This window comes from Acanthochromis polyacanthus, chromosome 2 (genome assembly GCF_021347895.1).
Source record: "Acanthochromis polyacanthus isolate Apoly-LR-REF ecotype Palm Island chromosome 2, KAUST_Apoly_ChrSc, whole genome shotgun sequence".
NCBI lineage: Eukaryota > Metazoa > Chordata > Actinopteri > Pomacentridae > Acanthochromis > Acanthochromis polyacanthus.
In genome coordinates this window covers 3,989,912-4,121,788 of record NC_067114.1, presented here as the reverse complement: position 1 = coordinate 4,121,788, position 131,877 = coordinate 3,989,912, and the positions used below count along the sequence as shown (strand labels likewise).

At 40.8% G+C, this 131,877-nt stretch overlaps 4 protein-coding genes and 1 long non-coding RNA gene across 5 annotated transcripts; 1 reads left to right on the top strand and 4 right to left on the bottom strand.

The window, feature by feature from the left end:
* Nucleotides 1–3,679: 3,679 nt before the first annotated feature.
* tnfaip8l3 (tumor necrosis factor, alpha-induced protein 8-like 3) lies at nt 3,680–29,184 on the bottom strand. Its single transcript, XM_022201459.2, has 2 exons — nt 28,742–29,184; nt 3,680–4,828 (listed from the first exon to the last, which is right to left on the bottom strand). The coding sequence occupies exons 1-2, from the start codon at nt 28,785–28,787 to the stop codon at nt 4,266–4,268; spliced, it is 609 nt and encodes a 202-aa protein (XP_022057151.1). The 5' UTR covers nt 28,788–29,184; the 3' UTR covers nt 3,680–4,265.
* A 20,789-nt stretch (nt 29,185–49,973) lies between these two features.
* LOC110956149 (aromatase) lies at nt 49,974–55,976 on the bottom strand. The gene is made up of 9 exons (XM_051938501.1): nt 53,553–55,976; nt 53,320–53,470; nt 53,077–53,231; nt 52,833–52,997; nt 51,699–51,813; nt 51,497–51,608; nt 51,203–51,365; nt 50,826–51,067; nt 49,974–50,633 (listed from the first exon to the last, which is right to left on the bottom strand). Exons 1-9 carry the CDS (start codon nt 53,746–53,748, stop codon nt 50,370–50,372), a joined length of 1,563 nt encoding a protein of 520 aa, XP_051794461.1. The 5' UTR covers nt 53,749–55,976; the 3' UTR covers nt 49,974–50,369.
* A 5,218-nt stretch (nt 55,977–61,194) lies between these two features.
* gldn (gliomedin) lies at nt 61,195–66,728 on the top strand. The gene is made up of 10 exons (XM_022201460.2): nt 61,195–61,922; nt 62,773–62,824; nt 62,931–62,948; nt 63,080–63,178; nt 63,686–63,787; nt 63,921–64,037; nt 64,281–64,364; nt 64,443–64,568; nt 64,656–64,806; nt 64,895–66,728. The coding sequence occupies exons 1-10, from the start codon at nt 61,386–61,388 to the stop codon at nt 65,358–65,360; spliced, it is 1,752 nt and encodes a 583-aa protein (XP_022057152.1). The 5' UTR covers nt 61,195–61,385; the 3' UTR covers nt 65,361–66,728.
* Nucleotides 61,642–63,254, bottom strand: LOC127530839 (uncharacterized). Its single transcript, XR_007937539.1, has 3 exons — nt 63,022–63,254; nt 61,911–62,087; nt 61,642–61,763 (listed from the first exon to the last, which is right to left on the bottom strand). It is a non-coding gene; the product is annotated as an uncharacterized LOC127530839 (long non-coding RNA).
* A 77-nt stretch (nt 66,729–66,805) lies between the features above and the next one.
* Nucleotides 66,806–115,019, bottom strand: dmxl2 (Dmx-like 2). Its single transcript, XM_051938415.1, is given in 57 exon segments — nt 66,806–68,731; nt 69,872–70,089; nt 70,194–70,246; nt 70,336–70,427; nt 70,527–70,604; nt 70,688–70,815; nt 70,960–71,020; nt 72,215–72,353; nt 72,458–72,579; nt 73,456–73,542; nt 74,359–74,424; nt 76,350–76,467; nt 77,895–78,096; nt 79,910–79,995; nt 80,085–80,218; nt 80,363–80,553; nt 84,339–84,584; nt 85,127–85,257; nt 85,531–85,607; nt 85,728–85,919; nt 86,018–86,314; nt 86,416–86,598; nt 87,080–87,466; nt 87,622–87,824; nt 87,960–88,224; nt 88,718–88,883; nt 89,000–89,097; nt 90,732–90,901; nt 91,058–91,168; nt 92,211–92,346; nt 92,958–93,077; nt 93,167–93,496; nt 93,690–93,748; nt 93,751–94,302; nt 94,305–94,339; nt 94,439–94,611; nt 95,116–95,402; nt 96,037–96,264; nt 97,156–97,242; nt 97,245–97,277; nt 97,379–97,484; nt 97,611–97,700; nt 98,255–98,376; nt 98,839–99,041; nt 99,644–99,873; nt 100,015–100,284; nt 101,372–101,643; nt 101,742–101,960; nt 102,064–102,244; nt 102,374–102,554; nt 103,775–103,947; nt 104,183–104,249; nt 105,068–105,212; nt 105,411–105,489; nt 105,612–105,683; nt 105,951–106,076; nt 114,593–115,019. Coding segments are annotated over 57 exon segments (9,174 nt in total). The 5' UTR covers nt 114,680–115,019; the 3' UTR covers nt 66,806–68,521.
* Between the last annotated feature and the right edge of the window lie 16,858 nt (nt 115,020–131,877).

Here is a 131,877-nt window from a genome sequence, read left to right as displayed (position 1 = left end):
GCTCTCACTGTATATAAAGACTGTATTTATGTTTCATATAACTTTCATCACTTAAGGCATTTTATCAGGGCCATAAAAAGCTTTTTTCTTGTACGTTTTTGTTCACATGTGCTGACACACACTCTGTGACCTCTGACTGTACTTTGATGTTTACAGTCTGAGTTTTCTTTTTAGTAGCGTCAACATAAACCTCTGTTTATCATCTGTGGGAAGTTGACAGTTGACATGTTTGTGATGTGTGCCAGAGCTGGCATAGAAAGTTGGTTGAAATCTGGGAAAAGCAAATGCAAAAAATGTGAGGATCATCGTCGCTTGTTGTGTTTGTACACTGAGGTGATAGGTCGAACTGTTGACGTGGGGTTTATTTGTCTTTTAGTGCTTTCTGTAAATACCCTCTGACTCCTTTCTCAGAAGGACAAACGAGGTTTAGGTTTTCTCAGAAAAACCAGACAGAAACGGAGGGACATGAATTTTCTCTTTTATATCAGACCCAGGGGGAAACTGTCAGGACTTCAAAGTCTGTGCATATCAGCAAAAATTCCACGAGGAGGATGCCTTAGATAAATCTATTTACGGTCTTTTAAAAACAGAGTACAGGGACAGCCTCTCATTTAGTTCAGTTTACTCCTCATGAAAAGCCTGTGGTTATTTGGGACAAACAACTGATTGTGTTGACATTATGATTTCTTCTTTAACTCAGATTGCTATCTGTGGTCAGCAGGCTTGCATAAAACAAGCCTTCTGAGGTGCTTTCTTTGTCCCATTTGAAAAACATATTTGATAGAAAACTGCTGTAAAATAATAAAAAATCCGACTGATAAACACTGAAATCAGCCACATATTTCTGACAAATTGTGCTGAACTGATTGAGGATCAGTGTGTGAGGAATCTTTTCACCACTAGAGGTCTCCACCTATTCACATAAATCCACACTGGAGGGACAAAGAACGAACAAAGAAGGTGCGAGGAATCCGTTAATGAGACATAATTGTGAGTAAAATGCCACCACAAATACGGGAAGTGATGCTGCCAAGTCCTGCCTTATAATTAGCTTTTGAATTTTTTCAAGCTGTGCTGTTTTAATAAAAAACACCACCTTTGTTGCAGTAAATAGTGTTCCTCAAGAACCTTTTGAAAGGTCACATGTGTTATCAACAGATGGGACTCTCTCTCACCAGCTGACATTAAGTTGTCCTCCTCTGATCTTTCTTTGGGGGCTTCGTTAAGCCACGAGGCATTTTATTCCACCAACCCTCCCTTTTGTGGAAAAATATTTAGTTTTTTTGTGTTTTGTTTGTGGGTTGTGTGCGAGTGGAACTACTTTACAGCTTTTATATAGTAAGAAAATATGGACTTCTGCTTGGGTGTTTTTTGAGTTTCATGGAAAATTCTGCTCATTATTAACATAATAGATCATTTTATGTGAGTATTATTCTGAAACACTTGTAAAAAGTCTTCTTTGGATGATTGTCTTTGCTTGGGGTTACAGATTGTGTTACAGATTTAAGGCACAGAGTTTATAGTAGATAGTTAAAGAAAAGACACATTAGTGATGGCATTCTGGACATGATAGCGACCATTCAGCGGGTACATCTTGGGACATGATGCTGCTGTACTTCTTGTTGAAACCGTCTCATTTGGTAAACTACCCCATGAAGATTGTGTTTAGCCACTGAGTGTATATAAAGATGGATATCACTCATAGACTTCCTAAAGACAAGTCTTGAAGCTCTGTGTGGAGGCTCCAGCTGTCACCCTCTTGGCAGCCTTGTAGCTTCTGGCTAATCCAAAAATTAGCAAAGAGACGGAGGGTTAGTGGAGCTGCAAACAACTCTGGGCCATCTACTGTTCCGTGATGGCACCACCTGTCAACTAAAGCGGCCACGGTCTTAATTATAAATAACTTTACGCCTTAATGCATTGTGAATGGGCGAGTTGTTCTGTGCAGTTGTCATGAACAGGGAAATTAGTAATAGAGACCAAAATGTTTCTGTGAGCAGGTTTATTCCTGCTGCGTAGTTCAACATTTAACATGGGGTTGTTTAGAGACTAGTCTTGGGTAGCAATTCTATTTTATGACACAAAATAGTTGTTATCAGTATGCTATAGGGAAAAACACTCGAGCCTGTCCCTGTTTTCTGAAATCAGTCACAATTGTCTAGTGTAGAGTGAAGCAAAGGATGCAGCTTCGAAGTTCAATCAAAATAGTGAATGAAGAGAGACAAGCACCATCCTCATAACTGATAATCCACTGAAAGGAACGGCAGAGCTGTGCTACTGTGCATTCCAAATCTACAGCAAAGCTTGAAATTTTCAGTGTGCTAGGAGATTGTTGTTGCTGTTTCTCACCCCAAAGTGGAATTTTAAAAGAGAAACCTGCAGATAACAGAAGGGAAGGAGAAATCTGGCTGAAATGAGCGGCCAGTGGCAGACTTATACCCACAATCTGCATCCGGTGAGATAATTTGGAGACTGATTCATTTTTAGAGCTTTGTTCGAGGAGCTGCAGTATTTGGTACTTCTGCATTGGCTTCATTTTCCAACCCTTGAGGCTGCTGCTTGTGTTTAAAGTCAGGTTAAAGGAAGTTTGACATTTTGACAAGTCAAAAGAATTGCAAAATCCTTCCAAGATTTTAATTTCAAAGCATAAAATATGAAGCTACAGGCAAGAGACCACAAAAATTGAGATCTATCAAGTTAATTAGTGAGCTTTAGACATGCTGGTAGGAGGATTTTTTTAAACTATAGACGGAGTCAGGAAGCAGTTTCTAAGGTTAATCTGCCTAAGAGTGAAAATTTGGTTTATTTTGAGTTGACACGGTATAATTATAGCAATTACTCTCTGGCCAAAACTACATTTGTGAATGACTCATTACTACTCCTAAATGCGCTTGTGTTTTTACACGACAAACTGAAGAAAATATACAATCCTGTGCAATGAAATCCACAATAAAAACAGAAGATACACATGCGTGTGCGCCTGTGTGGTCTTCTTTGTCACAGTTCTTTAATTAGAACTTATCAGCATTATAGATGATGTGTTTGACACACTTTATCTCTCTCGTGTCCAGACTGTTTGATGCAGGAACCAGCTGGAGTTTTCGTCCAATAACAGGACCAGACTAAAACTGCATAACTGACCCGATGTTGTGCGTCCGCCTGACAGTGAATATGTGAGCACAAATGGGTGCTCAGTGGGTGGGTGGTCTGTCTGTTCTGTGTTTCTGCAGGGAGACAGAGACATAAAACTGGACTTCTTCTCCACTGACTGCCAAAATGATTCAGCTGGAGTCGCACCAAGCCACCAGTAATGTGTTTTCCTGGACAGGAGGAGCAGAACAGAGCAGAGGGCATCTCATGAACCAGGGAAGACAAATCACTGATTGCCTCGTATGTATGTGGATCAAATAGACAGGAAAGCTTAAAGCCCCATCTGTGACTCATTTCTCAGTTTAAATCCATATATTCCCTCTTTGCCGTGGTAAGTGTTTGGCCTTGAAAACAGGCAGCAAAATATTTCTTTAAATTTTAGTAAATTTGTCTCTGAGCGTAAGTAGTTCATGTCGACTAAGAAATGAGTCACAAGAGAAAATTATCGCTACGACTGCCAACAAGGAGACTCATCTTTCCTAAAACCAGTTCACACGGAGTTAATGTTATCAGAAAAATACAAAAGTACTGATTTAAAGAAATCTTTAATAAAAGACAAGTGTTACACCCTTGTGGAGAAGATTGACACAGATACATAATACACACACCATGTCATAGTTGGTCTTATGTACAAACACAAAACAGCATTATTCAGGCGAAGTCCACACAAACACATGTGCACACACACACACACACTCCCACACACACAAAGAGAGAGACTGATTACTACTACTGATTATCTTCCATATCCAAATATGTATGTTTTTTGGCCATTGGTACAGTACACTTTTGCACACAGAGGGTATGACTTGGAATGCTATAATGCATACAAGGTGAAACAGGCTGTCCTAGTGCGCAGCGATGATCCACTGAGTGGAAAGACAGTCTAAAGAAAAAAACATTCCCTCATTGAACCACAGCAGCAGGATGTTACAACAACCTCCATAAAAATGGATGCGGAAGAAACAGGAAGACGAGAGCAGTAAGGAGGCGTAGGATGCAGCGGTCAGGGGGTGAGCGAGTGAAAAGGAAATAGAAGGAGGCAGGAGAGAGCAGCGAGAAAAGGTGCGAGAGGAGAGAGAGAGCTGGAGGTGAAAGAGGTCAAGTGCAAGAGGTTAAAGCGTTCCTTCATCCAGCAGTTTGTTGATGCCATTGCAGATCTTCCTCAGAGAGAGTCTGTACTCCTCTCCGTCCCCGTACAGCTCGGCCAGGAACTCGCCGTGGGCAAAATGGTTGAAAACGTGATTGATGCGAGCGTGTGAGCGAGCGGTGAGGTGCTGCTCGACCAGGGTGTGAAGCAGGTCCCTGCACTCCAGCAGCAGCTCGGACAGAATATTCCTGTCGAAGGTGTACTCCACCTCGTAGAACGACACCGCCGTCATGGCCGCCTGGTTCATCTTCTTCTTGAAGCGCTCCACCGTGTCCAGCTCGTCCGGGCTGAACTGGTGGTTGCGATACAAGATGCCGATCTTCAGGGCGATCTTGATGACGTCCTTGATGATCTTGTGGGCCTCCTTCTTGCTCTTTGTGAACTCCCGGCTCGCCTTGTAGAGCTCGTCCAGGATCTCGCTGCTGGTGTCGTCCGTCAGCATGTTGGCCACCACCATGGTTGCCATCTTACTCAGGATCTTCTTCTGGGCCTGCAGGGCCAGGGAGCGAGAGTTGAAGCTCTCCTGCCCTGAAGAAAGAGAAACAAAGACAGAGAAAGATACGATCTTTAGAGCAAGCGGTGCAATCACGAGTAAAAGGCTAAAAAATATAAACTGAATCCAGTTTAACAAAGGATACAGTGTTCTGTATCTCAAAGAGAAATCGAATAGATCGACACAAATGTTTTGTCAGAAATACAACAAATTGAATATTGCAAAAACAAGCTGGCATGATATCAGTGTGTATCTCTAACCACGTATTATTGAACTGGAAACAGATTGTGTAGAAAAATACTGAAACAGAAAGTTCACCCCTCAACTTGGTTCCTTTATTTTGTTTATCAAAATGAAACCCCCAAACTGTGACTTTGTGTTTTTACGGCTGTCATCTGTGGTAGAAATGCTTATTTTGCTTACGATGTGTCCGGCACAAAAAGTACAATAATGATCCTATTGAAGTATGAGCTTCAATTTGTGAATCCTGGTGTCAACAGAGATTGCATTGAGTGGAAAAAAATATTTAAAAAAATATAAAATTAATCCTGTTTAACAAAGGATACAGCGTTCTGTACCTTTAAGAGACATGGAATGGATCAGCTCTAGTGTTTTCTTCATAAATACAACGCTCTGAATATCGGAGAAAACACGGCACACTGTCATCTCTGTACATGTTATTATTATGGTCTTTAACCACCGCCCTCAGAGTTTGCTGTGTTTGCATGTAACAGCTGAATTCCATCTGGACAAACAGACTTTTGCAACTCACAATAATAATAATAATAATAGAGGCCTTTTCTTTCATTGGTTTTCACAGACGTTACTTTGTTCTTGCATAAAGAACTCTGCGTGCAAAAAGTTTCATCTTAACTGTAGATTTGTTTTTTTATCATTCAGGAGAGGACAGTGGCTTTTTTTCTTTGTTACACAACACTAAGTTGTGTAACAAAAAAAAAACTGGTAGCAGTTTAATGTGATCTCAGTAAATATGAAGGCACAGCACTGATGCAAACTCCTCTTGGATGATTCAGTTTTCTTGGCATGAAGAAAGGCCAGAGCCAGTCGGTTTCAAACGTGGACTCTGCTAAAACAATGGTGTGCTTTTAGGCCGATTCTAGTGAAAATTCAACACGGAGCAGAGCAGTGATGTGTCGAGGAGGAGATGAAACCAAGTGCAGCCACATTCTACGGGAGGGCGGCGGCCTTCCTGGAGGAGGCGGTGGTTTTAGCGGCCGGGAAGAATGACTATCTGCTGTGGATAACATCAAACAGCTGTGCACTGATACGCGCCTCCTCGCACGGCATCCCTCCACTACTCGACATTGATCACGGCTTTGTGTTTGTGTCACAATTTATCACAGAAGAGAACATCAAAGGTGTCCTCAGCAGCCCGACATGCTGCTGAATGTGAGGAGTGGGAGGACGGAAAAAGGGGGGTTTATTTAGGTGCCACCCAGCTTCAAATTACACACCAGATAACTCCTATTATGATTAAAGCCAAGGAAAGAGGCATCACTTTTTTCCTCCCCTGTTCCCTGGGCACGTTGTCAACCTCCTCCTCCTCCTCATCCAGAGAGAGAAGACAGAGGGAGTTTGAGCTGATGGGGGTGTCAGTGCCCGGTGGGCTTTACACAGAGCAGCAGATGAGGCCAAATTGAAAGAACACCTGCTTTGTTGTCATTATAATTTCATTAAAACAGACAGCTATGTGACTGTTTAGGATTCACGCCACCGTTGCGTCATCTGGGTGTGTGTTATTTGATTGCGCTCACACAAAAGAGGGATGTACGACAATCGGAAAAAACCTGATCCGTGGCATTTCATGTGAACGCAGAGAAGTGACATTTCATGTGTTGCTCTGAAGCTAAATGGCATTTCATGAACATATAATTACTCCAGCATGACATTTAACAGCTAATATAGGCTAACGTCTTTTCTCCCCAATACTTAAAAATGTACTGTTCCTTCTCACTGCTCCTTGGTGCAGCTTCATCAGAGCTGGACTGAGACCTATCGTGTGTTACACAAAAGTGAGGATGTCGAACACGCAGACGTCGGAACGATTTGACTCCTGATTTGAGCTCCCTCGATACCTACTGGATGAGTCTTTTTTATTCTGGGCTTTGGCATTTTCAGCGCTTTGTTTTAGTATTCGTGCTAAATTCCCTTTTGATTTGTGATTTCTAAATTGATTTGGGGATTTCATAGCCTAGCCATACTACACCCATGTTTCTGAAGGCACAAGGGTATAGGGAAGCTCGACAGGGAGGGAGGCGGGCTAAAAGGTTGTCTTTCAAATCCCTCTGCAGCAATTGGGTAGGTATACAACCAATCAACGCAACGAATAGGCTGACGTAGTTCCGAGAGCACCGGCGGATTGTGGCTAAGTCCCATTAGCTTCCCAACCAGCGGAGCCACGGAGCCGCGGAGCCGCGGAGCCAACTGGTATATTAAGGATTTGCCATATCCCGTCGGCATAAGTCCAAATACGTCTTTCTTCTCAATGAAACACTTAAGTGCCGTCCTTTGTTTATCTTTCAAGTTGAATTTTAGCTTCAAATCTTTAAGGGCTGTGGCCAAAGACGAGTCGAAAGATAACTGTTTATTGTGCGCCGGTTGTTTCTGTCAGAATCGTCGCGCCTCTGTCATCACGCCCGCCTTCTGACTCTACACTTCATGGTGATTGGTCCGGCCAGTTTTAGGAGAATCCAGCCTGGAGCCTTATGGAGGGTAACTAGACCCACCCTGGCAGAGAATTAAATTCGTTGCCGTGGGTTGTCTAGCGCGGCTAGACTAGGGATTTCATAGATTGGAGTTAAATTTGAGCCATTTTAAGGCACGATAACGTTATTTTCATGGGAAAAAAATCAAAATATACTACTGTGATAGACAGAGATGAGTTTTAATGGGTCTTACTAATGACTTGAGAGAGGCTTATGAATGCTGATTTATTAGATAATTTCATTTAAAACGAGTAATGTGACACATGGTTGTAGAATTGTGTAGAAGTGAATCCCAGCTCCATGGTTTTTTTAACAGCGCTTAATGGTAATTTTTTCAACAATTTACTGCTCTTTTACAGATTTTGCATGACAGCAAGTAGTAAAATCATGTTGACTGTAAAAATGAAGCCTGAGCTGCCATTTTTTCCCTTCAGTTTGGCCTGACTGGCTTTCTGCTGTAATATTGCAGAGTTTATTCCAGAGAATTACCTTTTTTGGTTTGTCTGTCAAAGCACCGTGTAAGCTCATTTTTTAAAGGTGCTGTTTAAATATTTATTAATAGAAAGACAGAAAAGCAGATTTTCATCTGCACACTGCAAAGTCTGTGGGAATGGGGACGAGTGTTTCATCCTAATAATATCACTTTATAAGATTTACAGAAGGAAGGTTTTAAGTAAACAGTTGTAGAGGGACACTTGAGTAACATAAATATTTGTTTAGAGTCGTATTTTTGGTAATCTCGCTAATATAAACGCAATATCAGCTCTGATGTTTGCACTGGTTTGGTCACTACCAATTCCCATGAACAACATGTATCTGTGTATGTGTTATTGACAGTGAAGTGCAGATTTAATGTTAAGTTTTTCTCCTGAAATCTGCTACCTCCTGTGGTGGATGACACGGTACGTCTCCATGCATTGACTGAATTCCTTAAATCTCAAAAATTTCCCTGTGCAAGAGGTTCACTGTGAAAATATATATATATATTTTTCCCACATTTTCAAACTTTGAAACAGATCAATTTGGCCCGCAGGTCGACACAAGGGTCACCAGCAGAAGAAGAGTCAACCTCCAACAACTTTAAACAAATCACACACTTTAGACATTCACCCTCAGTCAGCAGGAACAAGCCGGTGTCTCATCCCTCATGTCCAGATTCTGCTCTTAAAATACCAAAGGGTAACTTTATTGCTTGCGGGGATGAATAGACAACACAGAACAGTAGCTTCCATGATATTTGAATGGCACCACCAGGATATATAACTGGTTTTCATTAGGCAGATCTGTGCCTCTCATCAACAGGCTCTCTTTGTCACTGTCATTTCCTGTTTCTCTGAAGCAGCTCTTTGTTCCAGCGAGCCTCTGATATTCAGAAACCCAACTGGATAGATTTCTGAAACCCTGGCACACTGATAAAGGTGACAGCTTGCTCCATAAAGCCGGCCTTGTCAGACCGATGCTCGTGCAGGCGATGTGAAAATGGGATATGTGCGAACCACAACCCTGTTCAAAAAACAAGATCTGTGGCAAAGAAAGATTCCACTAAAAAGAGTTGCTGTTTACTTTCACTTTTCTTTCTTTTTTTTTTTTAAAGTTGCAGAGCTATAAGCGGACTAATTATTCTCCTGCCACCCCTCCAACACACAGCCTGGAGCCTGTTTCTGAGGACCAGCAGGTGGCTATCGACTCACTCGCCTTGACCCCTGTCTCAAGTCTGTTTGCACGTCCCCGAGTGATGAAGAATGTAAGCAGAAATGAGGGAGTGTAGGGAAGAAAACACTGTGAAGAACGGACATGAGGCCGGGTGAGACGTGAGTCAGAGTTGGTAAATGGAGGTGGGCGACTCGCAGTCGGACTGGAGGTTTAAAGATTTAGAGATTTTACATCTTTTTGGTTCTTGTGTTGTTTTGTGTCTCGTATTTGTTGTTTTGTGTAATTTTGTGTCTTGTTTGTGTTCTTTTGTGTCTGTATTTGTTGTTTTGTGTGATTTTGTGTCTTGTTTTTGTGGTTTTGTGTCTTGTATTTATTGTTTTGTGTGATTTTGTATCTCATTTGTGTTGCTTTGCGTCTTGTTTGTGTTGTTTTGTATCTCCTATTTGTTGGTTTGTGTAATTTTGTGTCTTATTTTTGTGGTTTTATGTCTTGTATTTGTGTTTTATGTGATTTAGTGTTTTGTTTGTGTTGTTTTGTGTCTTGTATTTGTTGTTTTGTGTAATTTTGTGTCTTGTTTTTGTGGTTTTGTGTCTGTATTTGCTGCTTTGTGTAATTTTGTGTCTCACTTGTGTTGTTTTGTGTCTCATATTTGTTGTTTTGTGTAATTTTGAGTCTCTTTTGTGTTGTTTTGTGTCTTGTTTGTGTTGTGTTGTATCTTGTATTTGTTGGTTTGTGTAATTTTGTGTCTTGCTTTTCTGGTTTTGTGTCTTGTGTTTGTTGTTTTATGTGATTTAGTGTTTGTGTTGTTTTGTGTCTTGTTTGTGTTGTTTTGTTTCTTGTATTTGCTTATTTGTGTAATTTTGTGTCTCATTTGTGTTGTTTTGTGTCTTGTATTTGTTGTTTTGTGTAATTTTGTGTTTCTTTTGTGTTGTTTTGTGTCTTGTATTTGTTGTTTTGTGTAATTTTGTGTTTCTTTTGTGTTGTTTTGTGTCTTGTTTGTGTTGTTTTGTATCTCGTATTTGTTGGTTTGTGTAATTTTGTGTCTCTTTTGTGCTGTTTTCTGTCTTGCTTTTGTAGTTTTATATCTTGTATTTGTTGTTTTGTGTAATTTTGTGTTGTTATTTGTTGTTTGATGTCTTATTTGCATCATTTACTTACTTGTTTTTGTCATTATGTATCATATTTGTGTTGTTTGTGCCTCGTTTAGGTCATTCTTGTCTTCTTTTTGTCATTTTGTGTTTCATTTGTGTTGTTTTGTGTTATTTGGTGTCTCATTTGTGCTGTTTTGTGGCTGCTTTTGTGTTTTGTGTGTCGTCTTGTGTGTTGTTTTGTGTCTGGTTGTGTTGTTTTGTTTCTTGTATTGACTGTTACGTGTAATTTTGTGTCTGTTTTTGTCATTTGATGAGTCAGAGAGCTGGTAGAAAGAAGTGGGCGACTCAAAGTCTGGAGATTTTAGCACGTTTAGAGATTTCATATCGATTTGGTTCCTGTTTGTCTGATTTTGCATCTCGTTTGTGTGGTTTTGTGTTTTATATTTGTTGTTTTGTTTCTCATATCGACTGTTTTGTGTAATTTTGTGTCTGTTTTTGTCATTTGGTGAGTCGCAGTGCTGGTAGAAGGAGGTGGGTGACTCGGAGTCTGGAGATTTTAACACATACAGAGGGTAGATGATTACATGAAGACAGTGGGAACTCTCTCACATACAGCCTGTCACCCAGAGGCTGTGAGGACTGACATGCATGAACCAAAGTGTCACACTGAGTTAGAGAAGAGTCCAAGCTGTCAGGACTGAAAAACTGTCTATCTTGTTATTTATTTTCCTCCACTACCTGCTCGTTATTTTCCCTAGGTCTCAAGTGTACAGTTCAGTAAAGTGGATATTCTGCAGAGCGCTGCTGCAAACAAACCCGGAGCCGGTGTAGAGTCGCTGAAACCACTGGCCCATCAAAGCGGTTGCGTAAGAGTGTTTTGGGAGGTGGTGAAGTTTACTTTTAACATCAGGATTAGTAAGGTGCTTGCTGCTCTCCGGCCGCGGCTGTTGACTAGACAGTCCCTCTTTGTTCCGCCTGATGTTTTCAGAGGGCTGAGTCAACAGTTTCTGCTGTGCTGCATCAGAACATACATCCAGTGTGGAACATGGAGACCAGCCAGAACCTGCTCTGATGAAGGTGGCTCGCTGCAAAAAGTGCACGGATTTATGTTCATTTCAGCCGGAGACGCTTCTTACATTCAGGAAGGGACCTTTCAGATGTAATGAGAATGAAATGAAACATAAATTACATTAAATGCCTGCAGATGGAGTGTTTTACTGTATTTGTACACATTTACAACTGTATGTATTTAAACAGATAGTTTCCAACTCTACAGGAAAATATGAGGTTCACTGTGTAATTCTGTAACTACTTTCATTCTGTGTTGTTTTGTGTCTTGTTTGTGTCATTTACTGTCTTGTTTTTGTCGTGTTGTGGTCGTTTTGAGGTGGGCGACTCGCAGTCTTACTGGAGATTTAGAGATTATGTTTGTTTTGGATTTTGTTTGTCTCATTTTGCATTTTGTTTGCATCGTTTTGTGTCTCGCATGTGTGGTTTTGTGTAATTTTGTGTCTCTTTTGTGTCGTTTTGTGTCTTGTATTTGTTGTTTTGCATGATTTTGTGTCGTTTTGTGTCTCGTATTTGTGGTTTTGTGTTGGTTTGTGTCTCTTTTGTGTCATATTGTGTCTCTTTTGTGTTCTTTTGTGTCTCGTAGTTGTTTTGTGCAATTTTGTGTCTCTTTTATGCCGTCTTGTGTCTGTTGTATGTTGTTTTGTGTCATTTACTGTCTTGTTTTTGTGCCAGTTTTGTCATTATGTTTTTTGTTTGTGTTGTTTTGTGTCACATACCTGCATGATGCTCATTGTTTTGTGTCATTTGTTGTTTGGCATCTCATTTGTATTGTTTCGTGTCTCCTTCTGTGCATTTTTGCATCTCATTTTTGTGTCATACTTGTTTTGTTGTGCCATTTTGTGTCTTCTTTTTGTTGTTTTGTGGCTCATAGTGGTTGTTTTGTGTAATTTTGTGCTTTGTCTGTGTTGTTTTCTGTCTCATTCATGTCATTTTGTGTCTTATTTTGGCCTTTTTTCCCCTGTTTGTGTTGTTTTTTTGTCAAACTTTTGTTCAGTTCACTCCGTCAATTTTTACAACAGCCTTCTTCTTTTTTGTGTCAAAAAAGCATCAGAATTTACAGTTACAGCCACATTTTAGAAAACAATACACTCCTGTTAGAATTTGGCTGTATTTTATTTTGGCGGTCATTTTTGTTTTGACAGTGAAAATTAATTTGTGAGTTTAGAGCAAAGCTGAATGTTCAGGAGAAGCATCTTGTTATGTAACTGAAAAATCATGTTTTTCAGAGTGTTTAATGTTTACTTTAATCAACACTTAGTGCACATTAACTGCTGATGTGGCCGTGAGCTGGAACTACTCCTGCTCTCCAGACTGATCCTGAGGCTTTATACCTCAGAGCGAAGGTGTCTGGTAATAATAACCCAGCTTTAGCCTACAGCTGTGTGGATATTATTGGATGTTACTGGCTGGTTGATGCAAGCATGAATAAAATGGCCAAACACCTTCCTGAACTGCAACTTCAGTGTCCCAGCTGAGCTAATCTTACGCTTCATGTTGCATTGTCTTAGAATTAGCTATCGTAAAAGCCTCTGTGTACTCAGAGCTCAGTCTATCATCTGGTGAATGAATCAACAAAAATAAATGGGTTTTCTTTGGATGTTAGGTGAGTCTGTTCGGGCCTCTTGGCAGATCTGCTATTTGTGTAAACTGATAACACTCGACAGCAGATGAAACCACTTTCTAATCTGGATATTTTGTGTAGCGTACCAGGCGGCTCGGCTGTGACAAGGTTTCCTGAGGCTTGTGTTGGTCTCGTTCCAGAGCAAGCAGAGGAATGAGCCATTAGCAGAGCCAGCAGCTAACGCTGACAAGGACCGACTGGCCTTTACTGAGTCAACGCTGGAGGCACTTATCAGCCGGAATAGAGCAGAACACACACGTCTGACTGAGGCGACTGTGTGAGTGTGTGAGTACGAGTGTTCTGAGGTTCATGTCTCGACAACTTAAGAAAACAACGTCGTCGTTAGCAGACAGAGTGTCTTTTACAGCGATGATCAAAGATGCTGCTGGAGTTGATAGAAAGTGGAAGACGTGGGGTGTTGAACTAAAATAACCCTGAAATAAAAAGTAGCCATGTGGAACTGTCCTTACTCCAGGTTTCTAAATCATTAGGATAATTTCTGGAGAACTATGAGTCCTCTACTTCTGCAGCTGTCGCTATGTTCTCGCTCTGAATCATTCTGAGCATCTTCAGGGTTTAAGATCCCCACATAGACGAGTCATGTTTCCATGTTGCCATGAGAGGAAATTACATTAACTCACATTTATCAGCAGAAGACAAAGTTTTAAAACTGTAATTTTTCTGAACAATTCACTGTTTTACAGATTTGACAAGTAAACTAATACAATCACAGGAAAAAGAAGTGTTAATTTACATGTCGACAGTGAAAAAAAATATTGTCCACATCAGAACTGGGATTTTGTTCTTTTACATTGTTTGAGTATAAAGCTGAACTATTTACACCCCCTGTCAAAGGTTTTAGGACACTTTCTCATTCAAGTAAAGTAGAGCCTGTCCTACAGCTTTTGACAGGGGGTGTATCTACCAAATTTGGTACACATGTGCAGCACATCAGGCTGAACAAAAAAGTCAGTGACAGACACATTCCAAACCCAACAGGAAGTGAGCTATTTTGCGTTGAATGTCAGATTTTGCCCATTTTTCATTCTTTTTCTAGAGTGAACTCCTCCTAGGGGGAAACTCCAATTCACCTCAAATTGTCCCAGTACATACAGGAGGCCTTAATGATCCAAAGTTATTAAAATCTTTTTCCAAAGTCAAAGGGCGTGTCCGTGGCGGCCTCTGGAATTTTGATCCTTCGCCATGAAATTTCAAATGCTGTGTAAATGTCCTGAACATGCTCCAATCTGCCTGAAACTTTACATGTATGATCAGAGTCCTGCCCTGATCACATCCATGTGATGAAATACACCCCCTGTCAAAAGTTGTAGGACAGGTTCTACTTTATTTGAATGAGACAGTGTCCTAAAACTTTTGACAGGAGGTGTATACTGTTTTTAAGTTAGCCAGAAATGTCATCATTACAGATATTTTCTGTTATTTGAAATAAAAATGATATGTATTAAGGATTAAGAAATAGTAAACAATTTTTTTTAACAGAAATTTCCCTGTTTTGGTAAATACACATAATATCAGGTAAGATCATTTAAAAAGTATTAATTTTCTAGGCATTTACATTTGAGCCTGTTATTCTTTTTTCATTTTTATTGTGTACTGTATTTAATTCAGCAAAAATATAAATACTTTACAGATATTTGTGATTATTTGAAGGAAACATTATGTGTAATAATAGACTGAAAAATGACCAATAATTTTTCAACTTTTTAAATTTTTTTCAGATTTTCTCTGTTTTGTTAAATTACAGATAACAAAAAGTATTGTTTTACATGTAGACAAAGAGAAACCAAGGCATTGGTTGGTAAATTCCATAGTTTTACTGTGTTTAATTCACCGAAAAATATTATCTTACTGCTATTTCCTTTTATATGAACTGTTTTTCCATGTGTTTTAACACTACATCCCTAACACTACCCTAACCTGAACAGAATTTCCACAATAAACCCAACAGTAAATGGGTCCTTAAATGTGACTGTGTAAACACTTCATGTTCCCACATTGGGAGCAATACAGTCACACACACACACACACCCACACACACACGGAAAGATAATACTCGATAAGTGAGTCCCTGTTTATGGTTGCTAATGACAACACACTGATGTTTAGTATTTTAGTGCGCACCAAACCAGGTCACTGTGATCACAGGTGCAGCGGATGGTTGTTTTAGCCTCATAAACACTGATACATAACGCCACACATGATTCTGTGCTTACACAACAGACACAGGTGTTCATCCACATTCATCCCGCTGAGGCTGACATTAGCATACGATGGACATGCGATAAGAGACAGGAAGAGGAATGAACAGGAAATGTGTTTACTGTCCTCTCAGCCAAACAGTGAAGGTTGCTGACAGACAACAGAGTGATTCAGAGATGCAGAAAGGTGTTTGGGTAACAAACAAACAGAAAAAACCTGTTGAGCTCTGCAAAGCTTCCTTGTAGCACATTTATAGCCATAACCAAAACTCGCTGATGCACATTTGCTTTCCATCTGCAACCGATTTTCCATTCGCAGGCAGCAGCGTATTCCATATGGATACCTCTGTTAAAGCAGTGTTTTCCAGCACCCTGTAAATGCTACCACAGCTATAGTTTTCCAGACACTTTTCAGATATTTTATTTTACAAGGGGAACAGCAGCGCAATGCTAATCCTGTTGTGCCTCGTGTGTGCTGTAAAGCTGCACTTTCTGGGGAGTTGCATTCATTCATATTTCACATAAGAGAAGAAAGACTGAAAGGCCAGAAATCCAGGAAATGCCGTCAGTAATAAAGTCCGTCATCCATCGGCGGTGCCATTTCAGAGAGCGCAATCACAGCGTCCACAATGTATCAATACCAATGAAATGTCAGGGAAGAAGCTCCTCCCCCAGGAGAAGTAAACACGGCTGACAGCTTGACTTCCTCTTCTTTAGCCTCAGCCTTTTTCGTTTGCTTTTGGTTCTGCAGCAAGACTCTCTGGCTGCATTTACGAGGCTTGAGGAAAATAATGGAGTGGGTCATTCTGCAGTAGTAAAGGGGGTTTTAATAGCCTGCAGGGTTAGCGTTAAGCAAGTCTGGGAGGCCAGCAGAGGTGCAGAGGAGGTTCACTGTGCCAGCTGGTACCTCAACTAATGGCGCTAGAGGAGAGGCACATATACTTCCCTGTGACCTGTTGAGCTTCTGTGTTCTGTCAGTCTTTCACTGCCACAGAAGCACACAGAAATACAGTAAACAGAGCGTAAAGATGCCTCACGATGCAGGCCAGAAATACTCAAGCAACGGAGAGAATTTTTTTTTTTGTCATTTCATGTCTCTCCTCCACTCGCTCTGGACCTGCACAAGGCTCCATACAGGCGTATTTTTGACTCCCACAGCTCGGCTGATGACTCAAACCTGCCGCCCCTGCACACTTTTCTGTCTGTTGTAATGCATGTGTGCGTTTGTATGTAGTTAAGAGTAACCGGCGATGATAAGGCTCCAGTAAGATATGATTTCTACTGGGAGAAACGGAGTGAGACGCGGCACAGTGCAGCGCAGTGATGTGCATTATTCATGACATGGAAAACTGTGACTCTGAGCCTGTTTCCAAAGGGCAGAGTGGTGCTGAAAGAGGTCATTCACCGTGCCATTAACAGCTGCTCAGGATGTGGAGGGACATTCAGACCTTTAAGGTTAATAAATGACTCCGTTTTAATACCTTAATGACTTTCATTTGTGCGAAGTCGGGCTACGGAGTTACAAAGTTCACTCCCATTTGTAGATGTGGATCGTTTAGTGTCTCTGGCTGAGACTTGAGATGTACAGGTTACAGCTGGCTCATGTTTTACTGCCAGGAAATATAGATTTATCCTCCCTCCAAGTTCCCAGGCCTTGTTAAAAGGCACACTGCTAACTTAGTGCTAAAAATCTGACAAGACAAATGGATGTTGGGATTTGTTTTTTGTGTGCTGCTAATGTTTTGTGCAGGTGCTACTGTACTGTTCCTGCTCAGACCTAGTTTTTATTTGTCTCGATTGGCGAGAAAAAAATGAGGCAGAAAAGCCTCCACAGCTTCACGGAAATAACATATGAGTAACATAAAGATGAATGCACAAGAAGGAAACATCATGAAGTGCTAAAACAACTAAGAAAGCGAACACATTGATGTTTCCCTGAATCTAATTTTGTTTTTAATGAAATGTGTGTCCACATTTGTTATTTTATTTGTACAATCTCCTTTAACAGTGTTTTGCTATGAAAGTGCACACATATTCCCCTTTAAACAAGGTTAAAAAATAACCCTTATTTATGGCCAGATTGCAGCCTGATAGTATGGGTCACTTTTTATGATCTTTTCGTTGCATGGCAGATTTATACTCGGCTTAAAGCTGCTGTCCGGAGTTTCCGTTTGTTTTCAATTTATGTATCATTTTTTAACAAAGCTTAAATGTGTTAGTCTAGTTCGATACTATAATATAAAGTTAGTATAACGCGATATGAAAATTTATTCCTGAGCTCCGCCTTCCTCTCATAGACCCCCATGTTATTCCAAAAAGCGCCGGTCGCTGCCGACCAATCAAGTTCGAGCTTCAGCTTTGTCATGCTGTCAATCAACGGTTACGCGCACAGCAAGCAAGCCCATGCAGAGGTGGGCGAGCTACGCACTACGCAACCGCGCGCACATTTGTTTTGCTTGTGGAGGAGAGAGCATCAGGGATCAGCAACTTCCAGAAAAGTTACCAATCCCACGGCTTGTCAGACCAAGAGACTGCAGGACGTTTTTTGGCTCGGGGTGCTCGCGTCGCTCCCCGACCACGGCCTCCATAGCCCGCCTGACGGCTTCGTTTAGATGCCCGACCTCTGGAGGAAGATGTTGGGGCGTCTGGGACATACTCTTCGTCAGAGGAGTCATGCAATTCTGAACTCTAGATAGAAATAAATAAACAATCTAACACGTATACACGCGTAAATGCACTAAGTTTGATAAACAACGTCATCGAGAGGGATACACGAGTGTAATCACATATTGAAACTTTACTAGTTCGTCCTAGCAGATTCATGTTATTTTGGTATTAGGACAAGTTAGACTCAATACAGCATTCTAACGTAATTCCTTTATTATTTACTAAATGTACTAAATGTAGAAGAGGGGAAAACAGCAAAACAGGCGAGATGCTGCAGCACTCCGGGCACTTCTCTCATGTACTGCGCGCGTGCACAAATAAAGGGGCGAAATCAGAGGGAGGGAGGGACCACCAGTGTTTTGGGAGAGACTGCGATTCAAACTCCGGACAGCAGCTTTAATACATCCATGATCTAAATGTTCAGTGCAGATATCACTGAGTGCAGCACAGAGATGCCAACAACACGTGGGAGGTAAAACAATGATCACTTTGTGTGGCATATAGACACAAAAAAGTTTGCATTTCCTCTACAAAACATTTGAATCATTAACATTTGGGTTCTTACCAAAACAGTTTTGAATTGTGTTCATGTTACAAAAGAAAAAATGGCTGATTTATGATTATGAAACCTTCTTACAGCTCTCAAATGTTGTTATTGACCAAGTTTGACTTTCATAAGAACCTCGTTAGCAGTTTTTATACTGAATACTGTCATATACTGTGTGTGCTCTGGTGACACTATTTCTGGTGACACAATAGTTGTATATATTTGAGTTAGTTATGCTAAAATGATGATGATTTTTTTTGCTCGTGTGCTAAAAAACAGCGTACTGAAAGCCTTGGATTTTCTTTGATGGGGGAAAACAACATCAGGTTGGGTTACATTTAGTCCAAATATGATACAACAGCTCTGATTTTGATCTACAAAACCTCAAATAAACCCTTCGCCAACATTTCCCAGATGGATTATATTGTTTTAAGTGAAAAGAAAGATTGCTTCACTGGAATGTAACGTCTGAAACCAAAGCAAAGCAAGCAGTCTAAGTGAAGGTGAAACATTATACACTTCAGGATGATGTCAGGTCAGAAATGATTTGACTCAGCAACAAACCTGCTGTAAGAAGTTTCTCAATAAAAACCCAGAGATTGATGTTAATGTAGCGGTAACGAGGAGGTATGATAAACACACAGGGACAGTGTTTGAAACTAGAAGTGTGTTTACCCTGGGACTCCTCTGAGTGTCTCCTCCGCCGTGACGAACAGTCCAGGGAGAAGCACTTAGGAGCCTCTCTGAACCAGGAGGGACACAAGAACAGATTGCCTTTGGCTGCAGCACAGCCTTATTTAATGCTCCATCCCTCATCTTTCTCTTTGTCTCTCGGTCTCTTAGTTTTAATGGCCATGTCCCCGTAGAGCTGAGCTGAAGAGACGAGGCGAAATGAAGCAGTGGCTGGAGACGTCTGATTGATTAATGTGCCGCTGGCTTGATCGTCTGTCACAAGAAATGGACGGTGGCAGAGAGGGGACAGATAGCGGCGATGCGACCTCCACCTTTCGCCGCTCTGCCCTTGACTCCCATCACAGTCACTCCTTGTTATGAAGACCAGAGGAGGACGTCAAGCGGTATCCAGGACATCCTGTTAGGAGCTGAAGGGTCTTGTGAGATTCCTGCCCTCTGCCCTCTCATCTGCTGTAAAGCTAAAGTCTTCACCAGCTGTGGTTTCCTTGTGTGTGCCATTGTTTGGCTGCGATAAAGAGCCGGGCCACAGTTAGCTGGTTAGCTGGGCATGGGAACTGGCTGGAGGCTGTCTCCCCTCGCTGCTTCCCTCCTCTGGGAGCTTCTCTGGAAAACTACCCTCTGCCACCAAATCCTGTTATGTGACCAATGGTCGAGGGCCAAAAATCCTGAACGTTTTGATACGAACAAATGACAGATCTGCTTCTGTGCAGAGATAATTTCTATAATAAAGATTCAAACTATGCTTTTTACACTTTTTGTGAGCAGTTTGTTTGGAATGCAGTGAAGAGGAACCGACAAACAGTGCAGGAAAAGGCTGTTTGACTGATGCACGATGACACTGTGCAAAAAAACTCAATGGTGAGCATCCAAACTTGAGTCACAAAACAGTGGGACGCTATTTATAGAAAGCTGGGTACAAATGTGTGGGTGTGTGTGAACTCTAATGACAGACTGTGAGACTGTGGCCCTAATAAAATATAGAGGAGGATCATATATTTGAGCTACTTTATCTGGCCCCGGACACAATGTTCCCTTAACATTTTCCATCCAAAATAAATAAACTGCGCTATTTTCAGAGAGCGAGGAAAGACCTGGCAATATGTACTTTTTCATTTCACACTTTTCAGTCAAGATTAATAGAAGTGAGCTGAAGAAAGTTTTTAAAAAAGGGGAGAAAAAAAGGATAATTTAGCTTGAAAAATGCTCAGATGTGAAAAAAATAAACAAATATACAATTTTAACGTTTGCAGATGTGTCACTTCGTTGGAAAGGAGCGTGAAGGAAAGAAGGAAGGAGGAGGTGGGGGTGTTCAAGAAGAAGAAGACGTGAAATCACATGTCTATATTTTGATTGTCGAGCTTCTGTCAGAACTCCTTTACATCAGGCTCACGCAACACCGAGAAGAACATCTTCTCATCCTCTTTTACATCATCTGCAGCTGTATTAAGAAGCGGCTGTAGTGTCTTTGTCTTTTCTCTCGTGAAGCTCTCATCTCTTTTCGTCTGCCTCCTCCTCCTCCTCCTCCTCCTCTCTTCTCCATTTCTCACCAGATCTACAACAACCGAGCCGAGCGTGAGTGGCAAGGAAGTAAGTGTTTTCCGGCCCTGGGTGAGTCGCTCCTCTCATAGACCTCGGCCAAGTCTCAGCATGCCGTGGCATCGCTCACAAAGAGACGCGCACGTGCACGCTAAGAGGCGCGCACACACAAACACTCGCGTGCACCATCGCCCTCTTTTTGCCAGCTTTCCCCAGAACTTTGGCCTCCTGGTTTGTTTACTAGTTCACCCACTCTGAGTTTACGTAAAAGTGAGGCCTCAAATCACTTACAGAGGAGCTCGGCCTGCCATGGACCGTATATAGAGCTGAAACACTCCCCTAGCTGCCCTTTCTACCCCCAACAACCTGATAAAAAAACGATTCTGTGTCCATAATCTATGTTATTTCAGCTTCCAGTGTACTTGACAGATAATCACTACGTATGTCACAGCCTTTGATTAGTTTGTGTAGATCAGGGGAGTCAAACTCCTGTTAGTTCAGGTTCTGCATTCAGCCCAGTTTGATCTCAAGTGGGCCACACCAGTAAAATCACAGCATAATAATCTGTAATTATTGATAACTCAGTACATTCTGAAAATGCTCACATTTAAGGAATTATCTTTTTACAAAACATCACGATTAACCTGACATTTCTTAAGAAAAATAAGTTCAATTTCAGCAATATTCATCCTCAGTTTATCATTTCCACATTACAACTTCCAGATCACAGAGTGTCTGTAAAGAACACAACATTTAGTCACAGGTATCTGGAACTGAACAATGTAATGTTTTACTTTTTCATCAAAACGACAAAAGTCAGACGAAAAGCAACAAAAACAAGACAAAATATTACAAAAACGAGACACAAATCAACAAAAAAATGGACAAATGACACAAGTGAGACAAAGCAAAGACACAAAGCGACAAAAACCAGACAAAAAGCAACAAATAAAGTGAAACAAAATTACAAAAACAAGACAAAAACCCAGACGTAAACTGGCCGTGACGTCACCCGTTGGTTTCAATGCTGAGAAAATGAAGCCCGGATTTTGCTACTTCCTGGTCGCCGTTTTGGATTTTTTGGAGCCAGTGACGTAAAAAGCGTCATCAAACAGACTGGACCGGAGAGCAACTAGGGGCAGGATTGGCTGAGGACTCTCTTATCCCGCCCACGTTTTACTGCAGAAGCTTCTGTTGCTGTCTATCAAGTATAGCCACGCCCCCTGGCTCCGCCAACTTTAACGATTTATTTAAAATTCAGTATTGATTTATTTTAAGATCGGCCACCTGATCTCTCATTTTGACCATGAAAACTAACAGGAAAAAAATCCTGAGCTGTAGAACATCAGTCTATCAAATTTTATTTTCTCCAAAAATGAATTGGGGTCTATGGAGAAAAAGCTGTTTGGAGCCAACCCTAGCGTGATATTGAAAGTTTTTGACACTTTAATTTTGGAGCCAGATGCTACGTCCACTATTTATACAGTCTATGCAAAAACCACAAGCAAGACAAAAAGGAAACACAAAATAACAAAAAAAACACAACAACAAAAATGAGGCACCAAATGAAAAATGAACAATCTAGTATTTTACTCTATGGTCCAAACAACTTGTCATGGTCTAGAAATTTTTAAAATTAAAATTTTACAGTTTTACGAATTTACAATTTGCAGTTAACGTCTTCTCTGTAATTTTTACACTTTGAGGACCGGATTGGACCCTCTGGAGGGCCGGTTTTGGTCCGCGGGCCTGATGTTTGACAGCTCTGGTGTAAGTACACAGCAACATTTAATTTAAAACAAACTGTGCAACCCCGTCCATTCATTTTCCTTTAGCAAATACCAACATTTACGTGGTTGCAGCGGGTTCCGACATGGATGTAATAATGTTCCAGCTGAGTGGGCTGGATGGTGTTTTTATAGACGGCAGAGATTCAGTTACAGCTTTAATGACGGCGAAATGACATTAGAAGAGAGCATTAGCAAACGTCCTGAAGGGTAAACTGAGCAGCGACATACTGTAGCGATGCTGAATAGCTTTGATTTTTTTGTTTTCAGATTAATTATAGCGAAATGTATTAGCATATTGCTTTTTTGGGTTTAAGAAAAAGTGTTGTCACAAGTTTCACACTTTCAAAAAAGCCGAAAGAAAGAAATGCTGCAGGAGAAATTGAAAGTTAGTGGAACAGTCGCTAATTTGGTTGTAACTTATGAATTTTGGCAACAGAATAAGCAGCATTTAGCATCTAACAACCACAGCATCCAAGTAGCAAGTGTCATACGTTGATCTTTAATTTTCACATGATGAGATGTTCAAATCGCAGTAGCCAGGACAGTGGTTGATGTTTAAGCTTTTCCGGAAAACAGCTGCAAAATAAACCCTCGATGAGAAACTAACAGGCAGTTATAGGAGTAAAGGTTAACCAGGAAGCAGGGCAGGGTTTCAGCTGTGTGTGCTCCTCAATTAAAAGCTTGCTCCTGCTTTGATTGAGGGTGATAAAACTGGATATGACGCTGAGCTTTGGCCTCGGAGGCTCTCGCTGTGAGCTTTGGTGTAAAGCCAACATGCTCTGACTCTCTCCCGCCACTAACTAATGACCAGGAAATAACTGTGGTTCACACACACTCGTATAAACGCACACTCACATTTGCAGATTTGACTTTTAGTGACTGCATTCTTTCTCTGAACCTCTTCGCTAGCAGCCTAATAATTCCATGTGGTAATTCTGATCCTAGTTTCCTCGTGAAATGTCTGAACCTCCAGTATAACTGTCTCCTGAAAGTAAATAGTTTTCCCGGCGTGCTGAAAGCGGCATAATTCGACTCACTGCGAAACGAACTGTTGTGAAACGTTACGCTGACCGAGGCTATTTCGCTTTTTTCCTACCACAGCCTCATAACGCTATAATCAGCACTGTGAGTTCAGTTGCACCAGAGCGAAGTGTGAAAAGCTCTTCACACTCCACCTTGTTTTCTGATGAGCATAGTGGGAGAAGGAAAAGTCTCTGTTTTAACTCCATATCATCTGCGCGGAAAGATGATATTCGGGGGAGGTAAGTAACACAAACCCGGACTGCAGCGGCTCCCCACAAACAAGTCAGACTTTTCATTGGCACTAATGGAGAAAACCCCTGTGTGAACCGTAAAGTTGAAGCTGGACCTCAAGAAAACTTTCATGAATTTAGGTCAGGGAAGAAGTGAAACAACACTGATGTGCGTGTTTGTATCCGCACGGACTCAGTGCTCCACTGACACCATCAAGCCTCCTTTTAATGCCCTCTGCCCTCCCTCAAAGAAGCATTCGGCGCTGGTGACTGTTTACTTAGCGCCGACTGGCCCTCCAGTAAAACCGCAGCCTTCTCGTCCTTCTGAATCTATGAGGCCTTTGACCAGAATGCCTGTCAAAGAGCCTCTGCGGTCTAATTTCGTGTTTTAGTAATGGATCAGCCGAGGGGAGACGATCCTCTCTCCAAATGTCCCACAAACACTATGAAATGCCACAGTATCATTGTGCCAGTGCACGCATGCATACAAGGGGAAATGCACTAACAGTCAGACTGGGACTCAGTAGTTTTTTTGTCTTTTCCCTTCAACTATAGGGAAAAAAAACCACTTTCCCCTGAGTAGTCTTTTCCACTTACAGCTTTGCTCCTGTTTTCTCTTTTTTTTTCTCAGTTACAATTTTCCAGAAACAGCTCCTGGTGTCTCTAGTGTGAGTTAGAGGGTTGGGTGTAGCACAGTGAGCACTCTCCATCTGTGGGCCAGATTAAAGGCAGAGGAAGAAGAAAAAGGAAGAAAAAAGTCAGGGATGCATGTGTTGGGAAAGCACGAAACCAAAGGGAATGAGTGAGAAGGCATTCCTTCAGTACGTCTGCGTATTTGTCAGAGATGGGAGTGCTGCAGCTCTGAGTCCGTCTCTCATGTGTAAAGCATGTGGCCGGGCTGCCAACATGGCAATCATGAGGCAGAAGCGCTCCTCTGATTGCCGAGTGCTTCTGGCCTGCCGTAATAGAGCTGCGATTTCTTCTTTTTCATCCCTCCTCTTTGGGATCTTTCAAGTGTTTGTGGAAGCGCGGATTAGCGGCAATTAACACGAGCTGAAGAGTCGGTTTGGTTTTTAAGTGTGTGAATGGACACTGAGGAGGATCACCTGGCTGCAAGATTTAAATTGTGTCATCTAACAGCATCTGCAGTTTACTTGTTTGCAATAGAAGCACGGCCCCCATGCCCTCATGAATCTCACAGCTGTTATTACAACAGCTCCTCTCTTCAACAAGTCCGCCTGCCCGACAAAATTTGAAAGCAAACACAAACGACTGGAAATAGTTCAGTGCAGATGGCCGACTGGGCCACGGTGATGAATCAGCTGAAAGTAGACCGTGGGCTGATTATTCGCTGTTCTCCAGACAAATACAACAGCTAAATGATAATTCTAACTGGAGAACAGGGGTTGCTGTGCAGCCATTGTGCAGAGTGAACAGGTGTGCTGACGGTCGGCCTCGCTCTGACTCATAATCAGGTGTGGTCGGCTCCACTCCACCACAGGATGCACTGCAGCATGAATCAGCCACTACTGGTTTGGTTTCAGGCATTCACTTCATGACCGGGTGATTATGGGAGAAAAAATGTGAGTCTTTGTGCGTTTCCTTTTAAATGGCATTTCTTTCAGTGGAGCTTTGTGCATTGCGGCTGATTTTTGTGCTTTATCACAACAAAAGGTAACGAAAGCAGTTATGGGAGAGATGGAAAAACACAATGAAGAAAGATGTGGCTTTCTCTAATGATGCTTCTCACATGTCATAAAAAATGCAATAGCTTTTCCACCAACAGAACTTATTTAACATCCCGCCTTTTATTGCAGACAGACTCGGCGTTATTGCGTTGTTTTTTTTTCTAACCGCATCCTGAAGGATTGATGTTGTATTCATGACTACTTAAGCACAAGCCAGCCTGCTCACATGGAATAGATCATTAGCAAACATAGAATAAATGTGTGGCATCTTGTTGCTCCCCACAAAGAAAACATGGAGCTCAACCCAGCAGGGAGCAGCAGCACCAGCTTCCCCCTCAGGGAGGCCAGAGCTTACAGGTGGCTGCTGGGCTGGAGGTGGAGCTTTGGAAATGCAGCAGCTGTGGATACACTGAGTGGCAGCAGCGTGGTTTTACGGTGGGCTGTGAATGCAGGCATGCAGCAGAAGAATGAGCATGTGTTGCAGTAAGAGGGGAGTGTTGAGAGAGTGAAACAGCAGACTCCAGTAGGGCTTCAAGTCATTTATTACTTTAGTTATCTACGCTGTAAAAAAAAAAGCTTAATTTTACAGCAATTTTCCTTTCTTCCTTCCTTCAAATAACAGATTTTTTCATCAGTTTTGGAAATACATAATTTCAAAAAAGACTTTGAATGAACAGACTTAATGAAAAATAACATTAAAAACCTGTAATGTCAAATTATCATAAATTTCTGTTTTTAAAAATTATTTTTTAATGCATTTTTTGTTTTTTTGGATATATATATCAGATTAAAACATTAGTAAATTTATCAATAGTTTTATAAATATTTCTTTCTTTACTTAGATAAAATGCAATAAGTTATTAATTTTTAAATTCACGTTTATTATTCAGAATAAATTTTAAAAAAATGCACAGTTTGTGACAGTTGACAAAAAAAATAAATATTGGTTCTGTAATTTTACGTATATTTATGTTTTTGTTGTTTTTCAGAGATATCGTGTTTACACCAACTAATTCCATTGTTTTTATACCTGCAATTTATTTATTGGATTATTTTCTTTAATACACATTAAAGAGCCACACAAATGCACATGATGTATTCTGATTTTAGAAAATTACTGTGTTTTAATATTTATTTTTTTGCAGCTTATCCATTTTGTATTTTTGGCCTCGCAGCATAATTTTAAATGCAGAAAATTACCCTCCACTATCTCAGCTTTGCTTTATTAGTTTTAAAAGTAACATCTGACCAAGCGAGTTTCGTCTCAGGGTTATTAATAAAGTTATTTCCCTGTCTGCCTGCTGTCAGTCACCTAGCAACAATGTTCTTGTGCCTTAAAACCACTGAAAAGCAACCCATAATGTAATCTATTTTTGACTTCTCTAGTTGAAAAGAAACTCATGAGTTCCACTTAAAGGCAGCATAATCTGCAGCTGAATTCACCAAGGCCAGCCTTGTTCCACAGCATTGTGGGAAATACAAAAGTGAAAGGAAATACACTATAATTGCTCATAAAAATGCTATTTGAGGTTAAAATGAAGGCAGTGCCGCAACAACATCACCCACTCGCTCTAACAGCAACCAGCAACAACTCAAGGACAGAGCTGACGGGTCAAAAACACCTGAAACCAAATACCTCAATATTTACACTGCTGAAATTTTGTGCCAGAATCCGTCTGCATAAAACGCAGATCAATCACACATCCCTCATCCTCACCAGCAGGATTAAGGGTCATGTTTGTGTATGGCAGAGCTTTCACAAAAAGGTCCTGTTTTCAAAATACCTTTTCTCGGGACATTTGACCTTATAAAATGAGCCTTATGAGTTTTTTTCTTCACTGACTGAAGAGTAGAAACTGCAGCACAGCGATGCCTTCTGAGCATGAGTCAGGCTTTCTCTGAGATAAACGTCCATTTATCGCTCCTATTCAACATGTGCAACATTGATTTTAAAAGATAGCAGTTTATTCCTCTTACATGACAAAGACTTGATGGAAACTTCGGCAGATCACAGCATCTGTAGACAAATGTTTGCATGATTTACCTCTGGCCGTTTCTCTGGAAAACAGTTTGCATCTCTTCACATGAAAGAGAGATGAATAAAGCCTCTGTCTCTATGGATCGGCTTGGCTTTGGTGCCAAACGTGTGGGTTTGCATGAAAGTCCTCGTTGATATTTTAACCTTGGACTGTGCGCCCAGAGTCAGCAGATGATACAGATATGTTATCGCCTGCTGACGATGTCTACCATGTAGAACATTCTGGCTCATACATCAAGATTTCTCTACCAAAAGTCAGACAGACAGACAGACAATGGTCCAGATGGACAGACAGATGGCCAGAGTTCAACTGAGCATCATTAACAGCTCTACGCAGACAAACAAAACAGCCACACCAATGTCAACATTATGAAGCCATAAATTAAAACCATTTGACACCTATAGTAGATTAGCTCCCACATACAGGAGTGATTTTAGGGCATCCCAGAGTTCTCTAATAGCAGATAAAGTTGAAATCTAATACAACAAACTGCTATTTGACACTTCCAGTATGATAAACCTCCATGTGTGATTGATAATCTCTGAAGCCAAAACAAATCTACACGAGGCTGTTTCATCTCCTGGCGTGATTTATATATATTTTTGCACAGAATCACAGTTCAATGCATCGCCCACATTGCGTGGAATCCTGGGAAACATCCAGTAAGAGAGGAGAGGCGAGTCGACACGAAGGGAGCGTTTATGTTTGTGTGCATGTTTAATGTATAACTCTCATCATTGCAATAAACCCCTGCCCTGTGCTCTGACACCATAAAACCTCATGAAAACAACCACATGTAACTTCCAGCAAACTAAACCTTGTCATGCCCCGTCAGTGTGGGATGCAGGAGCGTTCAGGGAGTCCGTCTCTCTCTCTCTCTCTTTTTCTGTCAAGCTGGATGTGTTGATGAACAAACTGGCTGCACGTGTCAGAGCTTGCCTGTTCTTGGTGGCGACTGAGCCGGCTTTCATCCTCTACGCTCGCCGAGGCTCTGCCAGTCACCGGCATCAGCACACATCAGAGCTCACAGCAGCTTGGATTTCACACATCTCAGGAGGCAGATACCGGATAAAGTGACTTAAAACGCTGTGATTCCTAAATCTGGACGCATTAAAGCAGCGTTTAGATTGGTGGGCAAGCTTGTGACGGTTGCACAGAGGCTGCATTTGTCAGAAAAATGGCACAAAGTTGGTAAAAAATGCTCAAAAATGCGCTGGAAAACAGGAGGAAAGAACCAACCAAGAATCTGAATGAACTAATACACTATAATATAAAGTGTATTTGCTTTAGTTAGCAGAGCATGTCAGAAAGTGATGAGTTGCTGTGATGCTTTTGAGGATTAAAAGGTTCGTACCTGGAGAGAGGTCTCCGTCACTCTGCTCTCCGGAGTCTGAATCCATCTTCCCCTGCAGGACGCTCAGATTCTGCAGAAGCTCTCTGGTTCTTCTTTTTCCTGATCTCTTCACCCAGAAAGAAAAACAAAAAAGAAAACAAAAAAAAATGCAATTTCTTGTGTATTTTTTTTGTCTCTCCCGGTGAGCTAAACTTCCCCTCCCAGCCTGGATCACTGCAGCTGTGAGAGGAATGCTACTGGGCTTATTTGCTGAGCTGTCCTCCTCTTTTTTTACTTTACTTTTTCCTTTTCGATCGCCTCTCCTGACTCCCTTCAGTTTCCCTCTTTACTTCTGCCTCTCATCTACTTTCTCAGATTCTCCCTCCCCCTCGCTCACCCTCGGTCCGTCCTCCCCTCTCGGTTTCTCCCTCCCATTTTTCCCTGCCGCTCAGTCCCTCCTCCTCCTCTTCCTCCTCCTCCTCCCATTCGGTGCTGTCACACTCAGCCTCTTCACGCTCTCTCCACTCCAACTCTTTCTCTACCTCTTTCTGTATGCTGTAAGTGCCGTCTCTTCCTCGTTCTCTCTTCCTCCCTCCCTCTCTCTGTCTCCGGGTAAGAGTGCTGCCTGTGTTTTAGCAGAGCAATGGGAGAGACTCATTCATGGCGACTTGAAATTCATCTCCAGCAGTAAAAATCCCATGACCCCTCTTGTTACTGGGCGTTTTAACAATCAAGCGTTTACAATCAGTCACAAGGAGTCAGGTCAGGTAATCATTAACGGAATGAACAGATATCAGACTTTGGAATTAGCTCATTTAAGACACTCAGCAGAGAAGTTTAGAGAAAGACGGCTTCATCTCATCTCCCAAAAAGTGATTTAAGATGACCGTAGCACCCAGAAACAATTTCACGTTTTTTACACCAGCAGGCTGTCATGTTCAGGGTTTCTCAGGTAGTGTCTACCTTCATGCTGCATTTTCCAGAATAAATTTGTTTCTTGCATTCAGGCTTAGCACTCTCACTTTTACTCTCTTTTCCAACATCAGACAGCAATGAAACACACATTTATTTTGGAAAACGCTGCACGAATCCGGACACCAGATGAGTAACCCTGAATGTGACACATTGAGGGTTTCTCAGGTGGTGTCTGCCTTCATGCAGCGTTTTCCACACTCAAGGGTCAAATTTACTCCGGAAAATGCTGCATGAAGGCAGATACCACCTGAGAAACCCTCAATGTGTCTCCACGACATTCACAAAGGCAGACACCACCTGAGAATTTCTCGGGTGGTGTCTGCCTTCACGCAGCATTGTCCAGAATAAATTCATGTGTTTCGTTGCTTTCAGCTGTTGGAAAAGAGAGTAAAAGTGAATTGAGAGTGGTAAAGCTGAATACACTGAGGGTTTCTCAGGTAGTGTCTGCCTCCATTCTCAGGTAGTGTCTGCCTTTGTGCAGCGTTTTCCAATAAAGTAAGAGTGTCTGCCTTCGTGAATGTCTTGAAGACATATTGAGGGTTTCTCAGGTAGCGTCTACCTTCATACAGCATTTTCCAGAAAAAATGTGCTGCTTGCCTTCAGCTTTGTCACTCTCACTTCACTTATACTCTCTTTTCCAACAGATGAAAGTAAAGAAACATAAAATTATTCTGGAAAATGCTGTACGAAGAAGACACCTCAACGTGTCTTGGAGACATATTTGAGGGTTTCTCAGGTGGTGTCTGCCTTCATACAGCATTCTCCAGAATAAATTTGTTACTTGCATTCAGCTTGACCACTCTCACTTCACTTTTACTCTCTTTTCCAACATCTGAAAGCAATGAAACATGTATTTATTATTGAAAATGCTGCACGAAGGCATACAACACCTGAGAAACCCTCAGCGTGTCTCTCGGCCATTGAGCACGAGAACTACTGATGTAAAAAAAAAAAAAAAGTGTAAAATCATCTCAGTGTGGGTCTGAATTACGGTGAACTGCTTTTTGTGAGATGAGATGAAGCGGTGTGGTGCGTGAGGGCAGGTGGGTGCGCAGTCGGTGGTCCGACAACAGTTGCAGGCGTCGCCTTCATCCCAGGTGTGGAGCTCGGTGCTGCCCAGCATGGACACCGGGCACCAGATGGCTTCAGCCTGCCCTCCCACCGCCCGAGGCTCGCTTAAACCTACAACACTGTTTGCATGTGTGTGTGTTTGTGTGCATACAAATGTCAATCCTCTGCTGCAATATTGCTGTAACACAAAAGATATGCCAGTAATAACAACAAGCTGGACTGCTTTGATCCTGCCAATAAAGCTGCGTACTTCTTTGACCTGATGTGAAGTGGAGTTTGTGTGTGTGTGTGTGTGTGTGTGTGTGTGTGTGTGTGTGTGTGCGTGTGTGTGTGTGTGTGTGTGTGTGCACGCGCGTGTGTGTGTGTGTAGGCTGTGTGAGCAAAGATAGAAACAAACAGTGCTATTGCCCTGAGACAGAAACGCATAAAAGCGAGCCCACAGTACCTTTGTTTGTTTGCAGCGCTTTGACTTTTTATCCAAAATATGCGAGTCAAACGGAATATTATCCCCGAGCACAGTTTAGTCTCTCTGGCCGTTGCATGTGAGCTCTTGGTTTTGCTTCACCAATTCAGTTTTGATAAAATCCCCAGCGTCAGCATGTCTACAAATGTTCTCTTTGAAATGTGGAGGCATCCAGTTGGTAAATTCTCGTGCTATATAACTTCAAAGCTACTGTCAGCGGTACAGGACAAACAAACTGCAATACATTAATAGGATGGGTCAATATATAATTGTGGGACTTTTTGTAACATAGTTGACAGGTATCAAGGTTGACATTTTTGCTGTTTTCAGGCCTGAAATCAACATGGCCGCCTATAACCAAACACCACATGGCATTTTTACAGAAAGATTCTTCTAAAATATTGTATATACAATTGAGTCAAATTTAAATTGAAAATTATTTATAAAGATATTGTAGTAAACCTGTTGACTACTTTATATTAAATAAGTCAGAAAGCCTTGGAGTCTTCCGGTCTTTTCTTCAGGAGGAAATGACATCATGTGGAGCAGGTCATGTGATCTAGAATTAACACACTTCCTTGAGGTGCTTTTGTAATGGGGAACTTAGTTGAAAGTGATTTCTCAGACACAGATACAACTTGTTATTTTCTATATAAAATTTGATATTTTGTCAAAAAAGAAATATCTGTCATGATTATCTCAACTTAATAAAAAGAACACAATCAAAAAAACTGAATTAACTCATTTTATTATTGTTTAGCAAATTAGATAGTGGTTGTTATTAAAATGGGACAGTTATCTAGTTGACATTTTAGTGATATTCAGTAGCTTTTTTTTATTAAGAAGTGATTGTTTCCATAATAAATAATTATAGAATTTGTAAAGACATGATCATAATGAACATAAAAAACATGAGTTTTTTTTACTTTTAATAAAAATGTTTGCAAGATAAATCCCATGGACTTCAAAAGTCTTTTAATTATAGATTGACCTAGATATATTTAACACTGTAGAGAGAGTTTGTTCACTACTACTACACTGTAAAAATACTGCTTTTGTTGTTAAAGTCCAGCATTTGAATTTATTAATTAAAGTTGGAATTTGTGATTCTAGGAAAATATTTTTCTGTGCAGGAGCTTGAATGTACATAACTGGAACAGTGTTGTGTGGATCGTTTTGACTCATAACACTGTGAATGCAGCTCAGACAACTGGTTTATTGAATTTTAAAGTGTATAGAGAAAGTGCATTGTATAGGATTACATACTCCAACTTTAGTTAACATGTTGCAACATAAGGACAACCTGCAAAATATACACAAATGTTAAAAGTTGTCAATATGTAATACATAAAAAAAATATAAAATATATATAAAAAAACAATCTATATAATTATATTAACCTACATAGGCGCTGGAAAGGGACACTCTGCTTGTAGGTCAGAAGGTCAGCAGAAAGTCGACACATACATACATGAAAACATACAATATAACACACCTACTTTCAGTTTAACAGCAGTTTATCTAAACTACACAGCTTTGGATTACAGAAAGAAACCCAGAGCTTCATCTACAACATATTTAATATACAGATTATATATGTGATTGTAAGATATTAGAGTCAGGTTCTAGTAGCTGTGATTGCGAAACAGAGTAGAGTAACAGTGTAATATCTGAAATGTAAAGAAGTGGTAGCACGAAGTATAATAACAAGCAGACTGCGCTGAAAGTGTTGTAAAAACTGAAAGCATTTCTATGTGGTGGAAGAGTGGGGGTGGAAGAGGAGAGAGAGTTTTTATTTGCAATGCAAAGCTATATGGCATAATAAACAAATCTTCTATTGCTATGGAGAAATAATAGTCGAGTAGAGTAGAAATAGCTTAGAGTTGTGTACTCACGTGCTGTGCTTGAAGCTACAGTAGACAGAAATCCAAGGAAGGTAAACAAACAAACAAATCAATAAACAAATTGTGTCAAAAGCTGCAAATACAGCTCCCTTCCACTCTGTCCTAATCTCCTATAAGTAGCTCAGACATATGAATGATTTATACACATTGTTCATAGAAAAACAGCTAAACTAAAAGTCAGTGTTCATTTCTTGGCTTCCCACATAATTCAAACACCAATTCCCTGATTTAAAGACTTGACTCAGAGAATTATTCAACCCATTGCAAAATTGTTCTTTTTGTTCTTTATGCGATCTCACCTGACCAGTGTGAAAAGAACTGAGACTGGTTGCAATCTTCCGTGACGAGCTACATTTTCAAAAGTTTGAAAATGGAGCTAAGAGGTTTCCATTCAGGCCACTTTAACTGCAAATATGCGGCAAGGTAAGTGCTTAATCCCTGTTCAATTATTGCATGAAAATACTGCTTACTCGAGTTTTGCAGACTCCTTGCATTAAAGATGGAGTTTATTTTCCCTTATTAAGATGTGCATAGGATGTTTAAATTCACAGAAACACAGATTCAGCTTGCAGGGCGGGGCGTTTTAGTGACATTTTAGACGACAAACCAAACTATGATGTGTTCGTGACATTTTGGACGACATACCAAACTATGACATTTTTGTGACGTTTTGGACGACATAATAAACTATGATGTTTTTGTCAAATTTTGGACGGCATACTAAAGACATTTTTGTCCATATTTGGACGACATATTCAACTATGACATTTTTTTGACATTTTGGACGACATACTAAACTATGACGTTTTTGTCCATTTTCGGACGACAAATCAAACTGTGATGTTTTTGGTCCATTTTTGGATGGCATACTAAACGATGACGTTTTTCGTTCATTTTCAGACAACATTCTAATCTATGACGTTTGTTGTCCATTTTCGGACAAAAAATGACGTTTTTTGTCTATTTTCAGACGACATACTATACTATGGCGTTTTTTTGGGACAAAATTCATGATGATTTTTTTCAAAGAAAACTGCTCAATAGTGTTTTTCAGGGCCGACTTGACATTATTTCATCATATGGCATGTTTTTACGACATGTTGGAAAAATGACATTTTTTTCCGAAATACTATACTATGGCGTTTTTTTGGGCAAAATACGTGATGATTTCTTTTTCAAAGAAACCTGCTCTATAGTGTTTTTCAGGGCCTACTTTAGATTATTTCATCATATGGCATGTTTTTACGACATGTTGGAAAAATGACATTTTTTTCGACATACTATACTATGGCGTTTTTTTTGTACAAATTTCATGATGATTTTTTTTCAAAGAAACCTGCTGGACAGTTTTTTCAGGGTCGATTTTTTTAACAAGAGTCTTTTTGATAGTAGCAGTAAAGAACGACATGCAGCACAGGACCATGAGCATGAATTGAACCCATGCCACTGTGTCAGATACCAGCCACAGTACATGGGTTGACCACTTAACCCGATGAGCTATACGAGCATTATTGGAACAACTCTATACTTTACATTATTTCATCATGTGGCATACGAAACTATGACTTTTTTTCCATTTTTGGATGACATACTAAACTATGACGTTTTTTTTCCCGTTTTCGGACGACATACTAAACAATGACGCTTTTTGTCCATTTTCGGACAAAAAATGACATTTTCTGTCCATTTTCAGACGACATATGGCGTTTTTTTGGGACAAAATTCATGATGATTGTTTTTTAAAAGAAAACTGCTCTATAGTGTTTTTCACGGCTGACTTGACATTATTTCATCATATGGCATGTTTTTACGACATGTTGGAAAAATGACATTTTTTTTCGAAATACTATACAATGGCGTTTTTTTGGGCAAAATACGTGATGATTTCTTTTTCAAAGAAACCTGCTCTATAGTGTTTTTCAGGGCCGACTTTAGATTATTTCATCATATGGCATGTTTCTACGACATGTTGGAAAAATGACATTTTTTTCGACATACTATACTATGGCGTTTTTTTGGACAATATTCATGATGATTTTTTTTCAAAGAAACCTGCTCTACAGTTTTTTTCACGGCCAACTTTTTAAAAAAATACCTTCTTTTTGCTAGTAGCAGTAAAGAGCGACAGGAAACAGGGACATGCAGCACAGGACTGTGAACAGGAATTGAACCCAGGCCACTGTGTCAGAGACCAGCCCCAGTACATGGGTTGACTGCTTAACCCTATGAGCTATACGAGGATATTAAAATGGCTCTATACTTTACATTATTTCATCATGTGGCTTACGAAACTATGACATTATTCCATTTTTGGACGACATCCTAAACTATGACGTTTTTTTCCCCTTTTCGGACGATATCCTAAACTATGACGTTTTTTCCCCTTTTCGGACGACATACTAAACGATGATGTTTTTTGTCCATTTTTAGACAACATACTAAACTATGACGTTCTTTGTCCGTTTTCGGACAAAAAAATGACATTTTTTTGTCCATTTTCGGACGACATACTATATTATTGCGTTTTTTTTGACAAAATTCATGATGATTTCTTTTTCAAAGAAACCTGCTCTATAGTGTTTTTCACAGTCTACTTTACATTATTTCATCATATGGCATGTTTTTTCGATATGTTGAAAAAATGGTATTATTTTTCGACATACTATATACTATGGCGTTTATTTGGACAAAATTCATGATGATTGTTTTTTCAAAGAAACCTGCTATATAGTGCTTTTCAGGGCCTACTTTAGATTATTTCATCATATGGCATGTTTCTACGACATGTTGGAAAAATTACATTTTTTTTCAACATACTATACTATGGCGTTGTTTGTCCATTTTCAGACAATAAATTACACTTTTTGCCCATTTTTGGACGACAAGTCAAACTATGACGTTGTTGGTCCATTTTCGGACAAAAAATGACATTTTTTGTCCATTTTCAGACGACATACTATACTATGGCGTTTTTTGGGACAAAATTCATGATGATTGTTTTTTCAAAGAAAACTGCTCAATAGTGTTTTTCACGGCCGACTTGACATTATTTCATCATATGGCATGTTTTTACGACATGTTGGAAAAATGACATTTTTTCGAAATACTACACTATGGCGTTTTTTTTGGGCAAAATACGTGATGATTTCTTCTTCAAAGAAACCTGCTCTATAGTGATTTTCAGGGCCTACTTTAGATTATTTCATCATATGGCATGTTTCTACGACATGTTGGAAAAATGACATTTTTTCGACATACTATACTATGGCGTTTTTTTTGGACAAATTTCATGATGATTTTTTTTCAAAGAAACCTGCTCTGTAGTGTTTTTCAGGGCCTATTTGACATTATTACATCATATGGCATGTTTCTATGACATGTTGGAAAAATTACATTTTTTTCGACATACTATACTATGGCGTTTTTTTGGACAATATTCATGATGATTTTTTTTCAAAGAAACCTGCTCGACAGTTTTTTCAGGGTCGATTTTTTTAACAAGAGTCTTTTTGATAGTAGCAGTAAAGAACAACATGCAGCACAGGACCATGAGCATGAATTGAACCCATGCCACTGTGTCAAATACCAGCCACAGTACATGGGTTGACCGCTTAACCCGATGAGCTATACAAGCATTATTGGAATGACTCTATACTTTACATTATTTCATCATGTGGCATACGAAACTATGACTTTTTTCCATTTTTGGATGACATACTAAACTATGACGTTTTTTTTCCCGTTTTCGGACGACATACTAAACAATGACGCTTTTTGTCCATTTTCGGACAAAAAATGACATTTTTTGTCCATTTTCAGGCGACATATGGCGTTTTTTTGGGACAAAATTCATGATGATTGTTTTTTAAAAGAAAACTGCTCTATAGTGTTTTTCACGGCTGACTTGACATTATTTCATCATATGGCATGTTTTTACGACATGTTGGAAAAATGACATTTTTTTTCGAAATACTATACAATGGCGTTTTTTTTGGGCAAAATACGTGATGATTTCTTTTTCAAAGAAACCTGCTCTATAGTGTTTTTCAGGGCCGACTTTAGATTATTTCATCATATGGCATGTTTCTACGACATGTTGGAAAAATGACATTTTTTTCGACATACTATACTATGGCGTTTTTTTTGGGCAAAATACGTGATGATTTCTTTTTCAAAGAAACCTGCTCTATAGTGTTTTTCAGGGCCGACTTTAGATTATTTCATCATATGGCATGTTTCTACGACATGTTGGAAAAATGACATTTTTTTCGACATACTATACTATGGCGTTTTTTTGGACAAATTTCATGATGATTTTTTTTCAAAGAAACCTGCTCTGTAGTGTTTTTCAGGGCCTATTTGACATTATTTCATCATATGACATGTTTTTACGACATGTTGGAAAAATGACATTTTTTTCGACATACTATACTATGGCGTTTTTTTGGACAATATTCATGATGATTTTTTTTTCCAAGAAACCTGCTCTACAGTTTTTTTCACGGCCTACTTTTTAAAAAAAATACCTTCTTTTTGCTAGTAGCAGTAAAGAGCAACAGGAAACAGGGACATGCAGCACAGGACTGTGAACAGGAATTGAACCCAGGCCACTGTGTCAGAGACCAGCCCCAGTACATGGGTTGACTGCTTAACCCTATGAGCTATACGAGGATATTAAAATGGCTCTATACTTTACATTATTTCATCATGTGGCTTACGAAACTATGACATTATTCCATTTTTGGACGACATCCTAAACTATGACGTTTTTTTCCCCTTTTCGGACGATATCCTAAACTATGACGTTTTTTCCCCTTTTCGGACGACATACTAAACGATGATGTTTTTTGTCCATTTTTAGACAACATACTAAACTATGACGTTCTTTGTCCGTTTTCGGACAAAAAAATGACATTTTTTTGTCCATTTTCGGACGACATACTATATTATTGCGTTTTTTTTTGACAAAATTCACGATGATTTCTTTTTCAAAGAAACCTGCTCTATAGTGTTTTTCACAGTCTACTTTACATTATTTCATCATATGGCATGTTTTTTCGATATGTTGAAAAAATGGTATTATTTTTCGACATACTATATACTATGGCGTTTATTTGGACAAAATTCATGATGATTGTTTTTTCAAAGAAACCTGCTATATAGTGCTTTTCAGGGCCTACTTTAGATTATTTCATCATATGGCATGTTTCTACGACATGTTGGAAAAATTACATTTTTTTCAACATACTATACTATGGCGTTGTTTGTCCATTTTCAGACAATAAATTACACTTTTTGCCCATTTTTGGACGACAAGTCAAACTATGACGTTGTTGGTCCATTTTCGGACAAAAAATGACATTTTTTGTCCATTTTCGGACGACATACTATACTATGGCGTTTTTTTGGGACAAAATTCATGGTGATTGTTTTTTCAAAGAAAACTGCTCAATAGTGTTTTTCACGGCCGACTTGACATTATTTCATCATATGGCATGTTTTCACGACATGTTGGAAAAATGACATTTTTTTTCGAAATACTATACTATGGCGTTTTTTTTTGGGCAAAATACGTGATGATTTCTTTTTCAAAGAAACCTGCTCTATAGTGTTTTTCAGGGCCTACTTTAGATTATTTCATCATATGGCATGTTTCTACGACATGTAGGAAAAATGACATTTTTTTCGACATACTATACTATGGCGTTGTTTGTCCATTTTCAGACAATAAATTACACTTTTTGTCCTTTTTTGGACGACAAGTCAAACTATGACGTTGTTGGTCCATTTTTGGACAAAAAATGACATTTTTGTCCATTTTCGGACGACATACTATACTATGGCGGTTTTTTTTGGACAAAATACGTGATGATTTTTTTTCAAAGAAACCTGCTCTACAGTGTTTTTCAGGGCCTACTTGACATTATTTCATCATATGGCATGTTTTTACGACATGTTGGAAAAATGACATTTTTTTTCGAAATACTATACTATGGCGTTTTTTTGGACAATATTCATGATGATTTTTTTTCAAAGAAACCTGCTCGACAGTTTTTTCAGGGTCGATTTTTTTTAACAAGAGTCTTTTTGATAGTAGCAGTAAGAAATGACAGGAAACGGCAAGACATGCAGCAAAGGACCATGAGCAGGAATTGAACCCAGACCACTGTGTTGGATATCATTCCCAGTACATGGGTTGACCACTTAACCCGATGAGCTATACGAGCATTATTGAAACGACTCTATACTTTACATTATTTCATCATGTGGCGTACGAAACTATGACTTTTTTCCATTTTTGGAAGACATACTAAACTATGGCGTTTTTTTGTCCAATTTTGGATGACACACTAAACTATGACATTTATTGTCCAATTTTGGATGACATTCTAAACTATGACATCTATTGTCCATTTTCAGATGACATTCTAATCTATGACATTTTTGTCCGTTTTCGGATGACATACTAAACTGTGACGTTTTTTTGTCCATTTTCGGACGACATACTAAACAATGACGCTTTTTGTCCATTTTCGGACAAAAAATGACATTTTTTGTCCATTTTCAGACGACATACTATACTATGGCGTTTTTTTGGGACAAAATTCATGATGATTGTTTTTTCAAAGAAAACTGCTCTATAGTGTTTTTCACGGCCGAGTTGACATTATTTCATCATATGGCATGTTTTTACGACATGTTGGAAAAATGACATTTTTTTTCGAAATACTATACAATGGCGTTTTTTTGGGCAAAATACGTGATGATTTCTTTTTCAAAGAAACCTGCTCTATAGTGTTTTTCAGGGCCTACTTTAGATTATTTCATCATATGGCATGTTTTTACGACATGTTGGAAAAATGACATTTTTTTTCGAAATACTATACTATGGCATTTTTTTGGACAATATTCATGATGATTTTTTTCATATAAACCTGCTCGACAGTTTTTTCAGGGTCGATTTTTTTAACAAAGGTCTTTTTGATAGTAGCAGTAAGAAATGACAGGAAACGGCAAGACATGCAGCAAAGGACCATGAGCAGGAATTGAACCCAGACCACTGTGTCGGATACCATTCCCAGTACATGGGTTGACCACTTAACCCGATGAGCTATACGAGCATTATTGAAACGACTCTATACTTTACATTATTTCATCATGTGGCATACGAAACTATGACTTCTTTCCATTTTTGGAAGACATACTAAACTATGGCGTTTTTTTGTCCAATTTTGGATGACATTCTAATCTATGACATTTTTTGTCCGTTTTCAGATGACATACTAAACTACGACATTTTTTGTCCATTTTCAGACGACATACTATACTATGGCATTTTTTTGGGACAAAATTCATGATGATTGTTTTTTCAAAGAAAACTGCTCTATAGTGTTTTTCACGGCCGAGTTGACATTATTTCATCATATGGCATGTTTTTACGACATGTTGGAAAAATGACATTTTTTTTCGAAATACTATACAATGGCGTTTTTTTTGGGCAAAATACGTGATGATTTCTTTTTCAAAGAAACCTGCTCTATAGTGTTTTTCAGGGCCTACTTTAGATTATTTCATCATATGGCATGTTTCTACGACATGTTGGAAAAATGACATTTTTTTCGACATACTATACTATGGCGTTTTTTGGACAAATTTCATGATGATTTTTTTTCAAAGAAAAAAAATACCTTCTTTTTGCTAGTAGCAGTCAAGAGCAACGGGAAACGGGGACACGCAGCACAGGACTGTGAACAGGAATTGAACCCAGGCCACTGTGTCAGAGACCAGCCCCAGTACATGGGTTGACTGCTTAACCCTATGAGCTATACGAGCATTGTTGAAATGACTCTATACTTTACATTATTTCATCATGTGGCTTACGAAACTATGACTTTTTTCCATTTTCGGACGACATCCTAAACTATGACGGGTTGTTTTCCATCATCAGACCACATACTACACTATGACCTTTTTTTTTGTCCATTTTCGGACGACATACTAAACTATGGCATTTTTTGTCCATTTTCGGAAGATATTCTAAACTATGAGGCTTTTCGTCCTTTTTCAGACGACATACTAAACTATCATGTTTTCCGTCCATTTTCGGACGACATGATGCTTTTTGTCCTATTCGGATGACATACTAAACTATGATGTTTTTTTGTCCATTTTCGGACAAAAAATTGTGTTTTTTTTGTCCATTTTCGGACCCCAGCACTCGGTTGTACGGCCACCAAATCAATGTCATTATGTAAATGAGAATCGCTCCCCTAAACTCCCAACTCTGGTGCGGATTCTTTTTTTTTGTTTTCCCCCAAACAAACATATTTTATACAAGGCCTACTTTTAAAAAAAAAAAAGGTGTCTTCTTTTTGCCTTTTTTTGATAGTAGCAGTGAGGAGTGACAGGAAACGGGAAGAAGATGAGCAGGAACACATGCAGCAAATGACTGCGAGCAGGAATCGAACCCAGGCCACTGCATCAGAGACCAGCCCCAGTACGTGGACTGACCGTTTAACCCAATAAGCTATACGAGCATTGTTGAAACAGCGCTATACTTTACATTATTTCATCATGTGGCATACGAAACTATGACGTTTTTCCCCCCGTTTTCGGACGACATAGTAAACTATGACATTTTTTATCCATTTTCAGACAACGTACTGAAGTATGAGATTTTTTGTCCATTTTCGGAAGACATTCTAAACTGTGACGTTTTTTATCCATTCTTGGATGACATACTAAACTATGACGTTTTTTTTTTCCCATTTTTGACGACATACTAAACTATGACGTTTTTTGTCTATTTTCGGATGACATCTGCACTATGACGGTTTTGTCCATTTTCGGACGACATACTACACTATGACATTTTTTGTCCATGTTCTGAAAAAATGACTTTTTTAGTCTTTTTTTGGGCAACATACTAAACTATGACGTTTTTTGTCTATTTTGGATGACATACTAAACTATGACATTTTTTGTCCATTTTCGGACGACATTCTAATCTATGACGTTTTTTTGTCCATTTTCAGACGACATACTGAAGTATGAGATTTTTTGTCCATTTTCGGAAGACATACTAAACTATGACATTTTTTATCCATTCTTGGATGACATACTAAACTATGACATTTTTTCCCATTTTTGATGGCATACTAAACTATGACGTTTTTTGTCCATTTTCGGACGACATACTAAACTATGACGTTTTCTGTCAATTTTCGGATGACATTCTGAACTATGATGTTTTTTGTCTATTTTCAGACGACATAATAAACTATGATGCTTTTTTGTCCATGTTCTGAAAAATTGACTTTTTTAGTCTTTTTTTGAGCAACATACTAAACTATGACGGTTTTTGTCCATTTTCGGACGACATACTAAACTATGACGTTTTTCGTCCATTTTCGGAAGACATACTAAACTATGACGATTTTGTCCATTTTCCATCGACATACTAAACTATAACGTTTTTTTGTCCATTTTCAGACAATAAGTGACACTTTTTGTCCATTTTCCGACGACAAATCAAACTGTGACGTTGTTGGTCCAGTTTTGGAAGACATACTAAACTATGACGTTTTTCGTCCATTTTCGGATGACATTCTGAACTATGACGTCTTTTGTCCATTTTCAGACGACATACTAAACTATGATGCTTTTTTGTCCATGTTCTGAAAAATTGACTTTTTTAGTCTTTTTTGGGCAACATACTAAACTATGACGTTTTTCGTCCATTTTTGGACGACATACTAAACTATAATGTTTTTTGTCAATTTTCAGACAATAAGTGACACTTTTTGTCCATTTTCAGACGACATACTGAAGTATGAGATTTTTTGTCCATTTTCGGAAGACATACTAAACTATGATATTTTTTATCCATTCTTGGATGACATACTAAACTATGACATTTTTTTCCCATTTTTGATGGCATACTAAACTATGACTTTTTTTGTCCATTTTCGGACGACATACTAAATTATGACGTTTTCTGTCAATTTTCGGATGACATTCTGAACTATGATGTTTTTTGTCCATTTTCAGACGACATAATAAACTATGATGCTTTTTGTCCATGTTCTGAAAAATTGACTTTTTTAGTCTTTTTTTGAGCAACATACTAAACTATGACGGTTTTTGTCCATTTTCGGACGACATACTAAACTATGACGTTTTTCGTCCATTTTCGGAAGACATACTAAACTATGACGATTTTGTCCATTTTCCATCGACATACTAAACTATAACGTTTTTTTGTCCATTTTCAGACAATAAGTGACACTTTTTGTCCATTTTCAGACGACATACTGAAGTATGAGATTTTTTGTCCATTTTCGGAAGACATACTAAACTATGACATTTTTATCCATTCTTGGATGACATACTAAACTATGACATTTTTTCCCATTTTTGATGGCATACTAAACTATGACTTTTTTGTCCATTTTCGGACGACATACTAAATTATGACGTTTTCTGTCAATTTTCGGATGACATTCTGAACTATGATGTTTTTTGTCCATTTTCAGACGACATAATAAACTATGATGCTTTTTTGTCCATGTTCTGAAAAATTGACTTTTTAGTCTTTTTTTGAGCAACATACTAAACTATGACGGTTTTTGTCCATTTTCGGACGACATACTAAACTATGACGTTTTTCGTCCATTTTCGGAAGACATACTAAACTATGACGATTTTGTCCATTTTCCATCGACATACTAAATGTTTTTGTCAATTTTCAGACAATAAGTGACACTTTTTGTCCATTTTCCGACGACAAATCAAACTGTGACGTTGTTGGTCCAGTTTTGGAAGACATACTAAACTATGACGTTTTTCGTCCATTTTCGGATGACATTCTGAACTATGACGTCTTTTGTCCATTTTCAGACGACATACTAAACTATGATGCTTTTTTGTCCATGTTCTGAAAAATTGACTTTTTTAGTCTTTTTTGGGCAACATACTAAACTATGACGTTTTTCGTCCATTTTTGGACGACATACTAAACTATAACGTTTTTTGTCAATTTTCAGACAATAAGTGACACTTTTTGTCCATTTTCGGACGACAAATCAAACTGTGACATTGTTGGTCCATTTTTGGAAGACATACTTAACTATGATGTTTTTCGTCCATTTTTAGACGACATTCTAATCTATGACATTTTTGTCCGTTTTCGGACGACATACTAAACTATGACATTTTTTGTCCATTTTTGGACAAAAAATGACGTTTTTTTTGTCCATTTTCGGACGACATACTATACTATGGCGTTTTTTTTGGACAAATTTCATAATGATTTTTTTTTCAAAGAAACCTGCTCTATAGTGTTTTTCAGGGCCTACTTTAGATTATTTCATGATATGGCATGTTTCTACGACATGTTGGAAAAATGACAAAATGACGACAAACTAAACTAGGACGTTCTTGTCAAATTTGTGATGACATATGAAACTAAGACATTTTTGTCATGTATCGGACGGCATACTAAACTGTGACATTTTTGTCATATTTTGGACGGCATACAAAATTACGTTTTTGTTTCATTTTGGACGATATACTACACTGTGATGTTTTTGTCAAATTGTGGACAACATACTAAACTTTGATGTTCTTGTGACATTTTGGACGACCTACTAAACTATGATGTTCTTGTGACATTTTGGATGACATACTAAACTATGACTTTTTTTCCTCATTTTGTAATGAGTAATAAAAAGAATCAAAAGAGTTTCCTGTAATGATCAGTGGCAACACTCACCTCTGATGCTCAATGGGACGCAAATGGGCTGACTTTGCAAAGTGGTCTACATGAAACGGCCATGAAGTGAGAGCTCGCCTTTGATCCGATGCCTTCACTGGCATAGACCCGTTCAGTCTGGTCTTCCTCAGACAGACTGATGACTGAGATTTACCCGGGCGATGTATTTTCTATCATTGCTTTGTGGGCATCATAAACCCTGAAATACGCAGGAACAGTGAGGCTGAGAAATGGTGAAACCACAAGTACATGTCTCTCAGCATCAGAGAACAGCTCCACCGCTAATACTGTAGGAGGTACACTTCATATTGACGATCTACCGACAATGTAGATAGATGAGTACATTGCCAGTTTACCCTTTCTGGTAGAGGTTTCCATGGCAACCAAGGCTCTCTTTTTAATGAAGCACAAATCTAGCAGGGGACTGAAACAGAGAGACAATATGGCCACTGGCATTTGAGAATTTTAGCATGACATAATGAGCATGCGTGTGTGTCTGGTTGAGGCCATAAACAGCATGTCATCAATCAGATTGTCAATCAGAGCGTGAGGCAGGACGGTCTAAAGTTTTCGCTGCTAGGCTCTTACGTCTGAGTTATTTTAGAAGCTGTCTGGCATCCTGCCTCTGTAAATCTGTCATGCAGTAATGGAAATAAATGGACGGAGACGGAAAAATATACATCATGTGACCAACATAAACCACAAATGAAGAGGCACAGAGCAGCTTAAGAGTCAGGAGCAGACCGAACGTTTCAAAGAAGTGCTTTAAATTCAACAAGGCAAGCTGTTACAACACCTTTGAAACCTTACAGTTGGTCCGACTAAAATGCAGCTCTTTGTTGCAGATTTTGCAAAGTGTGTACTTTCTTTCAAGTGCCCCAGCTTAACCTGAAGAAAAATAGTAGAAAAAGTGTTCCAAAGTATGAAAAGTCTCACTTTAAAGCACAGTGGCTCGATAAAACTGCACATTGATTATTGTTGTGCCAAAAGCAGACAAGGCGGACACACAGTTTAAAACCACAGTTATTTTTCAATTTCTTTTTAAAAATATTTCCTAACATGTTGCCTACACACACACACAGACACACACTCCACAGTTCCTAGTAAAAAGAGACCACAGATCTATTTAGCAGATGCCCAGAGCCGCATTTTTTGCTGTCATTATTCTCTTATTTATAGAGACAGAGGAAAATTTTCAGTGATAGTAAGTATCAGTGTTTCTGATGTGCTTGTTTACTTGTTGTTCAATCAGTCCACCACTTTGGTCCAGAACGCAACATCTCCATCTATCCGATAGATTGCCAAGAAATTTGGTACCGACGTGACACAGACAGGGTCTCAAAGGAATGAATCTTTATTGATGGACGACTTTACCTCCGGAGTCTGACATTTTCGGAATGAATTGCTGTGAAATTTACTGCAGACACTGCTCCCTGAAGGACTAATTCTGCTAACTTCAGTGGCCGTTTTTATCTACTGCCAGTATCAGGTAAATTCTCCGGCCTAATTTACCATATTGCTCCGTCACTACTCCTCTGACAACTCTCCATGAGGTTTCCTGAACAGCAGTTTCAAAGCTCAGAGTGGTGATCGTCACCATCTTGGCAGCATCTGACTCCAAATAACTCCTGGCTGATCCCAAAATAAACAAACAGTTGGAGCGTGACGGAAGCTGATGTGGGTTATGGACTGTCCTATTATAGTACACATATCTCACTGAAGGCTGCCACACTAAATTGCGCTTAACTTCAAATCTCAATGTAATTTAAATGGATGAGTTACTTAAAAGTTCACCCCCTTGTCGAGTTGCCATGAAAAGTCAAATTAGCTACAGAGACCAAAGCTGGTTTTGTAACAGGCTGTAAATATGTTTATTTATGCTGTAAAGTTGGGCATTTTAATATGGAGGTCTATGGGGATTGTCCTGCTTTTGCTGTCACCCTCAAGTAGCCTTTTTAGGAACATTCACATCCCATAAAGTCCAAATTTCTTACGTCCACCCACTGTGCTCGACAGACCTCAGAAATAAAGACATCAACATGGTGCTACAACCCAACCTGTACTCTTCTATCCTGTAAAAAAATGCAAAGTTACAGCCAGGATTTCAGAAACATCAATGGGAGGACTGTGTTTGTTGTGTTTGATACTAGAAATAATGTCACTGTCCGTGACCTATGGACAGTGACCTATGAAAAGATAATGTGTCTCCTGTCAACCTACAAAGTCTGCATCACTCATGTAAACCATGAACTGGCCCTAAGTGTTACAAAAGCAACATATAGGAGAGTTTCCAATCTGGAAGAGTGATCAAAGTTTGCAGGTTGGAGGAGTGATGGGACATCAGTCACAGGATTATCACCCAGGAGGCTGGGATGGTTTACATTTACACTCTATAAAGTAACTTGATTAATGCCCATAACTGATTTAGATGAACCTTGTAAATTGCAAACAGTATTTTGATCCGTTAGACTGACATAATAATGTTGATTGTTTTATTAGATTACATTATATGCAACTTAAATACAAATTTGTAGATTTAAAACTAAATTCAAGTCGAGGCAACTTAATCCGCCCACTATCTATATCATAGAAGGGGTACAGAGTAATATACTGTTACTCTGTAACTCAAAAAGATTTAAGCAATCTGCCATTTTTTTCCTTGTTCTTGAACATTATATTTGGGGGAAATTTCAAACAACTTGTGGAGTTAAGTTTTGTTTTCACTCCCTCTTTAGTTTTGTTTTATTTGGGTTTATGGCACCACTTGGTTAGATTTCAGAAAAATCGTCATTTTGGTTAGAATGCAGCCTTTCAAAATGTCAACCACATGTTACAAAGATCCACCTTCTACGTCAGCAGGGTGACGAGTCCCACCCTACACGGGAACTTCAAAAAGTTCTCTGTCTTACCCAGAAACAAGGGGCGTAACTCCCATTTTGGGGCAAAACTGTAAACTATAAAGTCTCATATCAGTGTCCACAAAAACTCAAATGTTTAAAGGAATCAAAGAAAAACCAGAAGAGAAAAAAGCATTGGATAGATAGATAGATAGATAGATAGATAGATAGATAGATAGATAGATAGATAGATAGATAGAGACGATGATTGACAGTGACACTATTTGACTCGTATGTGAGAAAGTGATAATTAAAACATCTTTACACCCTGAAGCTACTATAAACTGCAGTAAGTGTGATCACATTAGTCAGATGTTGTTGACACTTAGATTAAAATGAATCTCTTATTAATTTACAACTTCAATCATCTCCTCTGTGGCTTCTTCTTGGCCTCATCACCGACTGTCTTAGACTTTCTCTACGATGGTTTAACTTAGAGCAGAATATGCAGACAAACAAACTGTTGTCTTGAGGGTGTTTGAATTGTGAAAAGATTAAAAAAAGATAAATAAACAGCTTGACAGATGAGCAGCAGGTCGCGAATGACAGGAACAACATCTTCATTTGATATTCAGCTCGATATTTGTCAGCATTCTGCTGTTTGCTTTAATTTTTAATGACTTCATTCTCTCTCTGCTCTTTTTAATGGCACTGAGCTCTGCAGATGTGATGGAGAGTACCAACAATGGGAATGTTTTCCTGCTAAATCTACTAGATTTGTCTCACAAAGTGCAGGCAGAGTTACTGCAGTGTATGCAAGATGATTTCCAGCCTGATGGAGGACAGGAAAGAGGGCCGAGGCTGATGAGAAAGTAATGATTCATTTGCTATTTCCCAGGACACCTGCAAGGAACAGCCTGTGATGCACACAAACACAAATAAGAAGACACGCACACAATGTGATACACAGATTACACATTTTCTAGGGAAACGGCAATCTCACTGCAGACACACATGCATTACACTTGTTGCTAAGGGGGTGAGCTGGTTTGTTGCAGATCCTGATTAGCCGACCAAGCACTTGTGTGTGTTTTCTTTTCCCCTCGTCTCACTGTAATCAGCACCAAGCTAGTCCCAGGTGGTTGTGCGTCAGTAAAACTGAGATCGAGGCTCCTTTATTTTCGACGTTTCACCGTCTTGCATCACTGATAGACAGCTGATGACTGACAACCCTGGCAGATCTGCAGAGCGCTGCTGAAACTCTTATCTACATGTAGAGCCTGTTTGATCTTTTTCTTTGTCAAAGGCTTCGTCTCTTTCAAACACACAGTCAACATGGTTCCCGTCTTTGTTCTATGAGTGATCTTAGTGTCTAAAGAGCAGACACGATCCAGATTGAAGCATCTGTGTGTGAAATATGTTGAAACATTTGACCAGAGGCAGAGCGACTGAGCATACTGGACAGGTTTCTTTATTGAAGCTGTGGTTCAAGATAAAGATCAGGTCAGTTTTTTTCAGTGTTGCAGTGCCCTCTGCTGAGCGATATTTGAAAACACAAAAATAGAAGCGGGAGTGGTTTTTTCCACATTATTTTCAGCTGTTTTATCTGTAGCTGTTTAGTGTTAGAGTTTACTCAGAACACATTTACTGGAAGCACAGTTTGTTATATTTGATATAATTTTTGATATTTTATGCCTTCAATATGTTAATTTCATGTGTTTCTGTACTTTTCCTTTATTTCATTATCATCAATTAAATAGTTCCATTATTTCATCTTTATGTTAGACTTTTTTTTACCAACATTTGTTGCTGTTCAATTTATTCTGCAGACACACTGAGTTAATTCTACTCACTCTTAATATATAAGTATTTAAAAATGCCTTTTCCCTCTCAAAATGATGCGTTCTGATAATAAAAAAAATCTATTATTATTATATAGAACACCTATAATTAACCATTAATAAAATAATTTGTTGAAATGAGTGAGTTTGCTGGTATAGAAGATTTAAAAATTGAAACAAAATCATAAAAATACATCAGTTTATTGAAAAATACTTCAAAAGTTTCCTCAATTAATATTCGTGATTACATTCAGGAAAAAACAGAAAATTTTACCCAAAAGAATACACCATTTTTGGCCTAAATAATTTACATTTATTTCTGTATCATCCATTCTCTATACACCGCTTTATCCTCACTGGGGTTGCACAGGGGGTGGGGTGGGGGTTTGGGGGTGGGGGGGGGTGGGGCAGGGTGCTGGAGTCTATCCCAGCTGACTCGGGCGAAGGCAGGGGACACCCTGGACAGGTCACCAGTCTGTCACAGGGCTACATATACAGACACACAATCACACTCACATTCACACCTACGGGCAATTTAGAGTAACCAATTAACCTCAGCATGTTTTTGGACTGTGGGAGGAAGCCGGAGCACCTGGAGAAAACCCACACATGCACAGGGAGAACATGCAAACTCCATGCAGAAAGATCCTGTCTAAACGTCCATAAAACATAAGGGATATCAAAATATAAAACTTAGCTTTGTACAGTTGCGAGATAGCATAAATGAATCGTTAGATGTGATATACATATATAAATGTGCGTTCTATTTAAACATATAGCTGCAGCTAAAGGTCACTGTCCAGCCAGCTTCCTCTCTGTCTGGGTAAGAACCTCATGTTGAGGTGTTCGGCCTCCTGCTGATGCTCCACCGGCTGCTGTGAGAGGTTGTTGGTCTGTTGGAGGCAGTCCAGGGTCAGACCTTTATGGGGGCAGACAGAGTACTGGGAGAGCAGCGGCACCAGGATGGATTTCATCATCACCATGGCGATGTGTTTGCCAACGCAGGCGCGAGGGCCTGAACCGAATGGCTGGAAGTAACGGCGAGGAGCCTGAAGGAGGAAACACAGCAGAGACCGAGCATTATTGCTATCATCCGGCATATTTACGTCTATTGCTGTCTAAACAGATGTTCATTAAAGAATTAAATCAATTTATCAAATATAAGTGACTTTCTATTCTACTTTTGAGTGTTGCAGGTGGAATTAAGCAAAAGAAAACAACCCTCCCCCCTCACCACTCACATTCTTTTCAAAGTTTTCCAGACTAAACTCGTTGGCTTTGAGGAAGAACTCTGTCCGGTGCATGTGGCCGGTGTTCAGGATGATGTTGGTGCCCTTTGGTACCCTGTAGCCATCTATGACGTCATCAGAAAGGGCTCGACGCATGGTGAAGTCCACCACTGGGTGGAAGCGCAAGGACTCGTTGATGAAGGTCTCCAGGACCTGCAGCTTCTGGAGGTCACCTTTCTGCAGCGGCCTTTCACCTTCAGAAAGAACACAGCGTTCAGTCCAAACAGCGGGTCGCCAGTTTGTCATTTTGAACTGCATGCATCACATCTGAAGCTGTTAATGACTGCATGCAAAGCCGAGTATCAGTCTTCATTCCTGCAGCTTCTTACCTACAACAGTGTCTATCTCCTTCAGCAGCTGCAGCTCCACATCTGGATTCTGTTTGAGCAGCAGCAGCATGAAGAAGAGGCTGATGGACAAAGTGTCTGGTGCTGCGATCACCATCTCCAGAACACACTGAGTCACGTCCTCAGCAGAAAGCTCGCCGTGGTCCTGAAAACACACACAAATGTGAATTAGATGTCCAGCCTTAGATTCATTCTAACACAAAGGTTCAAGGATGTGTTAAAAAGAACAAAAAGAGACATGTTTATCTTAAAAATGCTACTCTTATACTAACTAACTTGTGCAAATATGAGCTCTGCCGTGAAGTTGATGTTGTCCAGTTTATCTGCCTGCTCCATGTCACACCTCTTCTGCTCCACAAGGCTTTCTATGGCATCTTGTAGCTCCTGGCTGTGAGATAATAGATACAAAACATTTGGTTATGAAAAAAAAATGCATGAAGAAGCATGATGTGAATGATAAATGAACAGAGTGACTCACGCTGCTGCCTTGTGCCTCTGGTGGATCCAGCCCAACTTGAAGTAGATGTCAGGTTTGATCAGCACCGTCTGCCACGTGTCGAAATACTTCTGGATCTTCAGCAGCAGCTCTTTCTCTGGACACAGAAAAATGCACTCAGCAGTCGGATAAATTCACCGTATCTGGATTCATACGGTGTGTTTAATGCAGGGGTGTCAAACTTAGTTCAAGAGCTACATTCAGCCCAATTTCATCTCCAGTGGTCCGAACCAGTCAAATCAAAGCATAATAACCTATAAATAACCACAGCTCCATATTTTTCCTTTGTTTTAGTGCAAAAAAGTCAACAACAAAAAGAAATTCAGCAACATTCAGCCTCAGTTTATCATTTCCACATTACAACTTCCAGATCACAGAGTGTCTACAAAGGAACACAACATTTAGTCACAGCTATCTGGAACTAAACAACACAGTGTTTTACTTTATGATCAAAATGAAAAAGGTCAAACAAAAAAAAAAGACAAAAAAACAACAAAATATTACAAAAATGAGACACAAAACGGCAAAAGAAAGACACAAAATGACCAAAAAATGAGACAAACGAGATGAAGCAAAACAAAAAAGAGACAAAAAATTTGACAAAAAAGTTACAAAGCAACAAAAAATGAGACAAACCACAAAAACAAGATACAAAATGTCACAAAAAATAGACTAACACAACACAAAAACCACAAAACAACAAATAAAGCAAAACACAAAATGCCAGAAATAAGACATAAAACACAGACAAGACAAAAAGGAAACGACAAAAACAAGAAGCAAAATGACAAAAACGACAAAACCTGACAAAAAGACAAAAAACAACAAAAACAAGCCAAAATATATAGCCAAAATGACAAAAGAACAATGAACAATCTAGTATTTTTATGATCAAAACAACTTGTCAGGCTCCAGGAATTCTTTTATATTTGTAGTTTTTCCAAATTTACCACTGGCAGTTAATGTCTTCTCTGTAATTTTTACACTTTCAGGGCCGGATTGGACCCTCTGGAGGGTCAGAGGGTCGCATGTTTGACACTCCTGGTTTCATGCATCCTTTCAGACTTCATCCATCCTCATTTACAGCATGATTAATATTTCTGCGTGCCTATTTACCGTCGACAGGGACGTCCAGGAAGAGTCTGTTGGAGATGTCGACCACGGTGCAGCGCAGCAAACTGAGAACATCCACGTTACTCAGGCTGTCCAGGGCGTCCAGGTGAGTCTGTGTGGACGAGACACAAACCTCCACCGTCTGCTGCAGGTTGGGACCTGTCAGGGCTGAAACAGAAGGATTTCTCTGATTTATTGCAGCTCCACCAGTCGGCTCTCACTGCGTCTGATTAAAGCTGAATGTTACCTTTGGTGAAATAGGTGCGGATCTTCTTCCACAGAGCCACGTTGTTGTTAAATATGATGCCCCTCTCGTTCATGCCGATGCAGCTGAGTCCCTGTTTGCTCCCAAAACGTGAAGCGTAATGTCCATTCTTTAGCACATGATGCACAGCTGATGCCCTTATTGTAAAAATAAATGCCACAGGGGATTATTATTTTGCAAACCGACTGTTTGGTGACTTCAGCATTAACTGAAGGTGGAACCAACCTGCTGAGTATTAGTGTCTCCTCCCCATTGATCCAAACTCTAACAATGTCTCCATACTTCTTGTTGTAGTAGTTGCTGGCTGTGCCTATTCCGGTCCAGATGAACCTTATGTAGGACAGAAGTGGCCCCAAACCCAGGCAGAAAGAAGGACCTGTTGTGGGAAATGACAACAGATATGAACAGATTTCAGCTTCAGTGTCAAATCTAACACGAGATCGCTGAACTGAACTGACCTGGTGCAGTTTTCTTGTCGGTGTGACTCCACGCAGCCAGCAGCACACACACAAGCAGGATTAGGATGCTGGTTGCTGTAGAGATGCCCGGTGATCTCACGGCAGTTGCGTTCGGGGACATAGAGACCAGGTCGGCCATGACGGCGTCCAAACCAACAGGAGTCATCGCCCGTTCACAGCTGGAGATCAGATCCATAAGAGGGAAGATTTCAAAGCACCTGCACACAACTGGGGTCCAAATGATGACGGCTGCCTCGGCTTCGTCTTTATAGGCGGACCGAGCTGGTGGTGAGCCAGGTCAGGGTAATACAAAAGCCACAACAGAGAGAGGAAAATGGTAAACAATACACTTGTGGCCTTGAGGGGTTGGATTTGCGCCTGTGCCCTTGGGAGTACAGGACTGAGATGGTGAGAGCTGGTGTTTGGCATTTTGGTGATGAGAAAGAGGCTGCAGCGCTTTCTTTAAACATCAAAAGAATTAGGGTTACAAATGCAGCACAAGAACAGCTGGGGTTGTGAGAACGTCTGTGTTATTATTGTCAACATCACAGCTTTATCTGCTTCCAAAGATTTAATCAGGTTTGCATTCATGCTTGAGTTTTCTTTCATTTTTTTCAAAGAAAACAAAGGAAAGCTGGGAGTAAATGGTACGTGTTCACAGTTTTCTTTTACATTGGGCCTCTATACTGCATGTCTGATGACAGTTTCTTCACATCTTTCCTTTGCTTTTAGATAATATAACTTAAAGGGATCATTTAGAGCTTGCAGTATTTGTGATTTCACCCAAATTCGTCCATCACACCACCAGTAGATGGAGAAGCAGAGCTGTGAGGCAATAAACCAGATCATAATTCACTGAAACATTCACATATAAAGTTATAAAGAGAGAATAATATACATATGCGGTGTATTTTGTGACTCTAACATTAGAAAATAAGACACAGATTTTGCTACCTTTGATATTCTGTCATTTAAAGCTAAGGATACGAAGGGTTTTAAAGGCAGTTCTCATATTTGTTTCCCAAAATGTAGACATTTCTGAGTCAACAAAAAAAAAAGAAAGAAGAATAAATACGCAAATTAATATATGTAGTAATGTATGAGCCCTATGACTCACTGGTGTCCTGCTAATCTGCATTTTTTTGCAGCTCTTTAAGGAATAACGGAGTGCAGCTGATGGAGGGACTAATGTAACAATTTTCCTTATCAGAAAGGAAAGTGGAGTAAAGTGGAGAACTGCTTTCAGACTATCATGTAGGAAGGCTGTTTTATGAATAAAATAACTCACTAGAACAGGAGTGTCAAACTCATTTTAGTTCAGGGGCCACATTCAGCCCAATTCAATCTGAAGTGGGGCGAACCAGTAAAATCAGAGCATAATAAGCTAGAAATAACTCCAGTTTCTTCCTTTGTTTTAGTGCAAAAAAGTGCATTCTGATAATGTTAACATTTAAGGAATTATCTTTTTACAAAACATTATGAATAACTTTCAATTTCTCAAGAAACATAAATTCAGTTTCAACAACATTATGTCTGAGTTTATCATTTACACGTGAAAACTTCCAGATCACAGAGTGTCTACAAAGACACGAAGTATTTAGTCACAGGTATCTGGAACTGAATGATACAGGACTTCACTTTATAATCACAACAACGAAAGTCAGACAAAAAAGACAACAAACAAGACAGAATAATACAAAATGAGACACAAAACAACGAAAATGAGACACAAAACGACAAAAATGAGACACAAAAACAAAGAAAACATGAGACAAATGACAAAAGTCTGACAATAAAAGACAAAAAACAAGATAAACAAGACAAAATATTACAAAAATGAGACACAAAATGACAAAAATGAGACACAAAACAACGAAAACGTGAGACAAATAATAAAAATCTGACAATAAAAGACAAAAAACAAGATAAGCAAGACAAAATATTATAAAAATGAGACACAAAACGACAAAAATGAGACACAAAACAACGAAAACGTGAGACAAATAATAAAAATCTGACAATAAAAGACAAAAAACAAGATAAGCAAGACAAAATATTACAAAAATGAGTCACAAAATGACAAAAATGAGACACAAAACAAAAATGAGACACAAACGACAAAAATGAGACACAAAACAACGAAAACGTGAGACAAATGATAAAAATCTGACAATAAAAGACAAAAAACAAGATAAACAAGACAAAATATTACAAAAATGAGACACAAAATGACAAAAATGAGACACAAAACAACAAAAATGAGACACAAACGACAAAAATGAGACACAAAACAACGAAAACGTGAGACAAATGATAAAAATCTGACAATAAAAGACAAAAAACAAGATAAACAAGAAAAATATTACAAAAATGAGACACAAATGACAAAAATGAGACACAAAACAACAAAAATGAGACACAAATGTCAAAAATGAGACACAAAACAATGAAAACATGAGACAAATGACAAAATCTGACAATAAAAGACAAAAAACAAGACAAAATATTACAAAAATGAGACACAAAACAACAAAAATGAGACACAAAACAAAGAAAACATGAGAGAAATGACAACAGTCTGACAATAAAAGACAAAAAACAAGATAAACAAGACAAAATATTACAAAAATGAGACGAAATGACAAAAGAACAATGAACAATCTAGTATTTTACTTTATAATCCAAACAACCTGTCATGGTGTAGAAATTATTTTAAATTCATAGTTTTAGTAATTTCCAATTTGCAGTTAATGTCTTCGCTGTAACTTTTCCACTTTGAGGGCTGGTTTTGGCCCGCATGTTTGACACCCCTGTACTAGAATAAGTGACTGAATTATTAAAGTGAACAGGAAATGTTGTATTTTAAAATGCTGGCATACACAGCTTTTCTATATTTTTACACTTTTCTGCAGTCTAGTACAAAATAAAGACATAAAAACAAGGAAATAGCATATATTTAACTATTTACTGAGGACAAAACTTAACAAATTGACTGTGTCCCTTCATCTACTTTTAAATCCTGGTTATTTTATTTCATTTCATTTTATTTCCCGATTTGTGACTCCATGCTGTCTCTGCCTTTGTTCTGTTGGCTCATTCTGCATAAAAGACTCTGTGAATTCACTCGCCGCCCACACTGGAGTCCAAGAATGTGAGCAGTTGAAATGGCCGACTGTGTGCCGAGGCCCTGCATCGACAGCGATGCCGTGCATGATGGCTCGCTCCTAGATTGTTCTGCATGATTAAGCGGCGAAAACCCCGCTGTTCCTCCCCAAAACAGAGGTTAATGTAACCTTGTCTCTGGGCTCTGTGTTGTGGTCAAGAGCATCTTTGTCTTCAGTCGCATGTGTGGGAAGAATTCCAAAGTGAGCAAACAAGACTTATAGACAGCAGCTAAATGTCAAAACATGTATGATGCCTGAACGACTTGGAGGGAATTTATCACAGAATTGAACTGTAAGGGGGGGCATTGCAGAGCTGGGAATGAGATTTGATAACAGCCAGAAGATGAACTCGCTGCCCTTTCAGCTTTCTCACAAAACACTGGGAGATACGTGTCTCAGAGAGTGGAGCTTTACAGTTTGTTCTCTACACTTATGTAAGAAACTGCACTTATATAGCATGTAATGCTTCACTTCAAAGCCTGAGACATCCTCAATAGTTTAACTGAAGTTCAAAAATTTTAATAAATGAATTTTTTTTTACTCAAATATTTGCAGTAAGTGTAAAAAAATACTTAAAGTACAATATCTCATTTATATGCTTTCGTTTTTACTGATTTAATGGAATTTCTTCTTCTTTTTATTCTTGATTTGCTGAAGTGTGACAGAAAATGTTAGACCTGTGAACAGGAATGAGTGAGTGGGAGGATAAAGTCTGTTGGAAGACACGTCTGATCGTCTGGCTGTCCTTGGTCTGGAGCAGCAACACCAACATGGAGCTCTCAGACCCTCTAAGAAAAGAGATAAGGCTGCGTTCCCAGCAGCTGTACCTCGGGAAGAAGGAAACACACCCAGAACAGGCCATCAGAAGACCACAGGTGGAGAGGATTGTGTTGGCAAGTCAACAAATAATAAATTAATCACTTTATCTGAGTTTATATTTCTGAAAAAATAGAAACACGGCATGTGAAGTGGTCTCGCTTTCTGACTCAGAGAAAAAAAAAGTTACAAATCTTATTTTGGTTGTTTTTGTTATAGAAGGATTTAACTTAGTCAACTGTGCACAAAACATTTTTTAAGCTGTTCAGCCGGTGGCAAATTGGTGACCATTGATTTAACTGACACTCTGGTCGGGTGTTAGCCTAGCCGCGCTAGACAACCCACAGCAACGAATTTAATTCTCTGCCAGGGTGGGTCTAGTTACCCTCCATAAGGCTCGAGGCTGGATTCTCCTAAAACTGGCCGGACCAATCACCATGAAGTGTAGAGTCAGAAGGCGGGCGTCACTAAGTGACGACAGAGGCGTGACGATTCTGACAGAAACAACCGGCGCACAATAAACAGTTATCTTTCGACTCGGCTTTGGCCACAGCCCTTAAAGATTTGAAGCTAAAATTGAACTTGAAAGATAAACAAAGGACAGCACTGAAGTGTTTCATTGAGAAGAAAGACGTATTTGGACTTATGCCGACGGGATATGGCAAATCCTTAATATACCAGTTGGCTCCGCTGGTTGGGAAGCTAATGGGACTTAGCCACAATCCGCCAGCGCTCTACGAACTACATCAGCCTATTCGTTGCGCTGATTGGTTGTATACCTACCCAATTGCTGCAGAGTGGTTTGAAAGACAACCTTTTAGCCCGCCTCCCTCCCTGTCGAGCGGCCCTAGACCCTTGTGCCTTCAGAAACATGGGTCTAGCGCGGCTAGGCTAGTCGGGTGTGGCTTTAAAGGGCAATAATCAGACAATGTGATCAGGGCACTTCATTCACCTGTGACTATAAAAGACCAACTTAAAATGCAACTTCATCCAAATGACTCCATGCCACAAATGACAGGTGAAACACAAAAACTGAGTGCTGGTATGTTGGATGCTGGCTAGGACAGCTAGAGTGGTGAAACTTCACCGTTTTTTGTCCAAGAAATCAGAGGATTTCTGCTAAAATGATGAGGAATCGCTTGAAGGAAGCTGGTTTGCCACTCCGAAGCCTTCATCCAACAACAAAAAGCATCATAATCAGCATGTCTGTTGGACAAAAGCAAGCCACTTCTTTTTAGCTACACCAAATGTAGAGTAATGTGTGCAAAGATATAATTATGGCAAATGCTATTAGGCTGAAGACCAGAGATATAAAATGTGTATAAAGTATATAATGATGACTATTCTAGTAATGACTGATGTTTTCATGGTATGGTGCTTTTTAGAAAACTGTATATGGAGTATTAGATGCATAATGGTGTAAACTTAAAGCAATATAACTTTTAAAAGAAGTGTATCAGAAACATAACAATACATAAAGTATAATATGCATGTACTGTCTCAAACTAATAGGGCAAAATCTGAACATGTCTGGGCATGCTCTCTGTAAAACATGACCTAATGATAATCTAGTGATCCATGAGTGAAACATGATAACCTGATGTCATGATTGGACCAATAAATTTAGAAAAGTATAACTTTGTCTAAACTGTCCCTCCTATCATACGTCCTATAGGCTTGGAAAAATGACCACCTCTCACAGTATAAAAGACGACACACAGCTCAGAATCTCTGGTTTTTCCGTTCATCACTGCTAAGAACTACTCCTGGATTTTTGTCGTCAATAAATCCTTCTGCCTCTGAATGCTGACTTCCACCGGTGATTTTTTTTGTTGAAGATCCTTAACGTTTGAACACGGTGAAGTCTTAGACCCATGATTTGTGACTTAATCTCCACGTCATCACGAGCAGATAGCAAACGTCCCATTTTCACATTGAAAGTCTATGGAGATGTCAGCGTTGTACATGATGATGTAATAATGATAAATGAAGGGACATGCCATGGACGAGAAACACATCTGCATTTCATTTCTTGAAGTCTCTGAGGCTAATGAAGCCAATGAAATCCTCAAACCCATGGCTACTCGGTTAATTCGCTGCCATCACCGGACATTTCAACAAGACAGCACGTGTCCTCTTGGAGCCACAGAATGTTATCGTTCTATAGCAGCAGCTGAAAATGTTGGACTTCATATACATATAACAAATACATTAATAATCCAACGTCTGCTCTGAATGGACATGTCTCACAACGTGATTCTGTCTCCTAAAATGTTCGTCAACTTCCCCCAACCCTTCAGGAAGACTGGGATAAGGTTCCAGAAGCAGCATCAAAAACGGACAAATCCTTCCTCCCCTCTGTTAAAAAGAAAGGCTGAAATTTACTAAAATATTACACGCTGCATTATATGTTTGTCCAGTAAATCACATCAAGCTTCATTGTTCAGCTATAAATTTATCTCTAACATTGTACGCTTTCCCCTCCTTGAGTATTTTGACTTCGTTTAACAAATGGCCGCCTTTCTCTGCTTCTTGTTCTCAGTCTCAGCTGACTGCGCTCTGAGGACAGCGAATGAGATACAACAAAGGGACGGCCTCTGCGTTCTAAAGACTGCACGTGCACACATCTGTGCACGTAGCGATTCAAGCTGTCCAACAACTGGCCATCAGTGACCTACATCCTGAAGCAGGAGCCCTCAATCTGCAGACAGGAACTCAGTCTGGTAACGTTGCATGCCTGCTTCCTCTATCTACCTCATAAGAGCCTGCTGTGACTGTAAGAGCATGTAGGTCAGCTGCATCAGTCCAGACCTGCTCCATATCACCAGACTAACCAGGTAACTGACTTCTTAAAGCACAATATTGTTGTTATTCAAGTTTTTAAACCATCCCATCAGTAAAAAAAAAAGGGCAGTCCCAGCCACCCTTTACAGTGAAGGAACCTTTTAATGCCTGGAGCTGCTGCTTCTTCTGGTGAACTGTCATTTTTCTAGTGAAATGTCACGTTTCTGGCCCAAATCAAAGCAATGGAAATGGGTCATCGGTGCCGCCAGTGAATGGGGGCTGTGAGAATGTGACAAGGACGAGAGCCGAGGGGAGAAAATTCAGGGACGATGCAGGAGTCAGGAAAGACGGAGAGACGAAGCAACTCAGCGGAATTATATTGACGTTGATGTGGTTTGATGTTGTGGATTTTCTTTTGATTCCAGATTGATTCAGCTGTTAGAATAATAATAATTCAAATAAAGACGTGAACAGCTATTTAATAAATAGCTGACCACTCCCTTTGTTTATAGCAAAATATGTTTTCATGTGCTATGTTTGTGAGTTCTTTTGTGGGTACATCATTCATACGTGCGTGTGTGTGTGCGTGTGTGTGTGTGTGTGTGTGTGTGTGTGTGTGTGTGTGTGTGTGTGTGTGTGATGTCAGTCTGCCCACGGCGGTGCAGTAGAATGGGTTGTGATGAATATAAATCAGGTGACTGAACAGGCGGGGGTTTCTTCCCAGACAAGCCCAGAAGATTGTGTAATGCCCACTCCTACATTACTGGTTTGCATGTGCACACACACACACACACGCACACACACAACCCCTTCTCCACTTGGCGACCAACACAACAACCACTGTCTTTACCAGTCAGCCTTCAGATAGACCACCCGAGTGGAGCACGGACACTGAAGCTCACTGGACTCTAAACTTTTCAAATATTCTGGACAGGACCTTGAATTTCAGCTTCCTTCTTGCTGGATTAGTTTGATTTTGCTTTTTGTTGTTGTTGTTGTTGGCAGCATCTGGGACTTTAGGGTGATAAAACCTCCTCCATCCTGTTTGTGGAACTGCCCTGCCCTGTGAATGCTGAGGCTGGCAGACGACCCTCACAAGAGAGGAGGTGAAGTGGTCACCATGTGGATCCCGACGCCCAGCATGACCCTCACCCAGCGCTTGGTGCTGTACGGGACGTGTGCCGTGGCGCTGATGAACTCAGTGGGCCTCCTGGTGCTCCTGGTCCAGCAGAATCAGCAGCAGGGCCGGCTGGAGCGGACAGAGGCGAGGCTGACGGAAGTGGAGCAGAGCTCGGTGGTGGAGTTCATCCAGGAGGTGCCCAGAGGAGCGGCCGGGTTGAGGGCGAGCGCCGGGGGGGAGCAGCCACAATACCAGTACCAATACTCCAGGAACAAGAGGAGTGAAGAGATGGAGAAGGAGCTGAAGCAGGAGATGCAGGAGATCCACCTGGAGGAGGGGAAGGAGTTCAGCGAGCAGGAGGTCAGCCAGGAGGTCGGAGAGGAAACGGAGAAGAAGATGAAGCACAAACACCGACACAGCCAGCGTTACCACAAGACACAAGTGCAGGACGACATGATGATGATGATGACTTACTCCATGGTGCCGGTGAGAGAAAGAAAGCAGCACTGCAGCCAGTCACACGTAGAGACTCTCTACACAGTCTGTTGTTGTATGATGAATTATTTTATCAGCATCTGGTTGAAATGTGCATCAGTCCTGTGGCCTGTGATCATCAGAGGACATGAAGGTTCCAGGTCCAGTTTGTTACCTCTGAAACAAACAGACTGAAGATTAAGACATTAAGGTGCCACATAAATCAGATTCTTTGCGTTGTCGATGGCTTCAAGTTACTGTAAGATCTAATTTTGCTGCATATTCTAAAATAATTCATCTGATTTTCACAGACTGTTTAGTAATTACAAACTATTTTAAACACAATGCACAGAAGAAGAAATTTATTTAGGAAAAGTACACTTAGTCCAGTAAATTTTTGAATTAGTGCACTTATATATCCACTTTGTGCTATTTTATACTCCTATTCCTATTCTAGAGGAACATTTTATTTATACCTATACATGCTTATTTTAAAATGTAATTCTTGTTATAAAATATGATGCACTGTTACACATGAAGCTTCCTAACTGCATTTAAAGTAGGTATAATGACATGAAAAGCTGCAACAATACTTCAGTTTATTTCATATTTAGCATGAGCGATAATAATAATCCCACATAATATATATATTAAGCACAAATTACATTTACTTTTGATGCAGTTTGCTTATAGTACACTCACCTAATTTGCTTATATTCAGTGAAGTAACATTTTAAAAGCAAATTTAAAAGCAGGTTTTACTTATATTAGAGTTTTCTTACTATTCAAGTGAAGGATTTTGCTAGAATTTCATGCATCGCCACGTTTAAATCATATTCTGAGATTGTTTCTTTCTCTTCAGATCAAATTGTTGATCGACATTTGCAACAGCACCAAGGGCGTCTGCATAGCCGGTATGTTTCACTCACAAAATCTGACTAATCATGTCCAAAATGTCACTTTTTTGCCACAAAATATCACTTTCCCCCCTTCTAACATCCTTTAAATTTTCTTTCGTAGGACCTCCAGGACCGCCGGGTAAGTGAACCCTGAATCAAAATTTAAAATCAAGCCATACTGTACGTCTCCTTTGTTGCTTAGTGACCCATACCATCGTTGGATGGTGTTTCCATTCAGCTCTTGGTGAACATTTTTTTGTGTTGCTGTAGGTTTGCCGGGTGCAGACGGCATGCCTGGTCAGAATGGGACTGATGGCATCCCAGGAGTGAATGGAACGCCCGGGGCTGATGGGAAAAGAGGAAAAAGAGGTAAGAAAGGAGCGTGGATCTGTTCTGTTTTTTCTCAAACATCCATTTCTATTACAGCCCGCGGCAACGTTGGCCATTTTAGTGCAGAACTACTGGTACAATGCAACAATCAGAAGGGTTGAGTATAACCTGGAGGTGAAAACACCAAAATACCAAGAAGCACAGTCACTTAGAATCACGCACACACACTCACACACATTCCCTGTCCAGGGATCACAATGACATCAGATTTTATTCATACAGCTTTCTAATTCATGAAGTAGCTCTAAACAGCTGCCTTTCTTTCACATTCTCAGCTAATATTATTCATCCTTGTGGTTTTGGCCTTGGGTTGAATGAACTGGAAACTCCTAATATTCTCCCACTTCAGTCTGTTCTCCTCCACAGTGGAGGACATGATTCACACCAGCAGGTCAATGGATAATTCATGCTTTAACAATGGGGCGGAGTGTATTGAGGTTATGAATGCAGTCCTTTAGCCACTTTGCTGGACGATGTCCTCCACAGGGCCGCCAGGTGAGAAAGGAGAACCGGGGGAGAAAGGGGCGCGAGGAGAGCCCGGTCCGCCTGGAGAGACAAGTCAGCCATCCAATGACGTCATTATCGAGGGCAAGTTGCTCACTAGAACCATTTTGCAACCAAAATAAACTGATATAAGAATGAAATGTTGCTCTTAAAATGTCCAGACTTGCAAAATCCAAGGTTGTCCACCATCCAATGTGCATGTTTCTTCTTTGGACAGGTCCTCCTGGTCCACCAGGACCTCCTGGACCTATCGGCCCTCCGGGACCTCCTGGACCTCAGGGACCCCCCAGAACAAGGCACCACAGAGCCCACCTTCAAGCTCCTCATACTTTGGGTGAGAGGTCACATATATTTTGCAGTTTTTGACCTTGGGAACAGCAGCTGATGAAACAATCTTCCCAAAATTGCAAACATTCAAGTTTTCATTTTCCTAAGCACTTCATAGACTCAGATTAGATTTGGGGAAGACTGTGATGTGATTGGAACCCAACAAAAATATACCTACTGCACAGACATTGTGGTGACTTTGTTTTGTGTGTTTTCTGTGAATAAAGCAAGATTAAATTCTCTCTAACAGGGCTTTCGCACGCAATTCCAAATGATGAAACTTCATCCGTAAAGGAGGCCGTGAAACGTCACGAGAATCCTGCTAAGAAGAACGGTGGGTTTTCAGATAAGTGTCTACTTGTTGTGTGTGGAAGAAAACATCTAGGCTCACTGTTCTTTTGTATTCCCTCAGAGTGCCTGATTAAGTCTCTGATCAACCCCAGGAACGTGACAAAGATGGAGAGCACATTTGGCACGTGGATGAAAGACACGGCTCAGCTGAACGATGAGAGAATCTGGGTGGCAGAGCACTTTTCTGGTAGGTTGTTGGTAAAGGAAACTACCCTGTAAGCTTTCCAATGCGTTATTTCATAGCAGTGAGCATTTTGTTTTCCATCTTCCTCAGGCCGTGTGGTGAAAGAGTATCAGAGCATTGCCTCCTTTCAGAGCAACACCAGCGATGTTGTGGATGTTAGAAAGTTCTACCAAGGCTGCGGCCACACCGTCCACAACGGTTCCCTCTACTATCACATTGCCGGTACTTCCAGCATCGCCAGGTGAGCTGATGAGCAGTGTGATGAAATCCTGTTGTTGTGGTTTGTTCCATTTCCTCCAATCTACAACTTGCTGTTTGTTTGTTCACAGATTTCACTTCCACACCAAGAGCCTCCGCACTCTCAGCATAGACCACGCTCTGCACCACAACCTCGCCTACTTGCTCCACAACTCCAAGACCTACTTTAAGCTGGCGGCGGACGAGAACGGCCTGTGGCTGATCTTTGCATCCAGCATGGACGAGAGCATCATGGTGGCCCAGCTGGACCAGAAGACCTTCTCCGTCACCTCCTACATCAACACCACCTATCCCCGCACCAAAGCCGGCAACGCCTTCATCGCCTGCGGAGTCCTGTACGTTACCGACACCAAGGACAGCAGAGTCACCTTCGCTTTCGACCTGCTGAAGGGGAAGCCTGTGAATATGACCTTCGACCTGAGGTCTCCTGGTGGAGTCCTGGCGATGCTCTCCTACAGCCCCAAGGACAGACACCTGTATGTGTGGGACCAGGGCTACGTCAGGCTCTATGTGGTGCACTTCATCTCTGACGAGTGACGATCATGCTGTCTGAACAGGCGACAAAACATGACTGTTACTACAGTTGCATGCAAAACTATTCAACCTCCATGGTATAATGAGTACTGTAGACCTAAGAACTTTGCTGAGCTGGAGAACATTGCCCACGAGGAATGGGCTAAAATTCCCAAGGAGCGCTGCCAGAAGCTTGTTGGAGATGATACCTCCTGTCTACAGCAGGTCATTGTAGCAAAAGGGTGCTGAAGATGCAGCCTCTTAGGGGGTGGAATCATTTTGCAACCTGCTTTTTGCAAAAAAGTTGAAATTCTGGACAGATTACGAATAAATCTTGATTTGTACTTTGGTATCGTATCTCAATTAACTAAGTGTTCACCTCTTACATGATTTAGCAATCGCCTGTACAGGGTGACCCAAAAGTTTGGAAACAAAGTTTAACTGCAGTGTCTATTTCAGTTGGGGGTGCATGATTTCACTCTTATTTTACCCATTTTTGTTATAGAATAATAAAATAACTTAAAAGCATAGTATTTGCAGAGTGCAATAACTCGGAAGAAAATGAATAGAACCATAAGGTCCAGGTATGCTGGAGCATGACTTCAAAATGCAGGCCATCAGTGTCAGATTTCAAAACTCTTGATGGTAAAGTATCTGACAGTTTAAATTTTTTTAAAACATCCAAAAGTACTATGAGGCAACATTTACTGGCCAGTTTGAGGAACCTTCATAAGCATGAATGAAGATACATTCCAGAAGATACAAATGTAACCAGGTGGTGGAAACGTTCACAACTTTGTATAAGAAACAAACATGAACATGTTGAAATATGTTTGTTTTACACTAATCTGTTACTCTTCTGAATACATCTGTGGTACTGATTTATTGAAATAACATTATATTATTTGGATTATAGACGTTTCATTCGTTTCCAAAGTTTTGGGTCACCCTGTAGTTGTAATATTGCTCATTTTGCCACAACATCAAAAACGTAAAAGGGGTTGAATAATTTTGCATGCAACTGTATACATACTGAGAGTAGAATGACTACTGACTTGGAGATTACTCCTATTAAGGTTTTCAGGAGAGGCATACATGCTAGTTTTTATTTCTGTCAATATAAAAGTTTGTGTTTGATTATAAAATGCCAGAAAAAAAATACACTGCTGTATTTACATCCAGTTTGCAATGGAGATTTTAGAGTGACTAACAGTGTGAAAACCATTCCAGTTTACAGTAACTGAATCTAAACTAAGCTGTTGTGTTTAAGTTGTTGCTCTATTCCTTATATTTGCATGAGTCACCTTTAATGTATTTTTTTACAGATGTAAATGTCCCCCTCTTCATTTTTTCTGTACATATAAACACTCTACCCGTGTTTGTAACAAAGCAGCATGCCTCCTTCATTTTCTTATTCCTCATGACAGAAAATAGCAATTAAAAAAAGCCAACAAACCAGCGCCAAATCATCCTGATGAAATAAAAAGAATTTATTCACTTTACAAAGGTAAAACTGACCATGACCTGTTCTCTCACACACCTTCAGGCTCAAGTGCCCTTGTAAGCGTCTACCCATGATATTGGCTTCTTTTGCATTATTACATGCACACGCACATACACACCAGACACCAGTAGGACCATTGGTAAAACACTTAAGATACATACAGTACACATAGTGGGCAGAAAGAGGGAGAGAAACACAAATTTCTTTAATAAATACCATACATACACTTAACCAAAGTTACAACTAATCCAACTGGTATGATACAAACCAAAAAATAAAGAAATGCTTTCATGTTTGTACAAGCTGTTGTGGTAGTTCATATCTATATATATATATTTATATATATATATATTTATATATATTTATATAATTTATATATTAAAACTATTTCAAACGTTTTACTACTAGGCCAAATAAAGCCAGACATTCATTTGTAAATAACAGTTTCTTCTTCGATAACCTATTTATTCGAAATAAACTTTTAGTGTCTCCAGAATTTGAGTGCAAATATCTATTCCTTATAGATGAAACAGTAAAAACAACTAGCGAGGTAACACACACTTACGTACAGTAGACCGTGTTGCACATCTCCCAGTCAGATACAGTAAAACCCCTTACATTCCTAAAATAAAAGGCAATAAGTTAAATAGTTTTACAAAGGAATGGTCAACCAAACAAACACATAAATAATTTAAATAATAAAATCAAGTCGATTTAAAAAAAAAAAAAGACTAATTCAAGATTCTCTTGTGCAAAAACCAGAAGTGAACCTTTGTGTTTCTGCTCTGGGTGGGTGGATGGGTGTTTAGCGTTTTGGACCAGACAGATGGAAACATTGAAATCACAGTCACAGGAGTAAAACACGTCATCGTCCAAACAGGAATGTTCTAGCGGTGAGTCTGCCGCACAAACAGGCATTTGAGGGCAGGCGTACGGATGGCGGACACAGCAGAGCGAACACGCACTCCAGGGCCAAACTGGGTCGAGCCGAACCCAAACCCGGAGAGGCCGGAGTGAGTGATGGGCAGCCAGTGAAGTAGAGGGTTTAGGGGGGTGTCACTATTAAGAGCAATGCACCATCAACTCTTCCATAAGGGCTAAGAAAAGCCGGGCAAAAAGGCAGGAGGAGGGTAAAACCATTGAAACAAAATGCAGATTCCAACAACTCGATTCACACTGGAAACCACTGACTTAAGAACAAACCACAGTGCTGGTTACAGTAGATGCTAAGAGATTTCAGCAGTGGGCACAAAATGACGACAGTTACACACTTTTAAAATTTTTGCTTGAGCACTTTTACAGAGCACTATCAATAGACCTGTGATTGCACCGCGTAACGAGAACAGGACATGCATAGCTTCCCTATGGACACACTCTAAGAGTAGAGATTCTTCAATAAAATTACAATAAATCTAGCTTTAAAATCAAGTATGATACCTTTTGCTTGTAACTTTGTTTTCAGCCTTTGGGAAAAAAACGTTTGCAGCTGTTTGTCATTCTGGACATGATTTACATCAGCGGTAAACCCATGAACGCGCCACACTCTGAAAGACGCCACAAGCACGGCGACCTTTTCACCAATTCTTTCCCCATCCTTTATGCTATTAATGCCTAGAGAGTGTTAGATAAGCTTTTGTGTTGTTTTCTTTCCTCTTTGGACCCTCGCTAGTGGAAGTAGGCATTACAGGATGTCGACCAAGCTGCTGGGGATGTTGTAGCGGTCGGGCAGGACCCTCATCTTTAGGGTGCCGTCTGCTCCGCAGGTGAAGATTCGGTTTCCGGGTCGCGTCTCCACCTGCATCACACCGGCGCCGATGTTGCGGAAGATGGACTGCTTGGCATGCTCAGTGCTAAAAGAGTGCATGAGCCCGTGGCCAGCTAACTTCCAGACCTGGAGAGAGAAGAAGAGTGAGAGAAAACAGACAAGTTTCCTTTTCCATCTACTTCACATGGAGCCAGACATTAAGCAGAGTTTGAGTGGCGTGATGCTTTCTGAAAGTGGCGTAAAAAAACTTCGTAGTAAATAAGTCTTCTTCTGTTTTTTGTTTTCCAGCATCCAATAATGAGTGTGCCACCACAAACAACGTACTAGGAGCAGTCCGGGTTACAGAGGTAATAAAACGAATAAAAATCCTGCATTTATTCACTGAGGGAACAAATTCTGCTGTGCATTGTTTTATGAATTAAAAACCACAAACGAGGCATGAAAATGACAAGTTGTGCTTTTTAAACTGGACTGTTTCTTTGCCAGGACAGTCATTATCCAAATAATTTTCGAGCAAAAATGAGAAACATTTTCTCACTCCAGTTTCTGTGATTTTAGAGGATTGTGATCATTTTATCAACCAATCAGCTGTCTAAGGATGTGACCTACAGATTTATCAGAGAAATAAATTATTACTTGCAGAAATGTTACTAGAATGGATTCCACATTGGCAAGTCAAGTCATGCTAAAGATTAAACACAGTTACATTAACACATTCACATTGGCACATTCGACATTTATATTCACCAAACTGTTCAAAAGCTATAGTTTTTAAAGTCAGAGTTATGAAGAATCATCTTCAGAGACAAGAACAACCTGCAATAGAGGTGTGGAGCCCACAGAACAATGACATTAAAGGGAGTTTGGGATTACATGAAGAGACAAAGAGTCAAATTCTCCCAGATGCTTGGAAAAATCAACCTGTCAAGTATCTTAAAAACTGTTTGTTTCCTGAACTCCATATGAATATAAATCCATATAAACTATTTTTTTAAATGGTTGCATTATTGTTTTTAAAGAATCTCACTCTATTTTTAGTGCTGAAACATTTGCACAGTCTTCAAGTTTCATAACACACTGTGACCGTCCTGCATGAGGCCACACTCCAAAGAAACTGTACGGCTAGACGCTACAACATGCGTGTGAGGAGGATGGATTTCTGCATACGTAGAATAAGCCATAAATCTTCAGCACACAATCAAAGAATGACGGCAGAAGTGAATGCGTTTTGGCACGGCAGTGAGTGAGTGATGGAGCGTGCGTCACCTTCATGTTGCCCTCTGCTGAGCCGGTGACGAAGAAGTCCTCGAAGGCATCCAGTGCGAGGGCTTTGATGGCTGAGTCATGGGCCTGGAAAGTGTGGAGCAGCTGCCTCTGGCGGATGTCGAACACACACACAAAGCCCTTTCTGCCTCCAGTGATCAGCAGCTGCTGTTTAGGAGCATACTGAAGCACAGTGGCCCCGTTCTCGTGGCAGGGGAACGCTGCCGGAGTGGGTGGCAAGAAATGTGAGATATGATCATGAAGCAACTTGAAATTAGGAAGAATTTATTGACATTGGCTTGTTTGGATATTTGGGAGTTCTTACCGTGGACCATGGTATTGCTCGGTGAAATCAGAGTATCCCACAGGCAGACATTTCTACGGATAGAAGAAGTAAAAACGACATTAGGCAGCTAATAAAAACAGAAAAAGAGCAGTGTTTGCGTTAAAGTCATGCAGATGTTGACCTGTTGTCATTGGACTGTCCAGCTGTGGCGATGAGGCTGGAGGACGTGATGAAGGCAAAGTCGCCGCAGGTCTTAGTGTGGCACTGCCAACTCTAGCAGCAAGAACAAGACAAAAAACAGCACATATTCACTTCAAATGTTCAGATTTCATGTTGTATTTTTTGGGATGGTAAATAAGGAGGCGACCTCACCAGGTAGGGTTTGGGGTTGGAGGACGTCTGGTTGACTTGCCAGAGACTGAGGAAACCCTCTCCATCAGCGACTCCACACTGCAAGACGTTTCCAAAGCAATGAAGACAATCGCACAAAATAGACAAAACACAGCTGATACTCTGTGTGTGTGTGTGTGTACCTTATTGCCCTGGGAGTTGAAATAGAGCCGGGTGACTCTAGCGTTGCCTGCCTGTCTGAAGCAAATGAGCTGCTGAGGTCTGTTCCACTCAAACATTCTCACACTGCCGTCCTGAGCGCCCGTCATGTCTGATGCACATCCGAGCAAACAGAAACAAGCCGAAGGCAGATGAGCAACAGAAACAAAACAGTGAGAAAAGAAGAAATTCACTGAAAGGTGCTGGTATTTCAAATGTGCTGTAGACCGGTGATAGGCCTCTATGTGACACTTACAATACTGATAAATGGGATGGGATGTCATTCTCTTCACGTTGTTTAGATTCCTCTTCATAATCTGAAAAACATCAATAATAGCATACATTTATCTCATAACACCTGAGGTCCAGAATGCAGTTAGTTTTCTGGCTAAGCCCTCATTCTCTCCTGCTCTCTCAGCACATCATCCCTCTTCACTGGACTGTGATCATTTCTACATTCATGCTGAATTACACTTTAACACACGAAATGCTCCATCTGTTAAACTTGACCTGATTTAATCTGCGTTCAGAGATTTCACCTTGACTCAATCTTATGCCTATTTTTTGTGTTTTCAGAAGCTCTTTAATGTCAGCTATGTCTCAACTGAATTTCAGATGCATTTGAAACACTGCTGTGTTTTCCGCCTGCATATTTATGTGTGAGTAGAACTTAATTTTATCCATTATAACCCTTTATGTCTTACTATGGTCGTACTTTAGGTCTGAAGAGCACACTGCTGTAAATTCAAACACTCGTCTTCAAGCTCTGAGTAGACAGCACATTACAGAAAAACTGCATGAAGTACGAACATGTTAAACCACTAAACAGCAAATAGTAAGTTCTCTGCTTTGACTTAGAATTCATTGACACAGAATAAAACATGAAAGAGAAATAGGAGGTGTATTTCACACGTGTCATGACAGGCTGCACATCAGGAGATGAGGATCCACTGACTGTTAAATCAGGTGTAAAATAACTGGAAACTAACAGCACACTGAAAGGAGCTCCTTCAGGAACCCTCTGAACCTGTACGACTCCCTCTGTCCCGTCTCCTCAGTGTATCTACGCATTTATCAACATGGCTGGGACATGGAGAACCCTGGCTGCGTGTCGGTCTGACGCAAATCTGTACCTTGGGTAGCCGACTGTGTATCAGCATCTACAGACTCAGCAGGCCAGCTGTTTAGTCGGCGTGGCTCTGTTTCGCTTGACATTGATAAGAAATAAAAACACAAAGTTTGCCTGAAAATGTGCACGGACGACAAAATGCTTAATAAAAACGTGACCGCAAATTAAATTTTCAATTCTGAATCTTTAGCTTCTCTCAAGTTTACATTTGCTGGTAATAAAAGAACTGCAGAGTCATACCACTGCTCCCATGCCATTTACGGGCTTTAAAACAGAACTTGGTTGCCCCCTGCTGGCCTGCACTGAGAACCGCATGCTCGTTACTACCTGGTTTTGCTGTGTTTGTGTGACTGTGAGCGTTTCTAAGTGAATGAGCTCGTACCACACTGGCTCCCATGCTGGTCTGACCACTACCGAGCCAAGGCATGGATGCAGAGACCGGCATCTGTGGCGGTGCAAAGGGGACAGAGCTCGCCTGGGCGATGTTGGTGTGAGAAGAACGATGGTCGATGTCATCAGAGCTGTAAAACAAGACATAACGCATCAATTAGGGGTGATCTCAAAGCTAAGTAAAAGGTTGGGGAGGTTTGCAAGGATAAAATGCCCTAATCCGTTTGAATCTGACCTGCGGGACTCCTTATCAAAGTCATCCCCTATCCAGGTGTAGGGCTGAACAGCCACAAGAGTAGACACGTCCACCTCCTGGACGTCATGAGTGGAAGCCAGCACTATCTCATTGGAGTTAGCCTGGGAGAGGAAGGAAGCAGGGAGGAGAAGGACAAGGTGAGACAAGGTGAAGGGTGTGCTTAGCAACAGGCTCCTCTAATTTCCTACAAAGAAACTGATATGTATGAGTTCATTCAGGAGGAGGTTCCTGAAAGCTGTTATGTAATTTAATACTGTCTCACAGTGTTATCGCTATTTACCCTTTAGTCAGCAACAAAACACATGGTTATTTCCAGGAAATTATGAACCATAAAGTGTTTTCCAGTGATTGTATTATAATCACACACACACACGTTTGTACTTCTATCTTAGTGAGGACATCCATAAGCGTAATGCATTTCCTAGAGCCTTACCCTAACCTTAACCATCACAACTGATTGCCTAAACTTAATCCTTACCCTAACCCTAACCAAACCTCAATTCATATCTGTTCTCTAAAAACTAGTCATCACCCTCAAACATGGCTGTTTCAAAGTGAGGACTGGCCAAAATGTCCTCACTTTGTAAAAATGTCCTCACTTGGATAGTTAAATGCAGAAAATGGTACTCACCATGTAGCAAGTACAAGAACACACACACACACTCCCATGTCATAACTTGTGGGGACTTACCATTGACTCTCATTCATATCTAACCCCTAACCCTTACCCTAACCCTAACCTTAACCAAACCCTAACAAACCCAAAACAATGTCTAACCCTAAAGAAACGTTTTTGCACTTTTACTTTTTTCAGTAACAACAACATGGCCAAGAAAACACTGTTTAAACTTGTGGGGACCGAAATGAGGTCCCCACGAGTGACATAGTTTTCGGTTTTCCTGCAGTTGTGGGGACATTTGGTCCCCACAATGTAGCAAAAACATGGGCACACGCGGGCGCACACACACACAACTGACCTTATTGATGGCAAATGCCATGATGATGTCAGACTCTTTGTGAATGATCTTAGCTTTTCCTCCTGGATAGCCCAGATCTGCCTCCACCTGAAAAAGCCAAGAAAACCAACACATCATAGCTGAAGGGACACTGGTGCTACAGTAAAGGGCTCCAGGACCACCGAGTGGAAATTTGTAAGATTAACACTTAGAAGCCTATTTTCCTTCTATGAGAACGTACTTTCCAAACACTTGATTTGAGGTATTTAGCTGCTCCCAAGTGATTCCCACTTCAGTTAAAGATAGTGTAATGTGCAGCTACATTCAAGAGAGTAATCATAGGGGAATGCCACATGTAGACGTACACAGTTTGATGTTTACAATTTCAACTGTTGATTTGGGTTTCCGAGGTGACAACACCCGCACAATTAGCAAGCCTCCAAGCCCTGACAGTGAGCATGCAAGTTAGTAGGTCTACTGTGTGTGCCAACTCTCTTAAACTCTTGCTTTTGGCTCCAGCAGAATCAGTCCAGCTAGAGAGGAGAAAGGAGTGAGAAACACGGGGAGACGTGTTACTGATAAGGGATCGGATGTGAGGTTATGTGAGTGGATGTCAAAAGTGTTCCGGTGAGTGGAAAAGATCAGACGGCAGATCTAAGCCTTGGAGCTTTAAGTAGATTTTATGCCAGAAAAATTGCCAGAGCAGTCGCTATGAGGCCAAGCTGGAGAGGAAACGTCCAGCGCTACACCCAGTTTGGTGCTCCCTCTAATATGCAAACCAAAACCATGTGCAAGTGCCACACTTTTATTTTTTTTAATGTTTAATGCACTTGCTCCTTCCAGCTTGACTTTACAGCGACTCTCCCAGACAGACAGAAGAACAGACAGAGCCAGGGCCTGGGCTGGTACAGTAAATGATACTACCTTATAGGGACTGCTAGCTCCTGCTATGCAGTGTGGGCTTATACGGTCCATATGGTTCTCTACAGACTACACAACACACACAGAGGCAATATAGACACAGAACACACCAACACGGCACGACACAAAACACATGCACAAACACAGAAAAATAAAACATGGGATGAAAAGAAATGAGGAAGGCTGACAGGATCTTGATGCATACTTGGTGACAAAATGTAAATAACTGCAAACTCAAACCACCTCTTCAGCATGGAGCAGGATGAATGGAGATATGAACAGTGGATCTGACTGTCACAGCTGGTTTTTAAGTAATCTGATTACTCCCGATAGCAAAGACTGCTGCAACAATTAGAAACTATGCACATTGGGACAATAATCTCTGGATGTTTTTCGAATTTTGGACTGGCATAAAAACGACAATAACGAGTAGTTCCAGACATCACAGAAGGCAGTGAACTGGTCTGTACTTGATTACAGAAGTCCAGGGAGTCAAAGCAAAGATAATGAAAAAACATCATCAAAAGATAAATGCTCACTGACCACTTCTCTGTCTGTTAGTATGAACTAATAGAGTCAGAAGATTTGGGTTACACAGCCACTTATTGAGGCAACTTATTAGTTTAATATTTATTACCAATTTATATTTATTCCAAGCACAAGACACTGGAAGTGCAGCAGAGTGCAGATTCTTTTCATTCTTATCGAGAACATGGTACAGACATGTTGTACGCTAAGAACATGAATTAAAATTAAACTTCATACTGAATTAGTTTAAACATATAATGTGTGACTAAAAATAGCTTTGTTCAATAGACAAATGGCATTACATTATTGCTTTTTTATTTGAAAAATAACACTTTCTATCCTCTGAATCTCATAACACACCAGTGGGTGTTAAAGTCATGTTAGTTTTTACAGAAAATTAAAAAAGACACCAATTATAATAGTCAGAAACAATGAAGACAATGCTATTCTAGCCAAATTAGTTTATTCAACCTTATAACAATAATAATAATAATAATATGTTCAATTTATATAGCTACTTTCACAAACCCTGTCAAGTAATTTGGCAAACAATTATTTGCAGTAAGACATTTGTAAAAAAACAAAAAAAAAAAAAAGATTTTTTGGCTGAACTGCAGGCTGTGCTTACTCAGAGCAGATACAAAACATTTATAGAAACATATCAAAAGTCTAAGTAGCAAAATATCTGTAATATGTAGAGCAATCTTTTTTTCCTCATTGTGGCCACTTACAAAAATGTTGCACATGTCGATTCCATTATTTTTTTATTTTTAGAAAATCAATAATGAAAGAAACAACTATTGTTTTTGCTTTTTAATTATTTCTTTCATGATAATTTTGGTATACGGCGTAAAATACATGTTTCATTCCTCTCTCCCTCCAGCCAGCGCTGTGCCGTTTTTATAGAGATGTAGGACTTCATACTACAGTGCAAAATGAACCCACAAACAGGAGCAAAAAAACCCAAAAACTACTGGGGATCAGAGGTTTATAATAATACAGTTAAGTGCATTCTATAAGTCACATCCCTGTATGCTATTCTTCAAGGCTTCTGAAGCCATATTCTAACTCGTCAGGGTTGTTTGAAGGTGACACACGTCATAATTTGTCATGAATATGGCTGTTTTGTGGTTGTGAGTGATTACTTTGGTCTATTTTAAGCTACTTTTTTCCAGTGCAGTCACTACGATAAAAACAGTGAGTTGAAAACTTTGAAAACTTTAATAGGTGAATTTGAGACAGATCCACTTCAAAAATGGAATTTCCAAGACAATACTGTCTTATATAACTAGAACAATTTAGAAAAGGGAAATGAAAAACAAACCAAAAAAACCCAAACACAAACATCTGGCTTAAATATGAACTAGCGGAGCTATTAAATAAAACAATGTCAGGTTTATTAATCATGAAAACTGACTAGGGGAAGAAGTAAGCAACATTTTATTGAAGAATTTTTCCCCACTAACCTCGCTCTGCTTCCTTTTCTTAGTAAAGATGTAGCGGATCAAAGTCTCCTGAAGGATTTCTTGTTTCACCAGGAAATGCCAAAGACGTCGGGCTGGAAAGGACTGGTGGTTCTTTGTCCTAAAGAAAAAACAAACAAAAACAAGTTAGACAAAAGTGAGCAACCCAATTAGATCATTATGAATATTCAATAACATCAATTACAATATGATCCGATCAAGGGCGTCAGTTTGTTTTTAAAAGTGGGGGGATGGAGACCACAGCACTTTGAGAAAATGTCGAAGAACGGCGGCAAAATGCCACAAGCTGGACTCGAACTCACAACCACTGCACCAAAGGCGGAGGCTCAACCTGTTGAGCTATCGGTACATGCGAGTAGACAGGTCTGTGGGCCGCTATAGTACTAATTCTCCCGGGCCGAAATTTTGCCCCTGCACGCCTCTGGTCGGAGCTTCCACTTGGCACGGGCGCAAATTTAGCATCTGCACGTTTTTTTTTTGTTTGTTTTTTTAACCTCACAAAGGTGTGTTGCGTGTCTGTGCAACTCTCTGCCGAGTGCGGATGGTGCGTTCAGGAGCGTCAGAATTTTCTATACTACTGAAAATAACTGGGTTTACAACGGCTTACATGTGAAGAATTTGAATGTGTTGGAGACAAAATGACCCCTGACAAAAAGTGGGGGGGACACGTGCCCACCGTCCCCCCTAAACTGACGCCTATGGATCCGATACTTAATGCATGATTGAAATTTGTATTTGCTACGTGCTGTGCAAAATGGTTAAATCATCTTACTATAGTACTTTCCCTTCCTCTGTATTATCTACTTAAAACATTTTGACCCCTATGTGTGACAAAGGGTATATGAATTCATTGTGTAGCTGAAGTATTTTAGAAAGCTGTGTTTAATTGCAAAAATAAACTTAACTTTAGAGCATTATAGACAATATGTCATTAATTTAGCACTGATATTGTTGTATTTTTTAATTCAAATGTATGATTTCCACAAAGCTCTGACCTGCGGACATACAATCAAAGGTAGCGCTAGCCACAATGCGCTAACACAAAGGATTTTCTTATCGTTGTGGTGACAATGTCTAACCAACAGCAGAGTATTTGATGGGCTTTGCTTGTGGTTGAAACATTTGTGAGTTAGCAGAAGATGCTCTAGAAAGCTGTGGACCTGTGAGGCGACTGCACATTACAAATGGATCACCTGGTAAACACCGAGGGGGCAGGATTACCCAAAGTTTGAGTCTGGTGGAAGTTTACACCTGCGTCAAATTCTTACTCGCTTGTGGAAACTGTGAGTCTATCTAGTTGTGGGAGGACTTGAGGAAAGCAGAAGTAAATGTCTTCATATCCTAACAGCTTTCCATTTACACCTTCAAGTTTGTAACAACACAACAAAACAAAATTATCTTCACCATATGGGACCTCAAAAAGAAAAACAAAACACAGATGTCGCAGCATAAATGCTTTTCTCGCCCAGCCATAACGCGCCAAAGTGTGTCTATATTTTTGTAAGCTGTATATGAGTTATTACTCACTTGAAGGGTGTGTTATCTGGCTCCAGCATGGCCTTGTGTCGCAGTATGGCAGGGCCACCTCCAGCACTGAGGTCAGTAGGGTAAGTGTTGATGTAGTTGGGAGGTGGGCCGTCAAACTTGTTCATTCGCTCCAGCAGAAGCTGTTCCCAATTCTCTAATGTCTTCAGCACAGCGTTGCAAAGAGGGGAAGTGACTGGCAGGTCTGTGACACAAACACATGTACACACAGATGAATGGGATACAGGCAGCAGAAACAGGTTTTACTTACACACGTGGACAAAATTGTTGGTACCCCTCAGTTAAAGAAGGAAAAACCCACAATTCTCACTGAAATCACTTGAAACTCACAAAAGTAACAATAAATAAAAATTTATTGAAAATTAAATAATCAAAAACAGCCATTACTTTTGAATTGTTGATTAACATAATTATTTAAAAAAACAAACTAATGAAACAGGCCTGGACAAAAATGATGGTACCTCTATAAAAGATTGAAAACTATTTGACCAGAGTGACATGATTAACTCAGGTGTGTCATTTAATTGACATCACAGGTGTTTCCAAACTCATAATCAGTCAGTCTGCCTATTTAAAGGGAGACAAGTAGTCACCCTGCTGTTTGGTGAAAAGGTGTGTACCACACTGAACATGGACAACAGAAAGCGAAGGAGAGAATTGTCCCAGGACATCCGAAAAAAAAATTATAGACAAACATCTTAAAGGTAAAGGCTATAAGACCATCTCTAAACAGCTTGAAGTTCCTGTGACAACAGTGGCTCATATTATTCAGAAGTTCAAGACCCACGGGACAGTAGCCAACCTCCCTGGACGTGGCCGCAAGAGGAAAATTGATGACAAATTGAAGAGACGGATCGTTGGAATTGTATCCAAAGAGCCCAGAGCAACCTCCAAAGAAATTAAAGGTGAACTCCAAGGCCAAGGTACATCAGTGTCAGATCGCACCATTCGTCGTTGTTTGAGCCAAAGTGGACTTCATGGGAGACGACCAAGGAGGACACCACTGCTGAAAAAAACTCATAAAAAAGCCAGACTGGAATTTGCAAAAATGCATGTTGACAAGCCACAAAGCTTCTGGGAGAATGTCCTTTGGACAGATGAGACCAAACTGGAGCTTTTTGGTAAGGCACATCAACTCTATGTTCATAGACTCAAAAACCAAGCATACGAAGAAAAGAACACTGTCCCTACGGTGAAACATGGAGGAGGCTCAGTAATGTTTTGGGGCTGCTTTGCTGCATCTGGCACAGGGTGTCTTGAAAGTGTGCAAGGTACGATGAAATCTGAAGACTATCAAGGCATTCTGGAGAGAAATGTGCTGCCTAGTGTCAGAAAGCTTGGTCTCAGTCGCAGGTCATGGGTCTTCCAACAGGACAACGATCCAAAACACACAGCCAAAAACACCCAAGAATGGCTGAGAGAAAAGCGTTGGACTATTCTAAAGTGGCCTTCTATGAGCCCAGATCTGAATCCCATTGAACATATGTGGAAGGAGCTGAAACATGCCATTTGGAGAAGACACCCATCAAACCTGAGACAACTGGAGCTGTTTGCTCATGAGGAGTGGGCCAAAATACCTGTTGACAGCTGCAGAACGCTCATTGACAAATACAGAAATCGTTTAATTGCAGTGATTGCCTCAAAAGGTTGCGCAACAAAATATTAAGTTATGGGTACCATCATTTTTGTCCAGCCCTATTTCATTAGTTTGTTTTTTTAAATAATTATGTTAATCAACAATTCAAAAGTGATGGCTGATTTTGATTATTTAATTTTCAATCAATTTTTATTTATTGTTACTTTTGTGAGTTTCAAGTGATTTCAGTGAGAATTGTGGGTTTTTCCTTCTTTAACTGAGGGGTACCAACAATTTTGTCCACGTGTGTATATCAGTCGATTCCGTAATTCATAGAAATCGTTCTAAAAAAAAATTTGAAATGTAAAGTGTATCCTCATGAAGAATAAATCTTGCTGAAGATTATATTCTGAGTGTGTACCTGTGAAGTCAAGGCCAGTGAGAGGGATGAAGTTCTTGACGTTGTGATGAGCCAGTTTCACCATGACCAGGCGGATCAGAGCCCAGCTACGTACCAGACGGACAGGATTAGAACACAATCTGAAGCACAGGGTCCCAAACTGCATGTCATAAAAGCAGGAGAAGCTGGGCCCTACCTGTAGGAGTTGGGGTCAGAGTGCTCGGTTATCTGAGTGTCAGAAAGGAAGGCGTCATCGTCATCTTCATCATCCTCAGCGCCGCTTTCGTCTGAGTCACACAGAGCATTGCTGTCTGACAGCGGCAGGAAGGGCTGAGAGGGAGGAAATAATGATGGGAGAGAAAGGAAAGCAGATGAAAAAGGGCAGACAGAGGCAGACAGATTGAGGAGCAACTTTTTAATAACCTGAAGACTGTGAATCATAGATTCCATGATTGAATTCATTCAGTGCCTTACTTTAGCCACAAAGTAGTCCCACATGCTCAGCTCTGGGGGGATGAATTTCTCCCTGTAGGCCGGTCTCTCTGTGGGCACGGGAGGCGGGGTGGCCGGCGTCTCCTTCACAGGGCGTCCAGGAACCAACATCCTCATGTTGAATCTGCGTCGGTATCGGTCCACATCCTCTGCTGGCTGCTGAGGAGGAGCCACTACCGGGGAGGAGAGGAACAAAGAGACGGTATCTTTAAAACACAGCGAACCCCGATGGGCTAAATAGCGGGGGACTGCAGTGTGCTGTGGTTTTGTTCAAGCAGTTTTTGACTCATTTAAAATCCAAAAGAAGCACAGAAAATAGATCAGAAGGAAAGAAACTGCATCCACGCCCATTCCGAGCATAAAATACTCCACATCAGAGACAGAGCTCCATTGTAAACTGCTAAAAATGTAGTTTCTGTCTGTGTATAAAACAGCTCTACGGCTTTGAGTCATTACACACAAATGAGAATTGACACACTGGGAAAAAGGGAGATACAAACACAAACACTTTAGGATGGAGCCACAGGGCAAGACACACAAGGTTGGGCACAAACCTGCACCATTATCCTGGGTGACAATCTCTGACATTGCACCAGACAAAACAAGACAAGACGCAAACCAGAGTAGACAGTGCAGTTAGACACACAGACACCACACAGTCCGTTACATAACTGAATCTGGAAATGTTTGACGTAGCGCGTGGCAACAAAATACACACAGAAAACACATCAAACAAAAATATGGCAAATTTGTTGAGCAGTCATGTGCTAAGCATGTTCGTGTATCCGCAGCACTTGAGGGAGGAAAGCGTGATGAGATTGGCAGCTGGAACAGGTTGTGGGTGTTAATGAGTGTTAATTAGAACATGAGAGGGAGGCATCCATGTGGAACATTTCTGGATAGCTGTGTGTTTGTGACCATGCAAGTTTGCAGTGGCCCTCTAAAGGGCAGAGTTTTAACAAGTGATTACTATCAACAGGCTGGCATTTAAGATCGCCTCTCTTCTGAAAGAGCTCCTCAAAAGGCTCTTAGCCTCACTGAGAGTTGCCTCAAACTCTACAGAGATATGGAGTCTAAATGCCAGCCACTATCTTCCTCCCTCACAAATAAACTGTGAGCTCAGAATGCTCCGGCCAAATGAATATGGATTAACAGCGTCAGGTTCAGTCAATAGACTGAGACATTGAAGCTACTCAAAACATCGCTTAACTAACCCCAAGCAGTGTCTGAGCATTTTTACTCCTGTCACAGTTTTACTCACTGTGGGCACATTTTTCACCGTCACAGTGAGTCCTGCACCTCTACGGAAACAGCACGACCATGTCTAGCAATAGAGTAGGCTTGGGCGGTATTACGGTAATACCGTATACCACCGGTGTTTAAAAATAGCAGCGGTATCAGTTCCAATACCGTCATGAAAAAAATGCAATGGTCTGTGGCTCCGTTATGAGACAGGGAGAGAGAGCAGCGTGTGTGTGTGTGAGAGAGAGAGAGGGGGAGAGCGAGATGTCCGAGCGACCCTGAATGCAGCGCGAGGCGGAAGACGACAGTCGGTTCGGAGAGGAAGAGAGAAGAGGTGTGTAGCTGCTGGGTTAGAAAACTGTATGGTTCAGCCGCTGTTAATTTACAATAAAGGCTGCAGTATTCTTCAGTAAGGCCGGGCTCCTGTGTCTTTGCCTTCTACGACTGCTGAGGAAGTGAAGGGCGTTAACCCCGAAGTAACAGTAACTTCGGCCCTGGAGAACTGTCCTCCCCTGGGTTTTCTGACCACGGCCAGGAAAGGTTAACATAAGGATTAAATATTAAATAAAAGTCATTTAATGCCTAAAATTGGTTCTATGTCCAGTAGCACTTATGTGTGGTTGAATTTTCAGTTTTACTTAAACAGTTATGTTTTAGCCTACTTTTGGAGACTTTCCATAAAGTTTATGAACGTGGCATCGTCACGTGACAGCGTGGAGGAGAGAGAGAGGGGAAGATGGCAGATCCCGCATGGAGTGACTCGGTGTCAAAAAAGAACACAACTTCTGCAGTTTGGGAGTATTTCGGGTTCCAGGCAAACGAGAAAGGAGAGCCGGTAAATACTGATGAAGCAATTTGTAAATTCTGCAATCAAAAGATGACGGCGAGAGATGGAAACACCTCTAACCTCAGGACGCATCTCCGAATCAACCACCCACTCACTGCTGCCAGTATTCAATTTCCGAACGTGAAAGCACAAGCCAGTAACAGTAATAGTCACGGTAATACGGTATATCCCGGTAAAATGTGAAGGAAGTTTGACGGTATCAAAATTTGGATACCGCCCAAGCCTACAATAGAGACAACTCAACAATGTGTTTTGTGCTGTATGACAAAGTTAGCATGACCACTGCTGTTACCAACACTGAACAATGGTGTCTATACTATAGCTATTGTACTACTACTTTATTACTTGAATTTTATTTTGTCCTCATACTTGTCTCCTTTCTGCTCCATGTAAACATAGTCTGCAGTTGAAGCCAGTGTAGCTGAAAAATCTCTGAATTTTAAGTCAGATTACTGTTGGTCGCATTAAGTCACAAATGGCTTCACATGTTTATTTCTAGATTGTTTTTTACAGAATCTGGTTTTTGTAAATTGCTTATTTTTTGACAAATTCTTAAATGAAACGTAGGATGAAATGCCTTTAAGGAAATATCACAAGTGTAAGATCAGATTTGGTTATTTTTCCCAACACAACTGAAATCACACATGATGAGTTTAAGAATGGTTGGAAAGGTGAAAATCCAGCAACTCTATCCGTTTTTACAGTTCCTGGCAATAATAAATGGTGAAATTTTGATGAGTTTTAAACAGAATACGCTTTTCGAACACACTGGCGGAGTTTTGGGGTCAGAGGGTTAATTTCTACAGATCTAAAAACCATTTGTAGGCAAACAGGAGAATCACGTCACACAGGAGCTAGGATCAGTCTATATGTACTAATGAAATCTACTACAACCTGCTGATATACACTAACAAAAATACAAAGATGGGTGTTTACAGCTCTACAGGAGTATTTCACTGGTCTTAAACCTCTCAAAGTGTACCTGGTTTAGCCTCGGATTCAGATTTAGTCTGAGAGGGCTGCTCAGCCTCGGCCTCTGAAGCCTCCTTGCTAGGCCCAGCTGTTGCTTCGGTGACATAACAAGACGAGCACAGAGGATGTTACAACACGTACATGCAATGCAGTTCAAACACACACACGCTCACACAAACACACACAGCTGACGGCTTATCGTAACACTGAACAGAAAGTATTATGTCTTCATGGCACTAGTGGGCTTTGTTGTTTTGTAATGGGCATTCAGTAGTAGCTGCACGAGAGGGGGGGGGGGTAAGTCAAGCATCTGCATCAATGCAAACCTGTACGATTACCATGCACTGCAATCCTGCAAACCAGCACTGCAATCCACCAGCCCAGTTACTCACAGCTGGCCTTAGTTGCAGGTGCCACAGTGCCCAACCCCTCTCCCCTTGAAACAGGAGGAGGGGGTCGTTTGGGGCGCTGGGGTTCAGTGGGGATGGGAGTGGGGTTTTGGGTGAGGTTGCTCTGCTCAGGTCTTCCTGTCTCTTGAGACTCCTCTGGCCTGGCTGCCTCAAAATCAGCTGGCACTGGGACACAGGGCAGAGGGCACACTCACACAAGACACGACACACCAGCAGCAGCATCTTAGGAGCATCAACAGGACAGGACTAGGTGAACTTATATGTAATTATACAGAGAGACCCAGAGGGAGGGATGCGCTGCCTTAAATGCATTAGATCAGAGACATTTCAGGATGTAAAAAGCCAACAGATGGGGGAGAAAAAGAGGAGTGGCATTAAAGAATAAAAGCCAATATCATAAAGGAGGACCATAAAGAAAAGGCTTAAGACAACATAAACATGATGGAAAAAAAGATATTAGTAATAAACTTCAAAATAATCATTTTACCTGGTGGCGCCTCGGGCCTCTTTGGCTTAATGATGACTTTGGCCCCTCCTCCAAAGACAGCGGCCCACATGCGGTTATTGAGCGGATGTGCTGCCAGGCGGAACAGTTCATTGCTGCTGTGAGTGCCCAGGCCGTGGATGAGCAGCGCAAGATAAACGGCCACAACCGCTTCGCACAGCAGCACGCTGAGCTTCGGCTGGTCCTCCTCCCTCGCAGACGTCAACAGAGAAATCAGGGACGACACACCTGCAGACAGGAGACGCGCATCCACACAGCATGGCATTTATGTGAGACATTAACCTGTAATTTTCAAAAATAACTTCCACAGTCAAACACAAACACCTCAACTGCACAATGAAGAACTCATTTCTGAAACATTTGCATGATGGTGTGATCCGTCTCCGTTTTTCCATTTCCTTCCCACAGGCCATGAAGCTCCTATTATAGAACACCATCTGCCTCTCTGCATAAACACAGCCTGCCTGCTCTGCTCTGCTCTGCTCGTTCTCTCCTGCTATTCATGTTCTCGCTCCATCATGTCTTTGATGCTCACACACATATGCCATGTTCCCGTCTTATGCTTCCTGTGAGGATTCTGGAATGCGATCTAACCTGACTTCAATCTCATTATAACTATGATTGAGAGCACGGCAGCAAAAACGTCAATGAAGAATCAATCCTAGCCACCAAAAAATGTTTAAAAATCTTTATTTTCTCCCTAAGTTTAGAATCTAAGTCAATCAAACCTATAAAATGCCAGTGGTTAGTAAAAGAGGAGACTTTGTTACCTGGCCACTGTGCAGGAGCAGAGTTGGGAGTGATATGTTCTTCGATGCTTTCTGTGCGGAGTCGCTTCCTCTCACTGAGTAACAGGCCCTGGTACACCATCCCTGTAAACTGGTTGGCCTCCGTTTGGCTGCTGCAAAGTCGAAACAAAATACGTGTTCAATCTTTTGCAAAATACTGTACACCCATTGCATTTCTTTCCTAAAGTAAACTTAGGAAGCATTTCATTCTGGATTAAGCTGAAGTCAAGCTAAGCATTAAAAGCAAACTTCCAAAACTGATTTCTGTGGTGTATTTTCAGAACGGCACAGTGAAACCAACACAGAAAAGATCTGGATGTTTAAAGAGATTTTTGCAGGGGCTGTTGCTGCAGAAACCTGTGGCACTGCAGAGAAGGTGAAGTTACCTGTAGCTGTGGCTGTCACACAGTGCTTGATAGACACAGGCAGACAGAGAAGCTGCTAGTGTGTGCAGAGAATTCACCTGAGGGTGAAAGACACATTTAATTATCCAACATCAAAATGAACGACCACATGACTGGGAGAAAGGCTGCAGCTTCTGTACTTAATATGTATTTAATTAGAGTGCTATTTGAGTTCTGACCCGATCCTCCAGGATTTCAGGATGCGGCGGTGCCTCCATGAACGTGATGGTGTGGAGGATGTCGTGAATGTGGTTGCTGAGGTGGAGAACAGGGTTGGCTATGACTGTCTTGGTGGGGGCAATGCAAGCTGAGAGCAGAGGCAGTGTAGTGGGCAGGGGCAGAGGAGATTGCAGCTGCTTCACTGTGGTCTCCTACAGAGTAAAACAGAGGGTGTAATTTTGCTGAAAATTATTCTGCGTTAATACACTTCAAATGCTCCCATTGTATGTGACTGAGTGTGTATGTGTACCTGCTGGCTCTCCTGCAGAAGGAACAGAAGCTCCATGCGAACAGAGGTAACTCCTCCTCCCTTCGCTCCATGAAGACTGCAGTAGGACAGGAACACCCTCAGCAGGGCCTGGTTCTTCCTAAGCCATGCCTTGCGCCTCTCAGAGTGCTGCTGCTTTGCCTGAAGGCGACGGCGCTCCATCTGGTGACGCTCGTAGGCTCCGGCCTCTGTACGCTCCAGTGCTTCATCGGATATGTCCACTGATCCTGTGCGGTCTCCCCAGCGCTCCACTTCTGAATCTTCCTCTTTCCCCTCAACCTTTGTGTTAACAGTAGTTACGGTGAATAAACACGGTGAACCAGGAAGAAAAACACCCTTTTGACGATGCCAAGACTACCAGAATTTTCATGACAGTGTACCTTGTAGTTGCAGATCTTATGCATGGCTGCTATCTCCTTCTCCAGCCAGTTGTAGAGCTGAAAGCGAAGCTTCCCTCCATCCACCTCAAAGCCTGTGGCCAGCGTACGCAGCTCTGTCATTAGGATCTTCAGACAGGCACGGAACTTCAGTTGCTCTGCTATCACATCCACCTCAGACTCACCCTGAAATATAGGAGAGCGAGTTACAGGAAAAAGCCAGCACTCTGCCGGCTCGTTGACCTTACAGAGGTATTACTTTGAAGTCCAGAATATTCGCAGCTGTGGTAATTCAAGTATGCAAATGGTCTTAGGCAAACCTGCTGCAGGATTCCAGATTTCATTTTTGGCTGATGACTTAAACTAAATATATCATATTTGTGTGTAACACAGTGGAGCTTTATTTCATTCAAGAACTTTGTACAAAACAACTCCCAAATACACTAGAGGCTCAAAGCTTCTGCATTAGTACAATTAAGGAATGAGGTCTAACGGTAAGCCAGAGCTCCTCCTGACTGAGTGTCATGCAAATTTTGTCTGATGTGATAAATCAAAACAAGCTTCATGTATGTGTGTAAAATTATGCTTAAGAAACAGAAGTCCCTAGGTAGACAATGATTGATCTTCACATTGCTGTTCAGTGAGGTTCTAGGTATGTTATTGCTACCTGTGAGTCCTCTCTTTGCAGTTTGGGGCCACCGTTCTCTGAAGCTGTGGTCTCAATCTCTGGTTTCTTCATGGTCAGACCATCATCATCCTCCTCATCTTCATCATTGTCCTTGTCATCTCCCCAGTCCAGCTTCAGTTCATCTTCCTCCACTTTGATCACAGGTTGGCTCCAGTCCAACCCACCGCTGGCATCATTTCCTCCCCAGGCAAGAGAAGGTGGTGCTGGGGAGCCCCAGTCCAATCCTCCCTGAGTGCCATTTTCCAAAGGTTGGTTTGCATTTAAGTTGGCCTTGGATGAAGCTTTGCTGAGAGGCGAGGAGCCAGATTTTTTGCTAACTTTGGGAATCTTGGAGAGCACTTCCAGAGCCAAAACTGGGCAACCAACCTACACAGACACATGAAAATGTGTTATACAAGTTTTGCATGTTTGCTTTTACAGTTAACATTTTATTAGACTGTAAAATACAGCATCAGCAAGAAACAGCATCAATGGACAAAAGGTTCCAACAGTATCAGAGTGAGTACTACTAATGGTCCCACCTTGAAGTGTGCGTTGGCAGTAGTGAAGAACAGTTTGCGCTCTATAAGGTTGATCTCATCTGCGCTGCTCTTCTCAGCGGTGAGGCCCACAGTAGTCGCCGTGCCCTCTGGATTTGCAAAGTGGCGACGAATGATCAAGGGGTGTGTCCTTAAGTAGTTATAGAAACTAAAAACAACTGGGTTGCAAGATTTCACCATCACATCTGCCACACAAGAAGGATGAAGATAGAAGAGAGAGAGAAAAAAATCATGCCTTTAGGTGTAGCACACAATGCAAATAACAGGCCGGTTATACTGGGTTTTGTTATGCAATACTGACTAAAATGTCTGCAACTAACCCGGGTTCTCATCATCGTCTTTGGGGATTCGCTCCAGTAGTGTGTCCAGAGCTCGTGTGTAGTCCTTCATGATCCAGTAGGCTATGCTGCGTAGGAAAGGGTCAGGGTGCAGTCTGGAACAGTGGTAACCACTCCCGTCTCTGTTACAGCCCAGCACCTTCTCATGCAGGAGGCCTTGGCAGGTGGATGAATTCTCAAAGTCAGCCTCATACAGCCTTGCTACTATCATGGCTAACTGGAGATCCTCCATCTTCTCCATCAACACCTATGCATAATGAAATATTAAGATTTATTAACAATGCAGGCTAAGTCAGAAAATGCAGAAATTGAACGAATTTTTAATGCAGTCATTTTCTCTGTTACTGACACAAGCCACTGAAACGTTCAAAGCTTACACTTCCTTTTCCGTTTTTCTGCTATCTGTGTATTTTGACTGTGTGGTGTAGAAAACCCTGGCCAAGGAAAACTATGCATGATTGCCGTGCATCTTATCAGTGTAATTTAGGCTTCTCTCTAATGATTTAAAGGCTGCAGAATAACTCGCTCTCTCAGCAACAGATATCTGCACTGTTGGTGATGCAGTGGTTTAATTCTCAGACCGACACTTTCACATTAGTATTGCCACTGTAAGGAAAAGGAAAATGGAGCGTCGAAGTAGAGTCTACTGTAATAAGCACTTCTGTCTATCTTTTGTAGGGATAAAAGAGTGTGTGTGTGCGTGTGTGTGTGTGCGCGTGTGTGTTTTTGTGAGTTCAAACCTCTATGGCGTCTTTGAGGGAACCAGCTAACAGGAAGAAGGCAGCGGACTGTTCAAAGCGCTGCTTTCCCAGCAGGGAGAAAGCATTTTTCAGTGCTGCCTTCCGCCAGCGGTCTTCACTGAAGTTGTTCTTGAAGAATGTAGTCATCTTCTCATCATGCTGAGACCTGAGAGGAGAAAAATCACAGAGCTTGGCATAACATTGTGGCTTGGCAAGAAACTTCCCTGAAATTATTCTGCAATGCACGTCAAAATAACTACATGCTCACAAATTATATCCTACCTGAAGAGTCCCCACAGGACAGCTTTCTTCTTCATGGCCAAGTAGAACAGAGCAGCATCTAAAGGGTCACTGTGCCTCTGGAAAGCAGCTTTACCTAACTGGTTACACAGAAACAGTGGGTTTTCATATATCATCTGTAATGACAGAAGGGTACGATCAAACTGCTCTAACTGCAAATCATTGCATATTCCAGCACAAATAGCTCCCTAATGCAGCTACTACTACAGCTCTGTGTACATAAACAAGTTGCTTTGGTTAACACGGTTTTCTGCAATAATATTAGCTGCATAACAATCTGTATAAATGGGATTTTTTTTATGGGAAATTAATTATTGCACAGAAATGAATGTATAGTAGTGTGAAGAACACAAAGTCTAGAGAAAAAGCTTCAAAAACGGCCACAGTGATAACTGCTCATTTGTACAGGACATTGCTAGGGATTTTGTCATCCTCTGGAAAAATACGGCTTGCACAGAAATATTATTGCCTGTGGGTGTGTTATTAAATTATTACCTTATGCTGACCTTTAAAGTGTAAAAAAATCTCTTTCGCTATAAGTAAGATGTTAATATAATGACTGGGAGCATTATTACTAATGTGCAGATTCTATTTGTCTAGATCAGGGGTCGGCAACCCGCGGCTCCAGAGCCGCATGCGGCTCTTTCAGCCCTCTGTTGTGGCTCCCTGTAACTTTGGAAAATAAATTGTTCTGCCTTTCAGGCGCGTTTCAATGCACTTTAATGTAGTTTTATTGTGAAATTACCGCTCTTATTTTGCCGTGTCACTCCACCGGATGTGTTGCTGGGGTTTTCCCCTGTGACATGAGAGCGCAAATTGATGCAGAGAAACAACACGGAGCTTCAGATTCCCAGACGTTTCATGCCTTTTTTTTTTTTTTTTTTTACTCCTGGAGAAGCAACACCTGTAGTTTCACATCGTTTTGTACTCAAGAATGGCAAGCCTGTATATTAAAGCTCCACTCCAAGAAAGACACGTCTTTGAGTCAAAAGTACTCATGATAGGGTAATACACGTTACTCGCAAGAACACGGCAGCAGGTCAGAGAGTCAGAGTGTCGTCTTGGAAAATAGGGCAGCGACTTACCGGAGAAAAGTTATTAGCTTAGGATAAATAGATTTTACAAGTTAAATAGACATTCACAAAATACTGATTTCCAGCTAACATTACGTAACATATGAGGTCCAGGAACAAAAATGGGATTAACCAAGTAAGATAAATATTAGTGGAAGGACACAATTAAAAAAAGGAATCTATCTAATTAGAGGCTTTGTAATTAATTAATCACGACTGATTAACAAAGGTATAGAGGTAAAAAGCCATATATGCAGTGTTGTCTTCATTTTAAATGCCAAAAGGATTTGCGGCTCCCGGTGTTTTCTTTTCTGTGGGAAACGGGTCGAAATGGCTCTTTGAGTGTTAAAGGTTGCCGACCCCTGGTCTAGATGAAGACATTTCTTTCCAGCACCTAGAATTCACCTCATTGATGTGAATTTTTTTTGTATTTTTTGTCTGCAGTCATCAGCTAACCTGTTCAGTTTCTTTTTTATTCAAAAGCCAATGTCTACATGACTCTCTTAACACTAGAAACTGTCAACCAATTATCAAAATACAAGAACTGAAAACATGCTGTAGCTACATCGTCAGGCGATTGAGTTTTAAATTAGATCTGAATTAAGCCTGTAGTACAGATTAATCTAAATTTGTCATGGTACCTTCTCCACCATTTTCCGCAGAGTGTTGATGTTGCGTATCCACCAACCCACTCCTACGGCCCTCAGCTCAGACCACTGCGGGTCGCCTCTCTGCATTGCTGGGATCATGTTCAGCAGCTCCTCTTCCGCCTCTGAGTGGAAGGCCCATGCGAAGTGGCACGTGGAAAGGCCTACCATGGGCACAGACAGAGGGAAAGGGAGTAGGAGAGAGCGAGAGAGCAAGAGGCCCCCCCTCAAAGTCAATCCCAAAATTAAATGAACTGGAAATAATGTCATACAGAACAGTTTTGGTTTTTTTTACAAATGTATCAAGTGGAGTGTTTTACCCTGGTGGAGCAGCTGCATGCGGTACAGTGGTGGCAGAGAGGTGAGCAGGCAGGTATGAAGACGCATGGCGAGTAGATACCTCAGTCCACATTCATCGAGAGCCTCTCCACCTACACGAACAGCAGAAAATTGTCAGCTTTGTCACCGCTTTTCCATACACGACTCTATTAAAATGGCTACCAGAATGCAAAACCCATTTAAACTGAAGCATTACTTCAGTTTATGTAATGCTGTCAGACAATATGTCTGTTATCCTTGAACCTTCTTACCCTCCCCGTGCTTACTTAGCCCAGGAACAACCTGCTAATGTCGTCCCTTCAAAAGACTAAATAAAAAGGATGGAAAATTGGAGAAAAAAGACAAAGATAGTGGGGGAAAAAAAGTGCAAAGACGCAGTATATCCACTGTTGTTTATGTTAATAAAGATTTGATGCGTGCAGATTAACTTTAACCAGGAACACATAATCAAGAAAAATTGTGCTTAGCTTATATGTTCATAACCTTTACTCAACTTTAATGCAACATTATCTCTCACCAAGGGTAACAGTTAATGGACTGGAAGGCACTGAGCCAAGCCAGCACACTAAATAACAACAAAGCCATTTTTTTGCAGGTATGTGTGCATCTTGTATCTTTTATACAAACTGCTAAATAAAGAATACTTTAGTTATCTACAAAGGGAAAAATTCTCTTGACTCTCATCTGAAGAAAAATGAACCTGGAGCTAGTCAGTGTCTTGTTCAAAGAGAGGGGAGTGGGAGGATTTAAGCAGAAGAACGGACTTGAATCAATCAAGGTAACAACTACAAACACAAGAGCTTAGTTTGACTCTCAGTGGTTGTAAAAACACTCAAAAAAAGGTAAAAATTCAAATGTTTAAAAATGCTAAAAGAGGGAGATGGTCTGAATTAAAGACTGTCAGACAGAACCATTTCACTACTTGAAAACATGTGAAATACAGAATGAAACAACGGTACAATATAAAGAAGAATGTGTTTATGACTCCTGTTTAAGCAACACAGAACAGTCTGTAACCTCTGTAAATATTGGTGCAACATTTACAGGGTTACATAAATTATTTATTACAGAATGTACTGTTCCCACCAAAATATGATTGCAATACAATGAATACACGCACACATATGCACTGACCTGTGTACTGTTGATCAGTGGAGCTTGTGACCTCAGCACTGGTGGTTGCAACAGTATCAGCCAAGGCCACCAAGAACATCTGCTCCAGCCTTGTCAGTCCTGGGAGGCTGGAGTGCATGAGGTGACTGGACAAAACCTGAACGCACAAGATCCAACTGAGCAAAGCAGAACACGAGGGGACCCAGAGAACTGATTCTACGGGGATATAACGGAATTATAATGCAGCTTAAAATGATTATTTACAATGCTTTATCCTTACCATTACTGCCCTCACGGAAATTAAATCACAAGGTTATCGTGGTAGTGTTATTACTGTTGGTATTAACAAACCACTACCACTTCAACCACTTAATTATACCACTGTGTATTTAGGGATTTTATAGAAATGGCCTACATTAACACAGCAAATTTCTGGTTTTTACCGCCCGGCAAACATCGTTTTCCGGAAGGTATTGTTTTGAGCTGCATGGTCTTGGTTGGTTGGTTGGTTGGTTGCTTGTTTGTCTGTAACAATTTGGTTTCCGGGCGATAACTCGATAAAATATTGATGTAGCCTCACCATATTTGGTACACAGGTGTACCATAATAAGACACAGGTCAAGTTCGCATTTGGTGACCGTGACCTCATTTTCAAGGTCACAGGAGTCATCTTTGTCGCCGGGCGGTCCAAGTTTGGTAAAACTTCTTGTTTTTTTTGGTTTTTTTGTTTTAGAAAAAATTGGTTCCTTTCAAAAATGCATACGATACCTGAGCATGCTCTGGTCCAAAATAGGTGGGTCCATATTGAGAGAGGTTGATAACTCGAGACTTCTTTTCTGGTTTGTCAGTGGCAAAGTTCACAAAGTCATCCGTGGTAACTGTTGGTACCTGTTAACGCAGGCAGAAAACGGTGTCAGTAGACCGGCCTAACTGCACCTTTGACAACAAAATCGGTTTCAGTTCCCTTAACTACCTACCTGGAAGAGGTCAGCATACTGGTCCTCTGAGGACTTCTGGCCTCCATCACCATCAGCCACTTTAGCTCCCTTTGCCGCCTCTTCCGGTCCCTTGTATGAGGTGTCTAAGTCAGCCAACATGAGGGAATAGAGGGGCAATGGAGGGATGGAATTGATCTCCGTGTAGTCCCTGCCTCCATCGCGGCCTGCCACAATGGTGTCTTTTGCTGTGCTGCCCGTCACACTGATTGTCCGGGACAGGTGTCTCCTGGCTCCGCCCTCACCTGCCTCCACATCCCTCACCACAGCAACTTCTCCAGCAATACACTTAACCAGGTGAGCAAGGATGGCCTGATACAGAAAACAAACAAAAAGAAACAGTGGGAATCAGATTAGATAGAACTGTTTTTAGCACGATGCCTGTGGGACTCTGTCTATTTGGTGAATCTAATCCTAAGCAGATTTTAATGATTGGATATTGTAACATGGATAAATTAAATCTTGAAGTATTCTTTTGGCATCACAGAATATGGCACGCACTCACCTTGGCACGGCGAACCTTGCCCAGGTCCATGAGTTCCAGCAGCTGGGTGGGATGGTACTGGGTAGAGTTGGGGACAGGGAGTGAGCTGCTTCAAACAGTCCCCCTTCCTGAAGTCCAGCCGGGGCTCGGAGGGCCTCATCCACAGCAGCACTCCCTTCAAACACACTCTTGGACCTGGCTCTCCCTTCAAACACTGAGGAGGAAGCTGTGGTTTGACCTCCCGCAATGTCTGCTGATGATAAGTTGCCCTCCTCTCCCTCACCAGGCTTCTTGTCCTGATGCCACTGTGCGTATACATGCATTTCACAGTCCATGCCCACCACCAGGATGCCATCCCTCACCCATGACAGGGACACTGGCAGCGATGGTGTGCCGTCCACGGATGAAAGGAGGTCCACGGTTCGAAGCAGGATCCAGCGTGAGCGAATCCCCTGTTTGATACTGCCCCCTAGAGGCAGGGTGATGACAGCCACGCCCTCCTTGCTGCTCGTCTGCTCATTGACCATGCCAGAGATTCGACCATACATGAGAATGTTGGAGCCAACCCCCACAGTGAGGATGTGAGATCCATCCTCCTTTGACAGCCAGTCCAGGTGAACGTAGTGCTTAATGTTGGTGAACTGTGGTCTCTGCTCATGTAGAGGTCAGACCTGCGATGTAGAAAACATTCACTTCTGAGTCACGCACACGAGTAAACATTAAATGTTTGACAAAATATGATACAAACACATGAGTAGAACTTTCCTGACCTGCTGTACACAAAGAGGTTGGAGTCCACGCTGACTCTTGGATCCAGTGTTGAGGAGGGTCGGGTGAAGTCATCCAAGTGGAGAGTTTGCTCTAAAACCCACTCTGAGCCGCCGGTAGACTCACACTCATAGATGGACACATGCATAGAGAAGTCCTCTGAAGAACCCAGCAGCTGAGGACAAAAGAAACGCTGATAAAATGATTTCTGAGAACATGTCAAATCTGAAAATACTGTACACACGGTGAAACCAACCACATCTTCAAATAAAGGACATGCACATTGATGAATGTTAATAAAATGACCTCATCAGTGCATCCACAGATCTTCATATCATATTTTATTCTGCAGTACATTGAAAACCCAGACTTATAAATAAGACTGCAGTTCATAAGCATCAACTGATTATCATTTCAAAGACATCCAGCTAGGTTTTATCACTTGCTAGTGAACATTAGCACTGCAGTACATCTCGTACCTCCCTCACCATTCTGTCCTTACATAAACATGCATTTCTATGTTAATACATGGGCACCGTTATCTACTTTTGGAGGGTCCAGCAGATACAGCCAAACTATACAGATTTACAATGTTTACATTTTTGAAACAGTTACATTAATTTCTATAGGTTTTTGGTCAGATACACTAACAATACCGTTACAAACTCCAATATCCTACCTGTCCATGCCGTGGCTGTTTAAAGGCAACAGCCAGCCTGCCGATGTAGGAACAGGACACGGCCACTGGTCGCCCTGACACACAAACTGCACTGTTGTTGTCCTCCTCCTCATTCATCAGAGCCCAGGGCTCCCAGCGATACGACCGGTTGGCGTAGTCATCCCCACCATAACCGTCGTCACTCTCCACAGCACAGCGCCAGAAACGCACACGAGAGTCCGAGCAGGTGGTAACAATCAGGTACGGAGCCAGGCAGACGGGGTAGATGGAGGAGGAACTTAGATGACCTAGCAGAAAGAGCAGACATAACAAAATCTGAGAAACTTTCAAGCAGGTTACTGCAAATATATATGTTCTGTGTTTTCTTGTTTTAATATGATTTTTTATTCCAAAAATATGCCTGACATGGCTTAAATTATACATAATTGTCAGCATACATTAAACTACAGGGTGACCCAAAAGTTTGGAAACAAATGAAAAGTCTATAATCCAAATAATATAATGTTATTTCAATAAATCAGTACCACAGATATATTCAGAAGAGTAACAGATTAGTGTAAAACAAACATATTTCAACATGTTCATGTTTGTTTCTTATACAAAGTTGTGAACGTTTCCACCACCTGGTTACATTTGTATCTTCTGGAATGTATCTTCATTCATGCTTATGAAGGTTCCTCAAACTGGCCAGTAAATGTTGCCTCATAGTACTTTTGGATGTTTAAAAAAATTAAAACTGTCAGATACTTTACCAGAGTGAATTCATGCACCCCCAACTGAAATAGACACTGCAGTTAAACTTTGTTTCCAAACTTTTGGGTCACCCTGTAAATGTAGAATTTATTTTGAGATGTGAAACAGTGAGACTTCCATTTAAACATGGCAACAACAACATGGTCTGAGTCATTAATGCATCCCAACCTGCAGAAGGGGTGGCCCTGGTGACCTCAACCCCGTGAGGCAGGTCGAGCCGCTTGCTGTACACCAGCTTGGAGCTGAGGATGAGTTTGCTGGCTGATTGCAAGTTGGCTGTAGACGCTGACCGTGGCAGGGGTCTGATGGGAGAGGTCTCTGGAGATGAGTCTGCATTCACAACTTGATTGGGAACCATCAGCTGGCTCTGGAAGCTGAAATCTGGGCTTGGTTCATCTGGATACACAGACACAGAAATATTTAAGACTGTAGTCTCCAGTTTGAGTGTCGGCTGGTTGGTCAATTGCAGGGTTTACTTTGTTTGGGTTAAGTGCTACATCACCAGCCTTACAGAATTAACCCATGATTTTAGTTGGCAGAGGGAACAAACTACCTGTAAAAAAAACTTGGCCATACTAATGGAAACTGTTTGGTTTAACCTAATTAATGTTTACTGAATTACATCTCAATGCCCAAGATGGCATCTCATCTAAAAATTATAGGCTAAGTTGTCTGCATTATATTGTTCAATAGTTCTTGTGCTGGTATCCTGAAAAACACTAAACTTTTGTATTTATTTATAATCCATTTAGGCTGATGAAGCTAGCAGATAGAGCACACACGGTGCACTGGTTGAATTAGTAAAGCTGGCGCTAGCACGCAGATTTTATTGCGCCGAGATCAATCAATTGGTTGAAGAATGGGTACCGTTTCAGTCGACCATGATATTCTTTGATTGCAGTCCTAGAGACATTATTATGGAGTCACAGGAGTGCCACATCAAAATAAATATAAATAAATGAATAAATAAATAAATGTGGAAATAAAGACAAATAAATAAATAAACAAACATGGAAATATAAAGAGAAATAAATAAATAAATAAAAAGGAAATTTTTGTCTTGCTTTACCTTTTCTGTTTTTTCCTTTATTTATTTATTTCTCTTTATATTTCCAAATTTATTTATTTGTTTATTTATATTTTGATGTGGCACTCCTGTGACTCCATACATTATAGCTGGCATTTGATGTACATAAAGAGAAGACTTTCCATTATTTCGACCTGAAAATGTCTATTTAAGGTCAATTTATGCTGATATCTGCTGAACTGTATGCGCCCTAGACTCACCAACACAGGCCTGCACAGACTTGAGGTGCAGGTGCCACATCTGCAGGACAGAGTTCCTGTTGAGATCTTTTTCTATCACCACCAGAAGAACTTCTCAGAAAACGCGGGCAGGTTGGATATCTGGGTAGAGCAAAATTTGTTATCTTCATTGACAGACAAGCTTAAAAAAAAAAAAAAAAAAAAAAGAGGAAACAGAGCTCTAATTTTACACAGTGCTGTTACTTCACCAGATGGAAAGGCTGGTGCGTATGCTTCTGGTTCTTTCTGTGCTTGTAACCTAGAATGAAGTCCTCTTGGAAGACATGCAGCAGCTGGGTGTTGGCGCCACACTGGATGCAAAGAACCAAAGAGTTTACTACTGATATACTGATCAGGAGGTTTCAGGATTTCCAGTTCAGAATTTCTGTCCACCACTGATCTGAAGTGGGAGTGAAAAGCACAGAGCAGCTGCTAACCTGGTTTGTAATGACGTCCAGCTCGATGATACATCCAGGTCTGGCAGTGGACTGCTGGCTGACGATGTTGAACACTTCGCCCACCAGTTTCTAAACAGGGATGCACATGAAAAACTGTCCATTTTTTGCATTTCATTTGAAACCATTAGTTGGTGAAGAAGTATTAAATATTACGTTTTGAGGGAAGCTGCAGGCTAATATGTAGAGTGAAGAAGAAACAATATTTTGTCTTCATGAGACGCACTGCCACATTTCTAATAAATCCAAGATCTGTGTGATCTTGCAGCACAGGAGGAAATTATTAAAACCTCAAAGATGTTAAAATCTGGCCTATAACATCCATCCATCCTTCTCTATACACCGCTTAATCTTCATTAGGTTGTGTGGCCTATAACAAAAATGAAATATTTGCAAATAATGTGGTTTTATCATATTTGGGATGTTGTACTTGTTAGCACTAATGTCTGCTTTGAGCAGAATCCCTGGTCTTTTAGGACAAAAGCTTTAAAGATTCACTGTGTGAGACAAAGACCCAGAAACGGAAAATTCACAGAACAGAGACTCTAAACAGAAACCATCACATCCCATTGAGAAATAAAACATCCTTTTTTCGTGTGCAGTGACAGCCATCTGTGTCCACTCACAGAGGTTTCAGGGTCTGACAGCTCATCCAGCAGTTTTCTGGCATCCACCACAGCTTGATAGAGACGCAGGTTTTTACCATCTGATGCCACGAAGCAGGCGCTGGCACTGTTACAGTAAGTTCCTGACAGACACAGTACAAAGCCATAAATGGAGCCATGTGCCCGTGCAACAAAAAACATCCAACAATTTCAAAACCTAAATGATTAAGCTCCTTCTTCAGGCAGTAGAGAACAATGATTCAGAAATCTCTATCCAGGCTAGTTCTTAATTGGAAAAGTATCTTATTGCTTTCAAGGCGCATTCAAAAAATATGTTTATTGGAATTAATTATTTTTGTGGTGCAAATCTGAAATGCAAAATTGGCTTCTAGTTGCTACTGCTAGCACTGGAGGCATGCAATTCAGTGGCCTGAATGCTCTTACGTTTGTCACAGCTTGGTCCTGACATGGCAAAAGCGCCGAGGACTCAGCAAAAGTAGAACTTCAACTTTTTTGTTAAAATTCTTGATAATTATTCCCTCATAACATGGATGTTTCTGCACTGTCATTCATCACTCCATATTAAAAGTGTGTGTTGTGTTTACCGAGCACAGAGCTGGGTACGAGTGTAGGAAGCCAAGCAACATTGCTGAAGGCAGAGGTGTGCAGAGAGTTGATGCGGGCCAGTTCTGAGACCCCCCCGGTGCAGGACAGGGGTCCAATGTGGTCCACCCTCCACAAAATCAGCTCACTGTAAATGGCATTGGGGTCGTGAAAGGTCCTTGTAGCGGCATTACGAAGCTGCTTCCTGTTAACATAAAAATAATGCATGATCAGAACTCATGTTTCACGTACAGGAAAGGAAGTTAATCATTTATGCAAGCCTGTCAGAGTGTGGTACTAAAAGCAGAATCTATGACATTTAAACCCTGTGCTGCTTGTCTATTCTTTCTGTTGCCTTGTTCGTATCCTGCTCTCACACATACAGATGTAAAGTGGTAGGCAGTCACTACTCTCATGAAACTATGACAATACTCTGGTCTTACTGGACTTTCATGCTCTGACATAGCTGCTTTACTTCATATAAGGAAGTAGTGAATTTCTTGCACGATTGTTTCCCTGAGTATAGATTTCTTTGCCATCTCTTTACACACTTGAACTGGCAAGATTGATTAGCACTGCAGTATTGTATCCGTGCTGGAAGCAAAGCAGTAGTAAACAACTCTGTGTTTCTCTAAGCTTTAAAATGAGTGAGGCTGGCTCTCGCATGGTTGTTGCTCACATTGCGTCAGAAGACATTTGCATATAGTTTAGCTTATCTCAGTGCCAGATCCCGTTCACAGTGAACAGCAGCTTTTTGCTCATCCATGTGAGCTGCCCATTATTCAATACCTCTTCTCTGTTCTATACCTGGGTAGTCCTTTTGGGAGAGGAAAGGTGGGAGGCTGCTCTCCCTCCATGCTGCCAGGGGCTGATGGAGGGGTGAGCAGGGCATTGTGATGGGAGGAGGTCAGCAGCAGCGGCAGCACTGTGTGGCAGGCCTGGTCATTCAGATGGAAACGGTGGCCACAGTACCGGAACTTGTGAGATACTGTCAGTACGTTGGAGAAGGCGGAACGCTCAGCAAATGTCACTGCCCACTGCAGATAGAGGAAACATTTTGTGAGGGAAACCAGGAGTACACACATACATAACAATTACGATACAAGGTGGGTTTTTTGTTGGTCATTACATGAAATTGGTTCACACACATGACATTTGTTTGAATCTCAACCTTTTACCTGATTTAGAGACCCATCAACATGCTTGGAGACCATCATCACAGCGGGACTAATGCCAGGGTGAGGGATGGGGGAGGCAGAAACAGCGGGTGAACCCAGGCCAGCTGAGGCTGAAGCGGAGTGGGACACATGTTGGAGCATCCTCCCCTGCTCGCCTGCCCCGGCGCTCTCACCCTCGGTCAAAGTGCAGGCGTACATCAAAATGTTTTTACTCAGCGAATTAGCATCACCTGTAGGAAATGCTACTGGAATACGGGAGGAGAAGGACACCTGGTGAAAGAGGTGGAGGAAAATAAAAACCATTAAGAACATAGGTGCAGATTCTCTAGTCTCTCAGCCCTGTAGAGACCTAGTGAGTTATTTGTACCAATATGATGTCAGCTCTCTAGTTCATCTGTAGCGACAACATGAACACTGTGCTATGTGGAATAAACATTCACGATGAACACTTGCCCGTAAAAACACACAGCTCTATGGATATATTACATATATGTCCTTTCTGCAGTTTACACAGATTTCATATGTTAACACGCCATCACAGAGTTCTTATTACGTGCAGGCGTGTCCTCTTAGTATGATGACAAAGACATTGTGGCTACATATAGTCCTGTATCACTGCAGACCTGAAAAAAGCCACATGAACTGATTTTTTGAGTTATCTTATTGAGGTAGATTCAGGCACATATAAAACACCTTCATTAGCTAAAATACAGCAAATCAAACTCCGATCCTTTTCAGTTTTTTTTTTTTTACTGTACTCTATTGTGTCTTGTCTTCCTCGGGCAGCTTGTGTTGCAGCGCCGCTGTTCTTAAGGACAGTCAGGCTCTACAGCTTCTCGCTGCATATCAAAGTGAAAATCCGAGTGTGTGAATGTGAAAAATGATTTGGGTGCATCATTTCAGACACTGAACTTGGCAATACACACATTTGCTAAACACTGCCAAAATCAATCTCTCCTACTTATTCTAATCAGCAAACAGCACAACCCGTACAAAACACTCATGTAGTGGCTTGTCATCTTTTGCTGGTGCTAACAATCGTTCACAAGCTAAAATGATGAACGTCGCCTGAGGCAGGTTGTATCAGCTGTTGCAAATTAACATTATTTCCATGAGTAACTTCAGTAAACACAGAGGAACACCCTCACTATCCTCTGGAGGAAATAAAAGGAATATTACCAGTGTTACATAAGGCTGGGGGAATGCTGAGTCACCTTGTGTTTTAGGCGAACTTAACTACAGCCACACAGCTGCCACTATGCGTGTATGAGATACTACTGCATCTGAAGCAAAAATTTCTGAAAAAGTTTTCCCTTTTGCAGGATCTGAAAAATGCTTTCATGTTCTTTTTGCTCACCTGAACCTGTCTGAAGATGCCCTGGTTGAACTCGTCCAAGTACTTCACGTGCCAAACCAGGAAAGATCCATCAGAGGGATGGATGGTAAACAGCATGTCTGGACTCTTGTTCCATTCTGTGGTCAGAGTCTCCATCTTCCTCTCTAGCAGCATGGAGGGCAAAGGCATGCTGGAGCTGGATCCCGGTGAGGATGCCTTGGTGCTGCCCTGCTCCCCAGACTCCCCCTCCTCACCGTGCTCTGAGGACGCTTTGTCAGACATCTCATCTAAGTCTAAAAATCAAGAAAACATTGCATTAAAAATGATGCTGGATTCAGTTGTTTGTTCAGATGTTTAAAGAACTATGTGTTGGCTTGGCTGTGAGTCATACCAAAGTCAAACTTCATCGGGGATCCTTCAGGGTCCAGGGGATCGTCAGTAGCCTGTTCCAGCTGCTGTTCAGAGAACTTGCGGAGCTGCAGCATGAAGAGGTCCATGGAGGAAGTGAAGCTGAGGTCCTTATTGTTAAGCCAGTGAACCATGAAGCCTCCGCCACCAGTGCCATCGTCTGGGTTGAACACTGCAGAGTCAGCTAGCACTGATGGGATATCTGACAGAGAAACAAGAGGGGTAAATGCAACATGACTCGAGCTGAGAAGAAGTGCACAGCTGCGTTCAATGAGTGTGGGCCAGTTCCAACAAAAACACTCTACCTGTGTTAGGGTTAATACTGGCTGAGATATGGAAGTGACAAAGCGCGTTGGCATGATGAGCGATGTGGCGGTGAGTGTGTGTGTCCTGCGTGCCAAGCTGAGAGGGCAGCAGATCGCTGTGTGCCACCAGAGCAGAGGACCGTCGCCGGCCCCGACGCAGATGTTTGAGGTGGTGGATTGACTAACCGAGAAAAGAGCAGGAATTAAACTATGAGAACAGGTTTACATTTTTTCTTCCTTAAGATAATCACAAATGGCATTCATTTCATGTTTTCCTTTATGACTTGTTTTTGATGAGATCTCCGTGTACCTCCAAAGCATGCTGGATCTTGTCCTTATTGCCTGCCAGGCCTGGCAGACTGGAGCTGAAGGAATGTGTGTTCTCAGAGATCTGTCCTCCAAGCAGACTATCTTCCGGTAACAGCGTCTCCGACCATAACCTACACACGCCATCCTCACAGGATGTCAGCAACACATTGCACACTGAACCCCTTAAAAAATCAGCAGAATTCATCAGTCAGTTTCTCCTATAAGTATGCTACATCAAAATACATTAGAGCATCTTAAGCAAACTGTAATGACATAGTGGATGGTAGGAGCACTGCATGTGGCAGATGAGCATCTACTAATGTGGTTCACACTACAAAACCACCCAATAATTAACTACATTTTCTAAAAGACCCAGTGCATCAAACATCCCTCACTATGGACATGATGAAGTGGAAGTGCAAGTTAAAGGAGTAAAACTGGACCTCTTAAAGAAATCTTACTGCATAAGGAGAAATAGAGTGATCATTCTCAGTAAATCCAACAATACACTGAAGAGTCCCAAACAAAAAAAGACGATTCACTGTGGTCTTGTCTGACACTCTGCATACAAATATTAGTCCAAATGAAAAACTTGTGAATGACTTTGACTAACTTTGCTCAGCTTACGTTGGTTTAGGAAGAGGGAAAGGCAGAAGCTCAACAAAGTATAAGTCAAGACCGCATTAAAAGGATGAATCTGCTGATTCACTCAAACTGAGAACTGCTGCTCACTGGCTGCTTCCACAACTGATTTAACATTATTAATTTGCTCAGCTGCCACACATAAATGCGGCAGATGCCAAATGGCAGCTAGGGACGCCAGTCAGCAGCAGGCACTCAACAACAGCCTCACACATGGCAGCAGACTGACCGCTGTGCAGGTCGAGGTCCTACGATAAGTTATTTAAAAGTCAGTGACACCAGTTCTGGTTGCATTTATCAGAAAATTTATAGCACTGTATTTTTTGTTCCTAACACCACACAAATTATGCATACTCAGCGTCACATTCCAGGGCCCCGAGGGCAGACTGCTGACTAAGACTGGAAACCACGGTGAATCACATAAATATGCGATCCCAGTAAACCTGTACACTTTGTGTAAGGTGCAATCACTACATCTGCTCTGGCATTTAAGGAAACTGATATAAACTTGCCATAAAAGAATATAGCATGGCATTTGAATGCTAGGAATCAGACAAAAGTAATCTCCATATTACAATTCAAACCCCTTAAAATTTACCAAAACATAGAATCAATCACACAAGGTAAAAACAATGCCGGCAGTATTGTCATTTTTACACATTTGTTCAAAAAAACATGACTCAGAAGAGGGAAAATCCACATTTTTAGCCCAACATGTCAACAAGCACGTACTAAAAGGTGATCGTGTATGCTTTCTTACTTGGGCATGAACTTGCTGGTCTTCCTCCAGGACACCCCAGTGACTGAGCGAGGATGTGCCAGGTAAACAAAGGAGAAGTGAACAGGTACAGGCTTTTTATCAGACAGGTCCTGGACCACCACTGCAGAACGCCAGCCCGTGGTGGGATACCACACCTTGAGTAAACAATCATCCTGTGCGCACACACACACACACACACACACACACACACACACACACACACACACACACACACACACACACACACACACACACACACACACACACACACACACACACACACACACACACACACACACACACACACACACACACACACACACACACACACACACACAAGTGTTAAGATACAAACACAACAACAGACCTCCCGATTTCCAAAACGATCCAATGATGTGGTGTTTGTACCTTTCCAACAGTTGCAAAGTACTCCCCATCAGGAGACCACTTGGCAACATGAACAGATGCAGCAGTCCTAAGAGCAACACATAAATAAACAACAACATCAGCTACATTCACTTCTCCATGAGAAAAACTCCACAGTAAAAGCAAGACGAGTGGTTTTCTTGTCAGCTGTCCATGAGCATGTGTGGTAGCTTTGTGCATGACCTATTGCTGGTAATTTCAGAGATCATTTCTATGCGTCATCATATAACAATTACTAATATGGTATTATATGTCTGTGTCTATTTACACAGCTAAAAGCACAGGTTGCAGACTCAAAAGAGCGGCTTTACAACAGCGCACACAAGGCCTTCATGTGAGGTCAGCTGCGTCTGGATAATCAGTAAAGCTTTTATTAGTAAAAATGATCATTTCACAATCTTTAAGAGGAAGAATTCAGGTTAATAGTTTGTCTGTACAGGGCAAGGACTAAGTCTTTACTGCATGTAAAAACTCAGCTGTCAGAAATTGATGCAGTTTCTTTATTGCTATGAATAAAAAACCACATCCTTGAATCGTCACAAAACTGAGAGTAAAAGTTAATATTTTACAGACAAACAAAGCACTTTTCACTTAAAAATACATGTGACAAATTTGGCCAAGGAAAGCTTTTACTGGCTTGATTTTTCTAAGAAAATTAAAGAAGTAATGAGTGAGGATGAAATGAAGAAAATCTGCTCAACACTTAATTAACTGGTCAGTTGGTTGCCAGGGTATTTTCACATTTGCTTCATCACTGCTACTGGCCTAATGTACGCAGCCTTGAAGCAGCACGTTCTCTTAACGTCAATCAGATTAGATGCTTTTGCAGTGGATACAAATGCACAAAAAACAAAACAAAACACGTACTTGCACTGCCAGACACAGTTCCAGTCATTGAGGACCGGGTGTGGCTTGTCCTCAATCAGCTGCCCATCCTCCTCCTCTATTAGGGCATCTGTCAGCGGAGGAGCCCACAGCTGGAGCCGCTCGGTGGCTGCTAGGATACGGTTCCCTGAAGACACAAAAGCACTGTTACACACCTCATGTCCCACGTCGGCTGGTACAGTACACAGAGCCACATGCACGTTGTGACTCTTACATAATGCACATGCTGTTCCAGACAAACAAAGGGGGGTGAGGAGTGGAAGCTGTCTGTATCAAGGATTATTTTTTTTGTAGACATCAGTTTAACACAAAAACATCGGTGTACCTTGTGGGTCCCAGGCCAGGTTGTAGGTGATGGCATCAAGGAAGAACTGTCCTGTCTTTTGCCACTGATAGTTAAGCTGCTGTTAGCGGTTGGAGAGCGACACACACCGTGCAGTGTTATTGGCACACACGAGTAATTAAACGCACCAGAAATTGATTTGAATCACCACATCTGTCTAAAATCCTGACATCCATCACTCACCTTGTGGCGTTTATTTGGGTTGGTAGAAAGAGGTTCAAAGATGCAGACTGTGTTTCCGTAGGACGCAGCAATCTAAAAATAAAGAGCTGCGTTCATCATCACAACATTACTCACCCCATCAGTGCTTCTGCACAGTCATTCCCACAGGAGAGAGGGGTAGGTGGGGAGTGGTGCAGAAGAGCGGGATAGCAAAGAGAGAAGAGCACGGCCAGCACAAGATGGGAGCAAACACGGCTGAATGTACCCCTTTGTGCTCAGCGTAATTGATAATGTCTTCTGGCTACATGGAAAGCTAACACTGTGTGTGGGAGTGTGTCTGAGTGTGCAGCCAACACTTACCCTGCCAAGCTGGTGGGAGCACTCCACACAGCCCACCTGTATGTTTCCATTCTGAGCTCCTGGGATAATCTGAACACAGTCAAAGTCACTAGCCAAGATCACCACATCACACCCTGAGCCGTAGGCCTGGAAAGAAATGGGTGGAGGAGAAATAGCATCAGAACCACAAACAAAATGAACGGAACCACTTAACCTTCAAATGCTAAACATCACTCCAAAAAAGCTTTAACACAATAAATAATGCATCTGGAGACAAGACTCCCATTTATTAATTGACTTTTAAAGTACATATGCTCTACTACCGTATAACTCAGCATGTTTCTTCCTGGCTTAAATTTCCGAATGAATACATTAAAACTGTATAAGAGTAAAAATCAGCTAAGGAGTAATAATGTGTAACAAATCATCTAGACATTCAAATTCTTTTATTGATTAATCAAAGGACATTTTATTACACTTTGATGATTGCCTTAACAATAGAAACATATGAAAAGATAGTAAGCTAGGCACGTTTTTGACAAGTTTCCAAAATTATGCTTATGTTACTTTTTGACAGAAAAACGTGAACTTTTTTTCCGTCAAAAGCAACATACAGAAGTAACATACATAAGCATAATTTTGGAAACTTGTCAAAAACGTGCCTAGTTTACAATCTTTTCATATGTTTCTATTGTTAAGGCAATCATCAAAGTGTAATAAAATGTCCTTTGATTAATCAATAAAAGAATGTCTAGATGATTTGTTACACATTATTACTCCTTAGCTGATTTTTACTCATAAAGCAGTCCATCATCATGTTCACTGACAGGCATCACCAATGCAGCTGCAGTTGTGGTTCACGTATGTGCAGCAGTGTAGTGCACAGAAGGGCTGCTGGAAGTAGACTAAATGAGGGTGTGGTGGTTAATAAATGAACACTTACCCAACCTCATTGCTCTGAAATAGCTGTGCCTATCACAGTGAAGCATAAGGACGTCAGCTCAACAACTTAAAAAAGGTTTCTTCAGGATGTTACATATATATATTATATATTAGCTGAACGGTGCAGAGCAGCACGACTGCTAAACAAAACAGCAAATCCACAGCCAGAGTAGGTTGTTATTTAACATTTAAAGCTTTCACACAAATAAATCATACAAAATAAAGAACCCGTTTACTATTGATCCGAGCTACTTCACTTTTACTGTAGCTTATGTTACAAATATGCACATCACACCATAACAAAAATGTGAAATAACAGGATTTGCACTGCCATGCATTTCACAGAGAAAGTGTAAGATTGTACTTCTGCTGCAAAACAAAGTGGAGAAATGGGGAGTAACATATAGGATTCATGAACCGCTGGAATCTGACATTATCTACATAAACAACAACAACTGAGTCATAACGGACTGCGCGTGTCTGATGCACGTAGTATTATATGGGGTAATTTTGGACCAGTCTGGCATCATTTCTTCGTGATTTAATAATAAACACAGCGGGTCGTACTGCATACAGGGTTATTTCCTGGCTCAGAATGGATTTTGCAGGGTAATTACGCATGACTAAAGTCACCTAATTCGAGATAAATCTATTAATTTCCCTGACAATTTGAGACGTGTTATGCTGGAGTAATTAAACCCCAATTAAGAAGAGTGGTTAACATTTTTTTTTTTTTAAATCTCAGTCTTAATCATTTTGGTACTCATGAGTTTCATTTGGTGCTGCCAAAACCCCTCTGTGAAGCAAAAACCCCGGCATAGTGGCGGAGCACTCTGATGTGACACTTCTCAAATCAAAGGTGCTGCACCAGAAATTGACACACATGTAAGACATTTATTCCCAGCACAAAGTCTAAGACACACTTTTCCCTACAAAATTAACAAGTTGCTTCGTGCTACCTCTTTTCAATGAACCTCATATCTGCATGCAACATCACACACAAGTGCAAAGCTGATATCAAGGTCAGGAAAATACCAAACTGTCAGAGCTTTATTGGCGCCGATTGCTGTGCTGCCACAAAAATAGAGCTCACAATGGCGTCTATATGAATATTGCATTAGAAGGGTGCGATATTAGCACAGCAGGACAGGTATCTTAAACCACTGGAAGACTGCAGTGATAAAACTAACACAGAAATCACATAATATAACTCAATCACTACAAGATGCTGTTTTACAGTTCACTGCATGAAAAAGGAACCTACTCATGTGTAATAAATATACATGCTAATTTCTCATGCTTAATGGGCAGGCCTGTGCTAAGATTTGGAAGATGGGCTGGAAGGTAAACCGATACATAAGGATTGCTGGCAGCTGGTATACATGAGTCAGAACGGCAGCAGCACCTGGGAGACAGGCAAGCTGGCCTCAGAGCAACAGTACAGTCAGGATGACGGCTCGTGTCTTTCATTATTCAGGAGAACAGGAGGAGCGGCTGAGAACCGCTGGGTCACACGACAGCACAGCGTTATAGCCGGCAGCATAACGCAAAGCGACAGCTGGAGGTTGAAGTTATAGCGAAAATGATGATACAATTATACGTTACCTACTGTAACATAATCTGTGGGGGGGCAGAAAAGAAAGAGAAGTGAGGGAGATATGCTATGTGCTTTACTATTACTGCGGCATTTTCTTCTGCACATTACAGCTGGAATTAAAAGCGGTCACCGTCACGCACCGTCTGGAACTGCTCTGCACCTCGTGTTCCCATTCACACACAGACAAGACAATGTGTGGGTCCATTCTGCTCTCTGTGTCAGCGAGGTAATTTGGACCCAGCAGGACATTGTGCTAGTAAGCTTGAGTGTATCTGCCTTTAACCGGATGGACCTATCATCATCGCTTTGTTCAGCTGGGTCGGTCGTGTTTGTGTGCTGTATTTCTTTCATCATCCTCAAATCCACATGCTCAGGTGCACACAGAGACAAGAGCATCAAGGAGTGGAGGGATGGCACACAAAACAGGAGGCTTCATTGGTAGTAGCAGCATCATGGGGTATAAAAAAATGCATGTTTTGGTACAATTTCATTACAGCAAAGGAAGCAAATAAAATGCAATGTTTGTCATTTGTTTTAGCAAGACTAGTGAGGGTCTGCTTTGTGGGCGACTGACTGACTTGTGAAGTGCGAGCAGAGAAGCCCTGGTCAGGTTCTGTCAGTGTAGGAGGACACGATTAAAACATGCAGTTGACACATCATACAACATTAATAAAAACTGCACAGTGTCTGCTCAGCTTTCACGGCTAATCCTAAGTATGTCTTGGCTAAAAGACAACTGGTGCGCTGCCAAACCATTCCAGGTGGAACCTGTGGTCTAGAATTTCTGTTCTGGGACATTTACTCTTTTCTGACAGTAACTGTTTAACTGGAAATGCTCAACAGAAGTCTCACCCTAAAGCGAATACATCTTACACAATGATACAGGAAGTGTACCTGTATCGCTACACCCTTTATGGTAAACAGTTTATTATATACAGATGAAAGATTTAACAGCAAAAACAAACCAGATTAAAATGTATTTAGTATCTTCACTGATGCCTGTAACATTTGGAGCCAGTTTATACATCAGTTGTTTTCACAGCGTTTGTCTTCTGGGTCTTTTTTAATGACGATATTCAACAGTCATTACTACAGAATCACATCTTTCATTTCTAGCATCTCAATACTTGCCAAAAAATGCTACACCTCAGCTTTTAATAAACACAACATTTTGCAAATTGTGTCTGCATGACTGCTTTCATATGCTGTGGGCAAACACCACCAGAGAGACAGTCAGACAGATTTTAAGGCAATCAGCAAAGAGATTAGGGACCTTCTGACCACTAGTCAGCCACAAATCTATTTTAATCACAGGCAGCCCTTTAAAAAAAATACAAATAAAAACACAGTGGTTTGCTGAAATCTCATTCTAATCAATTTAATTTCATCAACCTGTTAGGATATTTATTTGGCTCAGTACTATGAGAAACCACGGACTCCACAGGCTGAACGAGCACGACCCTGAAGCAGCAAAGCTTCCTCACCACCAGACATGTAAGCTGCTTATTTCAAGAATGTTGCTGCCTTTGGATTAATATTACCTGTCTGTTGACAAAGCTGTGGCATCTAAGGTGAGCAGGGAAACAATGAAGTGTATTGTTATTCCAAAAAAAACCTCAGTCTCTATATGTACTCACAGAGAGGTGATACAATCAGGGAAAAACCTGAACCCTGTGGCCTTGTGATGCTGTGATAAACACTTTGCTAGCATAGATTGGGTGCATTTGTTTCCTTACAGGGAAGGGTCACTGTAAATCAATCAACACGGTTCTGAGTGAGCACCTTTATCCTTTCAGGATGACAATGCCTCCATTGATTGTGCACACAGGGGCACTAAATGCTCTGATGAGTTTATAAACGATGTGAATTAAATGCTATGGCTTTGGAAGTCACCAGATCTTAATGCATCTGAACAACTACGGGAGATTTTAGGCTGATGTACCAGAAGCTGCCCTCCAAAACTATCATCAAAACATCAAAAGAGGGACTATCCTTTGGAGGAATGGTGTTTTTTCAGTCCCGTAGAGTCCTAGAGACATGTAGAATCAATATCAAGGTGCAGTGAAGTGGTTTTGGCTCAACACGTTACTAAGAAACTTCATGTTGTTTTTTTCCCAGAGGGGAAGCCACTACTTCTTAAAAACCCCTTTCAAACTTTACAGTTATTCCAGCATCATGTTTAATAGTTAACCAAGGGTGTAGCACCTGAGAGAAAGGAAGTGAATAATACTGTTTGATACACCAAAACAGCTGTCTCTGAATCCCCACTCTGACTTGGGTTCTTACCCAACACTGGGAAACCCCTCCATCATTCGTCTAAAAAGAAAACTCAGGCAGCTAACTCCATTTCTATTCAACTGAAGGACAGCTGGTATCTACACAACGTGTTTATCGTAGCCACAGAGGTTGAAGCACGTCTAGCTTGTTAAGACCATTTAAAAAGCTATTTGCATTAAGACAACCACCATGAGGCACAGATGTAGCTGCTTTTCAGGATGGAGTCTATTTTGGGTGAAAGAGTAAATTCTGTCGTGTGATGTGATAATGAAAGCAGATAAGAGGAAGAGAAAGAGAGATCACTTCTGCCTTCTTTCCATCAAAGTCCACTTCTTCTCCATGCTTGATGCAATCATGCAAGTAAGCATGTTTCACAGCCACAGCTGTGACCATGCTTAACATTTTCATCTTCGTGCTAGTTAGTGGGTTTTAAAGCTGAAGCTGACAGGCTTCATTGCAAGCATTTTAAAAACACGAATTGATCAATTACGACCTGTAGTAACCTTGTGCTTCTGTCAATCTGTATTGAGACATTATCCCCGACAAAGACTATAGCACAGACTTGCACTCTGACCCTACTGTCCACAGTCGTTGTATATGGGCCTTGCTATTTGCTGAAGCATGACTACAGTCAAACAGTGGGCATACACCATCAAAAACAAGATCTGGCTTCAGTCTTTCTCTATTCTATCAGTCGGTCATATCAAACTAAATCAGTGTAGCCAGTCAGACTGGCTGCAATTACATCAGACCTCTTGAACCACTTGTAGTAGCAGAGTACTCTATAAATACACCTAATCAGATGAATTATAAAGCTCATTGCATATTGGTGTAGAACTCTTTAGACAAAGAAGATATTTTTATTTGGCTCACTGTCCTGGTTTAGCAGAGGTTACACACATTTCTTCCAGATTTTCTAATATTTATACTATTGATATAATAATGATAAGCTAGAAAAATGTAAATATGAAATACCAATGATCTGTAATCGGTGAATGAATGAAATATGTAACTCCAACCATTCAATCATTGCACTTGCAAATATGTACTTTTTGGCAAGACGATTCAGAAAAACTGAATTAATATACTGAAGCCGATAAATAAAATTTGGAAAATTCATTCTCATACAATACACTCAAAAAGACTTTTAGTCAGTCTGCGCTACTGTCTTGCATTAGGAATCATAAACTGTATTGTGATCTAGGTCAGGATCCAGACGTAAAACAACAAAATTTCAAGAAATATGGAGCCTTGGTGGGGTTATGTTCTCTCTCTCTCTTCCTCAGTGCTTTCTAGTTTACACGTGCATTCTATTTTTAGCCGATCACACATCTGCAGCTCTGCATATCAAACCCACCAGGCTGTCGGTAGGTAAATTTACAGCATCAACCACAGGTCAAGAAGCACCACGATAGACACGAAAATGATTTTTCAAACCATCACTGCCGCAGTGTAATCAGAAAAAAAAAAACAGCTGTTCTGTCTTGAGGTTGTATGTACAAATCAAAAATGTAAAAAAGCAATTTATGTAATGCAATACTCCATTACTAAAAATCTACTGAAATTATGTTTTCGATGTGTACTTCTTGTTCTCTTTTTTTTCCCCCACTTCCTGCTCGTGGCTCTAAATATTCTGAAAGCAGCTTCTACATCCACCAACTGTTATCTTGCTGGACACCTTTAGTTCACTATAATTTAAATACACGTCTTCCTATTTCTGTCAGTATGTCAACGCACAAAGTTGAGCATGATACCCTGTGGAAGCCATGTTGGAGCTGTTGCACTGCTGGCTGCTTTAGGTGAGGTGTGTGTGTGTGTCTGTGTGAGTGTGTGTGTTGTGTCAGGGTCTGGCCTAGGAGCCCTAGGGGTCAGTGTGAGCGTAACTACATTGGACATGATGTCTCGTGTTCTTCAAATATCCTCTCAGACACAGAAAGAAAAACACCAGGCACAGGAACATGGGCCCTGTGGCGCCGTGCAGAGCTTCAGCTTCACAACCATCTCTGTCCTGTGTTGTTGAGCAGATATGACCCTAGGTATGACAGCCGCCTGTTTACATTTCAGCTGCCTTGGAGTCACTGTAAGGGGCAAGAGGGACAACTCCTCTCTGTAGGTTTAGCTGTGACGAATACGATAAAGAATAGCTGAACTGTATTCCAACAGAGTAGGGGGATCAGAAAGGTGTAGACAGGTGTTGGTATTTCTGAAAAACTGATAAATATGTGGAAACAAAACCACAAAAATAAAATACCAATTCACAAATGAACAGCAGGAACAGACCAAGCCCAGATCTGGCAGCCATTAGACAGGCTTATAGTGATCTCAGCATGAGGGAATGGTGGAGTGCTACATAGCTGCTCGAGAATACACTATGAGCCAGCATCGGCAGAAATGAACAAATGCAGTTCTAATGCTGTTTCGTATTAACAAATTAAACCTTATGATTCAGCTAAATGCTATTCTAGAGAACGTACTGTCGCATTAGCAAATGAGAAGCTGCACGAAAACATGAAAACGCTTTTAATATAACAGACTCCCAAGACTTGTGAAGATGACAACTCCATATTAAAGCGCTCAGTTAAAATAAAACAGTAACGGCTTTCGTGGGGCGTCCTTATGGGATGTAATGAAAGATCATCCAGCTATCAATAAAGTCATCATCATTCATCTTCTGCTCTCAATACAAGAGCTGACTCTGCCATTCAGCTCCGTTCCACTTTTACTAAAACCGATCCATTTTAAGCAAAAGGGCCAACATCTGTTTGATTTATGATGCATCCTGTCGTCATCTGATGTTACAAAAGAGGATGTAATATCACGGGTTGTTGCCATGTCTCGCTGCACTAAAATGGAATATCGACTCGGCTTCTCAGGCCCTGACAAACTTGAGGCACAAAGGAGAATTTCTGGGAAGTTGCCAGACTTCAGACAGACAAATTGAATATTTATATCCCACAGAGGTCATGACATAAGAGAGACAGGGTTTGGTGCTTACAGAACACATGAATGATTTATGTCCCGCATGTAAAATGATAAAGAACCAATGCACATCAAAGCACAAAATGCACTCCAATTCACTGAGAGTCCAGATGAGGACAGACAGCAGCACGTTTGTGAATGTATTATTTGCAACAACACAACGCTGCCACTCAACCTGCTAGCTCATGTATCCATATATGGCTCTCTACGTCACGGCTGGCGCAGCTGATGCCAGGATGACAGCGAGCTAATGATCCGTGAGGAGGATTTAACGCCAAATGGTAGCTGGCTTAGCTAGTTCTGCAAGTACACCAAACACAGCTTCTCATTCCAACTGCGGTGCGCATTTCTTCCTCCCCTCTGCCAAGCATCATACTGTCACCTGTAGTGCAGAATTTGCGCCTCCCACCGCATATATATATCCTCCGACAATGTTATGGCTGCGCAAAGGGATTCCCTTGCAGTAATTCTAACGTTACGAGATGAAGCTAAAGGTCATCTGAGTGGCTGGGGTTAACTGTCTTGCGTCGATAAATAATGGAAATGTCGCCGCAAATAACAGATGCGGACGTTACCGTTGACGAGCTAGTTGTTAGCCTGTCAATGACTGACTGACAAGGAAAATAGGGAGAGGGAAAAATGAGAGAGTCTTGTGACAAGGATGCCCCGACTGGACTGTTTGTGAATCCCTCGGTGCGGCAGTTTGGCTAGCTTACTACCCGGCTAGCCACCGCTTTAGCTCGCTCGCCAGCCTCCCCCCCGTTCACAGCCAACACAACGCCAGTTAGCCAACTACCCAGCTAGCTCGTCAGTCCTTAGCCTCGCTGGGGTGTCATCTCGGGCGAACGATATCAAAATAAAATCTCACCGTGAACGGAATGTCATTCACGCTTCCCACCGAGTAGCAGCAGTCTCCGGGGTTCACAGCTCCCGTCAGCACCTGGTGCAGATGCATTTTCCTAATATTTTAGCAGCAGATGGGGGGGGGTTTAATTATTTATAACGACGAGTCCACCCTTTCGATTTCTCCATCTAGCAACGACCGGGAATTCCATCAGTAACATCAACGCTGTCCTCGGCCTGGCGGTGTCGTCTGGCTCCTCGGACAGCGGCTCTGCGGTGAATCTGTGTTCGATCCGTGTGAACGTAATTTCATCAGGTCCTGACATCCATTTAAACGCGCACAACTGGACGTCCGTCGCCTCTCGCTGTCAACACCATCCCCACGATTAATCGTGAGAGCCGAGGCAGCAGGATCTCTGCAGCGATCCTGACATGCGCGTTCCCGAAGTTGTCCAGGCACGACTGAATGGCCATAGATCCGCATCGTCTAGACCGGAAAACGCAAACTCCTGAATTTACCTGAGCGCCTTTTTGCACTCTTTCCCTAAATAAAACCCTACTTGTTTGCATCGACGCGCCTATTCGTTAATATGGCATACATTTTTACTTCATAATTCGCCACCCTTATTTCTAGCATGCCGTATAGCTGTTCTAGCGCTTCTGATTCTATGTAAACGGGGCGCCAGTTTGTGGATTTGAGTTCATTGATCATAATGTTGGGTCTGGGGTAAAATCAAAACGGATTGGGTAATAATTTCGTCAGTGACCGAAAATAAGTTTTTAAACGAGAAAAGGCCGTGAAAAATAAACCGCAGCAGGGATCATGCTCGAGCAGAAACAAATGAATGGAGCTGTAGTGTTTTGTCATGTAGTTCCCAACTGTCAGCTAAAATAAGGCCTTACACTTATCAAGACTGCTAAGGTCACACAAGTGTCAGTTCTTTTTAAATGATGAAACAATGCCTCAATACAGTACATATATATATATATATATATATATATATATATATATATATATATATATGTACTCACACACATACATACACCCACAGATCTGGCTTTGACAATAAATGTGATAAATGTGGTGGATCATCAAGTAAACGATCAATATAATCAACTCTTATATGACTAAATATAATTATACATATAATGCTAAGGTGTTTTGGTAGCATGTTGTATGTACACAGTAAATGTAATGTGGAATGCTTTAAATGAAACCTTCACACAAAGTCTGTTTACATCTCTTGGCCAGCAGAACTACACTAATACTACAATAGTTATCTCTGGTTTTGCTGCATTAGCTCAAAAAACTGCCCATCATGGACCCAACACTGTAGGGGTCCAGTGAATAAACAGTTCAGAGCCCTTTAAATATAAATTGAAATGTCACAGTCCAGTGTGCTGCTCTTTGCTCAGGATTTTGGGATTTACTGAGAGACTGCAAGATATATCAGTGGACGATGATGTCTGACATTTTATCGAGAACAGAGCCTGAATGAGCAAGACCTGGCTGAGTTTCACTGCAGCAGTTTTTCACCTCCTTATCTCCTGTCATTCATCACACTGATGAGATCTACTAGAACACATCACCGTAATAATGTTTATCCCTTTTTCGCTCCCTTTTGTAATCCCTTCTACATAGCCATTGTAAAAACGTCATTGTCTGTAGATAAATGATGAGAAGGATCCATGAGGGTGATACGCAGCCGGCCATCATGGCACTGGCCTAGTTATTTAAGCCACACTGACATCACCAAGCTGGGCCTTGCTGCCAGCGACCATGACACACAGGACAGCAGAACAGAAAACAGTGTCAGAAACAATGGCGGGGCACACTCATCATGTCGCATGTGTGTCCGTCCATTTAGCATTTGGTGACTACCATTTTTTGAGCTGTGAGTGTCACACTTTACAGCTGTTCTGTAATCATAGACTGACTACAGTGACTGATGCATGACAAGAGGTCCTGCAAAGGAGAGTAATATCTGAGTGAGGAGTTAAAAAAGATTTTTTTTTTCATGTTTGGACCAACTTAAAGATGTGCATAATTTGTACATCGTTCAACCAGGATTTGACAGCTCTTTCATTATAACTGAGCAGTGTGGATGACTGTGCAGCATTATGTAACCCAGAGAGCCATCCGGTAAATTGAAATTCAGTGAAATCTTTCCAAAAATCTGCCTCTTTCAGCTCCTTTGTCTTTGGATAATTTTAAAGGGCACACTCGCTGTGAGGGAATGTGACTAAGACTGCGAGTGCATCCCTCCAGGCTGCAGCTTTTGCTTTTGACTGAAAGAGAAATCTAACTCATAGATATGTTTTAAAAGACAGGTTGTACTTCAGACCTGTTTCATCAACCCAAAGGGCACTACCTGGACATTTTCACACACATTTTATTCACGTGTAGCTTGTCTCCGCTGGTTATTCCTAAAATGATTGAAGACACCCACTTTAGATTATTAGGAAGCAGTGAATTCATCTCCTGAGCACCAGACATGTTGTGCAGTCGCCAAGAATGCTGAGATCATTGCAGTGAGAACAAAGAAGCATATTAGGGGACTCTACTGCTGCAGTGTGGCTACAGTCTGTGAAAAGAAGAGTGTATTTAGAGCAGGAAAGGAGGCTCATGCAAAAGTGTGTATGTAGTAGGTGTGTGTGCGGGAGACAGAGGCAGAATAGAGGGTGGACACTGTGAGTAATAGCTGCTGGATATTGCACGAGGGTGGGAAGACGGTTGGTGCAGTGTTTGTGGTCCCTCTGGTGTCATTGGGAGAGAAGGCCTTGATCTACAGAGAGTAGAATTAAATGCATTATAGATTTTCTCATTTCATGGATGGCTGCTGGCTGGAGGGAGTTCCAGTCTCGCCCCGAGGTGCAAGACATTCAGCTCCCCGAGACAAAAATGTAATGAAGCTTCTTCACAATCCTAAATGAATAAATCAGTACATGCTGTTGAATTATAATGAATTATGATGTTTTGGTATTTGAAGAGGAGGAAACTTTACGTTGATGTGTCAATCAATCTTCAGTTAGAATATCTGAGAGCTGGGGTATTATTTGTCCTGTTCTGTTTGTTCTGACTGTTTCTGATTACTTGTAGGTCATAATTAGCAGAGAGCAAATGGTTCCAAAATTATTCACTAATTAGCTGAAAGTATGACGGTCATGAACAGAGTTAAGCGTGACGCCATACAGTGGCGAGAAAAATCATGTCAGCCCTTTGGAATCACCACAGCTGACCACTTTCTGCATTAATTGGTCATAAAACATCATCTGAACTTCATCTTAGTCACAATTAAGCAAACACTTTGTGCACAAGTCATTGAACCATTAAACATCTACAGCTTGATCTCTAGCAAACTTCAGATTTGCATGTTTTTTTAACACAGTAGCTTCTTCTTTCACAGTGTCCTGACACGAACACCAGGCTCCATTCACCCACACACCATCATTTGCATATGGGAGACTCATAAACTGAGATGTTAACATGCTCCAGTGATTCCTGTAAGCCTTTAGCCGTTATTTTTCCTCATTAAGAATTTCGTGTTGAGCATTTTGAGTCATTTAGCAAGGGAGAGTCACAGCACTAAAAAGTTTCCATTCCCTTATAGACAATTTGTCAAACTGAGATAAACATTTAAAGTCTTTGAGATTACTTTGTCACACTTTCCAGCTTCCAGCGTTATGCAAATCAACAATTATTCTGAGATTTCTTTGTTTGCGATGCGTGGGTTACATTTGTGAACAAAAAACTCAAAATGTGTGAGAGTTATTTAAAGAACACTGTAAAAATCACAAATTTTAGAATTGTTTTCCATTTTCACATGTATATTTGAAATACTCAGAAATATATACATGTATACTACCCTTCAAATGTTTGGGATCACCCAGACAATTTCATGTTTTCCATGAAAACTCCCACTTTTATCCATGTGCTAACATAACTGCACAAGGGGTTTCTAATCATCAATGAGCCTTTCAACAGCATTAGCTAACACAATGTAGCATTAGAACACAGGAGTGATGGTTGCTGGAAATGTTCCTCTGTACCCCTATGGAGATATTCCATTAAAGTCATCCATTTCCAGCTAGAATAGTCATTTACCACATAACAATGTCTAGACTGTATTTCAATTAATTTAATATTATCTTCATTGAAAAAATGCTTTTCTTTCAAAAATAAGGACATTTCTAAGTGACCCCAAACTTTTCAATGGTAGTGTGTGTATAAATATCCTTAATTAAATGTCTTTAATTAAACATTAAGAAGCCAAAAATTCAATTAATCTTTTCATTTTAACCTAATATAAATACATAACGTTGATAATTCTAAGCTAATTCAACATAAAAAAGAAATTGTAAATCAGGAAAGGTCAAAGTTTCAAGAATGCAAAACTTAAAACATAACAGCAGCTTCTCAATATGCATTACTGAGATTTAAAACCCGCCCAGAGGTTTTCATTTTGTAGTTTGAAAATCATAAAAGCCACAGAAACGTGCTTTGTGTCGACATATTAATTTAAGTCAAAGAATGCAAACCAGGATGAAGGTTACAGTTGAATTTAGTCCCTACATCCTTGTACACACACACTGATATAAATTTTATTGTTAAGTTAGCTGGCATTTTGTCTTAAAGATTCAACTTAATATCTTAATTTTATGGAATATATTTTTGCATGTTCAGTGAAATGAACGCAGCTATTTTTAGATGTTCAAAGCTTAAAAGATGCACCAAAATGCACTAAATTAAAATTTTAAGGCAGCTTAAGAACTGTTAATATTATTTGTAATGAAAATTAAATTATTCATAATGTGACCACATTTAACAGATTTCAGAAGAGTTCACTTATTTTTTTCTTGCCACTGCATGGACATTGTTATATTTGCAAATACAGACAATAGGAAGCAGGAGAACAGCACAGGCCATTTATTACGCTGTTGCTTTGAAATGTTGGAGCAACACGAATAATAGAGGATTACAAATAGAGTTGCTTTCAAAATGACATGCTGATGACAGGAATGTGTTGAATCCTGATCATGTCACTTTTACTGATTTAAACAATCGTCAGTCCTTTCATTTTCTTTAACAATGAGCACTGAACGTGACCAGCATATATGCATATATTTAACACATGATCAAAATGCATGCAGGGCTACACTTGATGTATTTATACATTATGCAGTGCAGTTTCACCAAATGTTCTATTATTTCCTTCATGTCTGCTTTCAGAGGAGATTAAATGTGTCATGCTAGCACGCAGAGCAGTGACGCTGCATTCCAATGAATAAAACTCTTGCATTCATGATTCTCATCTGTCCACTTATCAAGAGTCCTAAAGAGACAGACTGAGTGAGGGATTTGGAAGCAGGCTTAAAACAGGCCACTCGAGCGCTCATCATTTCTGCCCTATTCATGAACAGATGTGTTGTGGATGCTTTCGGTCTCAGATCCGGAAGCATTCAGTCTCTGAGTCTCCAGCCTTTGTGTGCTTTTCACTCATATTTCACAAAGCTTATTGTGTTCAGTTCCAACAACTGATACTAATGACAGCTACTGCAGAATGAATTGTTTGTTCAAATGAATAAAATATGTGAATAATTTAAAAAAGACCATAATGGAGCACTAATAAACATTTAAAGCACGGGAGTGGAAGCACCTGGGACTAAATAAACCAATCAACATATCCAGTTCTTTATTGTTATAAGCCTATAACTAGCATAGAATTACAGCTTTATGGCAATTGTAAAGGTCTGATTACCTTAATAACATTTCTAAACACAGAATGAAGCTCCATAAGCAGCTGATTCCATTTCTAACACTGTTTGGCCATTAAACAAATTACTTTAAAAAGAGTCTGTAGGTAAAACATTTTATAAAAGCTCGAGTAAAACGTCCAAACTGCTTTAATGACGTGCAGAGATTGCCCCTAAACCTCCACGTTGGACCACTTTTAAAGCCTTTGTGCACTAGTTTGTGTAATGTGGACTGAAAGCAGCGGTCGGGGCAAAGTCTACTCCTGATGAGGTGAAAGCCTTTCTCGCTATTTTTTAACCTTGTGAGCTTTTTATGTCTGTGTGCGTGAGAGAAACAATAGAAAAGCAACACTGCTAACTGCATAGATGTGTAAATGTTAAAGTCACATGGTTGGACGCATTTGACCTCAAAACTATCCTGTGACAGCTTTTTATGACAAAAGGAGGCCATCATGTTTGTTATTGTTGTCTCAAATCCAATCACCTGTCACAGAATAAAGGCAGCCCAGAGGAGTGCTAAAATCTGCTAGCCATTAGCATTACACATACCCATAAAGTACATATTGCAGCTGTTTTACATGCCATACTTGTTTCTTTCTCCCATGTTTGTTGTGTGTGTCTGCATTGACTGTCAAAAAACCTTTGGGAAGGCTTTTTAAAAAGCTATTAAAATTAATTCTATCCTCCAGTTCCTCATATATACAGTAGTTGATTTAAATTCTAATTTTTAATCCCGTCTGTCTGCAGTACAGTGAGTGCTGTCTGCCTTTATTGGATCTGTTTTATAGCATTAAAACATCTAATTTACATACTGTATTTTAGTTTTTATTGTCATCAGCTTGTATTACACACTGTAACCGCTGTATTTAGGAAAGTTTGCATATTTTAACTGAACTTTTCCATTGTTGCTTTGTTGATTGAGCTAACTTAACTATGTGACCAAGTTTTATAGATAAGGTTGATAATGAATAAATATTTAATAAAATACACTTTTCAGAGTGATTTACAGCACCTCAGAAAGGTTGACAAACCTTGCTGTATTCGCTTTAGCCTCTGTGGTTCATACCTGTTAAAAAAACAGATGGTTATTTCTTTTCTTTCCTGGTAGAAAAATTACAACCTTTTATCATCAATAATTGGAATAAAAGGGTTTATTTTGTTGATTTGCTCTTTTATCGGTAGGTGTAATTACCTCTCCTCATCCTCTTGGCCTCATCTGAATATTGTATGAATGTTTTCCTTAACTTCACACCCCTGAACCAGTTTCACACTGTGAGTCTCATTTCTTTGTCTCTTTCTTTTATATCTCCGTCTCACACACGCTGCAATTACTCTCAGACTCTGAGAGATTTGGGCGTCTGTGGAGATACTGAAGATTGATGGCAGCTATTCCAGAGCACCGTCTCCGTCTTTTCCCTTCTCCCTCTTCACGCTCGTGTTGCCTCCTCCTCCTCTTTCCACTCTGCAGAAGGTCAGCCTCTCTTACTGTGCTTAAACTAGTCCATCTGTCTCTTCTACTTTGCTGTCCAGCCAGCCTTGGGCTCACTGATGGATCTCTCACACCCGCAGTTGTTTCAGGGATGATTCACGGCACAGCCACTGCTGATGTGAGTGTTTGTGTGTATGAATTATTTCGTGTTCAGGGGTTAAGGATTTTATTCGGGCCCGTCCCTGTACTCTGTAATGTAATTTAATTGTGAGTGCATTTGCGCTTGTGAGCTTAAGTTTCCCCCTCTTCCTTCTGCGCTGTAACGGGATTAAATGTTATTTTATCTCCACGTTATTGAGCTTTATTATGTTTCCTTCGTGTTTGCACTGTCTGCAAACCCAATCTGTTTATGGCAGGTGTGTGTGCTCACCGTGTGTACTACTCCGCGAATGTATTATACACTGCAGTTTATAATTTGTCTGACATAAATATGAGTTCTTCCATGCAAAATATACAGTATACCGCAGAAGACCAGATTGTGGGCTTGAGCAGATTTGTGGTGTCACTCTGAAGTGTGAAGAGAAGATCAGGGGCTTGGCACACAAACACTAACGCACACGCACACATAGACACACACACAAGCCTTACCAAAGCTTATAATCCCAGCTGAGGTGCAACAGGTTACTGAGTCAGTGTGTTAGAAAATTATGAGCGACAACATGCTAAGGAGCGCACAACGTTTGTTTAGTCATTTTGTTTCTATGCCTTCATATACATGCAGGCACTTTGGATGACTTTAGCATCCACTGGTGATCACAAATCTACACCTCTGCATGTCAATTTATCTCTTTAAACCTGCAGGTTTGCACACCCATTATTCAAATATGCATCATGGGGGAATTTTTAATGTGGTCTTCTCGCTCATGAAAAATATTACTATTATCTCTGTGTCGTTTTTGTTTATTGAGTAACTCCCTAAATAGATGTTTAGGACCTTAGTTGTGCTGTTAGTGCCACAGTGTTTGAAGTGCATCTGTAGAGTGTTGACAATACAAAGTCACTGTGAGATCAGTCTTTGATATTCAGTTTGCATAGCAGGGTCAAAGACTGGAGCAGGTGGAGTCAAGCCGAGGCCACGGCACAAAAGGCTACCTGTCAGGGAGCACGAGTCGCTCACTGAATGGGGATTATGCATACGTGCAGCTCTGTGTGCGCTGCAAATACCAGGCGGAAAGACATCATAAATAGTTACAGTATTTTATGTATGGATAGCTATTGTGACAATAATTTTCTGCAAATTATGACCACTGTTTTTCAGCTAAAGGATTCCCAGAAACCAAGCACAACAGATCAGGAGAGGCCACATCATTTCCCAGACTTTCATCTTGGCTTTACAAATATGGGTCAGAACAGCACGTACAGCATAAATATACAATGGTAGCTATCTCTAACTTCTAACTGCATCCGTGTTTACTGCAAATGCTCTAAGGTCTGATTTTTTTTTCAGAGAAATTGTCTCATTTGGGGACCTTAAAACCCAGAGGTCTAAAGTGTATAACATGTAACTCCAATATCCCAGAGACCTTTGTCCAGTGTCATTCCTTGCCAACTCTCTAATCAAGAAAACATGACATATAATAGCAAAATGTGTGCTTTCCATGATAAACAACGCACATTCTGAAAAGCTTATTGGATTTCAGCCAAAAAGGCCTCAATGTAATGCTGCACCTGTGGGTCAGAAACAATCTGATGTGCCACATGCAAGTGGAAAAGACTTTACAGGGTACTTTTCTTGTCGTAAACACGTCAAAATCATGCCTAAACCTACTTCAAACTCAAAAATAAATGTAAAAATGGATTTTAATATCAAAGTTTTGTCTCCTGTGTTTTTTTTTGTTTGTTTTTGTTGTTTTTAAAAATCATTTTTAGGCATTTTGTCATTGAGAGTTTTAGACGTGGTTGTTGTCACTAAACTGATTTTCTCACATCATCCTGGACAACTGTGGTGATTTGAAGCATCTTTTCAAGAAATGTATTGACTGTGGGACTGTTTTTGATTAAAGCAGACAAGACTGATTGCTTGCTGGATTTCAAAATACAGGCATAAACAACCATTTTGGCAGGACTGTGACACATCTTACATCTTCTCTACTGCCGTAATTTTGGGCCTTCGGTTTCAGCTCTATAGTCTATCCAAACCAGAACACTTATTCAAAGGTCTACAAAAATCTAAACAAGACAGAAAATGAGTCATATATCTGATCTGCCACCCGAAAGTGTTGGGTACTCCATCAGCAACCAGTTGGTAAAGGTTTACACTTGGTTTTGAGACAGTTTTACCATAAATAGTACATTTCAAAGACAAAATATTGTAATAAACTTGAGATTTCACAGTTTTCCAGTCTATATAAAGCAATGAATACTGTAGAATATGTGGCATTAGAGAAGAAATGACAGATTCTGGCTACAAAGTGTAATCAAAGTGGTTTGGTAATCATGTAATAAGACATTTAAGCCAGAAGAGGGCAATGTTGACTGGGCTGAGCTTCAGCACTGATAGGAGCAAATATATATGATGCAAAGGGAGCTGGTTGAGGGCCTTTTTTTGTGTGGTTTTGTCGTATGAATCAGCTACACAAAGGATGTGATATATCCTTGCCTCACTCGCTGGGTCTTGGCAAACACCAACAGTAGCAGTTGCGGTAGTAGAAAGATATTTGTATATTTATGACTTATTCTTGCAGACAGATTTGTGTACGAAGTGCACAGCCGTCAGTGTTTGTACATAAATGAGTTTACAGCATGCGTGCATCCGCTCGTGTGCATTCCCTCGCATGCACACATGCAACATGCATTTACACGCATGTCTGGCAAAGGCAGACGGGTGAACCCCAGGAATGTAGTAGCCTATAGAGCAGGAGGAAATGATGATGCCACATGGTGCCACTGCTGCTGCTGCTGCTGCTGGGCGGCTCAGCTCTTCCCTCCCCACAGCTTACATGCAGCTCTGTTGGCTCAAACCACCTACAAAGAGATTAACATGGTTATACCATAACACAGACCAATATGGTAAATGAAAAAGGAACAGATGGTAAACAATAAGATTAGTAAAGCAGCCCGACAGCGGAAAAGTGTGGCTTAGAATTCAGAATCCAGAAATGCAGCCAGTAAAAGCATGCATTTTAGTTTGACAGATATTTAGAATTTTATCAGAATTGCCTGAGTGATGCTTGCTCCTAGTGTTTAACTACAAAGTGAAACGGCACAGATTTAATCATCTTACCTGTTTTAAAGGCATCCCAAAGAACTCCTTGTGTGAAAGACAGTATTGAGCAATAACTACTTCAAAGTGAGGAACTGTAATCAAGTCTGAAAAGATACTTTTTAAAAACCTAATGGAGATTAGATATGAGTGGAAAAGGTTGCAATAATAAATGGTGTTTTTCAACAGTGCCTGATTTAAAAGTGGACTTTTGCAAATGGTTCTGTCTTCATGTGTCTTTGTGCTCTGCCTGATCATTAATCTGAACTATCAGGGCCTGATAAGGTGTTTCTAAAGATAGAAGCAATGAAGAGATCACTCTCAAACTGAGAGGTGTGTGTGTGTGTGTGCAGAGAAAGAGAGCATCCAAAGAAAAAAGAAAAAGAAAACATCACACTCTGGACCTTGAGTTTGACGATGGTCACACTGCAGCCCTTGTAAGTTTTACAAGAAGCTCATAATGGACTTCTTATCTGCTCAGGAGACAATGAAGCCTACCAGGAGACAGAAGAAATTAAAAAAGGAACTGGTCTGTAAGGTGGAGAGAAGGTGAAGACTATTCTGTTCCTGTTCAAATGAGCACCATTAGGAACTGCCAGCGAGCAGAGGAAAGTCTGACCAGATGAGATTTAGACTCGTGCACAAAATTTTGGCCTGCACCTTATTTTTCAACCATCTGAATCTGTTAAAAACGGTAAAATGCAATGCGTTCCGTCTTTCTTTCTTTCTTTGCAGTTACATCTTGTCCAATATTGTAATGCTTACTGTTAAAAAGGCTCATCTTCCTTTACATTTCATTTACATATAGAAGAGATGTCCTAACGTGTTAATGGAATAGTGTGGAATTCGTAGCACCGTTCTGTAAAATGACACACGCAGCAAACAAAACTTAATTCTTCTCCAATAAAGCAATTAATATTTTGCTTTCCATCAGAGCTGACCAGAGCAGAAAGTAAAATAGGGAGAGTGTTAAATGTCACCGTCACCTCCTGTTTAATAAACAGCTCGGCGTCACATATCTTTCATTATCACCTTATTCATTCCGCATGACGCTTAGTGATTGGTGGGACCGGTAAGTTGGAAACAGCAGGCTTAGTGAGATGATTTCCCCTGACAGTGGGCGATATGAAATGAGGTCACTCAGTACGCACGGTGTTGCAGATCCTGCCATTATAGCTGATTTAGATATATCATATTTAATAAAGAGTCCTGCCCCCCCTCCCTTTTTTATTATAAATCTTTGTATTATGCCTGCACTGCATTTTACTGAACTGAAGCTTTAAAAAAAAAATCTTCTTTTGGGCAGAAGAAGATGGACTGCAACCCTCGTTTAGAACGACTCTTTTAAAAAAGCCTCTGATTTTAATAATGTCCCATACTGGGTTAACCTTTCCTGCTACAGTGGAATCAGAATGTGTATTTACAATCATTAGGGGGCAGTAGAGACCAAGAAAAAAAGCTCAGCTGCAATGCTGGGATGTTGGAGGGTTGACCAGTCACTCTCATACCTGAGATTCCTCTAAGAAACACATATGTGATTGATAGATGTAATAACAGCCTTTATTGCTTAAAAAAATCAGATGAATGCAGATGAGTTCATAAAAAACAGCTTTGCAAATCAAGTAAAGATGGAGAAGATCAAACAGTGGCCACATATGGAAGCATACAGGCAGACAGACAGTGTGTGACAGCAGCTTGGCAGCACACTCAGCTTTGTTTTTATGTCCTCCTTGTGAGCTTTGAATGACACTGTTATGATTGTCTGTAATGGTTTCTGCCGGTGATATACGACAGCCAGATTCAGCTGACCCAGTCTGTTCTCCACTCGGTCAAATATCGCTCCTGTTCTCTGGATGGCTGCTGTCAGAGCTGTTCTTCGGTGTACACATGAGTGTCTGCACGTGTGTTTGACGTTGTGCACGGCTCGATCCAGATGGGGATGTTAACAAGAGCAAGCATCGCCTTCTCAGAGACTGACAGCCTCTTATTTCTGCACCGTTATGCGATTCTTTCCATAATCACCTCATAAACACATCCTGCCCTCATGGCTCACTCCCTTCCTCTGGCTTCTCCCCTGTCCTCTTCTCTTCTATTCTCTTTTGCATCTCTTTTTTTTCCCCTCCTCTTAATGTAGTGCATCCTCTCAACCTCCCACCCCCAGTACGGTTGAACCTGGCCTATAAGAATGAGCAATGAGTGAGGGGGAAACTGTGGAGCGTGTGTTGGCTCAGGGCACACGGTAGCCATTATGGGGCTAAAGCACTGCCAGCGTGCTTGATGAGGGGGAACAACGGAGCCTCGCCCTGGGACACTCCATTAAACTCCCCCTCTTTGTCTTTCTGTCTGTGGCTAATACGAGCACACACAGTAACGCACGCATACAGTCCCATATGGATCGGCGCTGTGTTCTTGTACATGACCAAAAGCCGTGTCTTTCATCTGGTCTTATAGGATAACCCATCACCTGCTGGTCCTAGCAGCGTTGCACCATCCTTAGTGCTCCTTCCTCCTCCCCCGTGATTTCTCATAAGCACCTTCCAAGCAGCAGCACAGGCTTTTGAACCTGGGAAGAAAGAAAGCCTTTAGCTATTTTAGAGTATTGTGGGTCAAAAAGAGCAAAACACAGAGTATAGCATTAAACTGAATTCATAAAATCATAAACAAACGACAAAATAAAAATCAATCGCTTTCTGGGAAGAAGCTTGGAGGATCGCCTTTCATAGTTGCGGATATTGATTATGAATGATGCTTGTTTGCAAACAGTAAAGGCAGGATTGCTTAATGTGTCTCCCTCATTATACTGACAATATCATTTTTCAGCAGTGAGTTGAGCAATATCTAACCACGATCTCTCCGGATGAGAAATGGGCCATGAAAATGTGTCTCAACCGTTCAAAACGCGTTCCTTTTTCTGCTAAAATGACCTGGTGGGGTTGAACACCCATCTCTGCTGTTGTTATTCGTCTGGAGTAATTAGCATGCTAATGGGTTAATAAAAGTCTCCAAGTCCTAGGTTGCCGTTGGAGCTGAAATATGACAAAGTACTTTTTAATGAGGATGTGCTAGTGTTATTGCTTTTTATTGGACTCATCTTTCATCGTAAAACTTTTATTGAAAAACTTTTGCAGTGGATTTCTATATCTCTTTCTGAGTGAAATAATGGCGTTCGACCAATGAGCAATCATAGATTTAAATTAGACTTTGAGGGAAAACCTTGACAAAGCGAGAGAGCATCTTGATCACAGGTTCTCCACAAAGAATTACAATGAGGAGGGTTTGGCTGAACTGTGCTACAATTTATCATTAGTTTTTCATTTTTCGATCTTTTATAACTCAGCTTTACATCATGAGACCAGAAGTTTCTTTAATTGAGCTTAAGGGACAAACCCCCCCACCAAAACAGACCAGTAATGTAGTTTTTAAAAAAAGGTTCTCAAATTGTGTTTGGTTTTAGGTACTGCACACACAAACATGTTTTCTGAGCTCCGATTTACATACATTTTATTGATTCCTTGAGTGGGATTCTGTGTGATTTTTCAATATATTGTGATTGAGATTCATCATTAATAGGAGTTTTTTGTTTTTTTGTTTTTTTTACAAAACCCTGCTTAGTATTTTTCAGTTAAAGTGGGAGAGCATCTTGAGCACAGTTTCTCTTCAAAAAATGGAAGGAGGTGGATTTGGCTGCACTGGACTGTAATTTATCATTTGTTTTTTTCATTTTTTTAAACTCAGCTTTACATCATGAGAGCTGAGTTGTTTTAACTGAGCTTTAGGGGCCTAAAAAGACACCAAAACATACTGGTAGCCTATTTGGTTAAGGATTTACTGCACATGCAATTGTGTTTTTGGAGTTGTAATCTAAATTCTATACATTTTATTGATTCCTTGAGTGGGGTTCTGTGTGATTTTTCGATATATTGTAATTGAGATTCATCATTCACAGGAGTTATGCTATTACATCGCTAAATATCGTATTATTGCTAAACTTTTGCTTAATATTTTTCATTTAACAAAGCAAGGGAGCATTTCAATCACAGGTTCTTGACAAAAAAATGGAAGAAGTCGGGGTTTGGCTGGACTGTACTGCAATTTATTATCTGTTTTTCATCTCTAACAAATCAGCTTTACATCATGAGACCCGAAGTTTCTTAAATTAGTTTTAAAGGAAAAAAATAAAAATACACCAAAACATACCAGCAGCCTATTTATTAAAATGGTTCTGAAGTTGTCTTTGATTAAGGAGGTACTGCACACGCAATTGTGCTTTTGGATCTGTAAACTAAATTTATTGATTCCTTGAGCAGGATTCTGTCTCATTTTCAATTATATTGTGATTTAAGCTCATCACTCGCTGATGTTTGTGCCATTTTTTTGCTAAGCTTCTACTTGGTATTTTTCAGCTTTGGTGCAGCAGTTGAGACTTGTGCTTTTGCCCACTGTAGAAGCACCACCACACTTCATTCTTTCCTTTTAGACCCTCATTCTACCCTCCATTTAACTAACGTTATATTACCATTTAGACTGCCCCCCATTCTCTTTTGCACTTACATCGCCTCGGTTACGAGACCCCTGGCTTTGGGCTGGAACCACCGGCTCGAATTGATGCGGCACGGGACCACCGTGGTCCTCCACCACAATAATGTCCCTTTGTGGCACAGGAGCCACAGATTCTGTTTCGCTCTCCATTTTTCTCTGGTCTGCAGATGTCACTGAGCAACTCCTGCCTCACACATGTACGCCCACCCTCATTGTCAGCCGCTTGCCCATTTTTTTTCGGCATTTACTTAAAACTATGCAGTGGGTGGGGTGAAGATACACTTTAATTTCTGTGTGGGAACAGGATACCGGATGACAAGATAGCACCGCATTCATTCGAAGAAAAGTTCACAAGCGGTGCTTTGCCGAAAAAAGTTTTCCAAGGTTTCTCCCCTGGATATTCTGCACGATTCTGCAATTCCAGGCCCATAAAGCCCATAAACAAGCCCAACCTAAACTCTCCCCAACCGAGCCAGCTCGCTTCTTGTTGACTCCTAGGATGAAATAAATCGATCATATGGTGCTTCTGGGCTTTCCAAATGTTATTTGACTGAATAGATCAAATTCTGATGATAAATAGAATCAGTTTGCTCAGATGTACTCACTGCCTTGTGGGCCCCAAATTGCAAAAGCATGCAGAACATCCAGGTACCTCATGGCCAGTCGAAGCTTGGAAAACTTTTTTACTGGATGTGCCATTGAGCGACTTTCAGTGGAACGAACGAGGTGCAATCTTGTCATGTGTGCAAACATGTGAGGGACGTCATCAGTGTGTGCAAGTCCTTAAACGATATTTCCTGATGTTGCTTCTCTCCTCCAAACCCGCCAGTTACTCCTTAGATTATTGGTGCTGCATTAGAAGTCAGCTGAAGTAGATCCACTAAGTTTCACATTGGTGCATAGGCTTGAATTTCCCAAATATCTATCTATCTATCTATCTATCTATCTATATCTATATCTATATCTATATCTATATCTGTCTGTCTGTCTGTCTGTCTGTCTGTCTGTCTGTCTGTCTGTCTGTCTGTCTGTCTGTCTGTCTGTCTGTCTGTCTGTCTGTCTGTCTGTCTGTCTATCTATCTATCTATCTATCTATCTATCTATCTATCTATCTATCTATATCTGTCGGTCTGTCTGTCTGTCTGTCTGTCTGTCTGTCTATCTATCTATCTGTCTATCTATCTATCGATCCATAATTATTATATGTTTACTTTAAAAATGTAACACAGTATTGTCTATTTAGACTGACTTTACACTGTTTATGCAGAACAATTTTACTGAACTACGTTTAATTGATTGTTAGATTTTTTTTAAAGTAATGCTACTTTTACTTACTTAGTAAAGTTCATCAAGTTGCTGCTTTCTCCAAGTCCAGATAACCTCTGCACAGATGTTCAGAGTGCTGTATAAATCTTCACTGAGTTCAACTGTAATATCAACCCTTTCACATTCCACAGAACCACATGATTCGATGTACGAAAACAATATGGTCAAAAACTTTTCGTTCTTTGCCATCAAAATAAACATTGTTCCTGCTGCTGGTTGTCTAAACAGCAGCCACTAAAATAGCTTCTGTCAGAGAACAGGCGGGTCCCACGGGCCAAATGCATCACAGACGAGGTTAAAGTAGAACCCAAACACCTGTCTGCTCTCACAAAGAATGACCTGCACTCACTGGCAGCAGAGAGCTTGTGCACTACTTCCTGTCTGCAAAGGACTCAAGGATATGAAAGGAATGAATTTCTGATCAGCTTGTCCTCAAATCATCTCATGCACGCACAAGATGGCAAATTACTGAGGCTAAAAATGACAGAGGATTAAAGATTTATTGCACATCCCATTTTGTTGCGCTCCTCTGGAAAAAGAGAGCGCACAATATCCCAAACTCATCACAGAAGCTTGAAAATCGACCGTGTGAGGCTGTTTCTCTGTATAATGGCCACAGAACTATAGATCCCAAACTACCACACCAAAACTTTTAATACATAAGATTTAAAACATCAAAGTTTATGGTTGTTCTCTAAACTAGATTTGTTAAGGTAAGACATTTGGGGGATTCGGTGCAGTCACTTTAAAAAAAATCTGTGAGTATGTGGAGCCCATAATAAAACAAAACAAAACTCCAAAGCAGCCTGGATGCTACAAAGATATATAACTAACAAACATTAAGTTATACCTTCTTCAGTAGTCAACATGAAACATTGCCGGCACCTACAGACCGTCATAAAACACGGTGGAACTTTATGTTTGCTTTCATCAGTCATGTCATCCACTCTTTGTGTTTTCCATCTCCTGTGCCTTCTTGTGTGCTGGCTTTCAAAACAAC

What these genes read in the sequence shown, in the direction of transcription:
- tnfaip8l3 (XM_022201459.2), bottom strand. Translation starts at nt 28,787, where the DNA reads ATGGATTCAGACTCCGGAGAGCAGAGTGACGGAGACCTCTCTCCAG. An exon ending in TGACGGAGACCTCTCTCCAG is followed by an intron (nt 4,829 to 28,741) that starts GTACGAACCTTT and finishes CTCTTTCTTCAG; the next exon opens with GGCAGGAGAGCTTCAACTCT.
- LOC110956149 (XM_051938501.1), bottom strand. Translation starts at nt 53,748, where the DNA reads ATGGATCTGATCTCCAGCTGTGAACGGGCGATGACTCCTGTTGGTTTG. An exon ending in CAGAGCTCATATTTGCACAA is followed by an intron (nt 51,366 to 51,496) that starts GTTAGTTAGTAT and finishes GTGTGTTTTCAG; the next exon opens with GACCACGGCGAGCTTTCTGC. An exon ending in GGAGATAGACACTGTTGTAG is followed by an intron (nt 51,068 to 51,202) that starts GTAAGAAGCTGC and finishes TTCTTTCTGAAG; the next exon opens with GTGAAAGGCCGCTGCAGAAA.
- gldn (XM_022201460.2), top strand. Translation starts at nt 61,386, where the DNA reads ATGCTGAGGCTGGCAGACGACCCTCACAAGAGAGGAGGTGAAGTGGTC. An exon ending in TGGGAAAAGAGGAAAAAGAG is followed by an intron (nt 63,179 to 63,685) that starts GTAAGAAAGGAG and finishes TGTCCTCCACAG; the next exon opens with GGCCGCCAGGTGAGAAAGGA. An exon ending in TCAAGCTCCTCATACTTTGG is followed by an intron (nt 64,038 to 64,280) that starts GTGAGAGGTCAC and finishes TCTCTCTAACAG; the next exon opens with GGCTTTCGCACGCAATTCCA.